Source organism: Mchenga conophoros, linkage group LG5 (assembly GCF_057382185.1).
Source record: "Mchenga conophoros isolate Kocher_MC1m ecotype Shallow Benthic linkage group LG5, M_conophoros_male_GT1.1, whole genome shotgun sequence".
Lineage (NCBI taxonomy): Eukaryota > Metazoa > Chordata > Actinopteri > Cichliformes > Cichlidae > Mchenga > Mchenga conophoros.
This window is the reverse complement of record NC_140530.1, coordinates 6,576,636-6,701,688: the sequence shown is the minus strand read 5'-3', so window position 1 is coordinate 6,701,688 and position 125,053 is coordinate 6,576,636. Positions and strand designations below refer to the sequence as shown.

Genomic DNA, 125,053 nt, shown 5'->3' with positions numbered 1-125,053 from the left:
TTTTAGCTAGCTGAAAGGTATTGTTTGCAGGCAAATACCACAGCCTTGAAAAAAAGCTTGCATGTGAATTTTCAGTCACATTTTTGGTCAAATACACCTAAAACAATGTCTAGAATGTGAAATGTTGGTATAATGGTGCTACTTGAAGCCTGAAAACGATCGCCCATAAAAAAAAAAAAAAACGAGCAAACAGCAGTAGCTGACGTCCTGACTGGATTCTACGTTAGCATAGATCCCTCCAGAGTTTTGTGCACACGGTTTAGGTAAAAATGAAAAAGGTTGAGGTTTTACATTTAGTTCAGTATTACCTGTTGCCTGTGTCTTTGTCTTTTGGGAAAATACTTTACACAAGTAATGGCTCAAAGAGGATTCCTTTTTTATTTTTCTGTGCTGCAATTGTTTACTGGATTATTTGTGCCATTAATTAGTGTCAACTAATTTTTATTCAATCTCCGCACAGGATATGCTTGTGAAGATGGAATATGGGGGAGAGCAGAAGTGCGTTGAAGTTCCACAAAGGGATGAATGAAGGACATGCATATTGTATTGAAGAAATAAGTGATGAGAATGCTGTTATTTGCATTTACCATGTCAGACCTTTTGATAAACAAAATTCTAATGAAAGTGAGAACATGTACACTGTTACATCTTTCAGAAAATGTTTTAAAATTGTGGTGCACAGTTCAGAATAAATGTTTTTCAAAAACCATTGCATCTTTTTAGCAAATGTTTATTTCCAAAGGAAATTTCTAGAAGTTCAGAACAGTAAAATTCCCACTTTTTAGAATGAATTAGAAGATAACTCTTACGTAGTTAAACTAAAATACTCTTTGAGAGTTAATATATAAACTCTTAACACCAAGTGTTAAATTATCAACTCCAGACAGATTTGGTGTTTAACACTAAATCAGAGTTAACGTACCAACTCTCCAAAAAGAGTTAAATTAACACTCTCTGGTGTGGACCCATATAGACACTTTAATAGTGTTGAAATCAAATCTGACTGTTAATTTGGACATGCTGGATTTGCTGTGTGGGAATCCCCCGGCAGCCTACGTCTATTGCAGCATAACTAAGGGAGGATTCAGGGTCACCTGGTCCAGCCCTAACTATATGCTTTAGCAAAAAGGAAAGTTTTAAGCCTAATCTTAAAAGTAGAGATAGTGTCTGTCTCCTGAATCCAAACTGGAAGCTGGTTCCACAGAAGAGGGGCCTGAAAACTGAAGGCTCTGCCTCCCATTCTACTTTTAAATACTCTAGGAACAACAAGTAGGCCTGCAGAGCGAGAGCGAAGTGCTCTAATAGGGTGATATGGTACTACAAGGTCATTAAGACAAGATGGGGCCTGATTATTTAAGACCTTGTATGTGAGGAGCAGGATTTTGAATTCAATTCTGGATTTAACAGGAAGCCAATGAAGGGAAGCCAAAACAGGAGAAATATGCTCTCTCTTTCTAGTCCCTGTCAGGACTCTTGCTGCAGCATTTTGGATTAGCTGAAGGCTTTTCAGCGAGTTTTTTGGACATCCTGATAATAATGAATTACAGTAGTCCAGCCTGGAAGTAATAAATGCATGAACTAGTTTTTCAGCGTCACTCTGAGACAGGATATTTCTCATTTTAGAGATGTTGCGCAAATGGAAGAAAGCAGTCTTACATAGTATTTAGTATTTAGTATTTATTTATTTATTGTCATTGTCAAGAACAATGAAATTGCATTTGGGGCTTCCATACAACCCAAAAAAAAAAGAAGAAAATAATAAATACCCCTTAAAACCCAAGTGTACATATTTAACCCAGTGTGACTCCAATGCAATAAGACAATCCTTAGCAATAATGTTCGTAGAAATTCAGACAAAGACCTGAGAAACATGACAAAATACAACAATGCAACCCATTCAATATTATTGTACTGTGAGATATGATATCAGATATGATAGTTATCTATTTAAGAAAGAGGGGGGGGGGGGGGCAGGAGGGGGAAGAGAATAAAGATATGATGCACCAATGCAGACCAGTTCATTGCTATTAAGAAGTTGGATATGGTTATTGTCCGTGAGAGGGGGGCAGAGAGTTCAGGAGCCTCACAGCCTGTGGATACAGGCTGTTGGCCAGTCTGGATGTTCTGGCCTGTATAGACCTGTACCTTCTCCCTGAGGGCAGCAGATGGAAAATGTGGCGCGCAGGGTGATGTTGGTCCCGCAGGATACTGTGCACCCTCCTCAGACAGCGAGTGGGGAAGATATTACTGATCTCTGGCAGACTTGTTCCAATAATTCTGCCAGCTTCTTTCACCACCCGCTGGAGTGCTTGCTGATCGGCCTTGGTGCAGCTGGGGAACCACACTAGAAATCCATACGTCAGAAAGCTGTGATGGCACAGTTGTAGAAGTTCAACATCAGAGATCTGGGAATGTGTGCGCTCCGCAGTCTCCTCAGGTAGTAGAGGCGCTGTTGGGCCTTCCGTACAACTGAGGTGATATGGTTGCCCCAGGACAGGTCCTCGGTCACAGGACGCACATATTTGTTTAATATGTGCGTTGAAGGACATGTCCTTGTCAAAAATGACTCCAAGGTTCCTCACAGCATTACTGGAGGCCAAGGTAATGCCATCCAGAGTAAGAATCTGGTTAGATACCATATTTCTAGGCTTTTCAGGGCAGAGTACAATAACCTCAGTTTTATCTGAATTAAGAAGCAGAAAGTTAGCGGCCATCCAGGTCTTTATGTCTTTAAGACATTCCTGCAGTTTAACTAATTGGTGTGTGTTATCTGGCTTCATGGACAGATAGAGCTGGGTGTCATCTGCATAGCAGTGTAAATGTATGCTATGTCTTCTAGTGATACTGTCTAAAGGAAGCATGTATAATGTAAACAGAATTGGTCCTAGCACTGAACCCTGTGGAACTCCATAATTAACCTCAGTGTGTGAAGAGGACTCTCTATTTACATGCACAAATTGGAGTCTATTAGATAGATATGATACAAACCACAGCAGCGCAGTACCTGTTATACCTACAGCATGTTCTAACCACTCTAATTGAATATTATGGTCGACAATATCGAATGCTGCACTAAGGTCTAGCAGGACAAGCACAGAGATGAGTCCACTGTCAGAGGCCATAAGAAGATCATTTGTAACCTTCACTAAAGCTGTTTCTGTGCTGTGCTGAGCTCTGAAACCTGACTGAAACTCTTCAAATAAACCATTCCTCTGCAGATGATCTGTTAGCTGTTTGACAACTACTCTTTCAAGGATTTTTGATATGAAAGGAAGGTTGGAGATTGGCCTATAATTAGCTAAGACTGCTGGGTCTAGAGATGGCTTTTTGAGTAAAGGTTTAACTACAGCCAGCTTGAAGGCCTGTGGTACATAGCTGATTATTAGAGATAGGTTGATCATATTTAAGATCGAAGAATTAATTAATGGCAGGACTTCTTTGAGCAGTTTTGTAGGAATGGGGTCTAAAAGACACGTTGATGGTTTGGAGGAAGTAATTGTTGAAGTTAAGATAAGTCCATGTCTTCATACTGCTGTATCATCACCATCTTTGTTGCACTGAAATGTATCTGTCCCTGCTTAAAAGCTGAATGATAATAGGTACTAAAGAGTCCTTGACCATCAGTAGTGATTCATACACAGTTAATGGGATACAGCAGAAACAGCTGCACCCATAATGATACAGAGATGCTAAGGATGGCTCTGCAGAAAATGCTTATTCACTGCTTACTCCACATGCACACACACGCATCGTGATTAGATTTCGAAGATCAAATTCTGCTCAAACACAAACATAGATACACACAATTTAGACATGATCCAGTCTAAAATTGGCACATTTTACTAAAATGAGACTTGCTGCTTGTTTGGAACAGTCATTCCTCTCTGTGCTTTTTCAGCATTAGCTCAGTCACAGTGACTGCTCTGGCAAAGCAGCAGAGACACATCGATTGGTAGTTATTAGGCTGAAATAGTGCCTCAGGTACAGAGAGGAATAACAGTACACGACATCCACGACATAGATTAAAAGAAGAATCACTCCAATTTGAAGCAGTGGCAGCAGAGAAAGGTGAACATAGACTATTTTAATAAATCTGTGCTTACAGTCAGTTTCTGTCATTAGCACTGTTATTTGAGCTGAATGAAAACATTTCATGCTATTTAATAAAAACCACCATCTTTAGCTGGTAAGTGTTATTGCTTGTTATGTTTGTACAAGTCTGGCCACCAGTTGATGGCTTTGTGTCTATTTTTTGCATTTTCTGTTTCTGCAGATCCTCTTCAGTCACCACGACCATGTAAACATTTCTATACTGCAGCAATAAATTGCAGCAGCTCTGTGGGGTGACCCTCTAGTCTGTGGCTCATATTTGATGTGAGCACAAGATTTCCAGACCTGTTGCATAATTTATGGAAACAACTTTATTTGCGCAGTACAGAAAAGTCCCTGTTGTGGGTATGTGTGTGTGTGTGTGTGTATAGGTGTGTGTGTGTGTTTCTCAGAAGATGGTAGTGGGCATGAGAGCAGTGAAGTCAAAGCTGAATTAGGTTATGTTAATTGTCATTACCCTCGCATAACTTTATACATCTACTGCTATTAGAATACAGACCTTAGCTACACATGTTTTGTACTTTGGCACTTTAACTATGACACACATTAAGTGTGAAAACTGAGCTTTAATTTCCAACAGTGTAAAGAGAACGAACATGGAAGCTGTAACCCTCTTACAACACACTGTACAAAAAACCAAACAGATGCATTTGCCATCCGGTATAACGCTACATCCTGTCTTTTATCAGCAGTGAAATCTTTATTAATTTCCACTGTGTCATTTCCAGTGCTGTCGCTTTTGGGACTTCAGCGGGAGCTTAGTTTGCCATTTGGTATTCTGGTCCTGCAAACCATACATCACCTTATCAGCTAGCAAGTGATAGTTAGCTAGGTTAGCAAGCTTCTTGGTTAGCAAGCGCATGTGTCAGTCAGTGTAATGTTATTAGGAATGTAAAAATCCCCCTCAAAACAAAATTTTAAAACAGGAATAATCATCCGGAGCAGGTACAAACATGACAATGACTAATGCTGTCCTCCAGCCTTTCATCAACTGCTGTTATGTCATTTTGTTGAATTAATAAATGCTAAACATAAAAACTGCCAAACAAATCAGTCTCTCTGCAATGCGATGAAAAAACTGGCATGGTCGCTTAAGAAGAGAAAGGTTCCACAGATCTTCTGACCTGACATGAACTATTTTTGTCAGCGATTTCCAGTTTTCTGTCTCTCCATGATGTGATTTCTGTTTTCTTTAATGAGTGAACCAAGTGCTGACTGCAGGAGGTTACTCTTTACACACCCATAAGTCCACACATGTTCACAGGACAAGACAGTTAATGGGTATGGCTGTTTGTTACTGTCTGTTCTTCTACTTATAGCAAGTCTTGTTGTTGTTCAGATTTTGTCTGTCTAACTTTTTAATCATTGCACTGCTTCTTTTAACACTGGTTTCATCCTGCACTTCTCTGTTGGATCAACCATTTGAATGTTCGGAACTCATTTACTAGAGTTGGTGATCATACATCAAGACACACGCTTTCCCTTTACACTTTGATCCCAAATTAATCCAAGAAAAGTCAAATCAAGCCTTTACATTCAGCTGAATGACAACAGCTTTGTTGATCCCATTAAATGTGTGTGTGATGTTTCAGTGGGCCATACCTTTTTCAGTTTTATCATTGTGTTGATAAGTTTTCTCTCATGTGATGAACAGGATCACATAGCTAAACATCAGTCCTTATCCAGAGGAAGGTTCAAAGATGAACCTGGTACGATATACCATGAAGCCAGTTCAGCATAGCCAGGCTTTCTTTGCATTAATTTCCCTGACAAACCCTAAAACCCCAGTTGGAGACACTGATTTATTACTGATTTATTACTTATTATAACAGTTGTTGTAGACTTTCCTAACTCATTATTTCTGCTCCAGGCTCTGTGTGCATATGCATGAAAGGGGTTATTTGACATGCTTTTTGACTCTTCTTCTACACAAAATGGATTAACTGAGTACTGCCTGTCAGAGACTTTATTAGTAGAACAGGTGACAGAGATCCATAAAGAATATAAAAAATATAACCATAAATTGCAAAACTCTTGCTGCAAATATAAGTCAATATTTCTCCAAATGATCGCTAATTTGGTAACTTCATCACCACAAGCACACAGAGCAGTAAAAAAAAAAAAAAAAAAATCATATATTTATTTTACTGCTCAGCACACTCTCCATCCTTCTGTTTATATCCAAAGTGAGAATTGTGTCTAAGAGTTGTGACTTTATAGACTTAAAGCTGGTCTCCTCCCCAGCTGGACCAATAGTGACACACTTAGCTACATGTTCTCCTTAAACTGCTGTCTTTCCGAGTGTCCAATAATGGGCTTGACAGATAACTGGAATATTTTATGGGAAAAACCAGATGTTATAAGGACAGATGGCTTCAGAATCACATCTCCTTTTGCAGATGATTTGATTTTGTTCGTTTCATCAGGTGGTGGCTTCCAACACGCACTGGAGAGGTTTGCAGCTGACTGTGAAGCTGTGGGAATGAGAATTAGCACCTCAAAATCTGCTGCCCCTACAGGAGGAGTTTAAACATCTCAGGTTCTTGTCCATGAGTAAGGGGAGAAGGGTGGGAAGATTGACAGACAGTTTGGGGTGGCATCTGCAGTGATTCGGGGACTATATTGGTCTGCCATGGTGAAAAGAGAGCTGATCACAAAAGCGAAGCTCTCGATTTTCTGGTCGATCTACGTCCCTACCCTCACCTATGGTCATAGACTCGGGTAGTGACCAAAAAAGGACAGAATAACTAAGCGACTATAGGACGTCTGGGAGTCTGTTCTTAGGCTGCTGCCGCTGAGACCTAGACCCAGATAAGCAAAAGAAAATCAATGGAAGGATGGGTCTTACTTGGGTTGGCTGTAACTCAGGAGGTAGCATAGCTCATCTATTAGGTGGAAGGTTGGTGTTTAAATTCCTGGTTGTTCCGGTCTGCGTAACAAGATTCCTTGGGCAAAATATATTGGCAATATTTATTTTACAAATATAAGAGATCTGTTTTATGACTAATCCAGATTTGTGTGATGATAACCTAAATATGTGCATTTCTCACACGTTCTGTCATCTTTTAGGGCATCTAGTTTTACTCCAGATGCCAGAAATGAACTTTCTGAGTGCAGTATTACGATTACAAAGAGGGATAATGATGAAAACCTAAAAATGAGTCACAAGTAGTGACTGTGTCCTTCAGGAGAAATACTTTGATGGAATGAAATGATTGGATGATGGTAGTGATAGAGCCCTCACCATTGGATGTAGTGAGGAGAAGAAGGCAGCACTCCAACTGAAGCCTGCCACAGTTTTCTGCTTCTCCCCTCAGAGTAGAGGAGGAAGGTTGAAGGGGATGGGAGAGAGTGCGGGGGACAGCCATTCATCCTGAACTGAGGGAAGCTTTCCAAATCTCCCCCCTGACATTCTTCTGGGCTCAAAGAAGCCCAGGGACAGAAGTGGGCTAAAACTGGCACAGACCGCCTTGGTGTTGCCAAGGGCAGCCACTTTGCCGAGACGTTGCTGGGGCCCAGTGATGTTTTGTCTTCCCTTCTCACCTCACTTCCTGGTTTGGAAGTAGGCTGGAGGATCATTAACCGCCAGAGGCACCACATACTATACTGTATGTCCAGACCAACACAACTTCATTCTGTTAGCTCTTTATTCTTCACTGGCAAACAGCGGTGTGGCTTTTCTTATTTCACTAGAGACAAAATCTATTCAGGTTTGTTCTCAGGTTGTAACCTGAAGCAAAGAATGTTCATAGCTGACGTAGTTACACACACCCGTCAGTTAATAAACAGGGTCCCACTGTTCCATGTGTGCGCTCCATCGCTACAGTTTACAGAATACTTTTGCGATTAAAATTGTTACATTCTAACTAGTCACTGAATCAGTGGTGTGTTTTTATGTATGAAAGGTGCAAAGTGCAAAAGGTGTCACCCATCAGATTTTATAAACAGTTATTGGGAGACCTGTGTAAAAATCAAAACATTTATTACCGTAGAATCAAAGTTTTACCGTAATCCTCGGTCTATCTCTGCATCATGCTTCCAAGATCAAGTAAACTAACACCTTTTAAGACTTTTTGACTTTTTTAGTTATCGTGCCTGTCTATACCATGAGTAGGCATTTGCAGAATGAATTATTTAATTATACTGATATCTGAAACTTTTTAGAGTACAGGGTATGAAGGATCAACAGAGCTGGAAGAAAAGAATCAGACACTATCACAGCCAACTGTCTAACATACCACTGGGATCAGTTTGTCAAAGACGATTAGCTCAAATGTGTTGCTAATTGAGTCTGATACTGAGATTATAAAGATAGTGTCTGCGTGGCTGTTTAAAATGTGAGCCTAAATCTTATTCATTTATACAAAGTTTTCACAGTTGACAACCATGCACCATTCATTTTACACTTACACATTACACAAAGGCATCTTATTCATATGTCTGTGAAGGTTCTCAGTTATCCAGGTCATCGTAGTCAAAGGAGCTTGCAAAGCGTCTGGACTTCTTTAAGTTACTTGAAGACGTTTCACCTCTCATCCGAGAAGCTTCTTCAGTTCTTTGCAAGCTCCTTTGACCATCTTATTCATAGTATAGCTCTAAGTTATATATTTACACGGTTCTTACACAGCATTTAAACACTTGCCAGATAATGTGTAGGACTGCCTTACAGTTTCAGTTGCTTTCCTGTGAACATGGATATAGCACATCTAAACACGTGCTGTGGTTTCCTGTATTGGGGCTTAGGCAGAGGTGCCTTTGGGTCTTCAGGTTCCCGTCACAGTGTAGTAAGGTTTGGTACCAAAACTACAGGGTATGGTTTAAGAAAAGTTTATCCTCCATTCTACCACATTAACCATATCTCAGTACGTGTCTTTGATTGACTGAGAGATAGATGAATAAAGTCATCTACAGCTAAACTAAGAACTACAGGAAAAATGAAAAGAAGGCAGTAACACGCATCAGAAAATAACAAAACGCACAAGCACAAAGGTACAAAATAACACCCCAAAGAAAACTATAAAATAATACAGAACATGAATTTTAATCACTTCTCAAAACCTAAAAAGAATTGATGAGCTAAGAGAAAACCAGAAAACCAAGGGCCCCAGACTCAGGGACCATGACAGTTGCTCTGTGTAAATCTATGCATATTTTAGGTGGAGATAATCAGTGACGGTCAACACAAGTTTCTGAAATCTGCTTTTCCCTCACAGAAGCATCTGAAGCTGCTGCACCAACACAAATGAACTTTAATGCCTTTCATCATTTTGTTCTTAGACTGCACTATGGCAATACTGACAATATAAAGTACACAGTTACTACAGTTTAACAGATAATAGGCTGCATAGCACGTTCTATTAGGATATATTTATGTTTGTTTTTGTTTTTCAGATTTGTAGACATTTGTTCTGACAAATCTCTGTCTGAGCAATTTCAGGTGTTGAATAACTGTTGTCACATGATTCTTTGTCAGTTTCTCTTCAAATACCAAGGCAGAGTCACCGAACATGACTCAATGTGTTGGCCTACACATCTTCACTGTAATCACATAAATATACAGTCTGCCATTCTTTAGAAAACATCTTTAGATTCACTGTATTAACTCAATGTTCTGCATCATGTGAACTAAATCTAAGAATGAATCCTCTTAGCTCCAGAATCCTCTTAAGAAGTTTCCATTCTCTCTGCCTGCCTGAGCAGCACCAGATCATTGCAGTGTCAACTCCACTATAAGCGATAAGAGTTCAGTATCAATTTCAGGAACCTTCAGGAGGTTAATAGGAAAGGAATTAAGGAATCAATTTAACAGAAAACCAAATTTACAATTAAGAAACATTTCCCAGTACCACAGTCTGAACTGTCAGTCCTACAAGAATAACTGCCTTCTGTATGGATCCAACTTGAATTGGTTTGTTTCTAGTATGAAATTATTTTTCAGATAGTTGCTGTGTTAAAATGCCTGTGATAATGCCTTCTGAAGTCTCCTATAGTTCAATTCTGTTTTATTTATATAGTGCCAAATCACAAGAACAGTTGCCTCAAGCTGTTTTACATTGTAAGGTAATAATACAGAGAAAACCTTAACATTCAAATGATGCCCTGTGAGCAAGCTCTTGGTGAAGTGAAGGGATTTAAACAGGAAGAAATGTCTATAAGTCATCAGAGCATTTTGTAAAAGGAAACAAACGAAGCCTAAGCTCTGATTTTCAACTCTCACATGCTGAATCAAAACTGAATTCTAATAGAAAATAGCTGATTTTCTACTTTTTGTTGGGCACCAAACACAAAGGTTACATGTATTTCACTAGTGTCACTTCAATGAGACACATTCGTTCAACAACTAATTGTGTCAGAAAAGAAAAAATATCACTTTCTTTAATCACGAACTGGAATATTTTAATACGCCTCTCTAAAATAAAAAAAAGTGTCACTTTCCTTTGCTGCATCAGTAGAATTTCAAAATGTAAAAACCGATGGGCTCCATCAGCCTGATGGGCTCCATCAGTCAGCCTGTGACCCTGACTGATGAAGTGATAGAATTTAAAACACAGCAATGAAGCGTGACATTGAACCACTAAAGGTAAAATTTCTGTAATTTGAAATAAAATAACTGTAATTGTAAGATTCTTGGTTAACAACAATAATTAAATTTTACCATTAAAAATATAATTTTGTTTCCTTGTGTAAGGAAGCTTGTGCTTATTGGTGGATTAGCCATTACAGAAACATAGCAAACTATTTTAGTACTTATCAATGCTCTGCACTAAACCTTATATTAAGCAGCGGCCTGATACATTTTTTAATGACTCTAATGTGCCACTTTTTAAAATGCAATACTCGTGAGTGCAAAAAGCTGACTGACTTTATTAACCTCTAAGTGCAACTGCAGTGCTGAGTGATCATTCTGTGAGGTCTGATTATTGTTAAATTTAAAATAAATTATGCAAGAAATGTGTCAGACAGTAGTTAGACACAGCCTGTCTGTTTTAGTGTTATATTAATTTAACAGTGTGTTAAAGAAAATGGAAGCGCTATACACTATCCGGTTGTTCAGTCTGACGTCACTAGCCGTGTCTGGGCCTAAACTCCGCTGCAGGTCCATATATCAAACGATCACTATGGCATTACTGAGAGTTGAAAAACTGTCTAAAGTCTTTCATCTTTAATAAAATGATCAGCGTTCTCCTCTACCAGGTGTAACAATTGAGTTTAACATCCAGGCATCCATGAAAACGGAATTTATGACATTTAACGGAGTTAGAAGTTAGCAGGAAGTTAGCTCGCTAGCTTCTATCTAAATACAATATAGCATGTCCTGACTGCAGGGTTTTGGAAACAAATTCAAACGTACTGTTATCACTTCCAGCATAAATGAAGACAGAAAACTAAACAGCAGTGATGTTTGTAGGGTTACTGAAGTTTGGTTAGCTGGTATATAATGATGTGCTACGTGACCGCTAGCGACACAGCTATGTTAGCATAATATAAACAAGCTAACTTTTTTTCCACTCGATAAAAGTTAACGTGAGTGTTCTCGGTGGTCAGGAACAAATGTAATCGCATGGCAGGATGCTGTAAAAGGACCAAACTTCAGCCAGGAGAGCAACTGAGATAATCCATCCACAATACGAGGTTAGTCATTCATATACTGCTGCATGGGCTGGGCTGTAGTTACATCCTAAGGTTTTAAAAACTGAGCTTAAATAAATGGTTAGCGGTAATAAAAGCTGAGGGAGGTCAACAGTGATCACTGACTGTTTTAGGAGCTTTTTGAGATTAAATAGAAGAAAATACAAAACATTAAACATGTTAACAACACAAAAGCCATATTAAACGCAGACTACTTTAGACCCGGAAGTAGGATTCGTCACGTCATCACTTAACAATTGGATACACAATCATCCACCCATTCACACAAAAATGTAGTTTAACTTTAAATCACTTTTTTGTAAAACAACACTTTTCATTGGTAGCCTGCCACCACAACATCCTGTTTGATCAATGAATAGATAGATGCTCAGCAAAAACTTCGCTTGACAGAGAGAACGTGTGTGCGTGTGTGTGCGTGTGTCCAGTCTTGAAATGGTAAATCTGGTGATTTGTATTGTTTTCACTATAAATAACGTAGTGGCCAGAATCAGATACAGATTATTGTATAGAGCGCTGTTGTTGTCTGACTATTAAATTCATGACATAGTTCCAGTAAATCCCAAGGAGACCAGGTGAACCGATAGTAGGAAGTAGCTTAGGCTTCATGGTGTAAACTGCTGAGTAGCTGTAGCTTAGGAGGTGGAGCAAGTCATCTACTGATTGGAAGGTTGGTGATCCAATTCCTGGGTGCTCCCATCTCCATTCAAGATACTAACCCCTTATTGGTCTCAGATGCATCTGTTGCAATGTGAATGTTACATAAAAAATACTCATGTACAAAAAGTATAGAAAGAATATCCTTTGAGTTCTCAAATATAATATAAAAGTCCTATTTACTGTTATTTTATGATATTCTATTGGAAAACCACATGTAATACCCAAATCATATGTTCCATCCATCCATCCATTCACTACCGGTTATCCTTTTCAGGGTCGCGGGGGGTGCTGGAGCCAATCCTAGCTGTCATAGGGCGAGAGGCGGGGTACACCCTGGACAGGTCGCCAGTCTGTCGCAGGGCTAACACATAGGGACAGACAACCATTCACACTCACATTCACCCCTAGTGGCAATTTGGATTATCCAATTAACCTGTCCCCACAAACTGCATGTCTTTGGACGGTGGGAGGAAGCCGGAGTACCCGGAGAGAACCCACGCAAACACGGGGAGAACATGCAAACTCCACACAGAAAGACCCCGGCCTGATGGTGGAATTGAACTCAGGACCTTCTTGCTGTGCAGCAACAGTGCTAACCACCGTGCCACCGTGCTGCCCCTCCAAATCATATGTTACAGAACAAAAACATGGTAAGGACACCCCCAGCAGGAGTGGTCTCCCCAAGCAGGACAATACTGCTCGACAGTGTACGAAGGCAACTGCTCAAGAACATCTTGGACGCACAACAAAGAAACTAAGGCACTATGCTGACATTCAGAATTGTAATATTCTGCTGTGACTTTGCATCTGCTGGATGAATAGGAACATGTCTGATTCACAGAGGCCCGGCCCCAAACCTAAACAAACAAAAGGTTCCACAAAGTCATGGTGTCAAAAAACACCGGATACCTATCAAATCTTTTTCCATGCCCCTATGGGTCTGAGCTGCTGACATGTATATAAAGCAAGGGTGTGCTTTAATAGTGTGGCTAAACAGTGTGTCTTTATACTGCATAGCTAAACTATAAGCAATATATCATTTGTTAAAGAGCTGTCTACAACATGTTTAACAGTGTAAATCAGTACAATGACTCTTTGGAACTATTAGTCTGCATCCTTAATAGTTACTCACCCTCACTCAAGCTTCTATTATGAAATCTGATTGTTTTTAACACAAATTCAACTCAACCAAATGATGTGTGAGCATTTGAAGGTAATGGCTACAATAAAAAAATGTGTCCTTCATGGGATAAATGCTATAAACCAACAGCTGCTTCATGAAAATGGAAATGAAATGTATGCGTCATTGCTGACAGAGGGACAAACACAGGGTTGTGATTTCATTTTTCAGATTTTTTAACATCTGAAAAATGAAATCAGATCTGAGTTCTGGACTTTTGGTAGAAGGAAATTATCCCATTTATGTTTTGATCCAGGCTACAGTTTAACACTTCTGTGTCTTGTTTGTCATATTTTTCTTTTCATGAGGCTCCAAATGTTTTCAGTTGGTGAAAGGCGTGAACTACAGGCAGAAGCTCGACACTTTTACCTACAAAGCCATACTGTTGTAACAGATGCAGTATGCAGTTTAGGATTGTCTTGCTGGAATATACAAGGCCTTACCTGAAAAAGCATCACCTCTAAAAACCTGTCAGCAGTGATCCTGTCAATTCTATAGACATTAATGGATTCTTATACTATCAGAGATAGAAGATTTAGAACTGAGTGCTGATAACAAGCTGGATGATCTCTCTGGTCTCTATCATATTGAGACTATCTCTGCAGTCTGTTACATTTTCATATGTATGGGGAATGACCCCCCCCCCCCAGGTCATGTCGCGTGGATATTTCTCCTCCTAGGACATGGCGTCCACATATGGGGACATCACATTTTGGGTTGTCAAGATAACAATACTCAGTTTTGCACTTTCAAATTTCTTTCAATTGAGCCATATTGCTCAAAGGGACACAATTGTTGTTTCTCATTTTGTTTTTGTACTCAGGAAAAATGCTGCTGTGTTCAGACACCAAATAAAAAGTTTTCCACATGATTACTCAACTGAAATAGCAAAGAGAAATTAAAAATGCATGCCATGAAAGAGTTTGGGTCTTAGGAGGCTAAGACACTTGATCTGCACTTGTTCCAGTGAGTGGTTGTGTACTTTGTGCGGTACAGGGTTTGGTACAGTATGTGGTTTAGTGTGTGGTGACAGTGTGTGTGGTGGGGAGCCTGTTTCAACAGTCTCGCAGGATTTCTTTTACCCCTGGCAGGTTCTGGAGACCCCAGCGATATAGGCAATCTGCAGGTGCCTCCGCTCACCTGGCTTCCCTCACGAAGGAGCCTGCTATCGCTACAGGTAGTGCCTTGGCCTCTTTGTGGGTGCTGCGGTGCCATCTTTGGCTCTCAGTCCCAGCTCCAGCTGGACGACCAGGACTTTCTGATGAGACTGTCTGTCGACTCTGCAGTCATGTTTGGCCCAGGGACAGCCCAACTCCTGCAACAGGCTCGAGACAGCCACGGTGTTGCACAAGAGATAACAAGTGGCCTGCTCAGGCGCTCTGCAATTAGAAGGGAGCCCAGGTCTTCCACACACCAGGTGGCTTCTAAGGTTCCAGCATAGGGCCCTGGGGACCTCAAAGGTGGAGATCTTTTACAGACATAGCATCTGCATGCACCAGAAACAGGGAGGCATGTGCAGCTGAGGCTCAGCTTTCCTCTGGCCGTTCCCTCTCTGCCGGGCAGCACAGGGTGGCTTGGTCTGCTCTGGGGGTGTATCTCGCGTCGTGCTCATGACCCAGGGCATCCACCTGCAGTTTCCCTCTGCTGGGAGGCCGGGCCTATTCTCCAGTGGCCCCTACCTTGCCCCTGTCCTTGGGCAGGAGACAGTAGGGTGGATATCAGGAGGAGGATGCTGACTCTGGTCTCCACTTCCCTGACATGCCTACGGCAAAGATGGGAAAAGTGGGTGTCTCACAGGCAATGGTGGATCAGCAGGATGGCTGTAGGACCCTATCTATCCAGTGCCCCCCCCCCCCCCGGCTCCACATATTCTCTGTTTCGGCGTTCTGTTGCTTTTGGCCGGGACATTGTGGGAGCTCCCAGTTCGGAAGGACATATTTGTCCCAGGCGAGCGGATCTCTGTCCCATCCCTTCCCCACAGGGCTCTGGCAGCTGCCTAGCCCCTGAGAGGGTGAAATTCCATACCCAGGGCTGCCAGCCCATGTGCTAAAGCTGCAGGAGCCCCGTGCAGATCCACCAGGGCTGCCTACTCCCTCGCTCAGGATTGTTATATTCAGGTGCACGGTCCACAATTGGACCCCCAAGAGACTACAGCGGATGCCATCCTGCAGTTCCTGCAGTCCCAACCAGAGGCGGGCCGTGGCCTCGGTTTCCCCGTGGGACCTAGGCTAGGTCCTTGACGCCCTTCAGCACCCTCCTTTGAGCTGCTGAGGGGCACTGGACTGAAGTCGCTGTCCCTGGTAACAACCTTCTGCTGGCCATACTGTCTACCAGATGGATTAGGATCACTGCAGGTGGTTTCCAGGCACCTGGTCTCCCTGCTGTCCCCTCCCACCTGTCCCAGTCAGTGAGCAAAGCTCACAGTTTTTGACTGTTTTGACTGTTTTTCTTGTGAAAACAGTCAAGATATAAGGTTTACCTTTTACTTTAACCTGAGTTCTAAATCTAAAGCCTAACTGTATTTGAAGACAGGCAAAACAGACTCAACCAGACTTAATCTTGTTTGTCTGTGAGTTTTTAATTAGACTGATTACTTCCTTTGTTCCCTGATTGCCAAGACTTGGGAGAAATATTGGCAATCAACTAAAATGACATCCTCTGATTGGTCGGGGATAAAGCTAGGGTCGACACCTTACACTTCATATGCTAAAGATCTTCTTCCCCATGAATCACCGTATCAGACTGCTGCTGTCATTGTTAGTCCAGTGGTGCAAAAAACTTGACCTGAGTCTTATTAAATATAGTAAACAATATAATATATAACTGTATTTCATTATTTTAGTTACATAATCACAATTACCTATTTTATTACTTTTCACACAAACACATGGAAATATTCAAAGAGGCTCAACAGTAATTGGAATCATCATACAATAATAATAATAATAAAAAAAAAAACGCATCTCCACCAAAACACAATGAATTTCAAGGCATTTCAATGGGGGTTAAGGATATCTGCACTGTGGCTGTGCAGCAAACATATGCACGTCCACGTTATCAACAGTGTTTCTGGTCATTTTAACTGAACAAAAGTGAAATAGATTTCTTAACAGCAATTAAATATTTTTTTAAATGTCAAGAGGCTATTAATGTGTCTCTATGAACAAATGGACCTCGACCGCCTGTGATGCAGCTGTAATGTGCTGTGTAGGCTCAGAATGATGTGTCACCACTGCCATCTTGTGGGGAAAAAGGTGTAATACAAACTTTTATTTCACTGAATATAACAATATGACATGTTTACACTATAGTGTGGCATGATCGGGTGTAGGAACGATGACTGATCATGATCACGGTGCAGACTGAGATAACATTTTGCAAAGGCTGAACTGTCATCACAATTAATATAAAAACTCCACAGATTAATCATCTGTCACAGAACATAAACCAAAGAGATGATTTTGTTGTTAGCTACAAGAACAGACAAACAAAAGTCAACCTAGAACATAACCTGAGTGAGACGACTACAATATTACTGCACTACACAACATTATAAAACGCAGAGAAAGTGTATTGCTGCAGGAATAAAATGTCTACAATCATCCTGTAAGTCCCACAGGATTCCTTCCTTTGCTTATAACAGCAATTCAGTAACTAGTTTAACCACAAAAAACACGGTTATTTAACACAAGTCTCATTTCATGGATGCAAAGTGTTACATTTGGCCACAAATGTGCACTATTACAGCACGGAGGAGTTTTATTACAGCATTCTGAGTGTAATTACTACAACACATTACACTAGAAATAATTGAAGGCAAAGCTCCCACTCAGTGTTGACTGATTCAGTGCAAATGTTGTTACTGAATATTTTATTAACCAAACACTCAACTGTTTCTAGATCATATTAAATTAGAGATAAGGATTGCAGTTGTGTCATTTAGCTAAATTGAAATCTACCCTTGCTCAATAGTCGGCAAGCTACACGTAAATCAAATGAATGCAGATATGAAACCGCTATATATGCAATATAAATACATCTTCCACGTATCTTCTGTCCACAGGAATAGACACGATAGCTACAAAATAGTTCCTTCCTCAAGTATGCACTACAGTGTACAATGTAGAAGTGTTGCATACATAAAGGTATCAAGGATCAGCTCGGTAAAAAGAAAGAGCCAGCTCCTCCATTGTGCATCTGTGTGCTGACATGTGGGGCTCAGTGCCAGTTACGCCCAGCAGGGGGCAGTCTTATCCGATACATTACATCAGGCAGTCAGACTTGCACTCATTTCTCAGTGTTTGTGATGGTTCTTAAATATTGCACTACAGTCACAACGGGTGTTCGGGAAGGAGGAAGTGGAATCACGGCTCATCTGCGATCATCTGCGATCATCTGGGCGTCAGTCGCTACAGGCTACAGATACTCTTCTTCTTTAATGTAGAGGATCTCGTGTGCCGAGCTGGGAACCTGAAAGAAAAGACTGGCCGTCAAAGGCTGAAGAGATGTCTCCATAGAAACTAAATCCAGATATATGAAATAAATTAAAATACACATTTGGTCCCTGACTTCAATGTAATAATTTACTTTTCTTCCCATTCTTAGTAAATATGTACAGCATTTTAATGTAATATGATCTTTTTGGATGTGTCACAATTTCTAAAATGTCCAATATTGTCTGTCACGTGGATGAACCATTTGCACTTTCAGGTAATTGGTAGCTAAACAGAAACAATGTTTAGCTAAGGCTCAGCTTGCACTTACAAAACTGGGAAAGAGACATTTTATACACAAAACCTCTCCAACAGTTTTACACAGTGCTCCATTTTTCTATGTACAGGCTGACTTTCTTAAGCCACTCGAATCTGTCATCAATGACTGACAGCGTCTGGAAATGTGTGAATGAATTAATCTCTAGACTGGTCCAAAATTTCAACACAGCAATAAAACCCTCAGTTTTTAGTGCTAGTAGCTAAAAACAAAACACTAAAAATGAAGAAAATAAACAAAAACTAGCTAAGATATGTGCTGCTGTTTTAGTGAGTTGCGTCAGCCAGTCTAAGGAGTATTTATTGCTTATTTCTGTGACTGTGTATGAAGCACTTGTGCTGTTGTGTTGTTTCATTGTCAATCTCTTCATCTATTAACTGAATTGGAAGCATACATTTAAATCTAAACCTTCAGTACGTAGAAGAGGACAGGACTTTACATTGCCCCTTGGGGATAAATAAAGTCTTTTTGACTTTGACTGAAGCTCCTCATCAGATTTGGTGATACACGGACTGTTGAAACAGTTGAAAGCATATATGATGCTGGCTTGAACTTTGTGTATGTGCTGCTACTGAAGCGTCGCTCGTTCTTGCCAGCAGATGGTGCAGCTTGGACTGCAGGTATGAAAGTGCTGATGATGTGGCTCTGCTGTTGTCGGCCTGCCTTCACTGACATAATGTGCCCCTTTTCCATTTAGTGATGCTATGTTTATTAAATGTACTCTTTCCAGATCCTATCTCCTCCATCCAGGATTTAATCAAATGGTCAAAACTGATCAATGTCTGTACCTACCATGCCATTCTGAGTCCAACCTTTTCCAAGCGTAACCTGGAAACTGGGCATAAAAATAGATACGACTGTGTTGACTATAAATTTGTTATTGACTGCTACCTGACCCTCCTCCTCCCTCACCTGAAATAAACTTACTACCTTCAGCGGACATGTCCGCTCCTCCTAGCCTGCTGGTAGCGCGGTCCACTTCAGTGTTGACAGGCTATCACTCGTGAATTGGAGCTGCTTTTACAGAGCAGGTTACTGCTCAGGACCACAGACAAAGCAAGAGATGGACTTATTTTAAAGGTAAATAGAAGTAATACTGTGGCCTTTTTCCAGATCGGACTCAGCCTTCCGATGGGGCTGGCGGGAGCGTGACTGCACATGCAAGTCAGTCATTTTGCGTCGATCAGTGAGTGTATTACTTTATTTAACAGTTCTATGTGTCTCGCTGTCTTTTATACTGGAATACATCAAGAGTACGATTTAAAAAACTGGTTATTAAAAAAAACTGTTGGTGTTTTTTGTTCTGCTAAAACATCTTTTAGGTCTTTCTCTACGCAGGAAAAACACTGCACTGCTGTTTAATTGGAAATAATTGGAAAAATGCTGAATACTGAATCTCACAATCTGCTCCACTGACAAATGGTTCCCATTAATGTGCAGTGTACATTTGCTTATTATCAGCTAATACTATTTTCTTACTCATATTAACAGAGGTTGAATGATTTGGAGTCTACATATATTCTCAGACAGATTATTTAAAAGTCAAATAAATACTAGTGGAGTACGTGATGTAATATAACACCGCTAAATTAAAACTACATTTAAATGCATGCTGCGGTTAATAGATTTGTGGTGTTTGAAAACGAAACCTTTTCCTTGTTAAATACAGAGTTAGGCCCCGGTCACACAGGCCTAGAGGTGGGTCAACCTTTTCACTACCGAGGATCCCAACCCCAAATGTGGATGACAAATCCTCCAATACCTCTGAGATGGTGACATCGGAGAAGAGGGGGAGGGAGGATGGAGCAGTGAAACAAAAATAAATGGACGTTAATTAATAGATGCATCATTCGAAGTAGAGTGTTTGGAGGGCAGCCCAGCTCCTGAAATTCAGATAAATGATCTGCAGTGAAAAATGTTGGTTTTGCTTTGTTACTTTTACACTGAAGTAAACAGATTCCGTCGTGTGTCAAACATCTTCAAGTTCCAATACAGCTTGAAGAGTAAAAGGTGAGTCCGGTCTGCATCTTTCATGCAAACTACAAGTTAACACTGCAGTCTTATAACAACCAAAGCAATCAGATGAGGGATTTTATTTGGCTGGTCTCTAGGCCTCTAAGGCAGTGAGCTCGTTCACTATGAACCTGATATTAAATAGTATAATTCTGCTTTCACTATTTAAGCAGTGGAGTTCCTGCCAGGGGAGCTTTTGCTGCTGTTTGAATTCAGAACCTGACACACAACAGAGATCTGCTTGTTTTTCTGTTCACATTACTTCAAAAAAGGCTTTTTATAAAGTGCGCTCGAAGGGAAACTCCAGAGCTTTTACACATCAAAGTCTGTTTACAGGTAACAAGGAGTACTACTGCATGTGTGGAAAAACTTTGTAAAAAGTCATTTGAGGTCCCAGAGGGAGCTGCGTGAAGTCTGACAAATGTCCTCAGGTGATGCCACTGGAGCAGGAAAAGCAAAAAAAATATGGCTGCATTGTGGGTAATGTAGTCACCAAGTTTTGACAAGAAGAAGAATGCATGGAAATGCAAATAAAGATCTTTTTAACTGGATAGGGAATCTGCTAATAATACCAGTGTGAGCGGGGATGTTATTTTCAGCCCACTTACAGCTATTTTGTGTAAAGCAGGCTCAGATCAGCAGAGGCTCTATCTCAATGGGACAGATGTGCAGTGAGCAGGTAGTCAGACTGTTAAGGTCCTTTTCAGAACGTATTACTCACTAGTCCTTCACCACAGAGTGCCGCTCGGCATGAAATCACAGCTGCTTGCTGAGGTTTAGAAACAAATAAACAGGTGAACTGTGGGTTGCTTATGAGAGACAGCATCTGTCACTATGGATACCAACAGCTGTCCTGATTGTTCAGCGGTGAGGTAATGCAACTATTCTCTGGTTTACTCTACAGACTATACATAACCCTTCCACTTATACTAAGTCCATGTGTACCTGGTTGACTCCTCCCACTACCAGGAGGCGGTCTCTGATGACGATAAAAGAAGCGGAACATCTGGGGAAGTTCATTGGAGCCAACCTTTCCCACTTCTTCTTCTGAGCATGAAAGGCCTCCACAGTGTCTAGTGCTGAAGGCTCATGACCTAAAGAATGGAGAAGAACAGCTCAGCTAATAATCTCTATGCTTTATTCTAGTCCTCTATACATCCAGTTTACAAAGCTAAGACTAAAATGTATTTAGTCTGCAACCCACGTCCATCCCAACATGTCCTTTCATTCTGTTTCTGACTGAATGTCTTATCTGTGTCACTGATGGCTGCTCTGTACTGTGTTGGGATCTTCTTACTGCTGTCCTGGTATTTGGCTTTTCATGTATGCATGTGGAAGGGCATGGAGGTCCCACGAGAGAGCTATGCCAGTATAAATTACAGTATACTTTACTGCAAATGGAGATAATAATCTTCTCTTGATTGTTACAGTAAAATGTATCAAATGTTTGAACTTGCTTGTGAGGCCTTGTTATACTTGCTGGTGTGCAGGAGATTTCTCAGGGGAAGCTCATGTTTACAGAGAAGTTTCAGGATTTTGCTTAGTTAACAAAACTGCCACTGATAATTTATTCAGACTATCTAAAGCCCAGCAATCCAAAGTGTTCAGGCAGTAAAAAGTGATTACAAATCATCAAGTCCTTGTGTGTAGGTTTTTCAATCAAGCTGATCAGCAGAAATTAGTTTGCAGTTCATCTCTCTTACCAAGTCCTCCTGCGACCACCATCCGTCCACGCAGGAAGGCAGCAGCAAAGTCAGCTCTCTTTGTTTTCATCGCCACTGTCTCCTCTGACTTCAGCCAGGTGCCTGAAAAAAGGGAAAGGATAACAAGCGACAGCTGGGGTGAGCATGTTTGTGTGTGTGCACAAGCTCATAAAGTAGATGAGGTGAAGTCTGGTGGCACCGTAGTCCACCTTCAGCGAGATAGGATGCTGCTGAGTTTTCAGAGGATGACCTACCCAAACAGGTCACCCACAAGGCAGCTGCAGCCAGGACAAGGATCGCACACACACAGGCAACAAGGACAGAAAAAGGTTATAACGAATTCAAAGTACAGGAAGGGAGAAAAGGAGGGTCAAAATAATGTTGGGAGGGAGTCTAGTTGAATGTGTGTTAGGACACTGAAAAAGTCAACAAGAAAAAACATTTATCATTTGGGCTGACGCTGCCGGAAACATTGTCATAGCCGTCATATCATCATATTTCACTGCAGAGCTGGTAAGGTACGTTGCCAAGCTTTCAAGTTGCTGGGAGACTTTGTTCTGTTTCAGTCCTCAGTGCATCTAGGAGGCCTTATCGGGCTGTAGCTCAGGAGGTTGGTGGAGCAGGTCATCTGCTGATTGGAACATTGGTGGGTACATCCCTAGCTCCCTGCCTGTATGCCAAATATCCTTGGGCAAGAAACTAACCCCAAGTTGCTCTCCAATGCTTCCATCGGAGTATGAATGTTAGTCGGAAGGCACTGAAAACAGTGATATGGCATGCAGTGAGTAGAAAAGCGCTATATAAGAATCAGTCCATTTACCATCTACACATATATTTATAATTGTGGTTGGTATGATCTGAATGTATACTAACCATTCAGACCATTTAACCAGATCCTTTTTAAATTTAACACCTATTACTTGTGTAACAAAATTACATGTAATCAAATGACTTAAAGTCAGCATTTTGGACACATTTGTTTGATTGTGTCAATAACACCACTGCATTCAAAACTGAAGCCTCACTGCTGGGAATTGAACGCAGGTGCAGGGTTAATTGAGCGCTAATTCTTATCCACCATCAAACAGCTATTGGCAGCTTTAATCCTAAAATATTGGTAACAACATTAAAATCATCAGACAGGTGGGAAAGACTTTATAATTTAATCTCCTTAATCACCAAAACTTAAGACGGACAGTGTTTTCTTCAGTGCTGTCTGATGTGGTTGTCACGGGGAAGTGACATCTGCGGCACTCACGATGATAAAATGTGTAGTTGATAGTAACAGGAAATGGAAATTCAGCCCTGAAAACAATGTTTCTCTTTCCCCAACAGATTCTGCAAAAACTTCTCATTTTACTTTCAGTCTTTGTTGCTGCCAAGCTTTGTTTATCTGAAGAAAACCCAGACAGGAGAAAATCGTGACAGAGGAAGACAGATAACTTCATTAGGGAGTGAAGGAAAGCGAGGGAGAATTAAAAAGATAGAGACAGAACAGGAGAGAAAAGGAATGTCTTACACTTTATCTTTGTCTATCTCACCTTTCTTCTCTCTCTGCTTTTTCTTTGCACTTGTTTTTCCCCCCATTCTCCTTCTTTACCTTCTCTTCCGCATTGCCTTGTTCCTACCATTTTTCTTTCTCCTTTCTCTCTCTCTCCCTTTCTTCCTACTCAATCTTTTTAAGAGGTAGAGACAAGGTCGAGAGCGACAAACAGAGGTAGAGAATGAAAACGAGATAAGAAGCCAGATGGTGAGTCTTGCTGTGTGTTGCAGCAGTGTGTAATGAAGAGCCGTGCTTCTCTTTCCAGCCTGGTTAAGTTAAACTAAAGGGAACAGAGCAGAGATCACAGCTGGCCGTCCACTCTGTTCTGTTTTCTCCATAGCAAAAAAATCCTGTCTTGGTGTTGAACATCATCTGTGCAATTCAAAAAAACCCAGAAGTTATTTATAGTTAGGAATCAGGTTAGACCACCAAAACATGGTTGTAATGTTGAATAATGTGATGCATAATAAGCAGATAAGCTTTAGCTTCTTTATGTCGCTTATTATCAAATTGCTTGTTAAAAAATGTTCACACACAATCACAGCTTTAAGGCTGTATGTGAGTCATTTCATAACACTAATGTCCAACAGACTTGGATCAGATGTTAATGGAGCTTTAGTGTTCCAGCTCTACAGTACAAAGTCAGTGCAAATTTCAATAGTCTGACTGAGCTTTCTTGCTGAAACCATTGATACTCAGGTACTCATAGCGACTAAAAACAGCTACTGGATTAAATACTTATTTGCAACAGTATTGATATCAAGAGTGGCGCCTCTGCCTCCTCCAGCTGACATACAAACACATAAACAGTAGCCAGCAATTACTGACAGTCACAATAGCAATCTATTATTATTAAAGTAGTACGATTAATAGACGGTGTTCATTAAACAGGATAATACAGTTATATGTGTCTACAGTGTGACTGAGGCAGGAAAAACTCTCCCAGCCACTAACGACAGCCTTACCAACTCTATTTGATCAGCAATGAGACATGACGAGCGCGGGACAACCTCTGACAACCTCACAATATTGTTTTCAATTTGTTGTTATTTCATTTTATTCTTTTGGGCTGTACTTATGTTACTGTATTTTTTGGCACTATGTCAGACAACTTAAGTACAGTCCTGTGACTGACATTGTTGTTATTGGTGGTTTGGCTGTATTCAGGAGGTCGAGCAGGTCATCCAGTGATTGGAAAGTTGGTGGTTTGATTCCTGGCTGCTCTGTGGCAGCATGCCAGAGAATCCTCAGCCAAGAAACTAACCCAAAGTTGCTCTTCGATCATTGAAGTGTGAACGTTAGATCGACAACACTTAGGCATAAAAAAAAGTGCTTGTATGAATGGGTGAACGAGGCATGGTGTAAAAAGTGCTTTGAGTCCTCCACGAAAGTAGAAAAATGCCATATAACATCCAGACTAGTACTATTTTTATCTTTGTATTAAGAAAAAACATTCTTCCCCCGTGGTGTCAAAATGGCATCAAGTAGTTTAAGTGTTGGTACTGGGTTTGATATTCTAGTATTGTACCAACCCTACCAGTGCAAAGACATCTCAAGCAGATTATTTCCTGCTGTTTGCTGCATGTGAGAAAGGACAGTTGTGGAAAATATCCTGACCTGATTCACCAGAAATTGTCCAAAGCAATATCTAAAAACTGCTTGATTTTTGCATTGTGAAAGATTCTGGATGTATGCTCTGAATCATCGACATTTAAGCTGCAGCAACAGAGTCTTTTGATTAAACTAAACCTTAAGAAGATTAGTTATTTTGGGAATTGATGGTAATTTAGTCCAGTAATACTGGGTCATTTTTGTAGGATGTATTTTGAAATATTATATAACAAAAGTGCTGTATGACAGCAAAACAATCTCATGTAGTGATATGTAAATCGTCTTTACAAAACGAGCCACTTCAGAGCACAGTGCATTTCCTGTGTCTGCTTTTTATTTTTAGCGGTTGAATAAAAATATCTCTCGTCACTGCACTACATCGTCTGTTAAAGACTTCATTACAAAAGGTCAGTTCTATAACCTCGTCTTTGATGTTTTCTTCTATATTTGTATTCATAAAAACAGGCATCAATCTAGAAAGAATTCAGACAGTAATAGCTGATTTTCAAAGAGTGCTTACAGTGTTGCAGGCTGGGTTTTTGTCTTTAAATTACAGCTGTGTCAACACATCCTTCTACAGACTTGTGGTTCAATCCTTTGAGACTGAGCTGCAACTGCAGGCCTCGTTCCTATTTGCTTTGGAGGGATTACACAAGTCTTCACGCCAAGATTTTCTTTGTAGGATGCGGGGAAAACACCAGCATGCATTATTCTCCTCTGGTGGGAGACTGCAGAGGAGAATAAAGAGGCGAGAACGAGAGAGAAAACACAGAGAGAGGATTTCAGATAGAGAGAGAGCGAGACAATGGAATGAAGGAGATGAAGCGATTCTCTGAAGACTGGGCTTTGTAGTCTGTGTGGTGGTAATTTCGTCTGTGGCTCTCCTCTGTAATTGTCCCTCATGATTAAAACTAGAAAGGGATGGTGATTGGTTCTCGCTCTTTGATAGCTTGGGTATGTCACGTTTGAAATCTTACAGACTGCTGACCGCACAGATGATCCTTTTGGACAGAATGTATCTCACTATGATGTTCTGTCATTTCTAATAATTACAAGCTGGTCTAAGAAGCCAGTCCACATTTGCTCTATTCTCATTTCTGCTTCATTCCATCTGCTTTGTTATGTTTTAGTCCCTTCTGTTTTTTTAAATTATCTCAAGCGGGACATAAATCACAGTCACAACATGGGAGTTCGTTTGTTATAAGTAGGTCTCGGGGGGGACTGCATCATTTGTGGTTATTGTTCATGTTGCCTGAGCTGTACGAGCTTTAGCAGAACAAAGGAAAGTGCTGCTTTGTTAGATGCAGTAAAAGCAGCAGAATTCATTATTCCAGCTGAAGGTTTGTAACAGAAAAGCAACTGAATTTGAAATTTTCAATCACACTGAAACACCAGCTGAGGTTTATCTGTAGCTCACAGCTTTTGTGCTTACTGAAGATTTAAACTTTTACCATTGGTGAAGACTCAAGCACAAATCTCGACTTATTATTTGGTTAATTTAGGAAGAATCAAGAGGTTTATTGTCATGTATGCCGCACAGCAGTGGTGCTTAGCAATGACATTTTTACTTTATGAGTTCCCCACACACAAATAAATGAAAATAAATAACTAAACTAAACAAAAAATAAAATAAAATTCAATACAAAATACTATACACACAAGGCTAGAGTGTAGTCAGAATATAAATTGCAATTAGTATGCAAACTACTTTAATTCAAAGACATCCAGAATGTTTTAGCGTTGTTATATAAACTGTATTATTTAATAACATTTTATAAGTGACAGTAGGAATCAAACAAACATAGAAAAAGGTGTAGGCCACACCTACTACTACTAGAAATATTAATCTCAGTTTTTTTATGCCCTCTTTTCTGTCTCCTTCCACCGTCTCTCCTCACCGTTCTAACTGACCCATGGCAGATGGCTGAGCCTCCCTGACCTTGGTTCAGTTCCTTTTAAATGAGAGTTCTTCCTCCCCACCATTGCCAAGTGAACAGGCACCTTACAAAGTTGTTGTCAACTGATGTGATATAAATAAAGCTGAAGCTGAAAAGCTGATTGGATGGTTCATATGCAGGCTGAGAAGCCCACAGATGTTGTTTTTCCACCCAAAGTAACTTTTTCCCTTCAGGTTCTCGTATGTCTGCATTTCTACTGCAGTGAAGATCCGTAAAGATTAGACAAATTAGTCAACTGACGTAGTGACAACTGTGTTTACAAGCAGGATTATAAAAACATAACAATCACATTAAATCTCAGCTGTCTGCATCTCTTTTTCTGTTCTCCAATTTCATCACTTTTTTTTGTTAACATCACTCTCTCTCTCTCTGTTCACTTTCTAGCTTGCTTAACCACCGCCACTCATCTCTCTCTTTTATTTTCACTCACTCTCTTTCTCTAAAGCTAAATCTCTCGGGATTTGACCAAAGTCATATTAAGCAAAAAAACAAGAAAGATGACTCGAGTCATCCAGCACAACAACACTACTGATTTACCACCGGGCAACAAACTGTTTTGAAAGCTCAGTCGCTGCTAACCAGCTAGTTCTACATCGTCCAAAGTAGGGAGACATGAGATTCAGGTTGGTACTGTTAATGTTCCTTGTGTTGGACTGAAGTCATTCTTTTCCTTTGGAGAGCCACTGTTAATAGGGGACCAATGCTGGAGCTCAGTGGGAATGCACAGCAGGAGAAGCACTACCACAACCTGCTGCAGTTCTAGATTGTAACGTTGGGGTCCATCTATAGTATAAAGAACGTACTGGAGAGGCATCTGCTCATCATTCTGTTACATACTGTAAAAATGTTTTGCTTATTAATAGGTTTTAAAAAACATGTTAGCCTCACTGGGTTGCACAGTGGTTAAGACTGTTGCCTCACAGCAAGAGAGCCCTAAAGGCAAAATGGGGTCCAGGTTCGTATTAGCAGCTGATGACAGGAGGGTGACTGGAATTCTTTGGGAAATTGTCTTGTTTCTGTAAGGTATCTGGATATTTTTAATTGCATCTTGGAATGGATGTTTAACCAATCATCCTCAAGAGTTAGTCTCAGAGTTTGTCACCTTTAGTTTAGCGTATCTTTGCACAAATCATTTATTTGAACAATTCTGTTTCACAGAGCTGCTGTTAAACGATCTCCGATAGCTCGCCATCATCAGCTGCACCTCACCTCAGCACATCTCTGCTGAAGTTCAAACACCAGCAGCTCTGCAGCCAAGTATCACCTCACAAGCAGGGATTGTAAGAATGCTACATAAACTTAAGTTAGAGGATATTTTTCAAGTTGAATTCCATGAGAAATTGCTCCAGTAGCTCCAGGACCCTTGCAAAATATTTAAACAGCTTTTTGTCCAGTTTCTAAGACATGAGCCTGGGCCTTTACCCTTAACAACACTGTTAAAGTGAGATGAACGGAATTTTCTTTGTGTGGTGCACAACACTGAAATCAACTACTTTGGAAACTAAACAAAAAAACATGAAAAAACCTAAACTTCGAAAAAATAAACTGTCCATATCAGGAGTTACCACTTGAAGAAAGTGGGAAAAATATTTCCTGAGTAATTTGGGTGCAACATTACTCAGGCAGCATGGTTGCCTCACAGCAAGAGGGTCCTGAGTTCAACTCCACCATCAGGACGGGGTCTTTTTGTGTGGAGTTTGCATGTTCTCCCCATATTTGCATGGATTCTCTCCAGGTGCTCCGGCTTCGTCCCACAGTCCAAAGACATGCAGTTAGTGGGGATAGGTTAATTGGAAACTCTAAATTGCCCATAGGTGTGAACTGACACCTTAAATATTTTTTCTAAAACCAAAATGTGTCATTTTCAGGCAATTTTCTTGCCACTGCTTCGTTCTTTGCATTTCCTTTGTACTTGTTGCGTCTTGCCCACATTGCAACATTCGCTAACAGGCGTGTGTCTTAATACTGGCAATATGAAATGGAACAGTAATACAATATCACTGTGTGACAGCAGATTGCATGGTGTGTGTGTATGTGTGGAGAGATACTGCTGCAGATGGATGATAAAGCAATCTGTTTCTGGATCTTGTAATTTAAAGTGCTTCTCATCCCCAACCCTCCCTCAGCAGCTCATCTCCCATCTCATCTCCACCAAAATTAGATTGGAGAAACGGGGTATGGCTGTGTGTGTGTGTGTGTGTGTGTGTGTGTGTGTGTGTGTGTGCGTGCGTGTGTGTGTGTGTGTGTGCATGCACGCACGTCTGCCTGGATCAGTATCAAGCGTTTGCGTGTGTTGGAAGTTATTTTATTTTCATCTTTCCTCTTCTATCTGTCACACATAAGGCAAACTTTCTCCCCATTATCATACATTAACATTATCACGCCCATGTTCTGCTTTATTTGGCTTTCATTCGACCGATCCCAAAGTGTGACCACTTTTCCAGCTGTCTAAAATGACTTATTGATTTTTCTTCTCCCTTTTCTCCTTCCGGTCTCTTCTCAATTTGTTCACCTGTTACTCTGGGGTGCCTTTGCTGGATAGAGGGATAAGTCATGTCACTGTGTTTAGGGACATGGAGTGTGCACAGCATTAAGCAAGGAAAGAAACCAGCTATCTGCACGGTGAGGTTGATGTTAATCACTGCTTTGTAAGAGAGCAGGGTCTAATTGAAGAGGGACGCAATTGCAAAAACGAGATAATGACTTTTATTTTTGGGTAGAAGACTTGATGAAACCTCTGAGTGCTATGAAAACATCCCTCACGTATCAAGTTGAAGTCAAGCGGTGCTCAGTCCTCCAGTCTTCATTGTGCTCTGTAGGAATTAGCATTTCTTTTCTTTTTTGAAAAGCAAAATAAAGACAGGAAATGAGAGTAGAAGGATGGATGGAAGGTAATGTTTGAATGCATTACATTTTTCAGTAATGCAGTAATGTAACAAGTTACTGTATCGAAGTAACTGAATTACATTACAGCTACCATTATTTTAATTGTGACACAGAGGTCCTCCAGAAATTAGCTGCAATCAGCTGATTTCAGTTTGTGTGCAGGGAGGACAAACAGCATGATAACACAAAGCTAACAAAGATCCCAGAAGAATGTTAAAGCTGAGCGAATACTAAATTGAGCCTAGGAGCCGGAACCTTCAAAGTCTGTGTGTTCTGCCTTCAACGGCTTTCACTGGTTTTCTGTAGACACTATAAAATATCCTATGTGTCCTCATTAGGATAGGGATTTGTGTTAGCGTTTGGGACTGTAGCATTGGGTTTATATTATTAACTCTTCATTATATGAGAGTGCAATGTGGAAATAAGTGAGTAGTGTAATGAATTACTTTAATAGACAGATACCGCCTGACTGTTAGTTGTCAGCTAGCAGTCAGCCACTGGGAGTCTGTCCTCTTATCTACTTTCCACTTTAAATACGTCGTTTCACTCAGTTGCAGACTAGAAAAGTTAGCTATAGATGGTTTACTCAGTATAATTCTAGAGTCTACCTAATATATATATAAAGCGCATTAAGGCCACTGTTTTGATTTGGAGCGATATAAATAAAACTGAATTGAATTTCATATTCTTTTGCTAGGTTTTGTTGTAAACCTCTTCACCGATTAAAATATAAAAACTTTGATTCAAGTTTTGAAAATGTAAAATAAATGGATAAAACTTCACAGTCAATTTGGGCATCATCATTTGCAGATCATCAAAACTATTTCCAGTAAACAGTTCTTCATTCATCCATTTCAATATAATCTAATAAATAGATGCAATTTAAAAGAAAATTAAATACACAGATGTGCAGACGTAGAGGTTAATTAATTCTGAGACAGGCTTTATGAAGGTGTTTCTTTGGACACTGGCTGCTTTGTAAAGGATTTTCAGTCCCGTTCTTGTATCTTAGAGGGGAATGTTTTTTTCAAGCTCTGTTTTAACCAACCATACAAATTAAAGTGTATTCAACCAGCGTTATTGTGATAGATATGCGTAGGACAGCTTTTTGGGCAGAGTTTGATTGAGCAAATAGAAACAACCTGTCATGGTCCTGGCTCGGTGACCCAGCGCTTTTAGTTATCATTTTCTAGTTTATGATGATGATGATGATTATTATTGTTTGAGTTCTGTGTGTTATATTTGGTCTGCCTTTGAGTCTGTGTCTCTGTCTATGGTGTCACCCCATCTGTTTGTGAATCTGTCTGTTTAGTTCAATGTCTTGTCTGGTTCCATGTATCTGAGTTTCCTGTTTTATTGTGAAGGTCCGTGTCGTATGTGAGTGTGATCAGTTTACGTTTCCCCTGTCCCGTCAGCCCAGATTCCTCCCAGCTGTGTTGCCCTCCTGTCTCTCATCCCCTGATTACTGGTGTGTGTATTTAAGCCCTGTGTGTTCTCCTGCCTGTTGCCGGTTCGTCTGTATTACTCAGTGTCAGTCTGTGTATCCACCGTGTCTTCTCCCTGTTGTTCATCGTCATCCTCCTCTGCTCGTTTTCATTCAGGTTTGTGCTCTGTAGTTTAGTTGTTTCCCAGTTTAGTTTAGTTCGAGCCCCGTTTGCTGTTTGTCCACATTCTTTTGTGTTCAATAAATCACCTTCACTCCTCTACGACTGCCTGCGACTGGATCCTCATTTATTCCACACGGCTCGCCTCGGCAGCCGTGACACAACCTCATGGTGCCTTTGCGAAAACGGGACATTAGAAGACTACCAAAAAATGCCATCCATACTATGTGAATTCTATAAATTTATGGTTTTCCTGATATTCAGTTTTTGTTGTTTCAGCTGAAACCGTCAATTTCTTTCAAGGAGGAGATTACATGCTCTCACAGTTACCACAAGATAAAAGAAAAAGAATGATATTCTTTTCAGCTGTGCGCTAAAAAAGGTTTCTCTGACTGAGTGACCTAAATAAACTAACCAGGCATGTTCTGGTTTGTCAGATCATTGCACCAAGTAAAAATTACTTCTATATATTTTTAAGTTACACTCTGTTAGAAATTCAAAATGATGTCACAAAGTTTGCAGATGTATTACCACAGTTTTAGTACACATTCTGGACTGTATACTTTTAAAAACAATAATGTAAAAATCGAAAATCTTTTGTGATTAATTTTATTAACGGACAAAACACATCAATGGCATTCACTAAGAAAGTTTCACAGACAGGCAGAGACGGGTCTTGCTGCTTGTCTGTAGAAGGCTATTTGAGCATTAAGAGGTGCCAATAATTCCAGTGCCAATGAAGAGCGGCAGCTGAACAACAAGCAGTATAATAAGAAAAGCAACAATCCCTCATTTAAAGTTTGTATAAAAAGTTTGTGAACATACATTGAAAACGATGTAACTTTCTGTCAGTGATTCCTGGAATACCGCTTACATGTGTTAAAATCACGGCTGGCACAGAGAGGGTTATTTGGTCTGGAGGTCGTTGTCCTTCTGTGGGGAGAGATGTTTGAGCGATCACCTAACGCGTGACAAAGGAATCCGCTGTAACGCTAATGACGGTCTGCACTCTCTTACCTGTCTGTAAAAGTTGGTTTGGGCATTAAAATCACTGCAGCAACTTTTGAGAGATGTGCAGAGCACGAAAGGAGAGTTAAGAAAAAATCCAAAGAAATTATATAGAAACTGTATATAAAAGGATCAGCTGTGGAGTTTTTCCACCTATAACTAAATAAATAAATAAATAAATACTGCAGGTTGGATCTATTAGCTGGACATGTACTCGTTGTTGGATTTGAAGTGTCCCTTTCACAGCGCAGTATTTTTGAACCAGAGCATGCAGGCATTACTGCATGCGTTTAAATTTCGATTTCACATTTTATATAAGTACATTAGCAGTGCAATGAAATCATTGTTTTATGCCTTCATGTTTAAAAACACAAGCCATCAATAATCACAGAATGCAAGAAATGACAGTGTGAAGATGAGAGTGCACGCAGGGTCATGTAAATGGAGACGAGTGTGGTCAAAAATATGAATTATGATACGTTCATATTTTCCAAGAGGCTCTGTTCAAAAGTCCAGCAGATACTCTCCTCAGGTCGCTGACATTCACAGACTGATGTTACTTTTGTGTGCGATATATATAAGTCTGGTGACAGTTTGGCAGTCAGAGTGACTGACGGAATAAATTATAGCGTTGGGATAAAACAAAGCAAAAATGCCTGATTGACAGAACTTTATTTCTATACTTTGTGTTTTAATAGAACAACAACAATTTGTTAAGCTAACAAAAGAAACTAATCAAAACCCAAATGGATTTGCAGATTACATGGAGTAGTCTTGTGTGTGTGTGTGTGTGTGTGTGTGTGTGTGTGTGTGTACATATGATCTATATCCTGCATGTGCATGCAGCCGAATTTGTGTAGGTTCACCATTACAAACAGTTGTGTTTTAGAGCTGTCCATGGTGCTGAAATTCAAATAGTTTGAGTGCAATAAAAGTTTATGAAGGAAAAATGTGTTATTTCACGCTCCTGCCTGGACTTTTACGTGACTTGAAATTGATGTAAGTCTGTGTGTGCGTGTGTGTGTGTGTGCGTGTGTGTGTGTTTGGGTCTTTTTTAGAACCAGAAATTGGAATGGCACTATACTTAGGGGGCCCAACAGTCACTGTGGGGATCAAATGCCAGTTCTCATGAATTTGAAGGCATTTTTGAGGCCTAAAATATGGTTTTAGGGTTAGGTTACAAATAGGTTAGGGTTAAGCATTCATTTCTGGTGGTTAGGGTTAGGCTATAGAGCTGAGGAAAGCGTTTTGTCAATTCTTTGTCCTCACTAAGACATGAAAACGAGTGTGTGTGTCATTAAATAATAGAATGATGTGAACATTTTCTATCATCAAGTGATAGAAAAGAGGAGGTTATTTAAATTACAGCATTATGTGATGATCTTGTTTATTTCTTCTTCACTTTTTTCCTGCTGAGTGTTTTTGACAGCGAAAATCTCTGCTGTATGTGGGGAGGACAGTAAAGAGTGGAGCAGATAAACAGGAGATACTTTAAACACACACAAAAAGACTGGATGAGTTAGTAGAACTGCTGGTGTGAGCTAAAAGGGTAAAGACCGAAAATGTGTGACTTAACACTGTTTCAACTGTTCAGCTGAGATCCATCCACTTATGCTAACTAATTACAGTTAAGCTAAATCATTCATTTTTTGTGTGTTGCTCCTTCACCTGCACACTACTGAGTCTTTTAGCTTTTGAGCCCAATTGTGTGCCGTATGGAGGGTTGATAGCACTACCCTGGTGGGCGTACATTAACCTCTGGAGCCCTGGTGGCAATTCTATCAGTCAGTCAAAAAAGCAGGATGACTGGACTATAGTGCATATCGCCCAATCCTACTGTGTGTGTGTGTGTGTGTGTGTGTGTGTGTGTGTGTGTGTGTGTGTGTGTGTGTCTGTCTGAGACACCAGTTGCAGCTGACAGAACAGTAGTAAATGATGCTCTGGAATGACAACATATTGGTTTAAACATGACTATAGGAAGTAGCATGCTGGAAGTATTTCTTGGCAAACATTAGCTTGACACAGTGACTGCATGCAGGAGTCTTGCTGTCAAGCTGGAGTTAACAGATTTCTGATATAATGTTGTTCGTTAAGAAATATTTCCCCCAGTCATAGTCATTTTGACATTAGGTTCAATCAAACGTGAGATTTCACACATTTAGCTGTCAAATGTTTTTAGGTTAGAAAATTCTTTTATCCATTCTATGCACGCATAAGGGAAATGATAACGGAGGCAATGAAGGGACTTGAGGACAGATTGGAATTGCTATTTCAACACTGAACTTTTCATCAGGCTCTCAGAAGGAAAGCAAATATGTATAATTTGCAGAATGTTGAATTATTCTTTCACAACCTGATAAGTTTTGGATACAGAGCTGCATGTAAAAGAGTATGACGCATACTTGCCTTTGAACGCCTCAGATCTGTTTCATGTTTTGCTCTCTGTTCAGCTCTGAAGTTGAGCCCCGCTTAAGTTTAGTGAAAGATTCAAACTTGAGCTGGTGTGTTCTGGATGTGCAGTTCTAATACGATTATCTGTCCTGATATGCAATGAATCCTGATATGCATATGGCAAGAATTCTTTCTACTTTTACTACAGTGGGGCAAAAAAGTATTTAGTCAGCCACCGACTGTGCAAGTTCCCCCACCTAAAATGATGACAGAGGTCAGTAATTTGCACCAGAGGTACACTTCAACTGTGAGAGACAGAATGTGAAAAAAAAATCCATGAATTCACATGGTAGGATTTGTAAAGAATTTATTCGTAAATTAGGGTGGAAAATAAGTATTTGGTCACCTCAAACAAGGAAAATCTCTGGCTCTCACAGACCTGTAACGTCTTCTGTAAGAAGCTTTTCTGTCCCCCACTCGTTACCTGTATGAATGGCACCTGTTTGAACTCATCATCTGTATAAAAGACACCTGTCCACAGCCTCAAACAGTCAGACTCCAAACTCCGCCATGGCCAAGACCAAAGAGCTTTCGAAGGACACCAGGAAAAGTATTGTAGACCTGCACCAGACTGGGAAGAGTGAATCTACAATAGGCAAGCAGCTTGGTGTGAAAAAATCAACTGTGGGAGCAATCATCAGAAAATGGAAGACATACAAGACCACTGATAATCTCCCTCGATCTGGGGCTCCACGCAAGATCTCATCCCGTGGGGTCAAAATGATCATGAGAACGGTGAGCAAAGATCCCAGAACCACACGGGGGGACCTGGTGAATGACCTGCAGAGAGCTGGGACCAAAGTAACAAAGGTCACCATCAGTAACACACTACAACGGCAGGGAATCAAATCCCGCAGTGCCAGACGTGTTCCGCTGCTGAAGCCAGTGCATGTCCAGGCCCGTCTGAAGTTTGTCAGAGAGCACATGGATGATACAGCAGAGGATTGGGAGAATGTCATGTGGTCAGATGAAACCAAAGTAGAACTTTTTGGTATAAACTCAACTCGTCGTGTTTGGAGGAAGAAGAATACTGAGTTGCATCCCAAGAACACCATACCTACTGTGAAGCATGGGGGTGGAAACATCATGCTATGGGGCTGTTTTTCTGCCAAGGGGACAGGACGACTGATCCGTGTTAAGGACAGAATGAATGGGGCCATGTATCGTGAGATTTTGAGCCAAAACCTCCTTCCATCAGTGAGAACTTTGAAGATGAAACGAGGCTGGGTCTTCCAACATGACAATGATCCAAAACACACCGCCCGGGCAACAAAGGAGTGGCTCCGTAAGAAGCATTTGAAAGTCCTGGAGTGGCCTAGCCAGTCTCCAGACCTCAACCCCATAGAAAATCTGTGGCGGGAGTTGAAAGTCCGTGTTACTCGGCGACAGCCCCAAAACATCACTGCTCTCGAGAAGATCTGCATGGAGGAATGGGCCAAAATACCAGCTACTGTGTGTGCAAACCTGGTAAAGACCTATAGTAAACGTTTGACCTCTGTTATTGCCAACAAAGGTTATGTTACAAAGTATTGAGTTGTATTTTTGTTATTGACCAAATACTTATTTTCCACCCTGATTTACAAATAAATTCTTTACAAATCCTACCATGTGGATTCATGGATTTTTTTTTCACATTCTGTCTCTCACAGTTGAAGTGTACCTCTGGTGCAAATTACTGACCTCTGTCATCATTTTAGGTGGGGGAACTTGCACAATCGGTGGCTGACTAAATACTTTTTTGCCCCACTGTACATGTGAAAAACAAATTAAAAACTAGCATACAGGTTAAAATCATTAAGCGCTGTACCTTGGTTGGTGTCAAAAATATTGACGTTCTTGGTGAACTTGGAGCTTTGGTGTCCCCCACCCTGCCGCAGTCCTCCTAACAGGCACAGCCTGCCAGCTGGGTCCCATATCACACCCCCATAGGAACGTTTGCATGGCATCATGGGTAGCGTAGTCCAAGATCGCGTCTCTGTGTCGTACACCTCAAAGGCCTTTAACGGTCGCTTACACTGACGGCCACCTTAAGGGTAAAAAAAAGGTTGTCTACTAGAGTGACAAATAAAGTGCAGACATAATAGCTGTGCTCGTGTGTTAGTACCTGCCACATAGAGCTTATTGCCAAGCAGATGTGTGTTAGCATCGTAGCGTGGGGTCGGCATGGAAGGAAGTAGCGCCCACACGTCCTTTCGAAGGTCATACTGCTGCAGGATACTACGGGGAAGCAGGTCTGCACACATTCCCCCAAGAGCCAGAGCACGGCCATCTAGACACATGCACAGAGACAGGACATTTCAGACATTATATCACGATGATTACAAAAGTGGAGCTACACTTCTCCACCGCATCCTAGCTGATGGAAACAACTTGTGGGCACTTCATGAAGTGCTAAAAAATCTGCTCATCCACAGGCAGACACGGATGAGAAGTTAGCTTGTGACAAGGCAAGAAAATCTGACAGACGAAGGACAGAAAGTACAGCAGTAGAATAAAAATGCAAGAGTCCACGTCTGGCACTTTGGCATGACACCCCAAGCATAAGAATCGAAAGCGAAGGCGAGTGTCGAAGCGTGAGAAAAGCAGCATTAATCGTCAAAATGAAGAGGAAAAGAGCTGCAGGGAAGCAATCTGCATTTTTAGTCAAGTGTTTCTTTACAAAGCCACTTGACTTCAGATTCTAACCTCAATGCATCTGCATTAGTGACAAGAGGGGAAGAAAGTTTGCAAAAACACTTTATATTCATTTGGGGAAAAGAATGTCTCATTACCACAAGTTCATTATTAAATATCCAGAAAATAACGATCCCACAAACGTCAATAAAAATGGCATCATTTAGTCAATGTGGTGGCTGACGCTCCATTCAGAAATACCAGATTTGTTTTAATTTGCTATTATTGATTATTTTGTCAGACGATCTGTCTCTTTTTCAGCTGCTCGGGATGAGCTGGGGGATGAAAGTGCGAGCAAAGGGCAGAGGATCGAAAAGTGGTCAGGGAGATAGAGGGAGCACAATGGAGCCCATACACAGCCAATAAGTCTATGTGTATACAGCATCTATCTGCGTTCCCTCGGACACTGACAGATGCACCGGAGTCATAGAGAAGCTCCCTGAGAAGACCGGTCATACTAGCTGCAAAATGTAGGAATAAATCAGAGCCCCCAAATATCGCTCCAATGACTTCAGACAGCAACACAGAGCCGACTTTTTGGTAAAAATTAAAGTGCACCCAAGTGTTGTTCTGAAGTTCACACTGGAGAGCAGCTACTCTGATTATCTTCTTCACACTTTGCACAGTTAATTCTTGATGGATGCATCTTGTTTGTTTTTATTGCTCTCATTTTTAGGCACATAAAATTAGCCATAACTCTTTTATTTCCTATGAAATTTCAGAGTTTGGGCACAGAAAATGTATGGTTTTAATTTTGACTAAAGTTATTCTCCACTGATGACAATAGATAACGTGACAATTGGGAGATTAACAAGGTGACAGATAGCTATTGTATAACTGAGCTCAGGGTGGCAATCATACATATGGACCTGGCATATGTGTGACTCACTCAACACCAGGAATAATACCAAGCAAGCACCACACATTGATGGAAATAGTTTTTCTGTCCTTTATTTACCCCAAATTACTCATTGAAAACTGGGTTGTTTAGTCTGAATAACGCTATAAATAACGGCCTACATTAGACATCAGTTTAGACCATATATAACTCAATACAGCCATAAAACAATCACCTCCAGCCAAAACCTATTCAAAAGATAACTTCACCAAACTGTGACTGATTCCCATTCATGCACTTAGCAACTTTGATATGTTTCCTTGATTGGCTGATGATGACCAGTGCACATTACAAAGGCTAAAATTGGGTTAAATTTGTCTTAAATGGAACGTTGAGTGGTTATTTTAGCCATTGTTTCAAAAATATAACTGTATCTTTCTTTGTTTCACTTAACATGATTAATTTTTTGCCCACATGCTAATGCATTCATATTTTCTGTGAAACAGCTGTGATCAGACAGCCGCACGTGAGTGATGTTTCTCACGGGTTTGTGTTTCATTGTATGTTTCAGGGAGAGCGTATTTGTCCTGAGCTGAGCCTCTGGACATCCATCATCCAAACACTGATGATATTCATTCAGACCTGCAGTCGACTTAAAATTGCCAGTTAACCTAACGTGCATATCTTTGGAAATGCATGTGCGAGGAAGCCAGAGTACCCGCAGAGAACTCATGCAAACTGTGAAGCCCCAGCCGGCTTTGCTGTTAAGCAAAAGTTCTAATTACTGTGGTGTCCAGCCTGTGGGTAATAAAACTGTACCCACGTGCTACCGGAGTCAGATTTGAGTAGTCTGCAGAGTTTCTGGAGGTGTCAATGTGAGTGTGAATGGTTATCTGTCTCCCTCTGTGTACACTCTGAAGGAACAGTCTCATGTCCCCAGGGATTAGCTGGGCTGAAACCCTCCAGCTATCACGAATGTCTTAAACAAACACTGTCATGGTCCTGGGCCATGTGGGCCCAGTATTCTTAGTTTCTTGTATTTTTGTATTTCGTTCCCTGTTTAGGTTCTGTTTCCTGAGTTGCCCTGTTATGTTGTTCCCTGTGTGCTTTCCCTTTGTGACTCTCACCCCCTGTGTGCCCCTCTATGTATTCATGAGCCCTTGTCCCCTTTCGTGTTTTATTCCATGTTTTCCCCAACCTGTTATGTCTGTGTTCTCCCCGTGCTCTCTCCTCCTGTCTGAACCTCTGTACTTCCTGTTTGACTCTGCCCGTCTCCCGTCAGTGTTTTGTTCACCCCGCCCTGTCTCGTTATGGTTATCTGTGTCAACTGTGTTCCCCGTGTGTTCCCACTTTCCTCGTTGACCCTCTGTGTATTTCTGTCTGCGTCTCCCTCTGTTCGGCGTCGCGTTCTCCCTCATGTTGTGTGTGTTCCTCCCTGTGTCTCTTGGCGAGCTTTGTATTTAGTTTTCCCAGTTTAGTTTTGTATTTCCTACGTTCTGCCTCTCCAGCATTAAAGCTGTGATTTTTTGAGTTCATCCCCGTGTCTGTGAGTTTTGCATTTTGGGTCCTCCTCCTGCCTGCCACACAACGAATCATGACAGAAGAACGCGACCACGAACTGGACCCAGCAGCTCACAACCCCTCCGCGGACCTCCAGGAAGACTTGGTCTACACGGTGGAATACCACTGTGAGGAATGGGCGACGCTGCCTAGAGGCGAATACCGGGAGACCGTAGCCGTCCGTCTTCAGCGGATGGTGTCCGGGCTCCCGTGGCTATTCGGCGCGCTGCGCCCCCACATCCGGGACTTTCTTGTGTCCGCCGTGGGCATCCGCCCGGGGCAGCTGTCCCAGAAAGAACCGGAAACGGTCAGGATCGGGACCATGGGGCTCACCACCGTTACGCCGCCTGTTCGCTTCTCATCGGCTTCTACATCTTCGCCACCGCCTGTCTACACTGCGTGGCGCACGGAGATGCCAGAGGCCAGCGACTTCGGTGAAGAGGAGCGGCAGCAGGTGTTACGGGCGTATCGGGAGGACGAGCTCCGTTGGAAGCCCTGGCTTATCACCGAGGAAGAGCTCTCGTCAGCTGTCCCACCACAGACCGACCACCCACCCTCGCCGCCGCGATCGGGCTACTCGTCTCCTGCTTCCTGCCTGGCACGGATGTGGTCTGAGGGCGAGGAGCCGGTCGCCACGGAAGGCCAGGCTGAGCCCACGGCCGCCCCTAAGAGGAAACGGCGTTCCCGCCGCTGTCGCGCACCGCCACGGCCCGTTCTGCCCTCCACTGAGCAACACGAGGTGGCTGTGGGGGGCGCGGATTCCGACCTCGAGGAGCGGCAGCGCGCCGTATGCGCGCAACTGGAGGAAGAGCTACGAGGGGAGCCATGGCTCGCTCCCCCCTACGATGAGGTTTTCCGCGGGACACGGCTAGCCCTTGGGGGCCCCCGGAGTTGCCTGGGACTCCCGCCTGCCACTCCGCTTACTACCGCCTCCTCAGCCGCTGCGATGCCTCAGGAGCCTCCATCTCCCACGTCTACGGGGCCCACGGCCAAAAGAAAACGGCGTTCGCGTCGTCACCGCATCGCCCGACGCTCGGAGGTAAGTGAACCTGTTCTGTCACCCCAAGTTTCCTCTGAGCGGACGGCATGTGAAGTAACTACAGACTTAGCCGGTGATATGGCTAGCAATGAGCTATTCACCAAGCCACAGGCTAGAGGCAGTCCTTCTCAGTCGATCATGACTGCTTCACTCAATCCTGCAGGGACCACAAAATCTACACATAGACTGAAAGAGGCTTCCACTGATTCTCAGGGTAATCGTGTGAGTAGTGGGGTGAAGGTGTTTCCTTTTGTGTCTTTTACCATGTCTGAGGTTCCATCCAAGTCTGAGCTATCTGTTTCTGAGCCTGACCTCAAGAACTGTGTTTTCTCACCTCCGGGGCCCTCTGAAGCCACAGTAAGCAAGGATATTGCAGAGTTGGCAAATCATGAATTAAAGTGTAACATGACTAGTGATCCTGTTTTCCCTGCTACTCTTGTGTTTAATGAACTGAAAACGGTGAATGCCAATCATGAACTCACTCTAACCTGTCAAGATGAAAACATAAATGCTGATCATGGTAACCTGGACTGTGTAACGTCACTATATGAATTCTGTCTTCCTGAAGGTCATACACAGGGTTATTCTGAACTGTTTTGCTCCAGCACCAGTACCTCCACTCAGGAGATGGAGGCTGAGATCAGGGTTAATGTGACACCGTTTTCTCCTGTCTCTGTGAACTCATCACTGGATAAGATTTTAGCCTTGAACAATGGTGTAACCACTCACTCTCAGCCTGAAGTGTCACCTGCTTCAGTTAATGGTTTACGTACCGTTTTACCTGTATCTGTCTCTCCACTCAATATAGTCATCACTCTGACGCCACAGATCACTGCGGGTGCAGGTTCCAACAAACACATCCATCCAACACACCACAGTCATGCTACCACGGTGACATTGGTTAGGTCCATACCTGTGTATTTACTGTTTTTTCAGGAGTTAGCTCCTGATGATCTAAGCCTTGTTTTTGTGGATCGAGTGGCAATTCTTGTTTTCCGTATGGTTGAACCAGCTCCTCTGAGCCGCACACTACCATCGGTCAAGTCCAACCAGCTTATGTTGGCCTCTCCTAGGATTACTGAGACTGGGCCAGTAACCTGTGAGCCACCTTGGACTGATGCAGACTCTGGGAACCTAATGATTGCTGGCTCAGAACTGGTGGTCCCTACCACTGTTCACTTCATGGTTTTTCGTGCCAAGATGTTAAGCCCTATAGACTGTTTTCTACCTGCTTTCTCTCTCTCTGGGTTTGTGCCTCAGCAGCCTGTGTTTCCTCAGCTCCTAGTCCAGCCAGGGGCCTACATAACTGTTTGTCCTGCAGCTGCTGTTGGACTCCCAGGTGTGCCTATCCGGCACCCTGCGGCGACACCTCCGCTTCACGTCACGTTAGCTGGAGGGTCCGAGGGGCCCGTCCAGCCACCCGTCTCCGCTGGGGGGTCCGAGTGGCCCGTTCAGCCTCCTGTCTCCGCTGGAGGGTCCGAGGGGTCCGTTCAGCCTCGCGCCGCGTCAGCTGGAGGGCCCGAGGAGCCTGTCCAGCCGCCACCTGCGGCCGCCTCATCCTCGCCTGCTGCAGCTCCAGCCGGTGCTTCGCCTGCTGCAGCTCCAGCCTGTGCTTCGCCTGCTGCAGCTCCAGCCTGTGCTTCGCCTGCTGCAGCCTCAGAGTCTTCGTCCTCGTCTGGTCCTGCCTCGACTGGTCCTGTGCCCACCGGGCCATGGCCAGCACGCCTAACACTGGAGAGCCGCCGCTGCCTTCCGCGCGGCTGGCCTCCTGAACTGCTCCGTCATCTCCTTCGCCGCCGCCGCTGCCTTCCGCGCGGCCGGCCTCCTGAACTGCTCTGTCTCCTTCGCCCCTCCTGAACTGCTCCGTCGTCTCCTTCGCCGCCGCCGCTGCCTTCCGCGCGGCCGGCCTCCTGAACTGCTCCGTCGTCTCCTTCGCCGCCGCCGCTGCCTTCCGCGCGGTCGGCCCCCTGAACTGCTCCGTCGTCTCCTTCGTCGCCGCCGTTGCCTTCCACGCGGCCGACCCCCTGAACTGTTTCCGTGTCGCCGCCGTTGCCGTCCGCACAGTCGGCCCCCTGAACTGTTCGGACTCTGGTGCTGCTGCCCTTTGGGTTGGCCCGCTGGACTGATTTCTGGACTGTCCCCTGTGCTTCTGGTGGTAGTTTTTGTTTTGGCCCTCCGTCCTGGGCCCCCGCCGCCCGCCCTGGGTTGTTTTCCGTTTGGTTTTTTCTGTGTTTGGGCTGTCTGGTGCCAGCCCTTAAGGGGGGGGGTGATGTCATGGTCCTGGGCCATGTGGGCCCAGTATTCTTAGTTTCTTGTATTTTTGTATTTCGTTCCCTGTTTAGGTTCTGTTTCCTGAGTTGCCCTGTTATGTTGTTCCCTGTGTGCTTTCCCTTTGTGACTCTCACCCCCTGTGTGCCCCTCTATGTATTCATGAGCCCTTGTCCCCTTTCGTGTTTTATTCCATGTTTTCCCCAGCCTGTTATGTCTGTGTTCTCCCCGTGCTCTCTCCTCCTGTCTGAACCTCTGTGTACTTCCTGTTTGACTCTGCCCGTCTCCCGTCAGTGTTATGTTCACCCCGCCCTGTCTCGTTATGGTTATCTGTGTCAGCTGTGTTCCCCGTGTGTTCCCACTTTCCTCGTTAACCCTCTGTGTATTTCTGTCTGCGTCTCCCTCTGTTCGGCGTCGCGTTCTCCCTCATGTTGTGTGTGTTCCTCCCTGTGTCTCTTGGCGAGCTTTGTATTTAGTTTTCCCAGTTTAGTTTTGTATTTCCTACGTTCTGCCTCTCCAGCATTAAAGCTGTGATTTTTTGAGTTCATCCCCGTGTCTGTGAGTTTTGCATTTTGGGTCATCCTCCTGCCTGCCACACAACGAATCATGACAAACACAGCTGAAAGCAAGACAAATGAGCAGCCCGCTGATCAATGAGGTCCATCAGCAATTTGACCTATTAATGTATGTTTATATACAAGCTGTCAGAAAAGGTTTTAAATGGCTCTTTGGCACACACACACTTATACACCCCAACTAAGGATGAGGAGTATGTCTATGTCTGTAACAGATCTTATTAATGTTCCCTACTTCACTGTGAATGCTCACTACTTGTTTTTTTCTTTATTTCTTTTACAGTGTAGGGATATACTAAGAAGATCAAAAGAGAATACAGAACAGTGAAAGCAGAGAGAAGAGTAAACAAACCTAAAAGCTCTTTTATATTATATTTCAGATTCTTCAAAGCAGCCGACTTTTGCTTTGAAAACATCTTTGCACACTCTTCAGTCTCATGAGGTCATCATGTGGAGCCTTTCCAACAGTCTCCAAGTTTTCTACATATGCTGAGCACTTACTGGTTGCTTTTCCTTCACTCTGGACTCATTAAACTCATTCTGAAATGTGTTGTTAGGGCAGTGGTTCTTAACCTTGTTGGAGGTACCGAACCCCACCAGTTTCATATGCGCATTCACTGAACCCCTCTTTAGTGAAAAATAAAATATGATATTTTTTTTGAAATTCAAGACATAGATATGTTTTTTACTGGTGCACAAAATGAGCCATGTATGTCACGGCGGAGGCTCTGCCGAACCCCTGAGACTGACTCACCGAACCCCTAGGGTTCAATCGAACCCAGGTTAAGAACCACTGTGTTAGGGTTTCGAACACTTGTTTGTGGCAGCCAGGTGAGCTAAAGCTGCTGTTCATCACTATCCTACCTGTCCAAATGGCCCTGAGAGTATTTTGGTGATGAGTTTTGGTTATTGTAATGTTAAACCACATTGCTGCCTGGAATGCTGAATAAATCACCAGATGTGTCACCAATGAAGGGCTATTTGCTGTACAATAACACTACCTAAGCAGAATACAACACATGAACACAGAAACATTAAGAAGCCAAAACTTCCAGGAGTTACTGTTAGCTTATCTGTCTAATGGTAGATCCGTAAGATAGCTTACCTGTTAACTGAAAACTATTAGGTGGTAACCTGATGAAACTGGTAAACATAAGGCCAGCTAGGGCTAAACTGTCATCAAAGCTAACAGTGGCCACTTTGAAAAACAGCAGCTAATCAAAAATATAATGTACGTTTTTACTTTCAGTATTTGGTTTGACTCTTTGTGCAGCAAAAGTTACAACTAAATTTTTCCAAGAACGCAGTGTGGCCTGGCAGCTTGGAGGAAATTTAAATGTGTTAAATGTGTTCTGAATTCTGTGTTCAGAACACATTTAACTCCAGGATGGTGTTTGGTGGTATTCTTCACATGTCTGCTCTGCAGCTGAAATCAACAACACTTACAGATTTTCTGAGTGGGATGGTTTAGTATTCAAATGGCATCATTGTGTTATTACAGTTCTACAATATCAACAATTCCCATGGACTGTACATATTCTCACAAAGAGATATAACAGTACAATCCCGACGTATGAATCTTGATTTTTTTTTAAATTGTTTGTTGTTTTTCCCTCAAAACTGCTGATTTCATTTCATTTCACAATCAGTCCTGATCAATAATACAACCTCTACTGCCAGTATGTAGTCACAACGTAGCTATGAGATGTTTACCAGTCACCATTAAACAGAATCCACAGAAGAACATGTTGGGTAATACAACACAAAATGACAAACAAGCAAAGCCAAAGACCTTTACAGAAGTCAAAATCTCTTAAAAGTATATGAAACTGAGGCCAAGTGCAAACTCTGGAGTAAAAGCTAGCATGTTGCAAGTCTACCATAACTATGAATAGTTGTTTGTAAGGGGGCAATTAAGGAGGAATATTCTAATTATTTTCAGTAACCATTACGAAGTAATTTTGCTTAAAATGCATAATAGAAACTTGCTATAGAAACAGAAACAGACGCAGTGTGGTGCATACAGTTTATGTATAATCCATACCTTTCACTGTAATGGATACACCCATCAGTGCCTCCCGTAGAGCACTTCTCTTCCTCCACCTCCCCTCCTCTGTGTTATACATCTCCACCACCTTCAGAGGGCTCTGGTCCTCTCCCACTCCTCCCACCACCAGGATCTGCTTTCCCATAACTGCCACAGCTGCCCCAGCACGAGGAGTGGGCATAGGGGGCAAGCTTATCCACCGGTCCCCCTGAAAATTGCGAGGAGGAAGACACGTCAGCTGTCAAAGAACTGGGTTGTATTTAACTTTTTAAATTAGAGTTCTGTGTTCAGATAAAGTCCATGGCTCCTTTAGTTCAGGGTACATACACATCAAACAGATTCAATGCTTGCGTGTTTCTTATAAATTCATATCTGTTTCATTTCTAGCTTAAAAAAGTGTATTTGTGTCTTTAATGGACTGAAAGATTTTTATGTTTATTAATTCCTGCTCAGAAAACAGTAAACTATCAGCTCCGCTGTCCACATTGTTTACCTCTGGGGAGTAGAGCTCCAGGGATGGACATGGCCTTCCTGCAGCGTCACAGCCCCCCAGCATGTACATCTGCCCCCCCACTTCAGACAGAGTGTGATAGACACGGCCGCTGGGCAGTCGAGCCAGGCTCTGCCAGTGAAACTCTTGGGCACTGGGCACCGCCATGACATCGGCACCCAGTCGGAGACTCTCTGGGGAGCTGGGGAGCAGGTAGGCAGAGGCCCAGATCCAGAGAAGAGTTAAGGGCAGGATTATTCAGGGAACGCTGAGAAGATGAAAGGTGTGTTTCCTCACCTCTGGATGGTCTTCCACCTCACACTGGGCCCTGGAGCGGAGACAGCATCAGGCAAAAATGGTTTTAGTAATGCAACATAGCACAGCATAAAGATGGGAATCAGTGGCAGTGTTTAATGGTAGTGTACATGTAGCTTTCAGTTGAGTTACCAGAATGAATGTTTACAACAACATGTTAATTTTAGCGTCTAACATGTTAGACGCTATCTAAAATAAGTTAAGGCTTTCATGCAATCAGAGTCAGATCTGTTGTCATTGATGAACTGTACTTATCATGTTTTCATTTTTCTCACCCCAGTGGGGGAGTATGTAATCGATTCAGTTTGTTTGTCTCTCTGTCTCTGTTAGTGTCAGCAGTGCAGTCGTCCACAGTTTTCAAGAGAAAATAGATGCCAATAACAGCTTGAGTTTATTTAATTTTGCTAAAAAACCGGTCAGGTTCAAGGTCACACCAACTGTGAAAATCAGTAAAACTTTATATTACCCACAGTTCGTTATGGACCGTCATCAAACTTCACAGCAATACACAAGACCTTGGGGGACATGAATACCTCTGTTGGCTAAGCATCTGATCTTGTAATATATCATATGAAAGGGCATTGACAAAGATGTACAACACACTTAATATTTTTTTTAAATGACAACCTATGATGTCATATGATGTCACAACGACGCCATAAAGTTTTTTTATTTGATAAAACAAAGTTTAGTGAATGGAAAAAGAAAAAGATTGTTGTTTACATTAGATTAGTGACAAGAAGTTAAAGTCAAGACACACAATTTAAGCAAATGTTATGAGTTAAATTCATTCAGGGATATTTCTTGCAATAGAATTTTGACATTTTTCATAGATTTATTCTTCCTTCTGCTCCTCGGTTTGTGTGTACTGTGTTATACTTAGGCTGCAACAAAGAACGAAGTCACACTGCCAACTGAATAAAGATTTACAAAGATTTATTAAACTTTAATTATGATGTGAGGAAAAATGGATCACTTGTGCAAAGAAGTCCATGGATAAATTGGCAAATGTATTGCATGTGACATATGTGCAAAAATCAAATTAAGATAATTAGATCAGGAAGAACAAAACAGTCGTGCTATCATGTAGAGACGGTGCAAGCACCTTCACAGGGAGGAGTAAAGTTGCAGCAGGAGAGGAGATGGGGCCACGGCCTTAAAAGGAAGAATTTAAATAGGCATGCATCACCTGCATCACACATGAAACTCTTGTAAGACTAAGCGCACACACATAGCAAACCCTGCATTAAGGTCTGAAGCCGTAATAACTGACACAGTTTAGAGCAGGGATGTCAAACTCAAGTCCTTGAGGGCCGGTGTCCTGAAACTTTTCCATGTGTCCCTGCTGCAAGACACCTGAATAAAAGTAGGTCAATTCCAAGTCTCTACAGAACTTGACTGCATGCTGAGGTGGCAACCCCTAACCCTGCTCAAGTACATTTAAATAAATGTAAGTGTTTGAAAAATGTACTTTTATTGCACCATGTTCATTCACTCATGAGCTGCTGTAACATGAATCAAATGGCTGAATCTTGCTAATGACCTAATAATTTTATTCAGCTGTGTTGCAGCAGGGACTCACGTACAAGTTTCAGGACACCGACTCTTGAGGACTGGAGTTTGACACCCATGCACTAAACAAAGTCTGTTGATGGGAAGCAGAATTTGTGACCTGGAGTCACTTTAATGTGTTTGGCACCCGATTGTTTTTGTTTCAGTGTACTTTTTGCCTTTCAATTATCCTTTCCACTGAGATGGACCCAGCAGTAGGTGGAAGAGTTTGGTTCACCTTAGATGGATTCTAATGGATATAGGCGGTATGCCACTGCCCTGCCAGCTGGACTACATAATGTATATGTATATATGGCTGGTTTCAGTCATTATGCAAATGTACTGTTTATAAGATTGGGGAAACCTGCAGTCAGCTGAGACTGAAGAAGTCACTTGGATGAGTGACGAAACGTTTCTCCCACAAAAAGCTACGTCCAGATGAACAGAATCAACTTTTTGGAGATACATAATGTATAGTTTTGTCAATTATGGGAATCCCTCTGTTTAATGTTGTGGTCAATATTCAAATAGGAAGATTGTAACCTTCATTTAACTTTATTTTTTTAACCTATTAATGCTTTTTAAGGTTTTGCTGTTTTCACTGACACTTCCAAGTGCTTCCAAACACGTTATGATAAATACCTAAAAAGCACACTTTGCTGATAATATGCTCATCATAGGCTATTGTGAATAGAATTTTGAGCTGAAAAATTAATTTAATCCATTTTGCAACAAGGTTTAACATGACACAATGTGGAACAAGCTGTAAATACCTTCCATATGCACTATAACAAGGTGTTGATAATCAACTTAACTTGATTAATTAATGATGACCTCTGAGAGCCTATATAAAAGCACAAGTTATAATAGTTTGCTGATGTCTTTCCTTCTTGGCACTGTGCTTACACAGGCCTGAATGCTGTGGACTAACAATGAGAAGCATCTGCTGCTGCTCATTACTCTAGGAAGGGTTACAGGGCCATTACCAAACTATCTGAAGTCCATGATTGTATAGTGAAAAGGATTATTGTCTGAGGAAAACAACATTCCAAATAGTTGCCAGTCTGCCCTGGAGCCGATGTCCCAACAAATTCATCCTAAGGTCAGACCACTGAATGCTCAGAGAAACTGTCAAAAACTGAAAGATTGTCAGGTAGTGGTCAGGTCACCACGGGGTTTGCGTTTAAAAGGGAGACTGACCCACCTGTTCTCTGCTCAGACATTGGTTTCCTCATGTCAGGAGCTCTAGAACCCTTGCCACTGTCAGCCAGCGCGCGCCTCAGGTGCCATAAGTGTTATCCAGCTTTGTTCATTCTTCCATCCTGGTTCCACCGCTTCCAAAGCCACCAGGAGTTAGCCTAACTTCCCTCTTGTCTGCCTGTGCCCAGGAATGGGCAGCGGCCCTTTACAATGCCAAGTCCCCAGCCTGCAATGATTATGCCCTGTTTGCGGAGGAGTTAAAGAAGACCTTCGATCCCCCTTGTAGTGAAGTGGAGGTGGAGTTGCAACTATATCATTTACGTCAGGGTAAGCAATCCATGTGTCACTTTTTCTCAGAGTTCCATATTGTAGCCACTACGTTAAACTGGGGCAATGCTGCTCTCCTTTCAATATTTATGGAGAGTTTGACCGATGACATCTGAGATAAGATGGCAGGACATGAGGCTTCCAAGACTCTTGATGAGCTTTGAAGATAGACCAACCAGTTATGTCACGACCTCGTACTTCTCTAGAACTCTTCCAGTTCCAGAGAGGTACAGCTCAGCCGCTTCACGCCTGGTTGACCATTTCATTCTGGCCACTTCAGTAGACGGCCACCTTCTCCAGTCCTACCCTATCTGGTTCCAGACCCAGCCGATTCGCAAGTCCATCAGGGACCACCAGGAGGAGCCAGATCCTGGGCTGGGGTACTCAGTGTCTACAGCAAAATGGATTCCACAGAACTCCCACTTCCGGAGTCCATTGATTTTTCTACCACAATCTCTCTGAGGTCGGGTGTAAAAAGGGATCCTCTAATCTACCCCCACATCGCTCCTACAACATGCCCATCGAGCTCCTCCCTGGAACGGTGAATCTCCACGTCTCTCTGCTCTTCATTCTCTTCACTCATCATCCCTTGTGTAGCCCCCTTGTGTTTTTCTCTGTGTGTCATTCTGTGAGTTTTGGTTTCAGGTTTTGTTTGTTACTAGTTTTCCCAGTTTAGGTCTATGTTTAGTTCTGTCCTCGCCACTCATACCATCAGCCTTTGCCTGCATTTTGGGTCCTCCTGCACTAACACAACATGGCTTGCCCCGCAAACCGTGACACACATTGGACCAGGAACTATTCCTACGCGCCCCCATTGGTTTTCAGCACCCTTTCGCTGGCCCCTATTGGAATCCATTTGTGCTGCCCCGTCTGCCGAACCAGCACCTCCACACACCTCTGCAGGTTGGCTTTACATTCCCTCCAAATGTCGTCAGGAGGGCATGGTCTGAGCACACTCCTCCCTGCTTTTGGGCCATCTGGAACCCAACACGACCCTCCAACTTCTTTGATATGCCTTCTGGTGGATCTCTATGGGTTGGGCCATCCGTGAGTTCGTTTCTGCTTGTGACATCTGCGCCCGGGTCAGATCCTCCACCCAACATTCTGCTGGTGACCTTCAGCGCCTCCCTGTTCCCAGACATCCGTGGTCCCATGTTAATGATTTTGTCACTTCTATCTGTCTGTTAACAATCTCAACACCATCCTTACCCTTGTGGATTGATTCTACAAGGCGGTACATCTGGTCGCGTTATCCGCCCCCCCCTTCTACGAAATGGACGGTCAAACTCTTTCTAGAACATGTCGTCTGGCTACATGGGTTCCCCAAGGACATCATCTCCGATATGGGGTCCCAATTCACCGCCAGGTTCTGGAAGGCCTCTTCCAGTCTCACATCTGGCTACCACCCTCAGAATAGGCAATATGGGCCAACCAACAATTGGGATGCTTTTGTGATGCTTCATCTCCACCTAATTGTCTCTTTGGCCATGTTATATACTTTCAGTGCTCAATATACCAAACAACATCGCTGTCAACATTTCCTGGACCATTCATTTCAACCACAGGACCGGGTCTGGCTCTCCACAAGACACCTGAATAGACATACCGAATCCAAGAAGCTCAATCCAATGTTTATTGGCCCATACGAGATCGCAGCCAGAGTCAGTCGGGTCATTTATCGGTTACATTTTTTATGAAGGTCCACTTGTCACAGCTTAAACAACACATTACGTCCCCGCTGGCACTACGGTCTCCAGCCCCCACCCATCCAGAATCATCAATTGGGGTTAAACTGTCCGTGGAATTCTGGACTCTTGTCGCCGGGGCCAGGTGGTTCAGTACTTGGTGGATTGGGCTGGCTATGACCAGGAGAAATCCTTGTCAGATGCCTGAACCCTCAACTGGCTCCTTTTGATGTGAAGGAGCAGCAGCTATACTCTGAGCCTCTCCCGGATAGCTGAACTCCTCACCCTATCTAAGGGAAAAGCCAGCCTTCGGAGGAAGCCCATTTCCGCCTCTTGTATCCATGATCTCGTTCTTTTGGTCACTACACACAGCTTGTGACTATAGGTGTGGGTAAGGATGTAAATTGAGAGCTTCGCTTTTACACTCAGCTGTCTCTTCACCACAACGGACCGGTACAGCATCCACTTCACTGCAGCCACAGCGCCAATCCGTCTACCAACCTCCTGTCACTCGTGAACAAGACTCCAAGATACTTAAACTCCTCCACTTGTTCCTAACCCAGAGTGCCCACTACCCTTTTCCACCCTTTTCATCTTAAGTTGTATTTATTAAAAAGAACCATCCACCTGTTCTTATCTTCTTACATAGTAAAAAATATTAATTGCTTGCTTGAGTCATCTTGTCATATAATGTACAAGCCAATGACACAAAATACCTTGCTTCCATGACAGACTTTTGCAGAACGGGGATAACTGACTACAAGTCACACACCTTTCCCTGCATCACTTTGCTCATGTGTAACTGTGAATTTAAATATCCACCTCTTACAGGTATCCTCAGATGAGCAGCAGCTGTAGTCTGAAGTGAGTCAGCATCTCTCATGTTTAACTTTCCTTCCTTGTCGTTGTGAAGCCAGGCCCTGCTGTTGTTTTTTCCTATGTCATCCCTCAGGAGCTTTCTCTTTCCTGCGTGTAACCCACTTCTCCTGCCTACACACAGTTTCCAGCGAGGAAAGGGGGAGGAAGTCTGTGACAGACGTGGGAGGAAGCTTTCCAGAATAAGCCCACGATGCACTGCAAGGCTAATTTTGACTACATCACAGAGTACATCACCTTAAACGCACTCTGTCTCACAGACCACAGATGGTTATTGCTCCCAAACTCAGGTGTTTGGAGGTCACACAAAGGCAACTGTTAAATTATCCAGCTGTGATTAAACACACTCTCTAAGCAGTTTATCCTTTAAAGCTTTACATCTCCTTTTAAAAACATGCCCCCTCACCTTGGAAAGGTACACTCTCCGCCTCTCTGTCCATTTTACTGGCAAGCTTTATCTGTCACACCTTTGATCACCTCACAAACAGAGACGATAAAGGACAAAGGGTGAAAATACAGAGGACCATCCTTCAAAATAAAATCTCCCACATTTTATTGTGCAGGGATATGTTGCCATAGCAACAGTTAGGCTTTTCTCAAGAGGTGCTGCTTTTGTTTTTTGGGGTTTGTTTTTTTAACGTCGTTTGCCTGTGATTGCTTATCGCTTGGTTTGCTGTTAATAATAGCTTATGAAAACGGATGAAAAACAAATAAAAGCGGTTGTGTTCCTATAGTCTGACCCCAGCGGGGGGCGAGGGGGATTTGCTAACAAGGCTGGGTAGTTTTCATCCAGCCCAGCTCACAGAGTGCATTAATTGCAATCTGTAACCAATTTGGTTTGCCATATCGTTTTTGTTTTTTTGTTTTTCAATTAACTGCTTGAACAGCTTGAGATCAACAGTAAGCCTACCAGCATCATCTGAAGTCATTTACAATCAGCATGCCTCCAACTTGAAACTTTTAATTAGGTTGCCTTCCTACTATCCCTCTGCTGTCACTGTGCAGGGACTCTAATCTGAATGTAAAACTAGTGAAACCTTCATTCGTTAAATGAAACATACTGAAATGCATTTTAATGAAAAATTGTGTCTTACGAGTCATTATTGTGTTATCAACCATCCATCCAAGTTTGAATGACAATGAACATAATTTGTGGCAAACAGGTTATCACGAAGGAGAAACATCTGAAGTCTCTCCGCTGGTCGTTCTGCTCATAGACCTCAGAATATGCAAATACTGAGATTGCAAAAGCTAACCTGAAGCCAAGGCATGGATCCAACTGCTAATAACATTTGATACAACAAATTAGAATACTTGAGATGACTAAACTGGATCCAACTGTGCCGCCATGCGAGTTAATCCCTTCTTAATCAAACTTGCAAGGAAGAAATCCAGCATTACTTTTCCTCAGGGACTCTACTCACTTTACTTACACATTTATTTTCACATTATTTATTTATTTATTTCATTTTTGCTTTAAAAGATTATGTAAATCATTGATTTAATTATGTCCTGTTATTGAACACTGGGGCGAGCTCTTTATTCTCTTGAGGACAACCAAGGCTATGTGGGACCCAGCCCAAACATGTTCACATGTGTTTTGTAGACTTGGAGAGAGCATTATTACTGGCTATGGAAATCGTGTACATCATTGTTCTTTGTATGCTGCTGCTAAATGTCCATCTTTGCATATTCGCAGACTCTTCCATTGGTTGATCTTTATCTATAAATCTCTCCTTGGGCTGGTTCCATCTTATTTATGTGTTTATATGTGTAAAAACCACAACCAATACAACCTTCGTTCGAACAAAATCATACAATTGATTGTCCCAAAAATCAGAACAGAACTGGGGAAAAGGGCTTTTAAATACGCTGCCCCTGCTTCCTGGAATAATCTGCAGAAGGAACTGAAATTATCAGAATTGGTTACCTTGCACACTCAGAAATTAAAGTACAGAAATGTACCTATAGGGGTACAATGGCTTGTCACTGGGGTGGTACCCTCTAAGGTACCGTTCTGTACCCTAAACTGTGGGTACTGATTTGTACCCTTGTAATTTGTACCTTTTACACGTCAAACCTGTACTTTAAAGGGCAAAGTTGTACCCTTAGTATAAAGTACAAAAAAGAACCCTTAAAAGGAGTACAAAAATGTATTTCTAAAGGTTCAGTATCTACACACAGATTTCCTATATTTTTCTTCTCAAGATTTGAAAAATTGAAGATACAAAGTCAAAAATACTTGTCACATTTATTACCTTCTTAAATACATTGCTTAACTGTTACATACAAACTGTTATCAACAGAGTATGTGTCATAAGCTGCAACATCAATTTCCTGTCCAGGTTTTAGCAACGTCCATTCACTATCAACTCTAACACTGTATGAATGAAAATGGATGTCATATAACAGAGGAATGAGAATTTTTCCACAAAAGACCCACATTGTGTCAATATTAAATATGTACTTAATTTGCCAGAACAGAGGAATCTTCTCTGAATGCAGTACATCAATGACAAACACATCTCTTACACAGTATTTGACACTGTTCACAATTACTTCTGACACACGCTGGAAAGCTTTCTTAGCACTATCAACTTCAGAAAAGCCACAATAGACTGTCAGTGCTTGTTGCAGTTCCAGTGGTAATGACAAAAATGATGTAGTCACACTTTTTCCAAAAACATTTTCAAATTCACCAAGTAAACTTTTGTTAGAAAACTCCCAGCACTGTCTGAACTGATGTCTGTTGCTCAAAGTTGTAGCAATGTTCATAAAATTTCTACAATTGCGGGACAACGTTTTGAAATACTGGTGCTTACTTTCAAATCTCATACACCATAACAAACGTAGAGGGCCGAACATTTCAATCAGTCTTGCATAGTGGATTAAATAATGACACTTTGGTGTAATTACATCCCCAAATACACTTTTCAGTTTTGTGAGAAACTCATGGACAAGCAACTTCAACAATAAAATATTCTCTTTTCGCACTTTTTTAGCCATTACAATCTCTGTTATTTCACGACATAGAAGAAAAACATGCCAATATTTACAATTAGGTGGCACACGGTCTGCCATCAGAAATGGCAGCAATCTGAACAGGCACCACTTTTGAGATGCTGATCCAACAATACCAACACTCTGAAGTCTCTCTGATAACTGTACTGGTTTGTTTGTTTTGTCATTCTGACCAATGGACATTTTTTGCAATTCTTCATTGATCTCTCTAATTGTAATATGCTTCTCAGTGTGGGCTTTACAAATCACTAGTTTCATAACTAGAGGAACTACACCTTCCAACAGATCATGCATCACATCAGGTGGTAAAGCTTGCGTAACACTGAAATAACTCAGTCTGTCAAAAGGACATGAACTATTTACACCATATATTGTTTTATCATCCGGAAATTCTTGGATTCGTGCAAGATGATACTGGTGAACCTCTGATGTTCTTAAAACAAAGCTTTCTTCCTCAAAGGATTGTTTCATATCTTCATAAGAAGCCATGCAATACCGACAAATTCTACCAGTGTTAAATGACATAGAAAAACCACCAATCATGTGAGCTGATAAATTATCACAAGATAAAGTTGCAAGAGCAGCATGAATAGTGTGTTCAGTTTTATCAATGGTAAAAGTAAAGCCATCAGTGGAAAGTTTTTCCAAATCATCAAGCAAAGGTTTAAGGATAACATGCCAACCACACCGCTTAACAAAAGAATAGCGTACCAATAACGCTAGATGAATGTGTCTCTGCTGAGAAGTGTACCTTTTGTCCAAATTGCCTACCTAATAAAATGCACTAAGTTTGTGTTTGGATCGTTTAGATCCTAGGGGATTAAGTACTTCAAATTCATCCTCATAAAAATGGAGTCGCAGTGCATTTGGGTTATCCTTGAAGAATTGATGATGTCTGAAGATTTCTCCATCAGAGTAATCTGTTAGAAATTCATCAGTTTCCGAATTGCCACTTGAAAAAATGTGATCTTGTATGTCTTCATGAGAAAGATAATTTTTTAGCACCTTATCAACAGGCACATATGAATACGAGCCAACTGTATGACCCACAGAGTCTCTTAATTTGCAATGAACAGGCTCTGTCATGTTGAGCTTTGATTTGCAATGTTCTTTGACCAAATAAGGAGATCGAATAGCTGTTGAAGCCTTCTCAAAAAATTCATTTGAATGCAGGACATTTTTAAGCTCTGGACACAAAGACACGTCAAGACCCGTTTTCTCTAAATGATATGCTATAAAAGCATCGTAGTTCTCCTTGAAAAAACACATCAGAAAATTCACGTCTTCCATAATTTCTTCCTGAACAGAGGCTGGTAAAGAATTTTTCTCTCTGCACTTAAGAATGAACTTGAAAAGATTGTCTCTGAAATTTATCAAAAATTCATCCCAGGATGGAGGGGTTTCAATATTTTCAGTTATGTCATTTGCAAATTCATTTGGATGTGGACTGACTACCTCCTGCTCATTTTCATCTAAGTCTTTATGGGGACACAACACCTGTTCTCTGTGTTTCCTATACACATGTCGTCTGAAAGATTCATATTTTTTGAAGGAAGAACAGCAGTCACTGAGTCCACAGGTTATATCAAAATCGGCATCATGGGAATGAATAAGTCCTATGTGCTGAATAAGCTTTGTCAAACTAAAGGTTCTTCTGCCACATTTGGAGCACTGATATGGCTGAGGCATGGTGGTCAATACAGAAGATTTATTTGTCTGGTGACTGTGATTGGCAGAGGCCGGTCCTCACCCTCATCTATTTTCACAATGTACTTTTGGAGAAAAATCAGGGTGTTCTTCAGATGTTTTGGATAAGCAAGGTTGAAGACAAAATACAAGCAGAAAGAAGAGATGATTCCTTCAAAAATACACGAGCTTCTGCACACTTCACTGCCATCCAACTTCACAATGTTTGGAGCGCTTCTGGAGAACACTGGTTTCCAGTCTTCATGAAGTAGCTGAACAGTTGGATAGGGGTTTTTAGGATGAACCTTTGAAGTCAAAAGAGAAGGTAGAGGAAAGCAATATCTTAGTCTCTTAACAAAAGATACATTTGTTTTCCTTTTATATAGACTAAATATTTTAATACACACACCTCTCCAAGTATGACAAAGAGATCCAGTTTCTCCTTGAAGACGTATGGCAGGAATAAAAGTGCAGCCCTTGTGTCAAGATCTGCCAAAACAAAAAAAAAACACAAGATCACCCATGCATTTTATCTGGCATTTCCAGTTACCTATAAAAATTATATAAAATGGAAGCCTTGAAGTTAAAAAAAAAAAAAGCAAATACCTGGTAGGTCATCAGTGAGAGCCTCCTTTCTTGCATCAAGGTAGAGCTGGTAGAGTGGGGTTTTCCCTCGTGTAAGGCCAATCACCTTTGCTGCAACACATGAGAGCCCTTCACGAAATCGCTGGCTTACATTACCCGTTGTTGGTTGGATCCACCCGAGTTCGTTGCACAGCTACAAGTAAAAAATTCATTTTCAGTACAAAATAACAGTGTATGAAAATGAAATAATCTAAAGTTGATATTAATTATGTATGGTGCTGCATAATTTTTTTTTTTATAGAATTTAACAACAATACTGTAAGAAGTTACATGAACATACATGAAAAAAAGGAAAGAGGGACAGATGAAGAAAGCAAGGTCAAGGGCAAATAAAATTTACTACTATAAACATGTTAAATGTGACAGCTATTTCCAAGTTCAATTCAGCTTTCTGACTTACACCAGTAGGCATCCCTAAGAAGGGGTACTTCTTCAACACATCTTCCACAGGCATACCATCTGCAATTTCTTTTTGCCGCCAAGCAAACGTTTGCTGCATACGGTTATGAACCACCATGGTATCTGGTTGCATCTTCTGATATTGGCACTGTAAGACCTTTAAGTGGGCGTCTATGGATAATAAATCCTCTCCTTGGACGCATGGTCCCTTGAAAGAAAGCAAGAGTGAGAAGAGAAAGTCAAAACAGATTAGAAACCCAACATAAGACTAAATATACAATTAGAGCTGACACGATCTGTGCATCACAAAGAACTCGTATCGTTTAAAGTTAACCGATACCATGAACCAATATTTAAAATATGGAAACTCTGAAATAATTTCACATAAAATCTTAATTGTTAACTTGAAATTTTAGTTTTGGAGTCATATTTAAAATGTTTTTTTAAATCTAGTTCACCCTCTTTTAGCGCCTTCCAATTAATAATATTTTGTGAGGTAGAAGTATTAGCACTGTTACTTTGTATTAGCAAGTGCTCTAATCCAAGTATTGGTATTGTTTCGGTTTGAAAAAAGGGGTACAGTTGCATCCCTAATCCTTAGTTTTAGATGTAATAACAGAGGCAAGAACATTTTATAGCTCAAGATGTCCCTCACACCAACCTGACAAACATTTCTCTGACTTGTTCGTTGACATTTATTAGGCTGCCCTCTCCTCGTAGAACCAAACTTCTCCTTACAACGCCTCACTGCCTCACTGTCGACTAGTGGTGCCCGCTCTGATTTGAATTTACGTCTCAAAGACATATGCCATGTGTGCTTGTTGAACAGAAACACAAGTTACTGTAAAAACAATCTACACAAAATACACCCAACAAAGAATCAGTAAACATACTTCATACAAACCTACTGAGAGGCTACAGATTGTCTTACTAACAAAACAAGATCGAAAAAAGCTTCACTTTTACTTTGTAATCTTGAAGGAACCTTATGCAAATTTAAAATTTAACTTACATAACCATTTCCCTCACGATCCTTGAGGAAAGGATACTTCATTACCAGCGTCTTCACAGCTTGCACATATTCAGAATTTGTGGGATACCTGTAATATAAGAAGAAACATAAGTGTTAGAGCAACTGCTGACAAACAAACTTTATCAAGTGTGAGTTTATTTTCAATATGACAGATTCAGCTTTTTCTAAAGCAACAAGCTAACATTACCCTGATTAACTTACATAGTATACTGTGCCACAGCTTCATATAGAACTCTGATTATTGTGTGTCTGTCCCTTGGATTTTTATGGCACGGTTCTTTGTTGTCCAGTTTTAGTTGCAGATTTTTGGAAAATCTTGGAATTTCAAAAGAGGCTGGCAGTCTCAAAGTATTTTCATTGCTGTGAAAACAGTTAAGTGTTTGTTTTTATTGTATGAATTGAAGTATAAAACACTACAGTAACAATACATATGGTAGAAACAATGATCATATTAACTAAATCCTAAAAGTGCATAACGGCCAACATGTATGCTTCAGACATACTAACTTCATTATAAATAAGAAAATACCTTATTGAAGTTGACGAAGTAGATGGTTGCCAGTCTTCTGGAGAGACAGTCTGTAGAGTCAGCGTCACTGAAGATTCCTTCATCCTTGACACAAATTGGTTGAATTTAACCTGCTTTTTGAAGGATCCTTGGAAAAGGTATGCAACCATAGTCTCAGTAAGACCGCAGTCAACTGTGTCACCATCAACCTCATTGTCTGCAAGATAAATGGTAGTACAAACTTTAAATTCAATGTAAGGATATTTATCACCACATTTTTACATGGGTAAAAACCGTATATCACACACATTAAAACCTTTTGTACAACTTCTTTCAGTTCAAAGAAATATTCATTAAAAAAATCTGTAAATTAAATAAAATAAACCAAATTTTTAGAGTGAATCCTCTCGATATGCAAAGTTTTCATTTTTAAATTTAGATGTTTGTTTGGGACTACTGGACACAGGAGAGCAGAGTCTGAGCATGCTTTTGTGCCCTTTCAAGTTTGGAAGAAAAAAAAAAAAGACTAGAATGCTGTAATGTGTTAATATTCACTACTAAGGTGACTCCTTTCTCCAGATTTCCGACAGTTTTTGCCGTCTGTTCTTTCAGACCGATTACTTATAGCGATAACACCCGCAGGACCGTATTACAAGCTCAGATTACATGCTGAAAAAGTTCCCACATTGCTTAAAACGCGACTATCAAACCCCAGCTGCAACACCCTTGTTATATTTTAAACAAGTGCGGCGTCAAGATATTTCCTTTAAACGTTATATTCAGCCGCCCATGTGTGTTGATGGCCTTGGAATGGATGTAAAAACGTGATTTTATTAAACCATTAATACACTAACGGTAAACTGCATTCAGCTACCAGGGAATCAAATTTCGCGCCGTTCCGCTGCGCAGGGGTTACCGAACCCATAGACTGTGGCCGAACCACATATATAAGTTCAAACTTATACAAATACTATGTGTACACATTTTTCATTTTTCAGAACTGTGACCTCAACTTTACACATGAAACGTTTGTAAAAACGTTTGTAAAAAGACATAATTTGAGCTAAGAGAGTGCTGAAACTAGCTAAATTGCTAATATACGTTAAGCTAGGCTAAACCAATAATTAGTAATTACGCTACATTTTTCTTTAAATAAAACTTACCTCTGAAACGCTGCGCTTCAGCTTCGGTGACATCTAAGCCCCACTCTTGTATTTTTGTTAAGAGTTCCTCGGTTGAAAGTGAACAGAGCACACCAGGACTTGCAAGTTCGTCATCCATCTCCGTCCGTTGATAAAACAAAATGGCACCTGCTGCATTTACAGAAAATCCGGTTGTTCAGTCTGACGTCACTAGCCGTGTCTGGGTCTAAACTCCGCTGCAGGTCCATATATCAAACGATCACTATGGGATTACTGAGAGTTGAAAAACTGTCTAAAGTCTTTCATCTTTAATAAAATGATCAGCGTTCTGCTCTACCAGGTGTAACAATTGAGTTTAACATCCAGGCATCCATGAAAACGGAATTTATGACGGAGTTAGAAGTTAGCAGGGAGTTAGCTCGCTAGCTTCTATCTAAATACAATATAGCATGTCCTGACTGTGGGGTTTTGGAAACAAATTAAAACGTACAGCTCTGCTATCACTTCCAGCATAAATGAAGACAGAAAACTAAACAGCAGTGACGTTTGTAGGGTTACTGAAGTTGGGCTAGCTGGTATATAATGATGTGCTACGTGACCGCTAGCGACACAGCTATGTTAGCATAATATAAACAAGCTAACTTTTTTTCCACTCGATAAAAGTTAATGTGAGTGTTCTCGGTGGTCAGGAACAAATGTAATCGCATGGCAGGATGCTGTAAAAGGACCAAACTTCAGCCAGGAGAACAACTGAGATAATCCATCCACAATACGAGGTTAGTCATTCATATACTGCTGCATGGGCTGGGCTGTAGTTACATCGTAAGGTTTTAAAAACTGAGCTTAAATAAATGATTAGCGGTAATAAAAGCCGAGGGAGGTCAACAGTGATCACTGACTGTTTTAGGAGCTTTTTGAGATCAAATAGAAGAAAATACATAACATTAAACATGTTAACAACACAAAAGCCATATTAAACGCAGACTACTTTAGACCCGGAAGTAGGATTCGTCGCGTCATCACTGAACAACCGGATTCTAGAATCCACCAGCTATTCGTTGAGTTTCTTCTTCTACTTTTTGTTTGATGTTGTGAGGATGGGCTCAACTCGCACTTCGAGTTCAATAAGGGTGCTTTTTTGCAATTCATCCAAATAATTATACTTTTAAAAAAAACACTCTCTTAAAAAAATGTTTAAATGCATTTTTACTTTTTTTTCTTTCAAATAAATTCATCGTTCTTAAAGCAGCTTAAAAATAAGGGGGGTTCAGGGAATACAAAAACAACAACAGCAATGAAAATAATAAAAAATAAAATAAAAACACTAAAATATATGCTTAAATCAATACAGTTGCAAATAAATTACTGTCAAAAAGAATAAAAAAAAACTCTAATCAAAAAGAGCTTAATCAACCTGTACTTTATCTTTTGAAAGAATGGGTACAAATAAGTACTTTTCACAATTAAGGAACATGTATGTACCTTTCAGATGCTAAAAAAGGTACAGATAGTTCCCCCGAGGTCCAATATTTGTCCTTAGACTGTATTAATGTCATTTTTGTACCTTGGGGCACAGTAATGTACCCCTTCCGTACCCCTATTTCTGACTGTGCAGTTGTGTGTCTTATTTTGAAATAAATATTTACGTGTTACCATAGCAACCAGAGAGCATTAAGGGGCAGAGAGGAGGATGTTATGCTCAATGTTGTTGGCGCATTTCCGGAGGACACTGCTAATAAAGTTACAGAATTACACAGTGAATTCGCCTTTATTATTATATTTACAAAATAGCACAGTTTTTGTCTTGGTCGTATCATTTTATTTTGTTGGATTTATCTGCAACACCCTAAAGGCTGGTCTGTGAAAATATTGTCTGACATTAAACCGGTACGTGGCGCAAAAAAGGCTGGGGACCGCTGGTGTAGAGGGTTGCTGCGACCCATGAAGATTCTAGGAGTAAGGTGAGATGAAAACACAGGATTTGCTGTTTTCATTATTTTCAAAACTAAAAAAAAAAACTAACTAAAATCTAAATTCTACCTAAAACACTTTAGTAGAAGTTAATTAAAATGTTTTATCACTCTTAATTCTAGTTTTCAGCTTGGTTTCAGTTAATTGTAATAACCTTGGGTGTTAGCCAAGTAGATATGTATGTATCTATATGTATCTATAGTAACAGTTGACCACTGACCCTACCAAGCAGTTCCTTCCTGTCTCTCTCTCCATCGCTCTCTCTCTCTAAACTCTCACAGTTTTCAGCTATTTTAGGGCCAATACATCAGGACAGTCATTGGGAGTTTATAGAAGTGTACCTACTTACTTACTTATGTAACACTCTCATTTTAACATTTAAGCAGACTGTTCAGAGCTAACACTTCACAAACCATTTTCCTTTAAAGCTTTTAATATTCACTTCTCATGAATCTCCACAGTAAAGACAGTAGTTCATGCAGAACTGATAGAGGGAGTGAAAGAACAGTGTATATGAATTAGGGCTGCCACAAACGATTATTTTGATAGTCGACTAGTCACCGATTATTTTTGCGATTAGTCGACTAATCAGATCATCATCCATTAGACGTAAAACTACAGCTTATTGCACCAGCAGCATCTGCTCTTATATAACTATCATTAGCTTACAGCTTTAAGTGTTTAAGGTCTGTGCTAACTAAAAATAAAGACAAGATGATAGTTTATTAAATTTTAATGAAATTTGCAGATTGTTTCGGTGAAGTTTAATAAACTCCTTGCTATCTAAAATATAACAGGACACTGGAGTATATTCTGGAGCATCTCACACTTCTGATAATCAGCTGTCTGCTTGACGTTTATTCAGCTGTGTAAAAACTATAACTTTAATCTCAGACAAACCGATTTACTCAGGAACAAATAAAATACTAAAAAAAAAAGCCAAACAATAACATTTTAAGTTATCTAAGTGACTCATATATATTTAACCTGAGTAGCGAAAGACAGCGGTGGGTTTGAAAACGATTTGCGGGGAGTCCGGTGTTCTCACAGCGCTAGTGAGCCTAGCCCCCGGCTCGCTAACGAGCTAGCGGGTAACAGACGTCTCCGAAAACGTCGGAGCGCTTTTGAAAATATGTGGTGTCCTGATAAACTGAGCAGATATTTGAAGTTTACACAGCTACATTCTCGCCTGAAAATATGTTAAACGTTTATTTTGTGACCCAGAAAGAATAATAAGAGTAATATTAAAACTAACTAGCTGCCGCCATTGTTGGAAACTGCGCTGGGCCGCGCTATGAATTCTGGGACACAGCTGCTTCTTCTTCTTCTTCTTCGGGGTTTAACGGTAGCTGACATCCTTGTACATGCAATGCTGCCATCTTCTGTTTCAGTCCGTTATTACACTCTTAAATCCTGCCACTTATTCCTGCGTCTTTTGTGATCGTACAAAGTTTCAAACGACGCGTCGACTATTAAATCAGTCGTCGACGATTTTGATAGTCGACGTAATCGTGACTAGTCGACAAATCGTGGCAGCCGTAATATGAATGAATGTCAAAAAATAAGGTTTAAATATGTTACAAGCACAACTCTTAGTGATGGAGGAGGTAGTCAGTTGTAGAAGTAGCAATAAAGCAGTCAAGTTTCAAAGATGAAAGTGCCTACTGAGCAGCAAATGTTTCCTAGGGGAATTTTACTTTTATGTTTTTGGGTTACTGCAATAATATGTGTACTGCATTTGACTGCTGCAGATGTTAAAGGTTCAGTTCAATTTTTTATTCCTCTCACATATTTGTTACGTAACATTTTTAAAAACTGTCTTATCTGTCAAATTACACCTATTAGTATGACTTAGGCAGATGTGAAACATCTGGGTCTAAATCTTACAATGACACGTTTCAGGCATCAGTAAAGTTTTTTTTAGGATTTTGCATTAGACGGACTGATTTCCTCTTATTACTTATGGTGAGTAGTGTGTCAGCTTCTTTAGACTACATATTTGCAGCAGCATCCAACAAGCAGGAAAAGTGGCAGTGGAACAGCAGAAGTAACTACATAAATGTTGTATTTGTCAGGATGGAAAATAATGTTCAAAGTTCTTTTACACATTTGACACAGGCTTCACATTTATATGGTGGACTTACTCGTAGTAAAGCAGCCCTCCTTTGGATGAATCCTGTGCTCCATCTCAGCTGTCAGGATTCATCCACGCTGCCCTCACACACTGACGGGAAACAGGTAGGATAAAAATTTCATCTCAGTGTCTGACTGAAGTTTTTGCTCGTGTATCAGAACATATCAGTTCTTTTTGGCTGCCCTCTTCGTCTGAGTGGGACAACAAAATACCCTTAGTCTGTATGATGTTTGCCAGATTAAGCAACAAGCTCTGTGTGTGTTTGTCGATTATTCGCACTCTGCTTGTTTGCAGCCCACATATTTGTACTGTCTTGGTGGACGGTGTTGGTGATTTCTGATCTAGCTGTCTAGGTTCATATACTGGTGACCACACACAAAGTCTTTCACATATACACATATTAGTGCTTGGTCTTTTTCTTAGGCTAAACTAACCACATGAGTTTCAAGCTTTGACGGTCTCACTTCTCATTCACCTGATTTGGTGTGACACTTGCTGCCAACCTGAAATTTGCATGTAAAAGGCTTAACCTTTCAATCACCACCACAGGCACCAGCTGGTACAATCCACATCAGATCATTTAAATACTCCAGCTTGGTCGCTTGATGAACAAAGCATTCTCTAAGAGAGAGGGTTGCTTCTGTAAGCTGTCATTTAACATCAAAACAAATGACAAGTTGATCAAAAGAGTGATTAGCCTGTTTCATATGGTCAAGGACAGCTACATTAACGTTAGCCGTTAATTGAAGCTTTGTTAGCTTACCTCTGACTCTCCACATGTTGCTGCCATTGTCCGTATCTCCAGCACCTGTGGTACCGTTAAAAAAACAAACAAGCGCTGCCACACTTTCAGAACTTCGTCATCAGCTTGGTACCAAAGAAGCAGTTCCCTTATCCGTGTTATCAAAAAATCCTGTGTTCGACCATATGTCTTTCACCCAAGAATCAAACCACACATTTTAACTGAACCTAATGGTTGTAAACACACCCATGGATACGCTGGCATCCAGAATCCAATAAGCTCAGAATAACAACTGCCTAAACACGTCTGTCACAGAGACACTCCTTCACCGTGACAAGGTGCCGCTAGGACAGACTGACAGGACACATTATCACTATAGACAGCGGCATGTTGTTTCATGCTGTGCTGGGAAATCACAGCAGTTAGCATGCACACATACTATCTAGGTTGTTACCACAGTAACCAATGAAAATAGTTACACGATGCCTGAACAATTGAATCTGACGTGATCGCACGCTGTAATGTGGCACGGCATGCGTAATCACATACAGTACATTCACAGCTAAATGTATGTGGGTGTGACATGCAAATTAGATTAGAAACTGGTGTTGGGGAGTTTGTGTTTACCAGGGAGAAAGGGTCTAATAAAAGAAATGCATTGAAGGAAATACAGGATGCAACAATCTGGTGTTTAAAAGTCAGGGATCTTGTGGATCCTGACATTACATAAATGCCATGCTGAATTACTGGAGTACCATGTTAAATGTATGTGAAAATGTATGTGAAAAAGCCAACTGGATGCCAAAACAAATGCCAACATCAAGCAGCTCCTGTGCCTGATCTGCATAAATATGTTTGCTTCAGCTTGTTTTTACAGGATAATCTGCTTGGGAGAAATCCTGCAAATAGACTAAAAACATCTATATTCATCACCATCATGGTCCTGCAGATTACAAACGGGTTGTACATTTAGAATGAAAGAGACTGTCATCTTGGCTACTGCACCAACAACATTACAAGTGAAATGCAGCAGCAATCTTTGAATGTTCTGAAAAAACACATCATGTGATTTCTGCTTTAATCCTCCTTTCAAGTCTGTCTTAGAGGTTGGGCTAAAATCTGGGAAAAGGCTTCAGTAACCTCCTACACCAGGTTGTTTTTCAGTGGAGTAACCTATTTTTCATTATTTAGAGGTGAGATCAAACACATGGTGTGTTTATTCTGCTCTACAACTGACCCCGTGTGTACCCTCCCTCTCTCTCTGTGGGTGCACATAGGCATTTAAGCAAGGCATTGTTTATTGGCCAACAGCTCTCCCAGCACAGTCTGAATCAATCAGGGTTTGGCTCAAACAAGCCTTATCTGGTAAAATCCTCTATTGATATGCATGTTTGAGTTCAGAGAAGAAAAGACAAAGAAAAAAGACACCTCAGGAGAGAACCAGCTATTAGCAGGAGAGCTAACTTAACATGGAGGAAGCTAACAGCAAATAGTCAGTAGTTTATAAGTATTTCACCCGCTGCACAAACAGCTTTTCCTTCTATCCTCTCAATACTTTTTGAAGGATGCACAAACTGGACTCAAGTGAGATGATGCAGCTGAAAAGGGTGGATTCAGTCGCTGCCCTCTGGAATGCCCTCATGCTAATGTTAAGTCTAATACTTTCATTACACTTATAGTGCCTTAATTTGCTGTCAGTCAACTCAATTAATATTATTTCATATCATCTCTCTTGTTAGCTCCGGTGAATACGAGGACTGCACTCACAGTGAGACTGAGAACAGGGAAATAGTGTGGCTATGCTCTGAAACCCATTCTTCTATATAACTCGGGCCACACAATAACAGTTTAGTGCTAGGGGTGGGTTTTAATAATCGATTCATCGATTAAAATCGATTCTGGCTTGGATAACGTGATATCGATTCATTAAAATCCTGAATAGATTTTTTATATAAATGTATTTTGCCCAGAATTCCAGAATCTCAGGTGAAACATCACAAATTTTTGACAACCACCAAACATTTAAAACAGTAAATAAGAGCAGGAGCACGGCTTCTGCACAAAGACGTAAACACAAAGCGTGGACCTGCGGATCAAAATCAGTGAGATGTCGCCTTTCTCACCTGACAGCACGGACACGGTCGGGGCTGAAAGCCGACAGCTCGCTGATTCTGATGTTTCGGCGGGTCCATGCTTTGTGTTTACGCCCTTTTTGCACTGATTCTAAAGCTGTTAGTTTGATCTCTCTCCAAACAATATTGATTGAACCAGCACCAAAAGAAGATCCAAACTAAGCTTCACATAAACATTGTCATGGACTCCCTCTGACTTTTGCTGTTTTGCTTCCACCACAATAAAATCACACTTCATGCACAGCTCTCTCTCTCTCTCTCTCTCTCTCTGAACAGTTTCCCGTCTATCCCCGAAATCAGTTTTCTGCATTATTTTCTTGCTTGTTACGCACAAGTCTACCGTTCTTACAGCGCTGTCGGCCGCTTTTTTTTTTTTCCTTTTACTTACTTCCGAAAAGAAAACCTAATTTCTCCCGTTCAACAGGCTTCTGAACAAATTTAAACTTTTTAAAATTATGCAAAACGCTTAGCTGTGTCTCTAATAAAACTGCTGTAACTTCAGAGGTAATATTCATAAGTTGATTAATAGTTTTCTTTCGTTTTTGATCTACTGCAGAATATTTTTATAAAATCCCAGAACAGGAAAACCACCTTCATGTTTTTCTGTGTTTTATCTTCAGCTACTTTGACACAAAGGCATCTGCTGTGATGCTCACACCTTTGATAAAGTCTTGCGTGTGTCAGCTTCCTTTTTATAGATACAAAAATATGTAAATGTACTGATCTGAATTATAATATTTCTGACTGTCTGAGGCAAAATTTCCCAGATTAAAATCGAATTGAATCGAATCAAATCGAATCGAATCGAATCATGGATCGAATCGATTCAGGACCATGTGAATCGGAATAGAATTGATTCTAGAAATCAGTGACGATACCCAGCCCTCTTTAGTGCAGCGTTGAGTGCAAGCACGTTTTTGGGGAGCACTCCTACATACTGTGAACTTAATGACACCAGTTCACATGCTTATAGGGACAGCAGTACTGGTGAAACATTTTCCAGTAAATTGGGCGGGTTTTGTTTAAACAGAGATATAGCTTGTTGTATCGTAGGCTAGTATGTGTAGTTTAGGTTTGTGAACTCAAATGACACTTAAATACTTTGGTTGATATTTGAAATAATATAAATGTTACAATGTTATAATGAACACACTTTTTTCAGCTATAATAAAAAGAGATGTCAAGAAGGCCCCAGACATTCAGCATCATTCAGTGGTTCCAAATTCCACCACCAGGAAAAGGTAGCTTGAATTCATAACAGCCAGAAGCACTATCGAGTATATTGCCTTGTAATTAAAATACTGGGAAACCTGGGTTATGTGGTGCTTGGATCACTGCATGTTTCATATCTATTGGAATCTCCCATCACAGTTTGGGAGATTCCACTTCTCTCAAAGCCCAGAGCAATCTCCTTTCAATCAGGAGCTTTTGGCACAGGAAGACATTCGTCCACCAGTGTCACAATGTTTGAAACGGACTCAGGCGCAGACCAGAAATCCTTGGCAAAAGAGAGTGCGTTTATTTACAGTGAGACACCAGGTGCAAATATATATACAGTGTGGCAGGGAAAGGGATCCGGGGCTCCAGGGTCCAGGGGAAACAGGGATTAATCTTATACAAACTCCTCTCCTCGGCAGATTCCAAAAACACACACGCTCTCTCGGGTCCAGGGCAGATCTACACACACACACACACACACACACACACACACACACACACACACACAGAAAGTCTCCAATCAGCTGGGATTGGCTGCAGGTGTGCCGGTGAGCACAGGTGCGTGGGCCAGGGGCGGGAGCCCGTAATGAGCACCGCCCCGGCAGAGGAGAGAGAGAGAGAGAGCAAAGCAAACAAACAAAACATGTTGCCTATCACAGAGTCAGCCAGCGAGGCACGGGGACCATGATAGCCAGGCTTTCCTATATCGCCTTGGTGACATCTGGCACAATGTATATCACAGTGGAGATGCCCACCCCGTAACTGGAGCCAATCATGTTGAAGGAGTCACCAGACTAACAACATCATTCAAGTTCAAGTTTAAAAGCTTAGAAAATTGTTACTTTGTTATACCTGGAGTCACCAGTATTATTACCTTAATAGTATCAATGAAACTGACTCCTACTAACCACAGTCATTTAGTAGCGTTTTTATATGGGCTATTTTATTTAGGCCTATTAAAAAAATAAAATCACAAACAAGTGTAACTGCTATTAAAACAGAGCCAGAAAGTCTTGGTAAACAATTTCAATTCATGAATAGCTTCTCAGTCGCCTAATGCTAAATGCATTGCTTTATTCTAAACAGACTTAACAGGAGTGTTCGCTTTTCACATTTTATTTTTACATAAATTACCCACCTCAGACAAATTGCTGAACGTTTCTTTGGAGAAATTGCCTCTCAGAAATTTGACCGATCCCGACAAATCCCAGTCCAACTCTCACCAGCAGAATGTTTATTGAATCGCTCATTGCTAAGTCGAGAGTACACTCGGAACCTGTCGGAGCTCCTTCACAAACCTGAGTGGCTCATGCAGGAGCTGCAACCTGTTTCTTGTAATTCACCTTCTTCTTTATAGATGACAGGTTCATGTTGAAAGTAGTGGTTGTTCTCTTCAATATTTCAAACTTCCACTTTATGTCCTGGTAACAGATGTTTTTTGACTGTACTTAAATACCATGAGTTTATTGCTTTAAGCTTCAAACTGTCGTCCCTCACCGTGAGTGTCAGCATCACAGCTGCTCTCTGTTTCTTTTACCTGATGTTGTCATGACTATTATTTCACATTTAGCTCAGCAGCTTGGTATGCCTGCTGATCAACATGCCAGGTATAAGTAACAATCAAACTTCCATTTTTTGTCCATCGTCTGACAACCGAAACGGTAAAATATGTTATGAGAGCAACATCACCGTGAATCGGACTCCATTAAATGATTTCGTAAATGATCACAGAGCTTTGGGACATCTTACTCCTTCACTTTTCTGTTCTTTCGTATTTATTCTGCTATGTATGTAGAAAGACATAGTCCCAAACTAATGAGTAGAATCATTAAGATCCAAATACTTCCTCAACCATACTTTAATTTTAAGTCCAATGCCTACAAAAGGGAGACAGTCGTCATGGCCCAGGTTGGCACACACTGGCTAGAATGGCAGTGCTTATTTCCTGTAGTGCTGATTGAGTCTGCAGATATATACAGTATCCAAGATGTAAATACAGCTGAGCATTTTGCCATATCCATCTTGGTGTTTTGAAACTGGATATCAACAGACAAGGTCTGACAAACCCACAGACACTGCACACTCAAATGCAAGCTAGTAGATAGAGTCACCCCAAAGCACAGCCTGCTTTAGCCTCCTTTTTGACCCTAATGGGACCATCAAAAACATTGTGCTGTATTAAATAAGCCTTGCGATTGATACCATTAACTCATCAGAAAAGGCTTCATGTACATAAGGGTTGTGCTCTCACACACTTCTTGACAAAGACTATAAATAAATAAATACATTCAATGTTTAATTTCAATATCCAGCTAATATTCATTCGCTGTTCCTTGATTATGCTAGGCTAATCATTAACCACTCTCCCTCTCTACATGAAGTAAGAGCTGCACAGGTGGATACAGGTGGATGGTGCTACGTTAGCCTCACAGCAGTGCTGGCTACTACAACTTTTCTGGTGGGAATCCAGCTGATTACAGCTGAACAGTTTTTAAAATATTCAACTTTACAATTGAATTTTGAGTATCAGTTGAAAGCACTATTCGGCACACCTAAAGAATAATCTGTGCATAAATCATTTGCTACTGTAGTTTATACATAAGATTCCTTCTTTTCTTGCATTGTACAAATGAATAGCACCTTCCTTAAAATTTCACTAAAATAGTTGTATCAGTAAGGAAAAGTCAAATATCTCATATACAAATTCTGAATGATAAAGAGTTCAACCAAAATTGTAGTTAGTCTCTGCTGCCTTTACAGCAGACAGTTGCAGAATATGATCAATTGGAACTGAAAACATTTAACTATATGGATCACAATACACACGACTTGGAATATGAAATAGATCCAGACAACAACTTTTTCTCATCTAACAATAACAATTGCTGCTACTATACAAATAAAGACTACAATCAGAGGATTAAAACTGAGAATAAATTATCAATTATCCACTTTAACTGTAGAAGTCTCTATGCTAATTTTAGTCATATCAAAGAATATCTTAACCAGTTTTCACATCCATTTAGTGTCATTGCCTTATCAGAAACTTGGATCAATATGGAAAAAGGAACAGACTTTGAACTGGAGGGTTATGAATTCACATTTATAACTAGGCGAAACAAAGGAGGAGGAGGAGTGGCCTTGTATGTGGACAAATCCTTGAAATTTAATGTGGTGGAAAAGATGACGATGGTGATTGATAATGTACTAGAATGTATTACAGTTGAAATTTGTAAAGAAAAAAGTAAAAATGTAATCATTAGCTGTATATACAGAGCTCCAGGTAGTAGTATTGAGACATTTAAAGACTGGATAGAAGAAACATTTATTGAAATAGCTCGCAAAAAAGTTTTCATTTGTGGAGACTTCAATATTGATTTGCTAAACCCAAATAAACATAAAACCACTGAGGAATTTATAAACACAATGCACTGTATGAATCTATTCCCTAAAATTACTAGACCTACCAGGATTACATCACATTGTGCAACTCTCATAGACAACATTTTTGCAAATGACATTGAAAATAAGACTGTAAGTGGACTCCTGATTAACGACATAAGTGACCATCTTCCAATTTTTACAATCTATGATAGGAATTACAAGATCAATAAAATGGACAGTAAAAAAGAGTACAGACGAGTAAGAACAGAAGAAAGAATGAATGCATTTAAAAAAGATTTATTGAAGGAAAACTGGGGTGAAGTATATCAGGAACAGGACGTTAATAGTGCTTATAATAAATTCCTTAGAATATTTACATTACTGTACAATACCAACTGTCCAATAAAGCAATATATTAGGAAACAGAAATATATGGACTGTCCATGGATAACAAAAGGTCTGCAAAATGCATGTATAAAGAAAAATGCTCTATACAGAGAGTTCTTAAGAACGAGAACTAAAGATGCTGAAATCAGATACAAAAGATATAAAAATAGGTTAACTAATATACTTAGATTTAGTAAAAAGGAATACTATAAGAAGCAATTAGATATAAATAGAAATAATAATAAAAGATTATGGGAAATCCTGAACAGTGTTATAAAATGTGGGACTGGACAAAAGAACTATCCCAAGTATTTCATTTGTAATGACCATGAAGAATACAATATGGATGTTGTGGCAAATAGTCTCAATGAATTCTTTGTAACTGCTGGACCAAATTTAGCAAGAACAATCACTCATCCTGGGAAAGCACAGGAAAAACCCGATACACTGATTGACAGAAATCCATATTCTATGTTTCTCACAGCCGTTGATGAAAATGAAGTTCTTGAAATTGTCAAAAAATGTAAAAATCACAAATCTTTGGATTGTAATGATATTGATATGATAGTGGTTAAAAGAGTCATTGAGGCTATTATAAAACCATTTACATACATCTGTAATTTATCATTTCAAACTGGTCGATTTCCAGACAGAATGAAAATAGGAAAAGTTATACCTCTATACAAATCTGGAAACAAACACCATTTCACAAACTACAGGCCTGTCTCTTTACTACCTCAATTCTCAAAAGTTCTTGAAAAACTGTTTAAAAACAGACTGGAAAAATTTATAGATAAACATAAACTACTCACTGAGAGTCAGTACGGATTCAGATCAAGCAGATCAACATCATCGGCACTATTAGATTCAATAGAATACATCACAAATTCCATAGACAAAAAGCAATATGTGGCTGGGTTATTCATAGACTTGACAAAGGCATTTGACACTATAGATCATGATATATTAATAAGAAAACTGGAACGTTATGGTGTCAGAGGGGTAGTTTTAGATTGGGTCCGGAGTTATTTAAGTGACAGAAAGCAGTTTGTGAAAATAAATGGTGGTTGCTCCTTATGTATGGACATTGCTTGTGGTGTACCCCAAGGGTCAGTTTTGGGTCCAAAATTCTTCAACTTGTACATTAACGACATCTGTAAAGTGTCCAAAGTATTAAAAATGGTTCTCTTTGCTGACGATACAAACATTTTTTGCTCTGGTGATGATCTGCAGAATTTATTGGAGGATATGACTAATGAAATAAGTAAAGTGAAGTTCTGGCTTGATAAAAACAAATTATCATTAAATTTGAATAAATCTAAACTTATGTTATTTGGAAATAGTAGTTTAAATACAAATGCAAAGATTCAAATAAATGGTGTTGATATTGAAAGAGTCAGTGAAAATAAATTTCTGGGGGTAATAATAGATGAAAAACTTAACTGGAGAGCTCACGTAAGATATATTCATTCCAAAGTATCACGAAGCATTGCAGTACTAAACAAGGCAAAACAGGTATTCGACAGAACATCACTTCATATTCTCTACTGTTCACTGGTTTCACCATACTTAAGCTATTGTGCAGAGTTCTGGGGCAATAACTATAAAACCACATTACATTCACTTTTTACTCTTCAAAAGAAAGCAATTCGAATCATCCACAATGCAGGTTATAGGGAACATACAAACTCACTATTTTTGCAGTCTGAAATATTGAAAATTGACGATATAGTGAAATTCCAAACAGCACAAATTCTATTCAAAGCAAAAAATAAAGAACTGCCAGGTAATATTCAGAGTATGTTTTTTTTGAAAGAAGGAAGTTATAATTTAAGGGGTTTTTGTAACTTCAAAACAATGAAGGTACGTACTACAAGAAAAGGCTTTTGTGTTTCTGTTCAAGGAGTGAAACTATGGAACAAACTGAATATGGAATTAAAGCAATGTCCAAACATAAAACTGTTCAAAAAGAGTTATAAAAATATGATCTTCTTGATCTATAAAGAAAAGGAAAATATTTAAATTAAGTGAATGTCTCTATTTAAAAACAAACAAACAAAAAATTCATGATGTGATATTATAGTATATAGTATATCAGAAATCTGTTCACTATTTTTATTACAAATTATATCAGTAAGGAAGCTGACTAAATATTCACTGATAATTTATGGGACAGGGGTGGGATTAAATAAGTGTATACTTCTTCCCACTCCCTTTCAACATGTAAATTAATCAGAATGTTTTTTTGTATGTAATTTGTATAGTATTTTTTTTTCTCTCATTTCTTTTCTAAATGTACTTGTATATTGTTCACATGTTGAAATAAATTACCAATCAATCAATCAATCAATCAATCAATCAATCAATCAATCAGCATAAACTGTGACAGGATGGATAACTAACCTGTGATTGGGTTTGAAAAGCAAGAAGTGTACCTGATAATGGTTAACAACATGTGACGTGATGTTTTTGTGTAATGTATGTATGGTCGGAGGGTAAGATGGCGCCACCATTGCGTGCAATAGGTCGGCAGCCTTAACCCTCTCAAGGCAGGCGTTGCAGATTTGCAACAGTTAAAAACTAACAACCTGATTACCCCACATACATATTTTATGAGGTTTTTTTACTCAGAAGTATCACTGCAGGACTGTGCATTAGCAACAAAAAGTTTAATTTGAGCCTGAGAGGGTTAACCTGAAATTTCCCCTGTGGGACTAATAAAGGTATATCAAATCAAATCAAACTCTTTCTATCCATTTATAATGCAGCTGGTGACATCCTTCCTGTCTTCTTACACCTATCGTCTAACTCAAAAGCACTCTGTGTGCTCACTGGATGAAACTGAACATTTAAACGCAGCAGTAGGGCTGTGCGATATGACCAAAATCTCATATCCTGATATAAGACATCTATCGTCCTGATAACGATATAAATCACAAAAAATTTACATTTTCTGAAAGTTCTGTGAATCTCGGGCAGCTCGACTTGCGTGAAGTGTTTCCAGCTGGGCGTTGTATACCTGGAGTCGAGTGTTTTAACCGATGCATGAAACTATACATTTTTAGACATAAGTTGTAACGGCCGCCGTTTTCTTTGTATTTATTACACGGCGTGCTGCGGGGAAAAGCCTGTTCTAGCGTTTGAGTCTAAGGTTTATTTTTTGGCACTTGGCGGCTCTTTTTTACTTCTCATCCGTAAACACTCTGCATCTTTCACGTAATTCAGTTTATTTTGAAAAGTCTCAACAGGATCTTGAGCTTTATTGTGAAAGGTTTATGTGGAAAATAAACAAGCGGACACGCGATGGTTTTACGGTCATTTACGGCAGCTCGTGTGCTGACGAAGACCAGAGGGCGGGCCCACATTACACCGGTTTTAGAATCGCTGCACTGGCTCCCCGTGTGTTTCAGGATCGATTTTAAAGTTCTTTTATTGGTTTTTAAATGTCTTAATGGTCTTGGGCCTTCTTATCTCTCAGATCTGCTTTTACCATACGAACCCTCGCGGACCCTGAGGTCCTCTGGTACTGGCCTTTTGATTGTCCCTAAAGTCAGGACACATACTCACGGAGAGGCAGCGTTTCAGTGGTATGGTCCTCGTCTGTGGAACAGCCTGCCGGAGGAGCTCAGGGCCGCAGAGAACGTACATGTTTTTAAGAACAGGCTCAAGACCCACCTTTTTAATTTAGCTTTTACTTAGCGTTTATTTATTTTATGCTTATTTATTCTATCCTGTTATTCTATTATTAATTTAGGATTTACCTAATATTTGTTTGATTTTATTCTTATTCATTTTTTAATCTTCTTATTCTATTTATATTTATATTGTATCCTGTTCTTATTTATTTTATCATTTTACCCTATATATATTGTATTGCGTCATATCTCCAGTGTTTCCTCGGAGGGCGCTCTCTGCACCGGGGCTGTTATTGACCGTGGCTGCTGGGTCTCTCGGGTCCTCTCAGCCTGGCTGGGGGGCTCCTTTGCCTCCCTCCTGCTGTGTGCCCAGCCTGGAGGCTGCGGTCTGTGACCGGCTCCCGGTGCAGACGGCTCCCTGTTATAGTGTTTCCTCACTTGGCTCATGCGAGCCCAGCCCAATTTTTACTCTTTAAGTGTGCGCGTGTGTGTATGTGTGTGTGGGTGGGGGGATATATGTGTATTGAGAGTGTGGGGAGTGAGTTGGAGGGTGGGGTGGGCTGCTTTTAACTATGTAAAGCACTTTGTGCTACATTTTCTCTGTATGAAAAGTGCTTTATAAATAAAGATTGATTGATTGATTGATTGATTGTTGCAAACTACAACCCATAAAAACAGGCGCTTGTCCGTCTGTAGTGTGGTTATATTAAATATAAGAGAAAGAGAGAACTTTAAGAAATTAATATAACCACTACAGTGACCATCAAAACGATGAAAAAATATTGCCGTAAACAGTTTATTTTGCGACACCACAAAACAAACGATAGTATAAAATGAAACGATAGATGTTTTTATATTGTCATCCGATATATATCCTTATATCGAACAGCACTGCACAGCAACACACAGTTCTCACTGTGACATTTTAATAAAACCAGTGCTGTTCCATATTCAACTGCTAAACTTGAGCAGCACACTACCTAAAAGCCTCTTTTAGCACTTTAAGTAATATTCTGAGGATCTGGTTTCAGAAGCTGATAATGGGTTTTATGTTTGTGGCTCCTTGTGGGATGATTAGAAGGACTGGCAGTAAGAGCTGCCATAGCTGAACTGACACTGACAGAGAAAGCTAAAGAAGCTCAGACTTCACATGAAGAAAATGCTAACACAAAGTGTGAAACACACTGACAGGTAATGTTTGGGGAGAGCCATGTAAAACTGCCATATTGAAGAGAGGTGCACACTTTGGAAGGAGTTAGTTAAAGAAAGTTAAAGAGGAACTTCCTTTGGATAGGAGTTTCCGGACAGCAGGGCCTTTGTCTGCTTTACTTCAAGCCAGCCACAGTATACTCTATCTGACATTTACATAGCCTCTTAGCTGTAATAGCTTGAGGTGCAATAGCTCTTCTCAAGAGAACATGTGGCAAATTCCAGTCTTACTATATTCAGCCTCTCCGGCTGACAGATCCACAGCTCAGCTCCTCGCAGCCGGCTGAATCACCTTGTTGTTCCCAGCTGAAACCCTGCCACTGATCAGCCTGAAGATTAGATGGGGCTCTGGCATTCCTGGCTGCCCAGCTCCATCTGATTTAGTGCTCCAGACAATAACAGGCAAATGTGCTTCTGCACAAAGCAGGGAAAAATGAACATGTCTGATGGCTTATGGGTTGCACTCTATTGTGTGAATCTGAGCTGACCTCTAGATCAATAGGCCAGGAGGAGGAGAGACTACATCCCTCAGCCTCCAGAGATGCAAAGGCTGCTCTCTTCACTAATCTTATCTCCGCTGTATGCAAACAAACACACCATGAGCTATCATTATTAAAATGCTTTCAGCAGACAGAGACTTCGTGGTAGGAAATCACAATGAGGTGTAATTATCTTGCTGCTGTCACCAGAGCTTCTTTAAACTATGCTGCTGCTTGCCATCATGCTATGCTATATTAGCATTTACATATTTTACACAAGACTGAAATTACAAAATGCTCCAGCGCAGCTGTTCCTGTGTCTGTGCTCGCACCCATGAAGTCAACTGGCAGCCTAAATCTGCCAGCACAGGGTCCAGGTCCTGTAATGAGCGAGCAGAGACTAAATCAGTTGTGGCTGATTGTTGGCTGAGGCTGTTGGGGAGCAGTTGGCGTCTCTCTTATCTGTATTTAAAAGGCAAACAGATCGCTTGTGTTTCCCTCCCTCTGGCTGTCCTTATGGTTTTTATGTGTCATTTATTCGAGTGTGTTTGGGCGTGTCTGTGTGCTCAGCTGGCAGATGCAGTAAAAGTGAGAACACTGCCGCTTTTAAGGGGGAGAAAATAGAGCACCTTTTTCTTTCTCCTGCTCTGGCTTTCACAACACTCCACCGGTCCATTAAAACCCAAACACACTGACCACCTATCAAGCAGGAAAAAGCTGCTCCATTGTGATGAATGGAGAAGTCACCTAACGTCAGGTTGCCTGCCAATTTAACCTGTTTAACGACAAAACTAATCCTTAGTGTCAAAGCTGAAGTAAATCCTTATGTGTGGTCGACAACATGACAAGATGCTCTTATATCAGGATGCAGCCATTCACAGCATTTTCCAGTATAGTATAACAGCTGGTTATAGCCAGTATCCGGTTGTTCAGTGATGACGCGACGAATCCTACTTCCGGGTCTAAAGTAGTCTGCGTTTAATATGGCTTTTGTGTTGTTAACATGTTTAATGTTATGTATTTTCTTCTATTTGATCTCAAAAAGCTCCTAAAACAGTCAGTGATCACTGTTGACCTCCCTCGGCTTTTATTACCGCTAATCATTTATTTAAGCTCAGTTTTTAAAACCTTAGGATGTAACTACAGCCCAGCCCATGCAGCAGTATATGAATGACTAACCTCGTATTGTGGATGGATTATCTCAGTTGTTCTCCTGGCTGAAGTTTGGTCCTTTTACAGCATCCTGCCATGCGATTACATTTGTTCCTGACCACCGAGAACACTCACGGTAACTTTTATCGAGTGGAAAAAAAGTTAGCTTGTTTATATTATGCTAACATAGCTGTGTCGCTAGCGGTCACGTAGCATATCATTATATACCAGCTAGCCAAACTTCAGTAACCCTACAAACGTCACTGCTGTTTAGTTTTCTGTCTTCATTTATGCTGGAAGTGATAACAGAGCTGTACGTTTTAATTTGTTTCCAAAACCCCGCAGTCAGGACATGCTATATTGTATTTAGATAGAAGCTAGCAAGCTAACTTCTAACTCCGTTAAATGTCATAAATTCCGTTTTCATGGATGCCTGGATGTTAAACTCAATTGTTACACCTGGTAGAGGAGAACGCTGATCATTTTATTAAAGATGAAAGACTTTAGACAGTTTTTCAACTCTCAGTAATGCCATAGTGATCGTTTGATATATGGACCTGCAGCGGAGTTTAGGCCCAGACCCGGCTAGTGACGTCAGACTGAACAACCGGATAGTCACAGGATTCCATGAGTTTTGTCATTTCTTCTTATTTTGTGGTCTGCTTCCTTAAGAATTTGGCTAGGTGCTGGTCACCAAAAGGTGGTGGATTTTCTGTTAAGCTGTGTTGAGCAACAGTCAGAGCTGCACACAACCATCTGGACACTGCTCTAACACAGAGCATCATGTATGACTAGTAAGTGTAGCGTCATCATCTAGTATCACAGAAAAAGGACATTCTTGTGTTGGACAAAAGGTTGAGCTAACTTAGCTAGCTGACTGTGTTTGCTAGCTCTTTACCAACACCAATACCATCACTTAAACTGACTCATTACAGACTGGAAACCGTGCTTATTAGCATATTTTACCCTCACTTTTTGTTCAATTTAAAACAAAACGGACTGTTGGACTGACAGTGGCTGGTTCAAAACTGTGAACATAGTCTCCAGTTTCCAGTCTCATTGCTACAGGTATATAAAATTAAGCACCTAGTGATGCAACAGGTTCTCATCCCAACGCGTAAAATAGCTACGATTGTGACAAATCGTCACTATTTTACGCATTGGGAATGAGAGTAGGCGGGAATAGGGCTGGGCCATATCATATCGTTCACGGATATCGAATATCGGTATAATGTTAACGATAAGAAAATGAAATATCGCGATAGAATATGGGTAAAACGTGCATGAGCGCACTACACATACTCGTTTTCATACGCACATTTTCGCACATTTTCATACATGCATGGCGGCGACAGAGAATGAGAAGGGTGAAAGCAGATCGTTGAATGAAACGGATGAACCAGAATCGGTTTGTAAAAATGCTGCAACTGCTGCTGGAACTGGTTTAGCTTTCGTCCGTCAGATACACAACAAAGCACTATTTTTGGTAGAGCATGCTAGCGGGCCGTCGTTATTACCGTGTTTTTTGGAAAATGCGGCACACTTAAAATCAATCCTTTGATTTTTCTGAAAATCGGCAGTGCCCCTTATAATCAGGGGTGCACATAAGTGGTCCGCAGGTGCGCATTCACTGTCAAAATAAAAAACGTGCACAAGATAAGAAGTTGCAACGCGCGTTTGTGTACATAAGATTTTCTGGAGGAGGACAGACATTTGTTTAAAACTCTTAAAGATGTCGAAGAAGCTCCTTTAAGCAGTTACTTTGGTGTTCCTCCACCTCCAAAGAAATGTCAGAAGGAGTCCGAACCGCAAAAGAAGCGCGTATTCTCGGAGAAGTGGTTGCAGGAGGTGAGCTGGCTTCAAAAAAAATGATGAATGCACAGAGATGTGGTGCAGAATATGCCGTGAAAATCCCACTCTAGCGGACAAAAACAGTGCCTTTTATGTGTACGCAAACGCGCGTTGCAACTTCTTATCTGGTGCACGTCTTTTATTTTGACAGCGAATGCGCACGTGCTTATAATCCCGTGTGCCTTTTGTATGAATTCTGGTTGTGTTTACTGACCTCGAAACAATTGTATGTACACGGCGCTCGAAAATCTGTCAAATGTTTTAGTACGACTTTGCTAAGCTACAAACCCGCACCGCTTGATGGATTGTCGGAGCATTACGGCTATCGTAGGCAGGAGCCTCGCGGAGTGATACGTACTGTGTTTCAACATAATATTACCGTATTGTGTGTGTATAACCTCTTTGTAAGTTTTGTGGATATTATACATGGTTATGCTGAGGATATGTCGGCCAATTTCCACTGGAAATGCCTTTTGGTTAAACTGTCAGCAAGGAATTTGCATTTGCACTGTTAAATTTTTATATAACTTTAATGCACATAAAAATCAGCTGCTTGTTTAAGTGAAAATACATTGATTTTTTTTTGCACTAATAAAGTTGTGGAGTTGTAAAGTATTTTGTCTAGTGTCAATTATATCGTCAGTTATATCGTTATCGCAAATTTTCAAATTATATTTGAAAAAAAAAATTTTTGGTCATATCGACCTGCTCTAGGTGGGAATGAATCTATACATGAGAAATAAAAATAATAATAATAACAAAGCACTATTACCTTAATCTGTTCACTTTCAGATCCTGAATCAGCTTGGAATACACTTTGTAACGGCCACAACATGAAGCTATTTTACTGTTGATTTATCATGTGTTTGTGTTGGAATGGACAGCTTGAGCCTCTGCTATATTGGAGTATAGTGAGAACCCAGGGCGCTTTATAAGGACGTGGACGGATACCTTTTGCGTTACTATGAGACGCCTCGGGTGTGACAAATCGTCGGTATATTACGCGTTGGGAATGATAATGCCCTGAGTCATGCAGTCTAAAAACTGTGAAAGAATGAAACTGCTTATGAAATGATTGAGGGTGAAAGACTCCTGAATACCAGTAAGTTGCAGTGAAGTAGAAATTCAGACAAGGAAAATGTCAGTCAAAGCAAAGTAGAGAGCAAATGAAAAGAATGAAGGGATAATTAAAATGTACATAAAACAAATGAAAACAAAAAAAAACAACAAATAAAAACAAACACAACCCTAGAAATCGGTACACATTTCCTGCTTTTTCCATTTTTAGGGTGTTTTTTTTCCAGTTACAGAGATAGAGCTACACAGTCCTTAGAAAAGAATACTTTTCATTATCTTCATAGGTCAACTAATAAAGATGTTTGTTTTTAACTGAGCTATCAAGACTCAAATACAACAAGGAACTGTTCAAAAGCCACCAATAAGGAAACAGCGGACTATGGAGTCAACAAAGAACAGGACACAGATCCCAGGGGACGTTCATCACACACAGTCGTGCCTTGATGCTCAGATGCACAAACGTCTCAATGTGTTTTCAGCTGAGAGTTGGAGTACGCTGAAGCTGTGGATCAACTCATCTGAAGATGCAACTGCATTTTGTATGTGGCTGCGACAGGAGCCATGGAGACAAGACGGAAATAGACGCAGGCACTTAGGAAACAGCAAACATGATCAGAGCTGAGAAAACGAAGCACGATGCATGCTTGGACATGATGTGCCTGCACCGAAAAACGTGGCTGATTACGTAAGGCCAATGCATATTGAATTATCTCTGTACTGTATTGTGTCAGTGAAGACGCACCCCCCACCCCGAACCCCCACTCCCCGAACTCAAACACGGGTATATTCAGGGCATTGTGGTTCTGCTTCCTTTCACTGCTGTGTAGGAGTAGAATTAGACCAAGCTGATGCAGTGTGGCAGTGGTGTGAAGGCTTGAGTGAAGAAAAGAGCAGGAGCGAGAAGCACAAAAACAAGACAGGAAAACTGAAGGAGAAGCGAGAGGGGGGAGGGGTTAGTAATGGTGAGGAGTGGGTGAAGTGGGCTAAGTTAATGGTTGGAGGATATTACATACAGCGATAATGAGAGGGAGGGACAGCTTAATTAGGGGGATGATAGACACTGGGAAGCAAAGCTAAAGGGTTATATGGAGCAAGAGCTCTATTACAGAGGGGAGTTGGGGACATCATAATCCCTGTGGCCTTATAAGTAATTACTATGTGATAGTGAGAGAGAATGGTAAAACCTATCTACTGTCAGCAGAATTGGAATTAACTCCCTAACGGTTCCTTTACTGCAGCATCGTTTAATATGTGTGTGTGTATGTGTGTGTCCGTGTGCGTGTGCGTGTGTTAGCTGCACTTCTAGCCTTTAAAGATTTAAGTGGGTGACTTTCAGAGTGAGCGCATTTGTGCATATTGAGGGCATTTGTTTTCAGGCTGCACTTCTATAAAGAGTGAAACGGTTTAGGTGTAGGAGATGCGTTTAAGGGTGCAGGACTGTGTAACACCCCTCCTCTGGGCGTATGGATATAAAATCAGCAGGAGGTAAGGTTAGTGTACTTGAAAATTTTAACCCAGCAAGCAGGCTGGCATGTTTTTTCCCCCTGTCCCACAGACCGATGCGCAGTAACACGCTGCTCACCTGCTGTGGTACAGCAACATTCACCTTGTTAGGCAGAAGAAGACTTAGACTAACATTACAGGTCCCTGACGATCACTAGCTCCAGTGCTGCACACAGTAATTTAGCAAGCTGTGTACTGTGAGTTCAAGCAGACCATTTTTACTCACCAAAGTAAGTCTCTGACCTGACCTGAAGAAATTCAAATTTCTTCCACTTCGTGTTGCTGTGGCTGAACCAGGTCAGATGTAATTACGGACCTGCTGAGCGGCAAAAGATTTATCAGCCACCGACTAAGTGCAACACCCTCCACTGAAACGCTCGGAAAAGAAGTGAGCAACACAAAAATAACGTGAGACTGTGTGTGTGTGTGTGTGTGTAACCGCTTTATCAGGTGTGTTGGGTGTGGCACCGTACAAAGTGTTGCATTTAGAGTACTATATCCTTTCTCAATGAGCTGTCAAGCCGAAAGTATGGGTTTCACGCCACAGGGTAAAAGACTCTGAACAAACTACACTACAAAGTACTCTAACAGGTTACCTGTGGTAAAGTAACTACCACTGCTGTGGTTGAATAAATATCAATTTTTGAAAGCAGTAACACAAGCTGAGCACACCAAGCTTACACAGAACTACTGGCATCAGCTGCAGTCCACAACTGTTGATTGCTCTGTAAGTAATCTAAATATCTATTATTTTACTTCATAATTCATTAAATAAAGTACGCTGTGTACTTCCTGGGTTATTTCTGGCTTACTACCATGCTCAGTCACCACCGAAACACTCAGAATTACAATCCAACAGCAATGAGTCTGTGTTGAGTAAATAGACAGAAATTTGCATCGTTCTGCTATTTGTGACTATTACTGAATAGATTATACACAAACTGCACCTCATCAAACACAGGAAGCTGTGGTACAACTTTGGTAACGATAAAAAAGCATCTTTGTCAGTTGAATAAACAGCTGTGAAAATGTATTTATAACTAGAAAAGTTACATTTTAGAGTTTTGAACACACTTGTGTCTTTATACTGTACATTGCTGCAGGACCTTCATTCAGCCTCTGTCTGAAACGCTCCATTTTAAACTGTTACTCAGACAGTTCATGACCGATGTAGAAACCTAAAGAACTGTTGACTACAAATCGTCAGTACAGCCGCTAACAAGAAGTTTTATCCTGATAGGACTTCACACTGTGCCTCTGAGTGAAGATTCAACATGTGAATACTGCTGAAATCACAGAATCACCAAGACTTTAAAGTGTGGCCGGAGATTTTGTCAGTGAACCTCTTTTTGTTATAAAATCAGGATTTAGCAGTGAAAAAAAGAAGCCTGGAAAACGGTGTGAAACTAGAGAGACTATTAGTCTTCAGTTCAACATTTACGATGTTACGCTGGTGCTGAAACATGGAGTTTGACATGAGTGCGTGTTGGCCACCTTGTAATATACTGCTGGGAGAAGCTGGGCTCTAGTGTTTCTAATGAAGCACTCAGGTCACTATCAGTGTAAAAGTGGGACCCTGTCAAAACCAGATCACTACATCTGTGCTTGCTGATCCACCAGCTGTGGGATAAAGAAGAGCTGGCCTCTAAGAAGACCAACACACCAAGTATGTGCTGCTTGTTGAATGATGTAATTAAACACATCCACACACCGCTTGATTTTTGTTTGTTTTTTTCATTCTAAAACATTATCACTTTGCTGCTTGTGAGTTTTCTTTGGTGCTGGTTAAAATGCCTTTGGCAAGCAAAATTATTTCTCTACAAAGAAAAAACCTTGACCTCTTTTTGGGCACACACACTCCACACTCCACACATGGACATGCACCACAACTAAAACCACCAACAGAGCCTAACTGTGGGAAATATAGACTCAACTGTGACCCCATGACATTATTTTAAGTGAATACAATACTGTTGCCAGCCATGTATTCAACAAACTAGACAACTACCATAGGTGGAGACACTACTTGTTTCCATATCACCGCTAACTCAGCTGCCATGCTACTCAGTATGAAGACAGTGCTGAGAGTACAGTAATCAGATATACTGACTTGTATACTGGCTGACGGGTATACAGTTCGGCCTGAAATGTCCTCGGGCACAGATAATGAGGACAGCAACAATGAGCCAAAAACAGAAGCAGCGCAGGTGCATGTGAGGCTGCAGCAGAAAAACAGAGTCATGTAAGCCAGGCTACACTCTGGTTTCAGTAAACTGCATACATAACAGAGCAGAACGAGGCTACAGGCCAATATTACAAAAAGAAAAAAACAAAAACTCAAAAAAGCAACCAATTTGTGTCATCAGCAGGAAAGATCTAACCTGGGGACTTTTGTGCAAACACACACACACACAGTTCATTACCTAGTGTTTGCTAATCCTGCTCCCGATGCTTCGACTGTTTAGTTAAGATAAGAACCTTTTGTTAAAACATGTGCAGCCCTGCAGTTTTTCCCCTGCTTATTTTCTGATTTACTAAAGAGATGTGAAAGAATCCTGCAGTTTCACTTTATATTTCAGAAAATCATTCACAAGATGAGTGAACGCGACATGAAAATGTTTCTCCCAGACACAGTTTGTGAGGCATTCAAGGCACTACAGGACTACACTGTAAAAAAATTGTAATATAAAAGTATTTTATTGTGCATTTTACAGTTTTGTAGTGTTTTTCTAGAATATCATTAAATTTACATAAATAGACAGTGATTTTACATTTCAAATGTAAATTAACGTAAAATCACTGTAAATGTAATAAAACATAATTTTCTTGTTTTTTAAATATATTTGTGTGTACATATGCATATTTAGATTGTTAAAATACATTCACAAATGTATCATAATTTCACAAATATTTGTCCGTTATTTGAAAGATTGAACTGTTAAATTCAAATGTAATGCTATGGAAAAATATATAAAATGATTCTTATGAACTTTTTTTACATCAAATAATGTTATTTAGGGTGATCGTGGCTCAAAAGTTGGGAGTTCGCCTTGTAATCAGAAGGTTGCCGGTTCGAGCACCGGCTCAGACACTCTCGATGTATCCTTGGGCAAGACACTTCACCTACCACCTACTGGTGATGGCCAGAGGGGCCGATGGCGCGACATGGCAGCCTCGCCTCTGTCAGTCTGTCCCAGGGCAGCTGTGGCTACAGCTGTAGCTGCCTCCACCAGTGTGTGAATGTGAGAGTGAATGAATAGTGGTATTGTAAAGCGCTTTGAGGGTCTCGAAAAGCGCTATATAAATGCAATCCATTATTATTTAAACCAACTGTTAACTGTATATTTCTGTACATTTAAGTATTATTATTCATATTGCCGCATTCATTGACCTTGTTTATAGGTCATTTCATTGTTTAATCACATTAAAATGTTCCTAATTTAATGTTTAAAAGCACTTGAAAAGGGCAAAATCCCATGTAAAATTAGGGCAACAAACTGTATTGTCATTACTGAAAATAACCGTATTTTCATGGGAAAGTTATTTTCTGTTATTTTATGGTATTATTTTGGCGCCCCAGCTGCCAGAATATTACTGTTTTTGTAGGATTTTTTTTTACAGTGTACAGTGTCCTTACTGTTACTATCAAGTTAAAGAAATGTTACCTGCAAATGAATTTTTGTTTACTTCACAGCAAAAATGACAAAAAAGACTGACTCTGTGCTGAAGTGCATACAAACTAAACTAATGTGACTATTCACTGTTACATTGATTTTAGGCAAAATGTTATTATCTGTTGTTCATTTGGTGAGTTTCTTCATACAGCTGGTGAACAATGTAAAATAGTTCACTCTGCATAGACATACATGTTTACTGTGTGTTTTGTAACACAACCATATCACCCAAAGCATGTGCTACCAGCTGTCAAACAAAACTGTGACTTTGGAGACCTACTGCCAGACTGATATTTTTAAGTGCCATTTGCCTTGTCAGGCTGTTGGGATGATGGCTCATCATCCCAACAGCACTCACTGACTGACACACACACTGACGCACACATGTGTGCACACACAGTATTATCAGTTGTAAATTTCTTGCTAACATCAATAGGAAGGAGCTCTGTCCTTAGTTTGTCTTACGAATAATGGGTGTGCTGGTGTTACAGCGAGGCAGGCATTGATTTAACATAATGCACCACTGCGAGCTATGCACAACAATTGGCTGAAATGCTATTTATGTGTGTGTCTGAGCATGTGGGTGTGCGCACACAAGGAACCAATCAATGCATGTGTAGACAGGAAAAGATGCGAGCAGGAAGAGAAGGTGTAGTGAAAGAAAAGCAGAGGTGTTGGAGGTGAGACCTTCCAACTAGAAGAAAACTAATGGCACTACCTTCAGTTTGGAATCCCACAGAGGAAGCTCTGGGTAATCTCTCAGCCTCACCTGTGAAGTCAAGAAGTTGGCACTTTAAAACTCTGCACCTCACTGTCTTATACAATCCTCAGATTTCATGACCTGTTCAAAGATTGCACCAACTCAAACTCGTTTGTCTGTTTAGTAGGGACCATGGGACCATTAAAATAGCATGTTAGGCAAGTGGACTGACCATTTGCAGGCCATTTGGGCATGTGATGGGCTTTCCATTGATTAAGTTCACTGGTCCCTGGCTGGCTACAATAGACACTTACAGATGAGTTGTCAAAAACAATCTATGCTCAAATGTGAATCAATGCTAAAATTAATATCAAATTACTATTTTCATTTGCAACAATATTGATGCTAACAGTGCCATCTTTGCCTCCTCCAGCTGACACATAACTTTACAGCACTGCTGCACACAGACAGGCACAGAGTAGTTAATATTCATAACACTGAACAACACAGTAGCATTAATTTAAAGAGGTCAGTAAAGCTCCGGTTTCAACAACATTGAAGTATTAAACAGTAATCAGAAATGTTAACCTGGCTGATGCACACATTTAAGTTAGTTTTTTAACTATTAGCAATTATCCGATAGCAAAATTAGTCATCAGTTATCACTAACGTAGTAGCTAGTGGACTGCAGGTCGCAGATGGAACATTGAGCCGTGACAGAGCAGATTAAAGACACACGAAGGACGTGTGTCTTTAATCTGCGGTGTGGTGTGGTTCTGGCTCTGTGGAGCAGCAAGGAAAACATAGCTGAGTGTGGAGAATTGATCTGAGCAAATAAAGAGTAAAATGCAGAGCAGAAACCAGATGGGTTTCAGGCCTGAAGAGCAGAGCTGAGGAACTGAAGGGCTGCAGATTCAGGGAGAAGCATGACAGGTGGATAAGAAAGAGGTTGCAGGCAGATGTTAATAAGATGATAAACCTTAAATTTTCAGTTTTAGAATGCAGTAAACCTGTTTATTTTAGTGTAACTAAAACTCAATTTTAGTCAAGTTTTTCCATAATGTTCTTCTTCGACAGTATCTTAATACATGCTCATCCAGGTGAGTTAATCCCAAAAGGTTGATTCTGTTCATCTGGACGCAGCGTTTTCAGTGGGAGAAACGTTTCATCACTCATCCAAGTGACTTCTTCAGTCTCGGCTGACTGCAGGTTTCCCCAACAGTAACTACACCTCTGTGGTTAGTTTTTGAGTGTTTGCAGACAAGTTGGCATCTTCTACGCAAACTATCGGCAACCACTGTAATCTGCTCGCAACCAAAGCAATTACAAGATGGTCTTTGGTGCAGCACCTTTCTTGCAACAGATTTTACCTGGCAGCAACCAGTAACCTCCAGCAACTACTTCCCAACCAGTCGAGGAACACACATTTTTCCCTAGTGTCTGGGTTGGCAGGGTTCGTCAGCTAGTCTCTGGGCCCATGTGACCTGCGTGACCAAGTCTAAACTTGCAGCCTCTTCAATGGCCACCAAGGGGTGATCACTCTTTAAATAAATTGTCTTCTGCCAATTGACATGGTAGTTGTTAGACTTGAAACAGTAGTTAACACTGAGCAAAGGGACCAATGTCTCTCCTGGGGTTTTTCGACATTTATGTAAGTGTAAGCTGAGCTGAGAATTTCCAACTTTGGAGCAAAGAGTAAAATAGAAGAGTGACAATCTCCCTGGGGGAGAAGGGAAGAAATGTCATTCTTCCTCCTTTACATCTGTGCTGAGCCTGAACCTAGACAGACTGAAGACAGACAAGCGTGGTGAATATTGAGTAAGTGACCTTTTGAGATAAGGCCTGGAAGGTCGTTATATTCACTGTCATCACTGTCATGAGGACTGTAACAATGGATCCATCATCATCAATCATTATTTCACAGACTGTGGAAAAAGTTTGGGGAAAGAGAACTAGTGAACTTTGAAAAAACAGGTAAACAGTCCAAGTCAGTTACAACTTTATGGGAACCTAATAATACCTCAACATTAACCATACCTTGATGGAGGTTTGAGTGTACAGCTTTAGGTTAAAACTAATTAGAGAAGTGCAAGAGAAGTGTACTATTAGTATAGTAACATTTCATCCCCTAGTTATAGCCATCTATAAGAATCCCCAGTCCATACCCTCATAACCTTTAGCTTGGCAGGCCTGTGTGTGTATGGCAACTCTGTCTGAGTAGGTATTTGTCTATGGAGAGGGGTTTTCAAATGATGCAAACCTGCTCCTGTACAGTTCTTCAAAATCCCCAAATAACTCCCAGTTTTTTATCTAGCATGTTTATCTTGCACTTGATGCTACTTCATGCATTATGCATATTATTATGTGTAATATGAAAACTGTTTGTTATGTTTACATGTGTTTATTTATTTTACTGCAGCAAATAGGAGCAGAAGTTCAAATTTCATTGTATTCCTAAATACAGGGACAGTAAGGACTTTCTGATTTTTGCACTTTGCTAAACATGGATGATGCTGTGCAGCTGTCGAACGCTGACTGGTTGACAAGTGGGCCACAACAGGGAAGGGAACAGCAGAGTTCACCAGGAATGGGAGAAGCACACAAAACAACACATCAAAGATTTAAAAAATACAGTTCGAACACACTGTGACTGCACTGGACACTTTTCATTGTTTTTAACACTTTGTTTCTCTTCACCCCTTTGTAGGTTATAACTTTGCTCTTCTCTCCGACTGGCTGATGGCCCAACAGCAGCACAAGCAACAGTAGCCCACAGACTGCTTGTACCACATATTTTTTACACTGGCCCCATTTGACAACAAGTAAACAGGCTGTTCATAAATGCTAAAGAAACCAGGCACCACCACCTCTGAACCACCGCTTCTTCTTTAGCCTGCATCAGTTCTAACCAAGTTTATCCAATAAATTGGCAACTTGGGGTATATTGTTGTATGAATGTGCACCTTACAGCACAGGTTTCCACTCTGCTGCCCATGGCTTCACTACATTACTTTTTAAATAATATTGGACTCTCATTCACTGTTACTCTGTGCTATTCTTTAGTGCTATATCACCAATATCTCCCCTTTCTTCAAATCTCTGGACAACCATTAGACAAGTGCTGTTTTTTAGCTTAAGGATGTACAAAAAACTATATTTCAATGTGTAAAGTCAGGGTTTGGAAGAAGTAATAAGTTTGGTATAAGACATAAAAGCACCTCAGTTAACACAACAGTTACTCTCAAGGGACAATGAATGTGTGAGGTTCTCTTAAAATAGTTTTTATGTTAGCCTACCGGACACTATGGAGCCGCTAGCCTACTTATACCCAAGTCACAGCCACTAGCTGAAGTTAAGAGCAGGTAACTTTCTCGAGGTTTCCATCGTGTCGCCTGAATAATGGAACGAGTCCTGAAACGGCGCTAGCTAAAGTACCAGCATTACTTCCCAACTGAGCCGGGAGTCACGTCTATCAGGGAGAGCGATAACGCTTCCATTCATTTCCCCCTCCGGAGCTACTTACTTTTCCCGTTTCCGTCGCCCCTTTTCCCGGCGTGTGTCGCCTCAGTTTTTCCCTCCTCTCCTCCCTCTGGTACCGAGATGGAAAGAGGGAGAGAGGAAGAGAGGATGGAAGAGGAGAGTCAGGTCCAGGCGGAGGAAGATGAGAGACGAGGCGCGCCGCTAAAAGCTCCCACCGCACCGGGAGCTCACAGCGGAGGAGCAGGCGGTAACACGGCTCAGATCCGTTTACCCAGCCTGATATATCGCCATTATGTGGGTCAGAGATGAAGCATTCATCTCCAGTTTTCATCGCACAAGTTCATATTCGTATGTGACGGTATAATCCGAAAGGGGGGGGGCATGTGTGTTAACCTATATTTGGTACAGGAGAGCCCACTGACACACTTGAAGTGTTTGAAGTGGAAGAGAAAGACATTGCGTCTCTTATAGACAGGAGCAGAAGATTAGCTGAGATGAGGAGATGGTCTGAATACTTTATGGACGTGGCGCTGTTATAAATTAGGAAATGCAGTTTCCAGTTTCACTGATATCTATTTGATCTCCTTAAAGCATACTTAGATCTTATTTTCTAGAGCAGACATAGCCCTGCACAGACGGACTAACATTAGCTGATCTTTTTTCTTATGATATTTTACATCAAAGCAGGAAATGCAGAGCTGGAATCAAAATAATGAATGATGGCTGCATTCTGTTTAGGTGTGCTGAGCTTCTGCTCAACTCAGATAGGCTTAGAAGCAACGCGCTACACTTTTGTGCTGCTATTGATGTTATAATAAAAGAAATGCAACACAAGATTGTAAGTTAGGTCACAATATCTTATTGCGCCAAATATATTGACATTTATCACACTATACTTAGCTCATACTGAGTTAGTTTCAGTACTTGAGGCGTTTTCACACCTATAGTTCATTTAGTCTGGTCTGATTCGGTTTTTACTGTGATTTGGTTTCTTTTCACAGCGAGAAATCCAAGCAAACCAAAATGCATCACTTAAAACTACATTAGAAATTCAGTCTGGTTTTTGGGACAGATGTGTCTGGGGCAGGAGGAGTAAAAGTGAAAACAGGAAAAAGGTGTTGTGTTCAGAACTATCAGAGAACATGGAGAGTTTAAGTTCATTTCATGGCTTTTTGCTAGCCCAACAGATCTTTTCATGCATGTAGTACCTTGCTGAATCCCAGAATACAAAGCATGCACAGCATATGTGTCACGGTTCTGGGTCCGTTGGACCCAGTATTTTGAGTTTATTGTGTTTTGATTTATGTTTGCATCAGGGATTGTGTTCTTGTTCTCTTGTCGTGTTATGGTAATGTTTATGTCTATTTAGAGTTCCATGTTTCTGTTTATCTGGGTCTAAGATGTGGGTTTAGTTTCATATGTCATTTCAAGTCTGTCTCTGTCTAGTCTGTGTCTTAGTAAAGTGTGTTTTGTTTCCTGTTTTATTGTGAAGGTCTGCGTCTCATGTGAGTGTGTTCATTTTTACCTTTGTCTCGTCTTGTTGATTATTCCCAGCTGTGTCCACCACCTGTGTGTAATTCCCCTGTGGTTCTCTGTGTATTTAAGTCATGTCTTCCGTCATTGTTGTTGCTGGTCCGTCTGTGTTTCCACCCTGCGTCATCTGTGTGTTTCCCTGCCGTCACCATCTTGTACCGTCGTCCACCTTGCTTCATGTTTGAGTTCCGGTTTGTATTCAGTAGTTTAGTTGTCTCCAGTCTAGTTTAGTTCGTGCTCCATTTGCTGTTTGTCTATATTTATTTCGTGTCCAATAAACCACCTTCACTCCTCCACTACTGCCTGCAATTGGATCCTCATTTATTATTTTTATACGGCTCATCTCACTCGCCGTGACAATATGGGAGGTTGAGGTCTGCAACTGTTTGAATCAGTTGCCAACTTCAAAGTAACCTTGCTGCATCGAGATGGCGAAAGAACAGCAATGCGAATGACTCAGTCGCCTTTCGGTCTGCGATCAGTTTGTGATTGAATGGGGCCAAGTTGGCAGTTACATTAAATCTGTTTGCGATATTACAGTAATTAACTGATAAATATACCAAAATCACAAATCTGTTACACAGACATTCACGTTAACTGCTTACATTCAGAGTCCAGCCAGAACCTCAGAGATCTGAAATATAAATTCCTTTTTACAAACAGTACAGTCAAAGACCTGATGCTGTGACAAACACTGTGGTTGCAAAAGCTTTTTTTTCCCCTGTAGTTGAATAGAAAAAACAGTTTCTGTCTCTATCTCTATAAAAACACTTTCCTGATGAATTTATGGGCTCCGTAATTTGTTTTGGGTCAAGTTGAATAAAAAATAAATAAATAAATGCTTAAATCTTGGTCATATTATGTTTCAAGAATTGTCTGAGAATTGTCTGTGGCATAAAACCACATGCTCTTTGGCTGATGACTTGCCAATCACAAGTCATTAGTCAATAAATATGCAGTTTCACAGTTAGACCCACTGCTCATCGTCACGTCTGTGTTATCTGCTACTAAGATGGGGACAGCACATCCGGAGAATTTAATACTGTCTATGGTTGCCTCCCACCAGAGGGTTGACAGTGTTGCATGCTCAACATCTGGTCTCTGTAAATGCTTGTAATTAGTGAAAAAAATGAAAGCAGTCACCAGGCAACCACCAATTTTTCCTAGTCACAAGCAGGTTACCATCCTATTTTTACTCTAGTGTCACAGGAACTAGTGAAGCCCTGTTGAGAAGCCTTGAGCTGAGAGTTTTCACTGTTGCCATCTTGCATCTTGGTCAAATGGATATTACAGGTGACGTGTTTAGCTGGATGTCCAGGATGTGGTGCAGGGGTTGGTCAGCATCAGTTAGCTATCCACAGATTTCACTTAGAGCTACAGACAAAACCTTTTCATCAGATGATGGAGGAATCTGAGAGAGTGCAAAAATGAGTTTGTAATTGTTTTAAATTAAAAACGGTGACTCTCCAGTCACCATACCCTGATTTAGCTTTCTCCTTGACTATAAACAAGATCTTATATAAAAGAACATCATATTGTGCTTAATAAGACTTAAAACTACTGACTGAAATCCGTAAGAAAAGTGTTTCTTCAGATTAACTATCCAGGGTGTCGAGGGTCATGTTCTCATAAATTTCTGTACATCCACAGGTCTTTTATAAAATGAAGAAGTCATGTGTTGCTGGTGTAATCCGATTACTTTTTTCCAGTAACGAGTAAAATGAGGTATTACTATTGCAAAACAAGTGATTAGATTACTGTTACTTTCCCGTAAGCATGCTGCGTTACTGTGTTACTAAACCATAATTTTGTTTGTGCGACGTCCGTGGTAACAGACGTGTGCAGATCAACAATGGATAATATGGTGTGCAGGAGAGAGTACGACCGTGCAGCATTTAATGCTTGGAAGTACTGACATTACTTTGAGTTTGACTCTGTAAAAAGTGACAAAAACATCAGCGTCTGCTGTTCACTCTGCGTGGGAAGAAAACTTTTTTCTACCGCGAAAAATTTAACTTCAAATCTGAGCGAGCACCGAGCACACTGCCATGGGAATGTGACATTCACTGAGAAACCCCCGGATCCTCCCACTGACATGACTGCTGTGGCACCGGGCAAACCTTCACCTGCCCCACTCCTGCTAAACAGGTGACAACAGATTTAAGAGACAGGACTTAGTGCTGCTCAATCTTTGATTTTATTTATTTTCTGCTGTGTTTTACTTGAATCTATTTGAAAGAGTGAATGTAAACATAAAACATAATTTTAGTTTATAATCTGGAATATGCAGAAAATAAGTTTAACAATGTTCAACAGAGAATGTTGCATAAAATTAAATTTTTACTTAATGCAATGTGCATAAAGTTAAAAGATTCAGACTAATAAAAACAATTTCATATGATGGATTATGCAGAAAAATAGAATTGGGCTGAAAGGTCTGTTGCTTTATTATGTATTCAGGTTGTGTATCATGTTTTTAAAAAGTAATAAAGTAAGTAACAAATTCTCCAAAAGTTGATTCTGTTCATCTGGACGTAGCGTTTTGTGGGAGAAGCGTTGTCACTCATCCAAGTGACTTCTTCAGTCAGACTGAAGTCAGTGAAATCAGTAAAGTAATGGGATTACTTTCTTTGAGAGTTAATCAGTAATTAGTAACTAATTACTTTTTTCAAGTAACTTGACCAACACTGGTCATCACACAGAATGAAAGTTTAAGGTTTTGTGGCTTCACTCTCTGGACCAGGATGCTACATGCATCTTTTATACAGTCTGTTCTGTGAGAGTGTGTTTGTACAGTTGGAGCCAGCGCACACATACCTGCTGATGCTCCCAGGAAAATAAAATATTAAAGTTGTTTGTTTTTATCTGTTGTACAAATATGTACAGTAGCCCTGACCAAACTCTTTTCCCTGTAGACATGAGCCACTTTTTGTGATTTTCAACAATATACCTTTTTAAGGTATGTTACAGGAAATCAAATTTAACATGAGATGAATTACGAATGTTTGAACTTCCTGTTTTTTCTATAATTAATATAGTGTCTTCAAAAATTATGTTATCACTAAAAATTGCAGACATGTAACTAGAAAACATTTGTAAAAAGCAGTGAGCATGCAGCAGTGTTATCCTTTGTGAACAGACCTCCTGTCCTGATGCATTATGATCAGCAGCTTCACCAAAACAATATGGAGGCTGTGTACATGTGGGCTCACTAAAAATACTTTCACGGAAGAGCGCTATCGTTAATGGTTTATTTATGCTGTGGTACAGCCTAATGTCTAATAAAAATGCTCTGTTTCTAACTTTTCCTTCTATTTCTTGCTTTACCTTTTTTCATGCTCCTGTTTTAATTTATGTTTGTTTTATTCATATCCATGTGACATAGAAACCTGCTTAGTCCCTTTGAGTCATGCCCAGCTGCGTGAGCAAATGAACCAAGACCACAATGGATCAAAAGATAGGTGAGCAGCCAGCAGTTTCATTTATATGACAATGAGCAGTAGCCCTTAGTACAGAGTGGCCTCACGGGGCCTGTCAGGGGGGCTCCTCACAGCATCAGCTGCACTGTCCAGTACAAGCTGCGGATTTGAAATTGGTCCACACTGTGAAAGACATTTCAAGTAGACAGGAGACTTAAAACTGATTACAAAACCATCACTGCTTGCTGCTCCTCCACCTGGTGGCCTCTTAAAGGCAGCTGCATAGCTTTCATGGGCTGAAACTCTAAACAACGGCAAGAGCACGATCAGAATATGGAGAAAAAGTTTGAAATGTGCTGTTAGCAAGCAGTTTTATCTAAAAGACGATAAGTACACAGCATGCATTCACAACAGCCAGAGGAATGAAAGGTTACTGTCTACACTGCTAGAAGTCAAACTAATTATGTGATGGCAGTATACCTTTTTGAAAGCTAAAACGTGTGTATGCATTCCCAAGTGGTAAAAGGGAGATAAATGGACACATTTCTGGTAGTCCGAGTTCAAAGAAATGAGTCTGTAATGAAAATAAATAGCTTTTAATGTATTTTGTCTTGTGTGAGCCACAGTGGTGCAAAGGTTAGCACTGACAGACAAAGATGGTACAAACAAAAAGGAGCCAAGGAAGGAAGGAGGAGAATTAAACAGTAATACTTTAGCCTCTGTGCCTTTAGCAGATTTCCTGTATGTACTAAAACACTGGGCTGCACACACAGCACTTCACAGCTGCCATGAAGCTCCTGGTGTGCAGTTTTTCTGCTGATGTTAATCCCAGAGGACGATTGAAACTGCATTTACTGCATTTACAACTTATATCTACACTATATGTTATCTCATATTGTTTCCTCACCTGCCATAACCATGTTACTACAAATATGTCCAACAGTTGACAGATGTTATAAAAGCCTTTTATGTGACCAGAGGCAGAGCTTCTGGTCTAAGTCATCATACTGTAGGTGGTAACACTAAAAGTCACCTTATATTTTGGGAAGCACCAAAACAGATTTTAGGTTTAGGGTTGGTGGTATTCACTAATCATGTATCACTAATGATTCACTAATGATGACTTAAAACTTGGATGGCTAAATGAAAACTCCCACGAGATGATGATGAGATGATGATGAGATGATGATGAGATGATGCCTCGTCTGTCTGCCCACACGTGACTACAGAAGCGTGTGAGACTGGTGATTACTGTTTGGTTTGTGGTTTTGTAGTTGCAGCGTTACAGGGTTGCAACTTGATGTGCATATTAGTCTGTTATTAATAGTTATTGATAAATGTAATTAAAACTTGTGTTTGCACTTTTTATATCCATGTGTGACCACTGTTTTAAATACAGTGCTCTAAAAAGGCATCAGGCAGCATGCTTGTAGTATGTGTGGCATAATCAGCTGGGATATGATCGTTTCAGACAAACTGCCCATGCGTTGATAATTAACTTAAAAGGTACGACTCTTCCAACTCTTTTTGTGTTACAGTATTTCTTTAGTTGCTGCTCTCTGGGCAGTGAAGGCCACAATTATCTTCATTCATCAGTCTACAATCTACATTCTGTCCGTCAGGCTGTGACAGAAAGATGGACAGTCCGGCTTTTGTTACTGTCAGTGCCTCTTGAAAATGAAGCACCCCTTATTTTATCTCCTTCGCCTTTTTTTCCTCCCCCCCACCTTTCTTTTTTTTTTTTTTTTTTTTTTTTTTAAAAAGGCAGACAGAAAGACCATGCCCCAGAAATTCAGCATTGAAGATGGGTACCAATTCGCTGTCAGCACTGCTGCCTGTCCTCCAGGGACCTAGCCTGAATACAGCACCATCATTTTCTTTCTTTTAGGTCTGGACACACACACACACACACACACACACACACACACACACACACACACTATGCATACACACACACACACACACACACAGTTGCGGCTGTGTAGTTTGCAGCTCATTTACCAAGCCTTTTCAACTGCATTATTATTATCTAAGAGCCTTGGATTTGTGTGGTCCTCTGTCAGTGCGCTGCATTTTCAGGCTCTCTGAAGCCTCAGTGAGTGAGACAGAGATGACTTTGGAGATGCTGTTGCTGATGACAGCTGGCCAGTCACATAATTGGCTTGTCGACATGTCACTCCCCATCACTGATGTTTCCATTGGAGCAGAACACTGGTCTTGGGGAAAGGAATCCGCTGCTACATCTATAATTCAACTGGGAGTCAAACTGTCTACAGCCAGCAGTTTTTACTTGGCAAAACTTGCAGCTTATAGTATTTGGCACATGTATGAGTTATAATGTTGCTGCGGGGTTTGTTTCATACCAGGTCAGCAGGAGCAGTAATTGGGGGGCTAAATTGCTTTTTTTTTCAGACTGTGAAAAACAATTGTGTACTTATAAAAGAAAACTCTGTTTTGTAGCAGAATCTCTACTGCGCAGTGTAGTGCTCAACTTACTGCTCAGAAGATGAAGCCTCAGTCAGCAAAATGATCCATCTGTCCATTACTGTCAGTGCCCGTCTGCATCACAATTTTCCAGTTTCATCCTATTACTGGATTAAATCTCTTCCCATGAGCAAACTGATGGGTTCACCTGGACAGGAGAAAAAGAATTCAAATGATACGTTTAGAATAACTTGCTAACACAGGATCCACCAGTATATCTATGTATGCACGTGCAACAACATGTACAGCTGTGGTCAGAAATGTATATGCATTCATCATGGCAATGAATATCATAATAATTTTGGGCTAAGTGATTTCTGTTCCTTTATCCAGAGAGGAATGATTGTACAGAAAAAGTATACATACAAGCTCAAATATATCAAACCACTCACCTAAGTTGTTTAAATAATTGCTGCTCAAAGTTCTATAGTCTCTTTTAACTTGACAGCACAAAGGCCTGTTTCACTTGGTGACCATGACCGACTACATCTGGCATCACTCCTTGGATTGACCAATGCTCAGAATAATAGGAAAGTCCAAGGAACTCAGTGAAGATCTAACAAGGAGGGCTGTAGATGGGGGTTGATTAGAGAAGGTCAACACACACTTTGGGCAACACACTCCTCTGAACAGCTTGGTGCCAGATACCACAGCACACCGGATGGAGTGAAGTAAGTGGTTCATTGGGTCAGGGCTGTTTTGATCTCAACAAGGGCAGGTGGTCATAATGTTATACCTTATTGGTGTATATGTCTGGAACACATTCGAGGGCCGGTGTCCTGCAGGTTTTAGATGTGTCCTTGATCCAGCACAGCTGATTCAAATGGCTAAATTACCTCCTCAACATGTCTTGAAGTTCTCCAAAAGCCAGAAGTCAAACTAATCATTTGATTCAGGTGTGTTGACCCAGGGTGAGATCTAAAACCTGCAGGACACCGGCCCTTTAGGCCTGGAGTTCCACACCCCTGGTCTAGAACCTACCACAGCATGTTAACATGTCAAAATAATGAATTAAAGATGTAGATTATAAGCTTTTCTGTGTTATTTTATACCCAAACGTGTGTTTCTTATCATTCATATTGTTTTTGTTTTGTTTTGTTTCTTTAATTTGGTGCTTTATATATTTGCCTAGCAAGTGATGCGGAGATGCTGAACTTCATACTGATGCAACCATCAAACTACAAGAGAATATGATTTCATCACTGGGTCAAATAAACACACACTACCAAAGTCACTGATCCACAGCACAGTGTTTCACCAGAAATCCCATTTGTTAATTCTCACAGTGGTTAAGCACACCCTGCTGGTAATACATTGTTATACCACCTGTTGAATCATTAAAAATCATTTTAAAATAAATTTTTAACGAAATGAAAACATCTTAGTAATGAATTCAGAAAGAGTTCATGTGCCAAAAGCTCAGGCTCAGACTGTCCAGTAAGGACCAGTGGCATAAAATATGGATTATTTGGAATTTTGAATGTAGGCTACTCTGTCAGAAAACCGAACAGAAAAAGAAACAGAGACCTGGAAGTGAGAGAAAATGTGTGCTGTGAGCTTTACAATATGATGTAGGTACCATGATATTGCTGTGAACACTCCTGAAAACCAACTGATGGAGTCTGGATAATTAGGCTGATGCTGCAACAAGAGTGCAGACCACTGGCTGCTTAGCACCAGTTTTATCATCTGTCAGGTCCACATTTCTAAAACTGACCAGATCAAACACATGAGGTAGAAGATGTTGTTGATTACTGTAGCACAATTTTGAAGAGGGCAAAAGTGCTTTCTGTTTTCATACTTACAAAGGCTTATCAGTACAGACGTGTACAGAGTAATGCTTATGAGAGTAAGTTAACAGGTTTATTTTGCAATACTAGCACCCCCCGCTTTGTTTGAGAGATAGGGACCATACAAACTAGGGTTAGGGTATCGTCACTGATTTCTAGAATCAATTTGATTCCGATTCACAAGGTCCCGAATCGATTCGATCCACGATTCCATTCGATTCAATTTTAATCGGGGAAATTTTGCCTCAGACAGTCAGAAATATTATAATTCAGATCATGCATCAGTACATTTCCATATTTTTGTATCTATAAAAAGAAAGCTGACACTTGTGAGACTTTATCAAAGGTGTGAGCATCACAGCAGATGCCTTTGTGTCAAAGTAGCTGAGGATAAAACACAGAAAAACATTAAGATGATTTTCCTGGCCTGGGATTTTATAAAAATATTCTGCAGTACATCAAAAACGAAAGAAAACCATTAATCAGCATATGAACATTACCTGATGCTGCTGAGGTGAAGCAGAGCAAAGTTTTATTAGAGACACAGCTAAGTGTTTTGCAATTCTGCATGATTTTAAAAAGTTTTCATTTGTTCCGTATTGAACGGCAGAAATGAGGCTTTCTTTTCGGAAGTAAGTAAAAGGGAAAAAAACATCGGCCGACAGCGCTGTAAACAACGGTAGACTTGTGCATAATAAGTAAGGGAATAATGCTGAAAACAGATTTTTAGATGGGAGACTGTTCTTGAAGTACACTGAGAGAGAGAGAGAGACAGCGAGCTCTGCATGAAGTGTGATTTTATCGTGGTGGAAGCAAAACAGCGAAAGTCAGAGGGAATTCATGACGATGTTTATGTGAAGCGTAGTTTGGATCTTCTTTTGCTGCTGGTTCAATCAATATTGTTTGGAGAGAGATCAAACCTGCAGCTTCAGAATCAGCGCAAAAAGGACGTAAACACAAAGCGCAGACCCGCCGACGCATCAGAATCAGCGAGCTGTCGGCTTCCGTGCTGTCGGGTGAGAAAGGCCACATCTCAGTAATTCTGATGCGTCGGCGGGTCCGCGCTTTGTGTTTACGTCTTTGTGCAGGATCAGTGTACCTGCTCTTATTTACTGTTTTAGCTGTTTGGTGGTTGTTGAAATTTTGTGAGGTTTAACCTGAGATTCTGGCGTTTTGGGCAAAAATTAATTTATATTTAAAAATCTATTCAGGATTTTAATGAATCGATATCACGTTATCCCAGCTAGAATCGATTTTGATCGATAAATCGATAATCAAAACCCACCCCTAATACAAACCGACACTACCATCATTATGCTATCATTTGTTGTATTTTACACACCATTCTAATCTGACATTGCATTCAGTGCTCAATTGAACTGCCAAATGTACAATTATATATAGATGTGGCATTTATATAAAATATTTGTGTATGCCATATAGATGTTGGCCCTTGACCGTGTTTGTGTAAAGTTGGTCAGATGAAGACTGGTCCACAGCGAACATACCCATATGGAAAAGAAATAGTAAAAACTTATAAAGGACTTGCATATGTGGCCTACTTCATATAGTGACTCATATAAGGCTTATATGATTTACTCATGAAAGTGGCCACTTTCTCATTACTTTCATATATTGTTTTAGGAAGTATCCAAAGCATACAAGTTTCATTTATATAAATTTTCAAGGGATCTTACATCTGTTTTCACTCTTGTATGCTTTTCATACAAGTTTCACACAAGACAGATACAAACTTTATAAGATTTATATATATCTTTTCCACATACATACATATAGTCATTATGGATGATACTCTTAATTGTCTCTTATGTCCTAATTCAAGTACTTTAGCATGCAAATTGTGGAAATGTGATGAACTGTGTGTCAGAAGTTTTGGGAAAGTCTCTCTTCTAATTCAACATGATGATACACACATATACAACACCAGGTCATATTGGTGTAGAAGAAGACGACTGGTTGGCTCAGAGACTTTGGGTTAACTCTATCCAAACCCTGTGTGAGAAACTAACACCAAAAGCAAGCCAGGCCTTATTGTACAACGCCAGCACTGAATATTATGACTTAATTCCCGACAGCCCGGTTCCAAAAGGTAACAGGCTTTTTGCATGGCTTTTACAGTAATGCAGCTACATCGCTTAGTTGGAGTCTAGTGGAGAGGAGTGTAAGAAAGAAAAGTTTGTAAAGGTCTTGCACTGCTTTAAATAAAAGGCTAAAATGATGTAAAAAGTTGCAGAAGCCTTTATCAGGCTATAAAATGCTAAAAGACATTACAGTTATATTTTATGTTTCAGATGGGATCACAGTTGAACTCTTACGACTACTACTTCCTGCATTATTCATTGACATTTATTAAATTTATAGAAACATACACCACATAAGATTAAAATGCTAATAAAAGTTTGGCTGTGCTTAAAACTCCAACTAGTAAAAGTAAGTGGAGAATCCTAAGGCCTGCATGAGCTAGACAATGCTTATTCTGCAAAGCAGACGGTACGAGGCAGAGGAGTGTTTCTCCATGCAAAGACCAGAGTGAGCCCCAGGCAGAGCTTCACTTCTGGGGCCGTCTTGCTAACCGCCTGCCTTCATCCACTTTGATCACGGAAGCGAGCTGAGGAAATTCAGGGGAGCTCGACTTCAATCATCCAGCGGAGCTCTGTCTGTGAAGAGAGTCAGTGTAGTGTAGCATCATGCGCTGGGAGACTTTTGTATGGTAATTTGTTATGGAGGTGGTTGGGGAGGAAGAGGAAGGGTGTTTTTCAAAGAAACCCTTTGAAGTTTGCCAGAAGTGTACATGGATGCAAAGCGAGATTAGAATATACAGGAGTAATTGCTCTGGCCCAGGAAGAGATGAAACAATGAATAAATTCCTCAGTTATGACCTTCAAGTTTGAGTCAAACCGCTTTTGTTCCAATCTGACTTGAAAAAGTAATTTGACAGTTGAGACTCTTTTGCCTTTCCCTGTGAGGACTGATAGACAGCAGCCTGGGATCTGACGTCCTCCATTACACAGCAGCTGTCTGATTGTAGACACTTAGTCCTGACTTTGCGTGGAAAGATTCCTTACAAAGCAGCATGAGACCCTGACAGCAACTGTAGAATTACATGTAAACACGTAGTTTGTAGTGTATGTTCAAATACTAAACGCTGCAACCAATTTTTGTGGCCACTTGTGGAAATTTTGTTAGCTCACATATACTTACTTACAGATCCAGTGGACACTGAGCCAAGCTGTCATTCATGTCAGTTGTGCTTATAAGGCGATAAGTCGTGTTTTTATTTTTATTTTTATCTTTATAGAAATCCCTGAGTGATGCATACACATCCTTAGCAGAAAAACGTTCCACTCTGCACAACAGTTCACTGCTAACTTTGTTGATCAAAAACCATCATGATCATGTGTTCAGAGTACATCATAACTGGGTAATAGTAAAACAAAATGGGCTTCATCCTGAACTGGTCAGAACCAGTGAGCTAGAGCAAATGCAGAGACCAACATTCACTCGGTTATGACTCAGCAGCACACATGTATTCTCTTGGATGTAGAGTGAGCTGAGCGCTTACTTCCTCCCTTTTGCATTTCCTATTAGTAGTAGCTCTTAATCATATGGTTACACAATATATCAATCCTGTGAATCATGTGGTGACCACATGAATGTAGCGGATGACTTACAACAGAAAGGGATGTTACAGAAGAGGGACGTACATCAGAACACAGACAACGTAAAATATGAAAGGCACTGTTTGTTCTTCCACTTCTTCACAGTAAGCATTATATTTTTTGAGCCACTTGATGTAGATCTAATGGGAAAAGAAATTGTTTAGAAGCTTAAATGCTAATAGTCACTATAACTTTGCTGGCTGTGCACCAGAACGATTTAGCATGCCATAGAGAAAACACTTGCGAGTGTGGGGAGAACACCCCAACTCCCCAGAGAAAAGCCCGACCAGCTGCTGGATTCAAACCCAGAAGCTTCTGTGTACCACCTTATCCACTAAATATAGAACAGCAACAAAATAGCAACAGTGGAATGATCTGTTATATAATGGCTATATCGTTTATTCTGGATAACTAAGGGAGGACTTAGTGTCACCTGAGCCAACCGTATCAAAAAGAAGTGTTAAGTTTAGCGAGAGTTTGTCTCCAAAATCCAAACTGGGAGCTGGTTCCATAGAAGAGGGACCTGAAAGCTGAAGCCTCCGCCTCCCATTCTCATTTTACATACCCTGAGAACCAGCAGCAGTAAAGACGTAAACCAGCAGTCTGAGAGTGAAGTGCTCTCTTAAAGTGACATGGTACTATCAGGTCTTTAAGATAAGATGGGGGCTGATTACTCAAGACCTTCAAGACCAAAGCCAAGCTTTTTCATATTTTCTGGGTTTTAGACTTTGGTGGTAACAGAGTCATAGTCATAATTGTTCAGCATTTAAAAGCTGAACGGCCACATGTCTTCTTATCGATACTGGATGTGACCCAAGTGGCCTAAAAACAGGTATTTTACTTATTTAAAAAAGAAATCTTGTCCTAAATGGACAGTTGAATCCATTCAGCAGATAATACACAGCAATAATCTCACTTGGCGCGTATACCAGTGTCAATCAGAAGTATCTCTGAAAAGCTTACATATGTTCCCAGCATGCAGAAATGATCAAGGGTACCGTAAAATAACCAAGATGCTTCATCAAGCATCCTAATCAGCCCTGCAGCCATCTGTAAGTACACTCCACACTGAAATAGCTTGATGATGTGTTGTGCTGATGATTGCTTAGCATCTCTTGTTGTGTCCTGGTCTCTGTTTCCTAGAAATTGACAGTGGTAGTCAATATTCTACATTTCATGGTTTCATTTAATATGCATGGTGTAATCACATTCTCTGCTAATGCTGGAAAAGACAGGATAATTATGTAAAATATATTGGCCCGCTTCTGAAAGAGGTCCTCCAGCAGAGAAGAGTGCCTCACTGCAGCTGAATGAGATGCTATAAATTCACTGTGGTTGCCCAATTCAAATTTTAGGTCCCCTATCTGCCCACAAGAAGCGATGAATCACAAGTAAATCGCAAAATAGAAAGTGAACAGTGAAGTATCAGTGAGTGCTCTGCAGACTGGACACGGTGTACAGCTTGTCAACATTTTCTACCCTGAAAACATTTTTTAACTGACATGTTTTTGTGGCAAGAGCTCTGAAGTGAAGTATGCTGAAAGTTTGGTGCTTTGTCTCGATTCTACCAAGATCAGACCTTTTGTAACATTTCTGAAAAACTGTGAAATTAAATAAGAATAAATGATTCGTTGTATTGAATACCAACAAAAAATAAACACAGTTGTCCCATAGCCTGAAGTATAATAGACCTTTTTCACATCAAATAGTTTCACATGAGGTGGCATTAAAGGCACAGCCATCATTACTGATGTCAATATTGAAGGCAGCATTCCAGTTAGATGAGCCCTTTCCAGTCTTCTGTTGTATATTGTGCATGCTCGGTGACTGACACAGATTAATGGGACACTTAATGGAAGCCAGTCACTGTTAAGGTGATCCATTACACCTGAGCCTTTCCTGCTGTGACAAGTCTATTGAGTGGAACTTGAGTCAGGATTATGCTGTCAGACTGTATTTCTGTTGTTTCAGTACGAATTTGTTCTGCTACGCTCTCCGTTCTTCCGCATATGCATTTAATAAAACTAGGGGTAGGTTGGCAGAGTAGAAGTCCTTCAACATGCTCTAATACGAACCTGAGGATAAAGTAATTTCTTGCCTGATTATGATCCACGTTTATTGACAGGGTAGTGCAACAAGCTTTGCTTCATGGCTCAGTTACTAGAACAAAAATAGGCAGTGACCTTGCAGCAAAGAAAAAGCTCACTGGTCATCAGGTGTAGGCATTGTAAGCATTTTTTTGCATTCAGCAAACAACTGCAAATAGTTAAGGTCTAACTGATTACCCAGAAGTTGAGCATGGAACAATCGTGCAAGGCGATTGCAGAAGTTGTCTAGGCTATTTGGAGGTAACCTGTCCCCCACACAGTTACGGTCTGACTTGCACTGACTGTAATCCCTCTCAGACAGACTGGTGAAGGTTTGCAAGTTGGCTGCCAAGCGCCAATGTCATTTTGCAATTAAATTGCTGACATGCAGCAACTACATCACTATTGTGGAGGAATTCATAACTGCATGAAACAACATGTATCTGTTTCAGAGTCATGAGATTCTGGTTGAATTGTGAACGTAAATACTTAATATGAATTTCTGTGTAACAAACAACAGATGGCAACATGTTTGCAATTTTCACTACGTTGCCACAGTTGATTGTTGCATTATCACCAGCAGATTGCATTTAATTGCCAACCTGACCCCATTAATCATAGTCTGATAGCAGACTGAATCTGTCCTATTGCCTTTTTACCTCTGTGTAGATCAGGGGTGCTCACACTTTTTCCGCATGTGAGCTACTTATAAAATGACCAAGTCAAAATGATCTACCCACTACAAAAATCCAAAACATATACTTATTTATAAATATATTGAGGATTCTTTATATCTACAATGTATATACATGCATAACCGCAATATCCAATATTTCACAACACAATTAACTATGTAAATTTTTTGTCATTACCTGAGTTTACTCTGATGACTTGCACTGAATTGAATCAGCCAGGGATGCATAGTCCGGACAGTAGCTGCTGACGGCAGGTTTAAGAGAAAAAACCGAGAGCTAAAAATTGGAGTTAACTCGCTGACTAGCTTGTCAGTTTTACTACACTTCGCGCTGCTGTTTGCGCATGCGCAGCGACCTAAGCGTCAGAAAAAATCTGCTGTCATCTGACTGGCTTCCCTGTATCAATCAAGTGACGGGATGGATGATAGGCTGGCATCTATTTTTTTTAATGCCATGCGATCTACCAATACTACCTTTGCGATCGACTGGTCGATCGCGATCGACGTATTGAGCACCCCTGGTGTAGATGCACCAAAGTTGCTTTGAACACAACTATAAAGGATCTCCAGGCAGTCCTTCATTTCTGTCATGGAGTTTTTCCTTAGTAATATAGTCCTGCTAATATTCTTTGTTACCTCTTCAGTGGCCCTTGTATATATTTAAGTTGACTGAGGGGGTAGGGACAAATAAGTATATACTTCTGCCTTCTCCTTTTCAAACAAATAATGGAAAGATATTTTGTAATGATTGTGAAGGCACATGTTTGAAATGTTTGAAATAAAAATGAACTGAACTGAAAGTTTGCCACTTGTGCTTTGCTTTTTAGGTATCTTTTGTATTGAGTTAGTCCTTAGTTTTCTATTGGTGGGAGTTGTTGCTTTAATTTAAAAGTACAGAAACTTTGTTTATTTTGTTATGATTTATTTTCTAGTTTTGTTTGTCAGATTTCCTTCTGTATTAATTCTTATCCAGTCCGTAGTTTTCTGATGACTTTGAGGTTTTATCTCATTAGTTCCCTTTGCATTTTCATTTTATTCCTTCAGTCTCGTCTCTGTGTTTATCTCTCGTCTTTGCCGACCTCTGTCCTCCCCGGGTTAAGCCAATCTTGTTTATTCCTTCGTATTTCCTGTTATATTTTGTTTGTTTGTTCTGTATCTTGACTTCCCCCTGCTCCTTATCTAGATTGTTTTTAGCTGTGTGTAGTCCCCCAGCTGTTTCTTCTCTCTCATCAACTCATATGCAGATATATTGTCTCAGTCTTCTGTTCCCTAGTTCTGTTTTCCCTGTGATTCCTGGACATGTATTACTAGTCTTCTCTTGATATTTGCATTCCCTAATATTCCTGGACATCTCAGCAATAAATGCTCGCCTTGAGTTTGACTTTGTTCTTCTGTGTCCTCTTGGGTATGCAAAATAAAAATCTCCACATTTCTCCAACTGTCTTTGAAACAACTGTTTCTAAGACAGTGACTGCATGTTGTATGAGGTTCCAATGATTTTGGTTGTGCCATGGTCTTCAAGCTACATTTTTCCTAGCATGATTGTAATATAAATGTCAACATAAAACTGCCCTGGTCCTTTCATTTGATTACTAACATTCTTTTGAAACACCTTATCCCTGAGACACATCAAAGACTGCAAGCTAGCCTTTGTTAAAACAGCCAGATGATTGAGCAAAAACCAACTGAGGCCATGAGGAAGCTAACCAAATGCGGGCCCCTCTCAGATTTAACCATGATCTTTATAATTAGGAAAAAAAACAATTAACCTGCTTAACATGAGGAAGAAGAGACGTCTGAATGGGTTAAAGTGATCGGAACCTTCAGTTAATGAGTATTTAAAGCTGACTGACAGATTATTCCATAATAGGGCGTGAGTAAATCCTCCATGAGCTGCAACCTGACATCACTTCTAACAATAGCATGGAGATACCTCACCTGAAATAAAAAAAATTACATCCCATACCTCACTCACATGCTCAACTCATTTATTTTTGTCTTCTCATTTCTTGATTCATTCATGGTTCATGTGTTGCATTCATTGAACTTCAGCATTGAGCTAGCAATACTAAAGAGGAGCAAGCATAAACAGTGTAAAACAGAGACGTGGGCCGTAAGTTCAAATGCAACTTTTCAATCAGCTCATCAAATATCACCAAACACAAAGAGTTACTGTGGTTTGTGTCTTAGCAGCTAAATGTACAGCTGCTGTGTTTCTCAGAGACACAAAAGCTGTTAGAGTGTGATACCATTGGAGATGGAGAAAGATGTAGAGATTACAGGAGAGGAAGATGAGATATTATTTTCAAAGGTAAGAACTTCGTGGAAAGTGAAATCTTCTGAACTGGAAATGTTTATTTTACCTTCAAATTAGATATTGGATGCTGATTACATTCACTCACTGAGTGTTAGATTAGAAATTAGCTGAATAAGTCATGTAACATGTGCTTATATCTTGTTAAATTCAGTTGATTCGGTCCACAAATATCAGTGAATCTCAGAGCAGAGCTCTGACATAAGCCAGAGGATTATAGTTTGTTTAGAAAAGTCTGCTGGATTTATTTCTGAGTGAGTCCTTTGCCCTTTTTTTTAACATTATATATGATCTTGAGATCCCCCACTTCCCAAATCCTACTTTAACTAACTTTAGCCAGGCTACATGTATCTATAAAGGCATGAGTGAAACAACTGATGACCTTGCTTGGTACTTTTTTGTATTTCTTTTGAAATCTCCTCCCCTGTGGAACTAATAAAGGATTATCTTTTCTCTTGTTAGTTTGCAATGTTAGAGTAGTTGTAATGAGGTGGACTGCTTGCCAATACATTTGTTGATCAACAAAGATACATAGGGTCATGGATACAAAAAAATACATTAAATGAAAAAACAAGAAATGGCATGCCATCTATCATTCACACACGTCCATAATCGGGATGAACAGATGCTTTGGAGAGCAGCTTGGGGTTACTATCTCGCTGAAGGATTTTTGGCACACCAACGATTGAACCACCAACCTTCCTGTTTAGCAGATGACCTGCTCTACCTCCACAGCCACCCCCCAGACCCAGTGACATACCTGACAAACCAATACATAATCAATGGCATGTGTTCAAAAGCAGAAGTGTACCACAACAGAATCAGCCATGTCAATGGAGTGTAAACCTTCCTGTATCAATTACTGAGCAGGACAATGATTAATTCATCTAAACCTATAGAAACACCACGAAAAAGGTTGTCATGTAACTGAAAGAAATGCTGGTTAAAGTTCCAAATGAAGGTAGTTTGGCACTAAGCTATGACTGGACAATTTCTTTTTAGAGGTTTTCTTTAGGGGCATCGAGTCAGTGCATATTCCATCCATCCATCCATCCATCTTCATCCACTTTATCCGGAGCCGGGTCGCGGGGGCAGCAGCCTAAGCAAAGAGGCCCAGACCTCCCTCTCCCCAGCCACCTCCTCCAGCTCATCCGGGGGAACACCAAGGCGTTCCCAGGCCAGCCGAGAGATATAATCTTACCAGCGTGTCCTGGGTCTGCCCCGGGGCCTCCTCCCGGTGGGACATGCCTGGAACACCTCACCCAGGAGGCGCCCAGGGGGCATCCTTGTCAGATGCCCGAACCACCTCAGCTGGCTCCTTTCGATGTGGAGCAGCAGCTGCTCTACTCTGAGCCCCTCCCGGATGGCCGAACTTCTCACCCTATCTCTAAGGGAGAGGCCAGCCACCCTTCGGAGGAAGCTCATTTCCGCCGCTTGTATCCGCGATCTCGTTCTTTCGGTCACTACCCACAGCTCGTGGCCATAGGTGAGGGTAGGGACGTAGATCGACCGGTAAATTGAGAGCTTCGCTTTTACACTCAGCTCCCTCTTCACCACGACGGACCGGTGCAGCGTCTGCATTACTGCAGCTGCAGCCCCAATCCGTCTGTCGATCTCCGGCTCCCTTCTCCCATCACTCGCGAACAAGACCCCGAGATACTTGAACTCCTCCACTTGGGGCAGGAACTCATCCCCGACCCGGAGTGGGCACTCCACCCTTTTCCGGCTGAGAACCATGGCCTCAGATTTGGAGGTGCTGATCCTCATTCCCGCTGCTTCACACTCGGCTGCGAACCGTTCCAGTGCGAGCTGGAGGCCCTCACCCGATGAAGCCAACAGAACCACATCATCTGCAAAAATCAGAGATGAGATTCTGAGGCCACCGAAGCGAAAGCCCTCCGCCACTTGGCTGCGCCTAGAAATCCTGTCCATAAAAATTATGAACAGAACCGGAGACAAAGGGCAGCCCTGGCGGAGCCCATCACCCACCGGGAACGAGTCCGACTTATTGCCGGCAATGCGAACCAAGCTCTTGCAACGGTTGTATAGGGATTGAATGGCCCGTAGCAATGGGCCAGACACCCCATACTCCCGCAACACCTCCCACAGGACACCCCGAGGGACACGGTCGAATGCCTTCTCCAAGTCCACAAAACACATGTAGACTGGTTGGGCAAACTCCCATGCACCCTCAAATATCCTCGAGAGGATAAAGAGCTGGTCCAGTGTTCCGCGACCAGGACGAAAACCGCATTGTTCCTCCTGTATCCGAGGTTCGACTAGCGGACGAACTCTCCTTTCCAGCACCCTGGCATAGACTTTCCCAGGGAGGCTGAGGAGTGTGATCCCCCTGTAGTTGGAACACAGTGCATATTGGCTACCATAATGTTTTAATTATTTGTTTTGTTCTCATGGATGTGTCTGAATACGACATTAGCCATGACCTGTAAATCAGGAGAAGAAGCTGTCAGTATAACACCCATGCTGCCATGGCGGCTTCATTCTTTCAAACTTGATGCAAAAACAGAAGTGACTGAAGCTATAGAAGGTGGTTAGAGTTTTAACAGCAGCTAACCTTGACTGTGTTTTCAAGTGCGTCTCAGATTGTCCCCTTTAAGAAATTCGAAGTCAGTCTTTCAACTCTGTTGTGTTCATGCACCGTTGAGTTAAAATTGTAAATGGATGGATGGTAGCTTTCCTACTCTACTTAAGCATTCAGACTGCTTTGATGTGGAAGTGTGGAAACAAAAAGGATTCTACAGAGAAGATGTATCCTAATTTATTGCTCAGAGGCTTTAAATTGTTGAGAGCAGAATGCATTAAAGATTGGCATCACCCGGGTTTATCGACCTTTCTGGTTGTCTCTGTAGACAACAATGAGTAGGTTCAACCCAATACCATTACAACTTAAAGGCTGGCAAAATTTTATATCAGTGTTCATTTGCATCGTTAATCAACAATAAAGCAAAAAAACAAAACAAAAAAACTGGTATAATGTGTTCTTATGTCCGCAACATGGCAAATTTGACAGACTTTCTAAGATTTTTTTTAATCCACTGTTAATGTTTGTGTTTCTCATGACAGAATTTGACACTGTTTTATTGGATTTTACTACACAAGCTGTGAGAATCCAAATTACATTAAAAATGGCAGTTTTTCGCAAAACAGATGTTAAACATCTAGAGTGAGGTTTTAACTAGCAGATTTCTTTAGTTGGATATAAAAGTGCTTCAATATTGGCTTCTTGATGGAAGAAATCATTTTGAGATTTTTAGGTTTTACAATAAGAATGAGGGCATCCATGTTCACAACTCTCAATTTAAAACCAACCAATGCCTCAACATATCTCGACAGAAAAACTCAAATGTTCGATTTTTGGAGGGAATTCTACTTAACACCCTTCTGTGAAGTTGACCGATGTGAGCTTCATATAACTGAGGGAGCAAAAATAAATATTAATTATATATGAAATACGCACTGACTGTTAAATGTCTTTTTGTCAAAATCGCGCTCACCCTTGTCTTGAAAAAGCTGCAAATATGACTGATCAGAGTATTTGTCATGTCTCTAAATCATGAAAAGGCAAGACACAGTGACTATCACAACAGACAAAAGTAATGGGATGTCTGAACCCAGCATAAAATATCCAATGATTATGCTGTTTTCTATCATTTTGGTACCATTTTTCACTCTTATATCTTTTTTCATTTGATCTCTGTTGTGAAATAAATCCAACATAACCTTTGTTTACTTTCGTGCCATAATCATCTTATAAAAAGAACTTCTGTTTTCTTTCCACTGCTGGATATTTCATTTTGAAATATCCGTTGTGTAGATCAGGAATGCTGCCTTACCCTGCACTGGTGGATGCTGCTGTAATCCTCAGGATGCTGAGCAGAGCCCATCATGGGATTTCACGCCTCCTTCCCTCAGCTCCTCATTTCCTCACCTTCTCCTTCACTCACCCCCTCTCTCTATTCACGACTCCCCCGACCTTCCTACCCAGAGTGCTTCTTCCTCCCCATTTCCATTGGAAAGTAGCTGTGATGAGCTTTAGCTTGTTGAGGGTCAAGCTAATCACTAAAACAAGTAAACAAGTGGAAAGGTGAACAGAGAGCAGCGCAATCAATAGTGGGTCCTTGGTTGATTGGTGTGGTCATAATGAGTGCATGCACACACAAACACACGTACACAAGGAGGTGATAGAGGTCAATGTGAACCAGACAATGAGGAGGTGGGATCAGCGTTAAATGGCGGTTGCTTGACACTAACAAACAAACCGGAATCTCTCAAAGTAGGTCTGCACCTCCTGTGACCTCAATTTTTCATTTCCCCAGCCGGCACACACATGCATGAGCACCGACCTGACTGCACACAGATGAGCATTTGTTACTCTTGCTGTTTTCCAGACACCCAACTTGAGCACACCTACACGCACACACAGTTATTAGCAGTTTCTCTCCATTAGGGAATACAGATGCTACTGCAGTGCATTTTGGCTACTTTACTTGATCAGTTAATGGCACTAATTTCCTAGAAAGAGTCTCCACCTGGCTTCCATGCCACTCCATCAGCGTCTGATTAAAAGCTGAGCGTCAACACCAGCGCTTTGGTGATCTGCAGCTCTCGTGTGTAAAACTCTGAATATTTGAAGAAGCATCTGAAACAGAAGGTTTGCCTCATTGCAGCAGCTTTTTAACACCAGACTCCTGGCAACCATTACAGTTATGGTTGGGGTACAAGTAATGCAGGCCTACATCCAAATGGATGGATGGTTGGATGAAAACAAGTGAGCAAGAAACTCTGATTCATTGTTCTTGGCCATTGATCAGCAACCTGTCATGGGCTAGGTTTAGGATTTGGCCACATGCTAAGTAAATATTGAAGTTATTACTTTCAAAATAAAGTGATGCTGCCACCTGCTGCCCTCCATTCAAATGGATGGCTGGATGGATGGATGAATCACGTGTTCATTCAAAAGGAAGCATTGGGGTACAAGTGATGCTGCCACCTGCTGCCCTCCATCCAAACCGATGGGTGGATTGATGGATAGATGGCTCACCCGTTCATTCAACAGAAACCTGTCAAGTGTTAGGGATGGGTTTTGGTTTACAGTTTGTTAAATTAAAAACCATACCCCTAACCCTAGATGGGCCATTGAGAGATTCAACAAGTTCAGAGATGTAAAACGGCTGAAAGGACGACCGTGAGAGATTCTTGTCACAGAGCGTTGCAGAAATGGGTGGGGGTGGCTCAGAGCCATAACTTCACCCTTTTTTAAATAAAGCCTCTGGTGTGTCTCACCTGCATACGAGGCTGCTTTTTCAAGGTCACCTCGCAACAAATCGGAGCATCATCATTACTTTTGTCGGCCCTCTGTCGTTCCCATAGCAACCCTGCTGAGCTGACAGATGAGAGGCGCGGGAGTGGGCCTCCCACATAGTTGGAAAAAGACACACAAACATGCACATGAAGGCATTAAGACAAATGCACATACGCAAGCCCACATGCCTGCATAATTACGTCTGGGGAAACATACGCTGCATTGTTTAAAATAAACCAGGCATCAGAGGCGAGGTGTTGGAGTGAGATTGCCGTACACAAATAGGCCATTACGGCAAAAGTGGAACACAAGGAGTCTCCTATGAAAAACAGAGCGTTCTCTCTCAGCTCCACTCTCTCCACCGCTCTCTCTGTGGGCAGGCCGTGTGCGCCTCGATGCTCGTTATCAGAACAAACAGAGATGAGGGTGGAAGAATGGGGGACACGCCATGTACCAGAGAGGGAGGATGAAAGAGTGAAAAACGAGCCAAAGTCAACACCAGGCATGAGGGAAACGCCGGGGAGTAGTTTCTATCGGCACCCACCTACTTCCAGAGGGAGCTTTACCATTTTAACGCATAAAAGGCATCGCCACAACACGCCAAACAGTCGGCCTATGAGAAAAAAAAAATTAATTTAACTTGATATCAGATGTACATTACCCTGAGGGGACTAAGAAATAAAAAGGAATGAGAGACCATCTGACAGCTGCAATAGGCTTGTAATGAATAAGGCATTGCATCAGAACTGGAAAGAGGGTGAAATCTCCTTCTTGTCAGCTTGCTGCAATACAAGGGATGTATCATTACCAACTCTGTCTTTTTATGTCCTTGGAAGTGTGAATCCACAGTGTAACGAGTGGTGAAACATCCCAATAAATCTAGCAGGCACAGAGCTGAGAGAATCAGCACAATAAAATCCAAATATCAGCTTTGTCCCCGGGCTGAGGGCTTAGGGAGGTTTTGGTGTTTAGAAAAGGCAATCACGATCGGATTTCTGCACACATGTACGTGTATTCAAAAAAGAATGTGTCTTTAAAGAATCAGAGTTTGGGCTTGCAACAAAGCGGAACAATGAATGCCATTTTTAATGCAAAACTGATATTATTTTCAGTTCTGAATGTGACACCATTGCAGAAGCTTCTTAAAGCTGTGTGCAGATTTAAATAGAGCCCTAAAATGCTAGTGTTTAGTAGGTTAGTTTCCTACTTCCCCATTTTAGCCCTGTTAAACAGAACTAGTATAATGAAGCTTCTGACTAAGTTCAATAAGGAGGATCTATAACTCCTCAGCCCCCTTTCCTGGTTGTTCAGCTGTTAGTCTGTTCCTTGCAATCACTTCCACTTTCCCACGCTGTCGACCTCAGTGCTGACATCATTGCTCTGCTCCAATCATCATCTTGCTTATCTTCTTTGAGCCAATCAGCCTCAATCCTGTGTACTTTAAATCTCACTGGTCTTCTCTCATTCTGCCTTTCAGACTCGCATTCATGCAACCTCCCTCCTCAACATCTCTGCTACACCCTGGTCACTTGGAGCTCCATCCAAACCTCCATCTTCATCAGCACCAGCACCAGCCTCTAGACTCCCAGGGGTTCCATCCCAAATCCCATCACTGTTGAGATTCTGTTCTGCCATGATTGGTCATCGGAGTCTAATCACCAAACAGTTCAGCTCTATTCTGTGTGTTACTAAGTTATGTTCAGTTCTTCCAAGAAGTGTCCTGCATCATTATTTATGTCGACTGTATTTGGTTATAGAGACTTATAAAGTTCAAGTTTGGTAATTGTGCTAGATAAAAAGTGTTCACCAATTTTATGTATTCTGAAAGCAACATGAGAACAGGAGATCCTGACTCTGATGACACCCTGACTTTGTCTAAGCACCAGGAGTGTCGGCTAAATCGTGTTCAGTTGCTGCTAAAGTATTTTAGTCTGGGTCACCAGCTGGCAATGCTGGTCCTGCTGGAAATAGATGGAATTAAGTGCAACGTTTTCCAATTAATTCTCTGCTTTATGAAGCTCATATTACTCCTCACATTCAAAACTTTGCATCATGCAAATGAGAAAAGCAATCACCAAGTCATTTTATGCTGTGCTAATTCAATTCAATTCAGTTCAATTTTCTTTATATAGCGCCAAATCACAACAGTCGCCTCAATGAGGTGGTATTCTAATAAATATCTATGTAAATATATACAGTATGTGCTATATATGTTAAGATATAACATGAACACAAATACAATCAGTGTGTCTTTGTTTTGTCAAAGAAGAGGGTGTGGAGCAGTGTGCACCAACAGCCTTCAATTTGTGCATTTCAGTCACGTTTTGATTAAATCTCCCTCCATGACTCCAGACAACTTTAGTTTTTGACCTTCAGCTTCACAGATGAAGAACGATTTGCAGTCCAATGTCTTATCCTCGGCTGGAAACGGGCCCCTGCCATGCTGTGATACAGTCACCCATCAAGCTCCCTTATCTCCCAGGGGAAACACCCTCTGTCCTGATGTCTGGATATCTACGTAGCAACACTGTCTGCTCCAAATCCCAAGTGGCTGACAAAGCCTGCGGAGAACTGAGACGGCGGGACTGGAATCCAAATTCTGATAACGGTCAAAGAGCCTCGGGATTTGATAGACACACACAAACACGTACAGTTGATCAGAGGCTGGATAAAAGCAAGTTAATTACATCAATACAGAAGAGACATGGTTATTTTCATATTTGTTTACCTGAGTCACCACAACTTCAACTTCAACCCAGCGGATCTGTGTCAAAGTGACGATCTGATGTCTGAGGCAGTCGCAGTACTCCAAGCTGCCATTGGGTGTCTCTGCTCCACCAGTAACACCATCAGAATGTCAGTGCTGCTGAGGTTTTCTACTCCCCGGTCCTAATACGCCTGAGGAACAGGTGAATGGACTGCAAGTCCAATTTAAACGAGCAGCACTTGCTTTGATTTATTCTTCTTTTCTCTGTTTGTGTCTAGTCAGGTGCAAAAGTGTAAAAAGCAAAAGATCCCCAGTTTGATCATAGGAGGAGACGTAAATCCCTTGGTGGTCGAGTCAGGAAGGGTATCTGCTGCAAAAAACTTGCCAAATCAAATGTAGCCCTTCTGACAAAGTAGCATGCTTTCCTATCTTCAAGGCTCCTGATTGGTCCTTAATTCATTTCTCTAGAAGCCCCAAACACTTTTGCAACCTACTGTATGTGTTTTTGTACTTCTGCATTCATCTTACTTGGCTTATCTATTGCTAGGATGATGATATATGTTAGTAGATGTGGTTACTTTAAGTGAAAGATGTTGCATGTCATAGCAAAAGCTATATAGAACTGTTACATGAGTGTACGGCAGTTCTTTAAACATCTTACAGCTAACTGCTCCACTTTCTTTGCCCTACATCAGTGTCTTGGTTCATGCACAGTGCTCTCTCGAAAGATGCTCCAGGTTTTATAGAAAAGCATCATGCCCTTTGCCAACCAACGACCGCCAACCAGGGTATAGGTAGCTACCGGCTGGGCTGGTACTGGAGGATGTAGCAGCTAAGGTGCTGAATATTTTCTTTAAGGTTAGTGGTGACTGAAACACATCTATGGAGTTCATTGACTACCACATTGCAGGGCTACAAGATGAAAAAAACACAGAAACGTTAATGATCTGCAGTTCCTCTAATGGCCACTTGAGGCTGGCCGTACATGTGAGTCAGTTCTCTCAGATGCTCATGTCAAAATACCCAAATAAACAGCAGTTATAATCCACTGGATTAAAAAAAAACGTTTCCAGGTATAAATTTAGCTGACCTGGTTGAGGAGGCAATCATATGCTGCAAGGCTTAATATAGCAACCTGGGTTTGATTCAAACCCATGGGCCTTTGCTGTGTGTCTTCCATCACTTTCCTGTCTAAAAAATCTTTACTGTCCATCAAATAAAAGTAAAAACTCATTCATGTGCATGCTGGTTTCACAGCCTAGGGGAAACTAAAGCGCGACACAAAAGTGACTCCCCTGCTCCAAGCTTCAGGTTTTCAGTTCCATACAGAATAGTTTATTTCTCTTTAGAGGTAGAAAACATCAGAGTGGGCACAGCCAAACAACAAACAAAAGACTGTAGAAGGGAAACACAACTTACCTTAACTACCCTACCTTTCCAAACTTATCCAAGGTTAGAAGTTAGGAATATGGATGTGTAAAATGACAACTGTGCCAACACGGCAGCCACAGCCTCCCCTTTGCTAATTCACCAAACTGAACATCAACGTGTCTAGAGTCCAGAAGACAACAACCCATCTTTCAGTTACTTTTCAGTTACCAGTGACTTTTTCTTTTGTACTTTTGACCACCGACCTGTGTGGTCAAAATAAATAACCAGAGTGAGGAAAACGTTTTCCTCACTCTTTGCTTCTTCCCCATTAAAACTGTAAACAGTAAAAAAAAAACCAAAAAAACCAAAACAAAAACCAAAGCCTCTCACTGCACCGTACTTCATGTTTTCACCAGTGTCAGTTATTCAACCACCTGCTACTGTAAATTCCTGCACTATATGGCAGATTCTTTCACATTTGTAAAAGTTCCCAAACCTGCTGTTTTTCTTGTGAGGACAGTCATAAAAAAAGAACAAAGATATAATCTATAAGTGAGCATTGTCAGTTCCACATTCTGTTAAGCAGCAGACATCGTCAGGTTCTTTATGGAGGTCCATTAAAGGCAGTTGGTGAATAAAATACTCAAATACTTTGAAGCCAAACACTCCACACGCCAAATGACTGCGCTGTGGGTCCATAACTCCAATATTTACTTCATTATCCTCTGTGCAGTCCTCATTTGTGATTCTCATGTTGCCTTAAAGTGATTTAGAGGAAGAATTTTGTAGCACCCCAGTGTGTAAGTTCTGTGTGCAACTTGTGGCAACCTCCTTGTAATTAACAGAAATACGTGGTTGCCCAGTGATAGCACTGAACTTTTTTAACTGGTAGAGACTGACTGCAAGTAGTTGCAGTGAGCAGCTGATTAGCCAGAGGTTGACGCCCTCCACGTCCACCAGTGTTGCAAAAACACACTGCAATCAGATCAATCTGTGCTGATCAACGCATCTTTTCTTAGACACATCTCTTTATCACAGGGAATCAACTCATCTTGATGCACAAAAGTCACTTTGACAACAACTGACTGCGATCTCTTTGGTGACTAATGCCATTTAAGTCATGTAACTTGAACAGCATCATTTATTTGGTCATTTTGTTTTATTACACCCGAGTGATCCGAGAGTGCTAAGTGTCACAACATCAGCACTGAAACAGCTGGGCCTGCAAAGTAATAATAATAATAATGGATTGCATTCATATAGCGCTTTTCGAGGCCCTCAAAGCGCTTTACAATTCCACTATTCATTCACTCTCACATTCACACACTGGTGGAGGCAGCTACAGCTGTAGCCACAGCTGCCCTGGGACAGACTGACAGAAGCGAGGCTGCCATATCACGCCATCGGCCCCTCTGGCCAACACTAGTAGGCGGCAGGTGAAGTGTCTTGCCCAAAGACACAACGACCAAGACAGACAGAGCAGGGGATCGAACCAGCAACCTTCCGGTTACAAGATGAGCTTCCCAATAGGGGTGGGTATTGATTATCGATTTATCAATTAAAATTGATTCTAGCTTGGATAACGTAAAATCGATTCATTAAAATCCTGAATCGATTAATCCAGAATCTCAAATTAAACCTCACAAAATTTCAACAACCACCAAACATTTAAAACAGTAAATGAGAGCAGGAACACGGCTTCTGCACAAAGACGTAAACACAAAGCATGGACCCGCGTTTCAGAATCAGTGAGATGTGGCTTTCTCACCCGACAGCACGGACACGGTCGGGGCTTAAAGCCAACAGCTCACTGATGGCTTGCTTTGTGTTTACGCCCTTTTTGCGCTGATTCTGAAGCTGCAGGTTTTATCTCTCTCTAAACAATATTGATTGAACCAGCAGCAAAAGAAGATCCAAACTACGCTTCACGTAAACATCGTCATGAGTTCACTCTTAGTTTTGCTGTTTTGCTTCCACCACGATAAAATCACACTTCATGCACAGCTCTCTCTCTCTCTCTCTCTTTCTCAGTGTACTTCAAGAACAGTTTCCTTGTTTACAGCGCTGTTGGCCGCTGTGTTTTTCTTTTACTTACTTCTGAAAAGAAAGCCTCATTTCTGCTGTTCAATAGGCTTCTGAACAAATGTAAACTTTTTAAAATTATGCAAAATTGCAAAACGCTTAGTTGTGTCTGTAATAAAACCCCTGTAACTTTGCTCTGCTTCACTTCAGCAGCATCAGGTAATATTCATATGTTGATTAATGACTTTCTTTCATTTTTGATCTACTGCAGAATATTTTTAAGGTTATCTGCTATAAAATCCCAGGCCAGGAAAATCACCTTCATGTTTTTCTGTGTTTTATCCTCAGCTACTTTGACACAAAGGCATCTGCTGTTGTGCTTACACCTTTGATAAAGTCTCGCAAGTGTCAGCTTTCTTTGTATAGATATAAAAATATGGAAATGTACTGATACGTGATCAGAATTATAATATTTCTGACTGAGGCAAAATTTCCCCGATTCAAATCGAATCGAATAGATTTGATTCGGGACCTTGTGAATCGGAATTGAATCTATTCTAGAAATCAGTGACGATACCCAGCCCCACTTCCCAACCCCCTGAACCATGGTCGCCCTATATAAGGATAGAGCATTTATACCAAAGAAGAACATGGGGGAGAATAATTGACCATTTCTTATTGATCATTTTCTCCTCTATAGTGAGTCATAGTTTCTGACTGACTTGATATGTTTTAAAAGCAATTCTGTAAAATATAAAAGGGATATACTGAGGTTTATACAGGACTTCATACAAAAGTAGAGCAAAATCACAATAAATGATCAAAAAGTAAACTGAATTTAAAAAGCCATTCAATACATTCCAAAAGAGTGATACAACAAAAAGGTGCAGAGAGGTAGGCATTCGAGAAAAAGGTCAGAAACACAATGCAGGAAATCCAACTAAGACAGAGATGAGACAGGACTCGATGTACACTGAGGTGGAAACAGTGAGGACGAGATAGGCAAGTCATCTCAGAAGGTAACCACAAGAGAGTTAACTAATACTGGAAACTGGAAAACAAGCAATGATCCATTCCCCTGCTGAACGCAGCCATCAGATGGTGTGTGTACCAAATGGACCTGGTCAGCAACAATACTCAGGTCGGCCGTGGCATTTAAATGATGCTTAGCTGGAACTAACAAGTGTACCAACAACAAAAAACCCCACATTATTACACCGACAACACCAGTCTAAAGAGTTGATACAAGTCAGGATGGATCGACACTTTCATGCAACACGTTCTCATCCCAGAACGTAACGTACCGACGCTATGTGACAAATCATTGGTATGTTATGCTTTCGGCCACCCAACCCGTCTGTATGTTACGCCTTTGGAAACATTGGAACCATTTGGAATGGTTAGGGCTGGAATACACGGCTGGAGTGTGTGTTACCGCCTGGAGCGTCATTCTTTTTTCTTTTTTTTTTTGCCTGTCCCATTTGGTTCTTTAGCCGTCAGAATTGTTGTCTGAGGACCAACAAGGATACCCAATGGATTTACTTTGCCAAATGGATCATCACGGCCTTGCCGTATTGGTCCATTTGATCGACCTTTGTTGTTATTATTTATTTTATTTTATTTTCAGTTGTTACAGACGGGACAGACATAACTGAGGGATAGGAAAGGGAGAAAGAAAGATGAAGGAAAAGAAAAACAGAAGGGGTGAGGGACAGTGAGAGAGGGCACTTAAAAAGAGAAAGAGAGAGAGAAAAAACCTCCTGGATCACCTGTTGAGAGAAAAAGAAGAGAAAACAGGCAAAAAAAACCAGAGCAACATACTGAACACAACACCATCACGTTAATCTAGCTAAGTGTAAACAGCAGTAAATACTAAATATTGAATGTTGTTGTGTAGCAAGCAGGACCAACAGCGCACAATATGCTTGGAAATATCAGCCAATAGAGGTGTAGTTTATGAAGCAGGCATGGACGAGATCCAGGACCCAGACATCCAGAGGCCCCAGAGTGCGAGACCCCAAGGAGGACCACCGGAGGGGCATCCATGCCACCCTCCTGGGGAGAGCTGAGGAGAGCCCCAGATGAGGGGTCACCCAGAAGCCACGAAGCAGAAGCCAGAGGGGGCTGCAGTGGTGTGCCCACCGGCTCTGCCGGCAGCCAGCTGTGCCAGAGTGAACCGAGCCGCAGGCCCAGAGGCCGGAGGCCCGAGGGCCCCCTACGCCCTGGAAGATGGTAAATGGTAAATGGCCTGCATTTGTATAGCGCTTTTCTAGTCCATAGGACCCCAAAGCGCTTTACACTACATTCAGTCATTCACACACACATTCACACACTGGCAATGGCAAGCTACATTGTAGCCACAGCTGCCCTGGGGCGCACTGACAGAGGCGAGGCTGCCGGACACAGGCGCCACCGGGCCTGACCGAGCAACAGGCGCTAGGCCCCGCCAAGTAGTCACCGTGGGTGAGCTGGTACATACCTGAGCGCCCAGCCCCGGACACCAAGAGCCACCAAGGCACCCCTGAGGGCATCATTTACTGGCAGGGAGTGTGGTGAGGGGAGACAGGCCTTTGGAGGGCCTGGGAGTTCCCAGAGAGGTGGAGTGTAAGACCCGACCTGACATATAGACACAGACAAACAGGCACACACAGACACAAACATGCATTCCCACCCTCATGCACACATATACAAATACTCAGCACTCACCCAACGTAGGGATAGACATAAATGGACACTGTACACACAATCACACTCCCCAAACATACTCTATACCCCAGGTCCAGGTACCCTCGCCCTGGAGGGGGAAACGGCACCTAGACCCAGGAGATGTTACCCTTCCCCCGGGGTGGAGGCAAGCAGACCGCCCCAGGCTCCGCAGCAGCAGGGAGGCCCCGCATCCCAGATCCCAATTGGACAGCCAACACCTCCTTCCAGCCCCCCCGCCCCAATGGCCAGCAGAGAACAGGGGTGTGTGAAGACCCCAAACCTCCCTCCTCTTGCTCATGTGTAGTGTTGCTGCGTGTTGTTCTAAGGTGCATTTAAAACACGGGAGAGCATGGTGCTGCTGCCAGAGAGCAGCAGGTGTTAGCACGGCCCCTCCCGAGAACCCTCAGTGTCTACATGGATTTAAAATTGAGAGGTGGGCACCGGCGCCAGAGGTGGGGTTGAATACACACACCGTCCACTGGACGCCGTTAACGTGCCCACCCTCAAGGCCCTATATGTACACTCAACAAAAATATAAACGCAACACCTTTGTTACTGCTCCCATTCCCCATGGGATGGACGTAGAGACCTAAAATTCATTCCAGATACACAATATAACCATCCCTCCCAAACAGTGGTCACAAATCAGTCCAAATGTGTGGTAGTGGGCACATCTGCTATATTGAGATAATCCATCCCACCTCACAGGTGTGCCACATCAGGATGCTGATCTGACATCATGAGTAGTGCACAGGTGTACCTCAGACTGCCCATAACAAAAGGCCACCCTGGAATGTGCAGTTTTGTCTCACAGCAAAATGCCACAGATGCCACAAGCAATGAGGGAGCGTGCAATTGGCATGCTGACAGCAGGAATGTCAACCAGATCTGTCGCCCGTGCATTGAATGTTCATTTCTCAACCATAAGCCGTCTCCACAGGCGTTTCAGAGAATATGGCAGCACATCCAACCGGCCTCACAACCGCAGACCTCGTGTAACCACACCAGCCCAGGACCTCCACATCCAGCAGGTTCACCTCCAAGATCGTCTGAGACCTGCCACCCAGACAGCTGCTGGAACAATTGGTTTGCACAACCAAACAATTTCTGCACAAACTGTCAGAAACCGTCTCAGGGACGCTCAACTGCATGCCCGTCGTCCTCATCGGGGTC

At 41.2% G+C, this 125,053-nt stretch overlaps 2 protein-coding genes across 11 annotated transcripts; both read right to left on the bottom strand.

Annotated features, from left to right (window-relative positions):
- Nucleotides 1–16,835: 16,835 nt before the first annotated feature.
- klhdc8a (kelch domain containing 8A) lies at nt 16,836–107,747 on the bottom strand. 9 transcript variants are annotated; one of them, XM_085272957.1, is made up of 11 exons: nt 107,616–107,747; nt 99,199–99,334; nt 88,289–88,339; nt 46,932–46,962; nt 46,638–46,836; nt 46,142–46,352; nt 37,249–37,413; nt 36,952–37,170; nt 22,084–22,185; nt 21,326–21,474; nt 16,836–18,067 (listed from the first exon to the last, which is right to left on the bottom strand). In XM_085272957.1, the coding sequence occupies exons 5-11, from the start codon at nt 46,800–46,802 to the stop codon at nt 18,014–18,016; spliced, it is 1,065 nt and encodes a 354-aa protein (XP_085129083.1). In that variant the 5' UTR covers nt 46,803–46,836; nt 46,932–46,962; nt 88,289–88,339; nt 99,199–99,334; nt 107,616–107,747; the 3' UTR covers nt 16,836–18,013. The 9 variants fall into 9 exon arrangements, with proteins under 9 accessions (XP_085129083.1, XP_085129082.1, XP_085129080.1 ...); XM_085272956.1 differs by lacking the exons at nt 99,199–99,334; nt 107,616–107,747 and adding an exon at nt 91,794–92,103; XM_085272954.1 differs by lacking the exon at nt 88,289–88,339 and having other exon boundaries at nt 46,638–46,962.
- Nucleotides 54,828–62,607, bottom strand: LOC146573663 (sterile alpha motif domain-containing protein 3-like). Of its 2 annotated transcripts, XM_085272948.1 has the most exons (9): nt 61,044–62,607; nt 59,902–60,097; nt 59,574–59,732; nt 59,352–59,439; nt 59,001–59,156; nt 58,341–58,547; nt 57,902–58,073; nt 57,705–57,784; nt 54,828–57,600 (listed from the first exon to the last, which is right to left on the bottom strand). In XM_085272948.1, the coding sequence occupies exons 1-9, from the start codon at nt 61,159–61,161 to the stop codon at nt 57,304–57,306; spliced, it is 1,473 nt and encodes a 490-aa protein (XP_085129074.1). In that variant the 5' UTR covers nt 61,162–62,607; the 3' UTR covers nt 54,828–57,303. The 2 variants fall into 2 exon arrangements, with proteins under 2 accessions (XP_085129074.1, XP_085129075.1); XM_085272949.1 differs by lacking the exon at nt 59,001–59,156 and having other exon boundaries at nt 61,044–62,605.
- Nucleotides 107,748–125,053: the final 17,306 nt, after the last annotated feature.

Bases quoted from the DNA above. Each gene is read 5' to 3' on its own strand.
- LOC146573663 (XM_085272948.1), bottom strand. From the start codon at position 61,161: ATGGATGACGAACTTGCAAGTCCTGGTGTGCTCTGTTCACTTTCAACC. The intron at 59,733-59,901 runs GTATTTTCTTAT...CTGTTTTCACAG, and splicing joins ACTTCGTCAACTTCAATAAG to CAATGAAAATACTTTGAGAC. The intron at 59,440-59,573 runs GTAAGTTAATCA...CTTATATTACAG, and splicing joins GCTGTGGCACAGTATACTAT to GTATCCCACAAATTCTGAAT.
- klhdc8a (XM_085272950.1), bottom strand. From the start codon at position 53,028: ATGGACAGAGAGGCGGAGAGTGTACCTTTCCAAG. The intron at 37,171-37,248 runs GTACTAACACAC...TTTACCCTTAAG, and splicing joins CAATAAGCTCTATGTGGCAG to GTGGCCGTCAGTGTAAGCGA. The intron at 22,186-36,951 runs GTACAGCGCTTA...CCCTTTTTTCAG, and splicing joins TATTTTTGACACCAACCAAG to GCACCTGGCTGAAGTCAGAG.